General features: G+C 39.5%; 2 protein-coding genes across 4 annotated transcripts in view; both read left to right on the forward strand.

Moving 5' to 3' along the window:
• Window positions 1–11379: 11379 nt before the first annotated feature.
• PARD6G (par-6 family cell polarity regulator gamma) lies at window positions 11380–96616 on the forward strand. Its single transcript, XM_026699500.2, has 3 exons — window positions 11380–11858; window positions 39718–39940; window positions 94076–96616. Exons 1-3 carry the CDS (start codon window positions 11787–11789, stop codon window positions 94933–94935), a joined length of 1155 nt encoding a protein of 384 aa, XP_026555285.1. The 5' UTR covers window positions 11380–11786; the 3' UTR covers window positions 94936–96616.
• Window positions 96617–101996: 5380 nt separating this feature from the next.
• Window positions 101997–106684, forward strand: part of BLOC1S4 (biogenesis of lysosomal organelles complex 1 subunit 4) — a 6346-nt gene continuing 1658 nt past the window's right edge. For 2 of the 3 annotated variants that reach the window (XM_087930974.1, XM_026699499.2), the window contains exons 1-4: window positions 101997–102374; window positions 102961–103032; window positions 103866–103967; window positions 105245–105379. In XM_087930974.1, the coding sequence (XP_087787100.1) occupies window positions 102120–102374; window positions 102961–103032; window positions 103866–103967; window positions 105245–105379 (564 nt within the window). In that variant the 5' untranslated portion in view covers window positions 101997–102119. Of the gene's footprint in view, window positions 102632–102960; window positions 103033–103865; window positions 103968–105244; window positions 105380–106684 lie in introns of all 3 variants that reach the window. The other variant, XR_015743141.1, reaches the window with a different exon arrangement.

A 106684-nucleotide genomic window follows, 5' to 3' on the forward strand; every position in this document is an offset into this window, starting at 1 on the left:
GTTAGTCTGAAAAGATGTTAACAAACACCTCCTCGTTTTTTTACTATCTTGGAAATAAATTCTGAATTTCTATTGATCTAGGACAGTTTGTCTGGCAGTGCAAGAGGCTGCCTGGTGTATCAGAAGAATGAGAAAGCCAATGTTCCCCAGAGAACTCACCCAAAAGTAAATCCAGACAACTGCCATCCCTACAATATCACAAAATGCAAACCCCATATTTTAATTGTGTTTTCATTATTGTAATATTGTTCTCAATCTTTTCTGTATTTCCTTATCATGTGCTCTCTAACTGCTTCTCCAAAGCATAAGAAAAGCATCTCCAAGGTGTCTACCCATTTTCCCATCCTTGCCTGAAATTGATATTTCAGATGGAAGAGACTCATTGACTGGAAGAGACCTAGGTAGGAGAGAAAATGGGAAAACAATTACATTTTGAAAAAAATGTGTCAGGTTCTATCACATCTTCTTAAATGAGCATTAACCCAACACTGAATCTCAGTATTGGGCCAACAATGAACCCCAATAACAACAATAGAACAATACTGAGATAACAATAGGAAGTGGAAGAGGGACTAGAAAAAGGGACAAAGAATACTAAAAATATATGGAATACATTTAATGTGTCAAGTCAACTTGTGTCAACAAATCCACAGGATTTAGACCACAGGAAATAATGAAAACAATTCATTGGTTTACCAAATAATTTATAAGGGTTGGATACATTAAATGGAAAACATTAAGGAATGATCTCACAACTCTAAATGTATACTGCAATCCTTCTGTTGAATTTACTGAGGCTGGCAAAGACTTAATTGTAACAAATGCATCCAGGAATTCTGTTGTCAATGCACTAAAATTAAAACACTTTTCCATTTTTACTGCTCATCAATTTTATGAACCATAAAAGCTCAGGAGAGTTCATAAGAAGAAAGAAACAAAAATGTTCCAATTATAAGTGTTACTTGCTATGATTGTTTACTGGCTATAAAAGAAGGTGCCCCCACAGAGAGATGTCTATATGTTGTTGGGAAAAAAATATTTTTTAATTATAAAGCCTGAAGTAATGAGTAGCATCTCTCAATGTACAGCCTAATCTAAAGTCAATTTGCTTTATGGATTTGTTTGAAGAAAATGCTCTTGAAGAATAAAGTCTATTTCAATGTGAGCTTGACTACTGACGATTTAATGGAATCATCCATGTAGTTTTCTTGTCCAGAATGTGGACATGGTTTGCTATTGCCTTCTTCCAAGATGTTAAAAAAATATTCCAGTCAATTCTGTAGAATATTTTGTGGTGATCTCCTCTAATCCAAGTACTTAACTACATTAATTTTGCTGGTTAAAGACCATAATAAAATGATAGTGATGACAGTGGTGATGATAATGGTGATGATAATGATAACGATGATGAAGATAAATAGGTATAGCTATTCAGCACAATATCGATCATCTTTCTTCCTTCTCAGAGCCTTCCAGGCGTACAAAGACAACCTAGACTAAAAGCCCTATTTGTTCAGTTTTCTAGGACAAAGGGAAATTTATTGTTCTATTTTTCTTTCCCTTTGCTTTCTCTTGCCACTCCTTTCTTCAGCACATATGTGAAAGCAGTCATAAAGGATAGGAGCAAAACAAAGGAAGTCTGGGAATCATTAAGCAACTTTGGCAGTGATTAGGGTTTTGGATTGGATCCCTGAGACCATGGAGCTCACAGAATGACTTTGGACTAGTCATTATCTCTCAGCCCAACCGATCTTTTGTCCTCAGGAACAAATGAGGGGAAGCTCCCACACACATTATCTTGAACCCCCAGAAGAAAAGCATGATATAAATATGACAAATGAGGACTTTTCAAATATACTTTCTATAGCATGCAAGCAGCACATAGATAAATGAATAGTGCTTGGCTCTTTGTAAGATAATTTCAGGTTGGACCTATACTAATAAACAAACCATCAGGGATGAGCAGCAGTGGTCTGCTATGGCCCGGGCTGCATATCCGCTCTTTCCCAATGAACAAATATTTGAACGTTCTGTACTGCTGGCAGAGGCAATGGTACTATCAGGTTCAGTATTGTGCCAGAAGGATGAAGACGCTGTGTTTCTGACTGCAGAAGTATACTCTGTACTTTGCCCCTTCATTCTTATTTTCCCTGTAGCTATTTAAATTTTAAGAAAATGTAATGTAAATGGCTGAGGTTTGGCATTAAAATTTAATATGAGCAATATGAGGCAAACACTCAAAATGGCAGCCACGATTACACGATCAAAATTTGCGGGCTTTGATCACACAGTGATAGCTGCTATCTTGAATTTTTTTTTTAAACACACACACGCACCACAGATATAACCAGGGGTGGGCTTCAAAAATTTTAGCAACGGGTTCTCTGGTAGGTTGTTGGGTGGGCGTGGCCTAATTGGCATTCTGCACCATGGCGGGAGGGGAGCATTTGCCCTTCCCTGGCTCTGGGCGCTTTCCTTGAGCCTCTGGGGGGGCAAAAACAGCCTCCCCAGGCTCCGGAGGCTCTCTGGAAGCCAGAACCAGCCCATTTCCTGCCTTCCTGAACTTCCAGGAGGCCCTTTTTTTGCTCTCCCTGAGCCTCCACATGCGCCCTGCATTTACCTACATCCAAAATGGGCTACGTGGGAACTCCTGGGGAGGATGGGTGGGTGGGGCGGGGCCAGCCAGGAGTGGGATTTGGGGTTTTTCCAAACTGCACAGAATCTTAGCTAGGGGCTCTCCCGAACCCCCTGCAAACCCCCAGCAGCCCAGCCCTGGATATAACTGCATGCAAGGATTCTTTGAGATAGCAGATTAAAAGGCAGGTGTCTGAAGTAAGAAGGTAGGCACAATGTCTTCTTTAGATGAACTCAGGAAATTACCTAATCTCTCACAATAAGAAGTTGATTCTTCCACTTTTCTACTCTAGACTTACTTAAGGAAGGACACGTTTCATGTTCAAATTGTAACAATTAAAACAAGGTCACAGTCCAAAAGCATGCTCACTTGAAAATTAACACAATGAGCATAACCGAATTCAGAGGGGAAGTGTGCTTAGAATTGGAGCTCTTTGTTAAGTATAATATATTGTGATTTCTCTTTCAGAAATCTAATATGGCTTCTCGATTTGCTTTTTTCTTTCTTTCTTTCTTTCTTTCTTTCTTTCTTTCTTTCTTTCTTTCTTTCTTTCTTTCTTTTTTTTTTCCAATAAGTTTTTTATTTTTTTCTACTTTTTTTACTGTCTGCTTCTTTCCAACAGATCTACTGACCACATGTTCAGATTTCCTTCTCTTTGTTCTCCTTCCCCTAAAACCAACAAGAGAAGTGTATGAAACTGCCTTAAAGATTTTAAGGGAATGTGAAATCCCTGTCTGCTAATCAAAAACATGAGAAATAAGTCGGAAACTGTTAAGAAAATAAAAGTAGCAGGGTTAAAGATACCATCGCAAAGAAATAAATGATGGAAGCAGAGAGCTGGAGATTGTTGTGCAACTGAGGTGTAAGATATGAGGCTACTGTTTGGTTTTGGGGAGTTCTTCTCCTTCCTAGCATATTCCTGTAGGTCCAGGGTCCGTTTTTCGGATCATTGAATACCACTTTGCACAGTCAGGCTGCATCTCTGGGGCGCAGGCCTGCAGCTTGCATATCTTTGTTGATGGTGTCTTGCCATCTTTGTTTTGGGCGCCTGCGAGGTTGCTGGCCATTAACTTCTAGTTGGTAGGCCATCTTGGCCACAGTGGAAGGTGCTGCTTTCTGGACATGTCCATACCAGCGGACCTGGCCTTCTCTCACCTTCTCTATATTTGATGCCACACCAAAATGTTGTCGAATGCTTTGTAATGTGGTCAGGATGGGAGATGCCCAATATCCAATGGAGACTTCCACATTTCCATGGCATGGAGATCGCTTTCGGTCCCTGTTGTTGCTGTTTGGTTTACGGGAGTTGAGGAGCGCTAAATGGTTCTAAGCAAGATGTTAACCTGTCCAGAGTGTAGGGGATTTTGCTTACACCTGTGTGGATTTTTAGCAAGATGAAGGGTAGGAGTAGGACCAGCATAAGACTACAGGTAGTCCTCTACTTATGACCATGATTGATCCCAACAATTATGTTGTTAAGTGAGACATTTTTTTGGTGAGTCTTACCCCATTCTACAACTTTTCTTGCCCCGGTTGTTAAGTGAATCAGTGCAGTGGTTAATTTAGTAACACGGTTGTTATGTGAATCTGATTTCCCCATTGACTTTGCTTGTCAGAAGGTTGCAGAAGGAGATCCCATGACCCCCAGGACGCTGCAACCATTATAAATATGAGTCAGTTTGTCAAATATCCAAATGTAAATTGTGTGACCACGGGGATGCTGCTATGGTCATAAGTGTGAAAAACGGTCATAAGTAACTGTTTTCCAGTGCCATTGTAACTTCGAACTGTCAGTAAGTGAACTGTTGTAAGTTGAGAACTGTAAGTTGAGAACTGTATATATTCTCATTTTCCTTTATAATAACTCTACATGCACCCCATGGCCCAAGATCACACTACCCACAAAAGTTCAGTTGGAAAATGATCTAATTTTAGCAGTGTAATTGTGTCTGGGGGAAGGAGGGGAAGTTTTTTGAGAGTGGAAATGGAAGTACAGGCGGCCCAGTGGTGGGATTCAAAATTTTTCACTACCGGTTTTGTGGGCGTGGTGTGGCTTGGTGGGCGTAGCAGGGGAAGAATACCGTAAAATCTCCATTCTCACTCCACTCCAGAAGAAAGATCAGTGGTGGGATTCAATTTTTTTTACTACTGGTTCTGTGGGTGTGGCTTGGTGGGCGTGGCAGGGGAAGGATACTGTAAAATCTCCAGTCAGAGGTGGTATTTGCCTGTTCTCCGAACTACTCAAAATTTCTGCTACTGGTTCTCCAGAACTGGTCAGAACCTGCTGAATACCACCTCTGAGGCAGCTGTCTACTTAGAACCATTTGTTTATTGACTGTTTGAAGATACAATGGCACTAGAAAAAAGTGACTTATCACCATTTTTTATACTTATGATCGTTGCATCATCCCTATGGTAATGTTATCAAAACTCAGATGCTTGGCAACTGACTCTTAATTATGACGGTTGCAGTGTCTCGGGCTCATGTTATTTTTCTGACAAGCCAAGTCAATGGGGAAACCAGATTCATTTAACAACCGTGTTACTAACTTAACAACTGCACTGATTCACTTAACAACTATGCCAAGAAAGATCCTAAAATGGGACAAAGCTTTGTTAAAACTGTCGCACTTAGCGACATAAATTTTGGGCTCAGTTGGGGTTGTAAGTTGAGGATTACCTGCAGTTTGTGTTTCAAAGGCTTTTATCTCTTTATCTGAAGACAGCTAGAATAACTTTACTGTCACTTTAAAATGAAATTTTGTTGCATACAGCTCTCAAAGGGCCTCCACTGGGGATCCCAAACTTCAATTCCAGAGACTTTCTGGATCTTCATTGCCTAGTACTGCCTCCTGCTTTGAAGTATTGGTTTGTTAACTTCTTTTTTATATATATATAAATTTTTATTGGTTTTTAAAACAAACATAAACAAACAAAACATAAAAACATAAAATCATCTTCCATATATGTACATACAGTGTGCTGGTTGGTTTACAAATTGTTTTGTGCTTCCATTTCATAGTCTTCAATTATAATTACATTGTATATAATCTCGTATTTTCAATCAATATATTAAATACATTAATATCATTATTAATCAATCATTTGACTATACTTTTATTCATTCATGTTTTCCAAAACAATCATATTTTACTTAATTTGTTTTATGACAATTCAGATTATCATCCCAGATCTATCCTAGAATCATTTTGTAGATATAATAAGAAAAGAATACATCTTTATATATTTATTATTTTCTAAAAGTCTATATATTTCATTACTATATTTTATTGTCTAACTATTGATAGAATAGATCCCAAATTTTATAAAATTGTTTATCAGCTTGTTCTCTAATTTCAAATGTCAATCTACTGATTTCAGCACATTCCAATATTTTCTTAATGATTTCCTCCTGTGACGGTATTTTCTCATTTTTCCAATTTTTAGCAAATACAATCCTAGCTGCTGTTAATACATTTACAATCAGGTATTTCAAGTCTTTACTATATATTTCAGGTAAAATTCCCAATAAAAATATTTCTGATTTCAAATCTATATGCTTTTTTGTCATTTTTTCCAACCACGTGTGGATTTTAGTCCAGTATTTTTTAGCATCTGCACAAGTCCACCACAAATGGTAATATGAGCCAGGTATCTGATGACATTTCCAACATTTTTCGGATTTATTCTTGAACATTCTTGCTATTCTTGTCGGGGGAAAGTGCCACCTGTAAAACATCTTATACAAATTTTCTTTATATGCTGTTGACATTGTCGTTTTATAATTTTGAGACCACAATTTTTGCCATTTCTCTAGATCAATCCCATATCCAAAATTCTTCCCCCAAGCAATCATAGTTTCTTTAATTTGTTCTTCTTCTAGTTTAATTTCTAATAAATATCCATACAATTTTTTAATCACCTTTTCGTCAGCACCTGTCAAAATCTTATCTAAGTCAGTCAATTTATCATAGAAACCTTCTGTTTTAGAATCTTTATCATACCTTGAATGTATTTGCGCATATGACAACCAATTCATCTTTTTACCTTGTTCCTCTAGTTTTTGTATAGATTTAAGTTCACCCTTTTCATTCAATATTTCACCATATCTAACTGTTTGTTCCTTTTTGTATATTATAGGATAAGAAAATGCTTAATAGTCGATAGCCAGACTGGAATTTTCAAATAACATTATCTTTTAATCTTCTCCCAATGTAACCACAGAGACTCCCGTATATAATGCCTTCTAAAGTACCCCTGTGTTTTAGTTCCTTTATACCATAAAAAAGCATGCCACCCCAACAACAGGTCATGTCCTTCTAATGTCAACAATCTAGTATTTCTTAGTGTTATCCATTCCTTAACCCACATCAAATTTGTAGCTTGGTAGTACAACTCCCAATTAGGCAAACCAAATCCTCCTCTTATTCTAGCATCTTGCAAAAGTTTTAACTATATTCTCGCTTTCTTACCTTGCCATATATATTTCAATACAATTTTATTTAAATCTTCAAAGTAGTTTTTTCCAAGCCTAATTGGAATTGTTTGAAACAAATATAAAATTCTGGGTAATATATTCATCTTGATTGTTGATATTCTCCCTATTAATGACAGTTGTAAATTTTCCCATTTTGCCAAATTTGGCACTATCTGCTGTTTAAGTTTGATATAATTATTCTCTTTTAGTGTACTGCATCTTGCTGTCAAGTATATCCCCAAGTACTTGATCTTATTCTTGACCTGAATTTTCAGTAGGTCTGTCAATTCTTCCTTTTGTCTTGATAGCATATTCTTTGTCAATATCTTAGTCTTATCTTTATTTATTTTCAAACCAGCCACCTTTCCATATGTCACTATCTTTTCTATCAATTTTGATGCTGTTTCTAGTGGGTCTTCTAAGATAAAAACCAGATCATCTGCAAATGCTTGCAACTTAAATTCTTCCTTTTTAATTTTCATCCCTTTTATATTCTTTTCATCTCTAATATTTCTGTTTAGCACTTTCAAAGTTAACACAAACAAGAAAGGTGATAGTGGGCACCCTTGTCTTGTTCCTTTTCTTATATCGATAGATTCTGTCAGTTCTCCCTCTATCATTACCTTTGCCGTCTGCTTATGATATATAGCTTCTATTGCTTGAATAAATTTTCTAGCAAAGCCCATCTGTTCCAGCAGTAATAACATGAATCGCCAATTCACATTATCAAATGCCTTCTGTGCAGCTAGAAATATCAAAGCCATTTGTTTTTCAGGATATGCCTCGAAGTATTCCAAAGTGTCCAAGATTACTCTCCTACTATCTTTGATTTGTCTCTTTGGCAGAAATCCATTTTGGTCAGGATGGATAAAATTATTTAAATATTTTGTAAGTCTTTTTGCCAATATTGAAGAAAAGATTTTATAATCTGCATTATGTAATTCATATTTAAGGCTCTCAGGGCAATATACGTAGCCACGCTCCATGATTGTTACCATCATCATCACCTCATTTTTGTAACCAGAGGGCAAATCGAAGTGCCAAAAGTAAGAATGCAAGGTTCTTAATGTAAAAATAAGAATGCAGTAAGCACGGGGTAAGCCAGATACCTAAGATGGCAGCTAAAGTGTTATGATTCTTGACTCCTAACAAATGTATCTTTTCTTTTATGTATACACCAAGTATTTACACCAAGACAATTTCCTTGTGTGTCCAATCACACTTCTGTTCTGTTCTGTTCTATTCTATTCTATTCTATTCTATTCTATTCTATTCTATTCTATTCTATTCTATTCTATTCTATTCCATTCTATTCTATTCTCCCCACTTTTGATTTCAATCTGTTGCATGAATGAATCTATCAAGAGTCAGATTGTCACATTGTATGTTCTTTCTTCCCATTGAAAATTTATATTCCAAACTCTTTTGTCAGCCATATACAGTATATATGTTTGCGTGTCTGTTTATACTGTGATCTGTCTAACACAGAAAAAAAATCTCAGGATGACTTGACTGTATGTGAACTTGGAAGACGATTAAGACATTTGACGATTCAAAATTGGCAGCAGCCTCGTCTGTCATAATCCTGGGAACCCAGATGTGGAAAGACCAAGGTCACCCCAAGATCAAGGGCACTATTGCATTCAAGTATAAATGTAGGTGAAAAACAGTGTTGTAACTTTTCACGACATCCTCTGCCAGAAGAACAACAACATTGCAAAATCTGACAGTGTCAATTATGCTGAACAGGGAAAAAGCTTTCTCCCAAATCTTTTCTTGTCCTCTTCTTGCCCCAGTGCAGTGTCAGAATAACAGTTGACTCTCTGAGACAGTTACGTCTACAGTATCTTCATTTAAAGGAAAAATCCCCACCGGCACCAGACTTTCTTGGAAAGGTCACTGCAATTTTGGAGGCATATTTGTACCGTTAGCGTGTTCAAACGGTGGCAGAAAAAAGAAAAATCAAATGCTTCTTCCCCTGATCTCACTTAACAAATGTCTCACTTAGCAAGTGAAGTTAGAATAGAATAGAATTCTTTTATTGGTCAAGTGTGATTGGACACACAAGGAATTTGTCTTGGTGCAAATGCTCTCAGTGTACATAAAAGATACATTCTTCAAGAGTCAAGAATCATAAGATCCAACACTTAATAATAGTCATAGGGTGACAGTGCTGGTATTCTACTGGTTCGGCCTGGTTCTACCGAGCTGATAGCGCTGATGAGCAGCAGACTCCAAACCGGTTCTCTCTGCCGCTGTGCTGTTGGGCCCACCCTCCTGCCTGGGTTCCCATGCTAACTTTTATGTCCTGCTTTGAAGCGCATCTGCTTCAAAAGATTGCTGCGCACCAGCTGCTGAAGCGACAGGGAGAGCGCAGGATTGCAGGAGGTGAGTCAAAATGCCTCTGCACCTACTCAAAGTGTGCATTTGGCATGCATGCGCGTGCAGTGTGCTTGTGCACAAAGTACGCCCACCAAGCCACGCCCGTCGAACCGGTGGTAAAAATTTTCGAAACGCACTACTGTAGAGTACAGTAAACAATCAAATCATACTCGGAAACAGTCAATGAAAATTGTTAGGATACAAGCAACAAGGTTACAGTCATACAGTCATAGTTGGGAGGAGATAGGTGAAAGGAAGAATGGGAGGATTAATAGTAATAGTAGTGCAGACTTTGTAATAGTTGGACAGTGTTGAGGGAATTATTTGTTTAGCAGAGAGGTGGCTTTCGGGAAAAAACTGTTCTTGTGTCTAGTTGTTCTGGTATACAGTGTTCTATAGCGTCGTTTTGAGGATAGGAGTTGAAACAGTTTATGTCCGGAATATAAATACTTTCATAGCCCTCTTTTTGACTCATTTTGGGCTCAATTGTGGTCACAAGTCAAGGACTAGCTATATAACAAGAAGAATTTGAATTTCATGAATGCAATGAATCCACACACATCTGTCCCTCAGAGTAATATTAGAATCAAGCATGTGTTAATTTGAAAATAGGAAGGAAGGATACTTTGCAATGTGTGACTTACTCCTTGATGTGTATCATCTGGAGCTATTTTCCCTCATGGATGTAAATATATGTGCATTGTATTGTAAACTTTGCTTCAGCCTTTGATGACTGAATTTGCCATCCACACTTTTAAATAAATAATGCTATAAATAGCATGTAATATTATGCTTCATCCGCATATAATGATCTAAGAATCCATATGGAAATTCTCCCCCTCTCACCCATCGCAGTTTTGTTTTGTTCCTTTAAGGTTTGTGGTAAAATGGAGAAAATCAGACAGCTAGGAGCTAGAAAATCAGATTTCTCTAGGAAAATACACACACTCTCAAGGTTTGGAATCAAAGTTGCAATATATGGTTACTTTTCAGAGTCTTAACACAAACAAAACCCTAGCCAAACAAAAACAGATCGTGGAGATGCTTTCAAACAGAGGGTTTTTTTTTTTTTGTAAATTTGGCAACTTTTAAGACTGGTGGACTTCAACTCCCAGAATTCCCCAGCCAGCCTGTGCTGGGCTGAGCAATTCTGGGAATTAAACTCCACCAATCCTACAAGAAGTTACCAAGTTTGGCGATCCTTGATTTTAAAACAGAGGTCTCCAAACTTGGCAACTTTAAGACTTGTGGACTTCAACTCCCAGAATTCCCCAGCCAGCCTGTGCTGGGCTGAGCAATTCTGGGAATTAAACTCCACCAATCCTACAAGAAGTTACCAAGTTTGGCGATCCTTGGTTTTAAAACAGAGGTCTCCAAACTTGGCAACTTTAAGACTTGTGGACTTCAACTCCCAGAATTCCCCAGCCAGCTGGGAGTTGAATTCTGGGAGTTGAAGTCCACAAGTCTGGGAGTTGAAGTCCGCTATGCTGGCTGGGGAATTCTGGGAGTTGAAGTCCACAAGTCTTAAAGTTGCCAAGTTCGAGGACCCCTGCATTAAAAAGTCTCTTCCCAGCAACTGATATACCCCGCTCTTTTTCAAAGCCCTCTCTCTTTACGATGCAAGCCCCATTATAACCCGCTAAGCAACCCAATTCGGTCGTTAGCTGACCAATTATGTCATTTAACCGCAAAGCGAGGCAACGCCCCGCCCCCTCCCTCCCTCCCGCCCCCCCCCCCCTCCCGGTGGCCGGGAGCGGGACTCGCTCTCGCATTTGGAAACGGGCGAAAGCTGGAAAAGGGGGAGGCGGGTTGGCGGTGGTGGTGGTGGTGGTGGGTGAGAAGGGGTGGGGGGTGGGGTGAGGGGCGGGAGGTCGGAGGCGGGGCTCTCTACGTGCTGCGGGCCCGCCTTCCTATTGAGTCAGAGGCGCGTTTGCGGAGCTGCCTAAGAAAGCGATTGTAACAACCAGAAGCCCGGAGAAGCGGAGCGAGGCTTTCAAAGGCGGGCGTTGAGATTGCAACGCGCCCGGGAGAGAAAGTAAAAGAATCTTGGGAGGCTGAACGTTCCAAAGAAGTTACATTCCAGGGCGGGAGGCAGGCAAGGCGAGCCCTTTGATATACAAACGGCTGGCCGAGAGAAGCTCGCCTTTTCTCACGGAGGCGGTGGTGGATCTTTGCCGCCCTTCTTGGAGGGGTGGGGGTGGGGGGGCGGCCGAAGAAGAAGAGGAGAAAGTCCGGGGGGGGGGGTTTCTTTTCTTTTTCTTTCTTTTTTTTTTTAAAGCGGGGGCAAAGAAAATGAATCGGAGTTTTAATAAATCGCAGAGTCTGCGGTATTTCGGTTACGGCGCGGTGGAAGTTAAAAGCAAGGTAAGAGGACGGCACACTTGCTTCTCGCCTGAATCAGCTCTCCTGCTTCTCCGGTACCTTTCCTCCCTCCCCCCAACTCCCTCAACACGCCCCCCCTCCTTTTATTATTTATGATGATGATGATGATGATGATGATGATTAATGAATGAAGAGTCTCCTCCTGCCTTCTCTTGTTTCGACCTCCTCCCCCTCCTCTGAACTCTCCGCCCGAAAGAAGAAAAACTTATTCGGGCAGCAGCTCTCTCTCTCTTTTTTTTTAAATTAAAAAAAAAAGTCGCTTGCTTTCGATTTAAGAAAGGAATATCAAATTTCGCCCCTTCTATCGCCCCCGCCTACTTAAGGATGGATAGGGCTTTCTCCCTTTCCATCCGTAAGGATTCTTAAATTTAAAGAAGAAAAAACAAAAACAAAAAACCGCCTCTGGACAAACTTCTTCCGTGATCTGCGGGGCAACCTTGGTCGGGTATTTCTCCTCCACCCCTTTCGCCCCCCCTCCCCCGTTTGGTATATTGACTGTCTCGAATCTGGAGGCCGGTGTCTATTAGCCGGTAGCTGCTGGCTTGGAGGTTGCCTGGTTTGAGCCGAGCCCGGCGATGACCGTGGCACGTTTCTTCTGGCTGTTCCTAACAAAAGGCAGCGCGAGGGCTTGGATTCCGAGGGAAGAAGGCGAGGCGATCGGCCGAGGCACGTTAGTTAGGCTCGCTCGCTCGCTCGTTTTTTTGGGGGGTGGGGGGTGGGGGGGAATTACTGAACTACTGAACCCGAAAGGGCCCGTCAGAAGGCTGGACTAGACGGGATGCTGAAGAGCCTCCCCCTCCTCAAAAACCATCCCTTGCGTAGAAGGGAGCGAAATGTTGCTCCTTTTGCTCACCCCCTCGCATTGTTCCTCCTAACTTCCCCCCAAAAAGTGCTTTGTCTTTGAGACAGTGTCTATAGACGCAGGAAGGATGGCTGGAAGAGCGAAAGGCAAAAAAGAGTAGAGCCCTTGCTTCGGGTCCCACTCCTGTCCCGACCGCCTCCTTTCTCCCCCTTCTTAACATCATCTTTTCGCCAGCGGCGGCGGTTCCAGTCGCTGCTTTTTGACCGACTCCAGTCAGCCTGGGATTAAATCCCATTTGGGGGCCGCCCCAATGCTTCAAGGAAACCTTCGCCTGCCTGCCGTTTTCGACTGTCGCCTTGCCTTGTTTTTCAGCGCCGCGGACTCGCTCACCCATCGTGTTTAAACTTGTTTGGGAAAGTTGCATCCTCGTCTTTGTTGCACCTTTGGCTTTCTCTCCCCCCCCCGCTCCACTCCCCGGAGCTGCCTGGATTATCTTTATAAACTTTCTCCCTTCCCTTTTATTGGAAAGGACGGCGGGAAGATTGGGGGGGCGGGGGCGGGGGACCACAGAGAGAAGGGATTCGTTTCTCCAAAGTTGCGATGGTCTGGAAAGATGGAGAGGAGGCTGGCTTAGACCTCATCCCGCATCTTTTTACAGTGGTGCGTCTGTGTGTTTTGTAGGTCTCTCTGCACTTTCCCCAAATAACTCTACAACTCGAGCACTTTAGGGGAATACTGCATTGAAGCCCATCCTGCTTTCGCTGCCTCTTGATCCAGGCCTGCTCAAGGGCAGTGGGGTGTATAAACCAACCATCTGAAACATAGGTTTGGTGGAAGGCAGGTCTTCTTTCTTTGGAGCTAATGGTTTTTTTTCTCCCCAGAGCAAAAAGGAGGTCCATATGCCAACAGCTGCGTTTCAAAGTTTAATTTAGTTTGGTGGGGGGGGGGGGCAGACACCCCCATCCCAACATAAACATGTTCTTGATCCTGGCAGGATTGGAAGCGCACCACCCTTGGGGTCTGTCCATATTTGGGAACAATGCAATTCTCAAGTCCTATCAGGCTACTGTGTCTCTGTTGATGCGATGATCCCCAAATCCTGTGTTACCTATGTAGTGTAAAAGACTGTATCCTGTTGGCTTCTCTGAAGGGGCTTGCCGAATAATATTCCATGCCATTATTTCCATAAAGAGGGAACATTGGTTCTGTATCTTTCTCATTTACTCCTCGACGTACCCCTACAATCGAACCCAAAACTTCTGTTGCCCAGCAAGAAGACGCTTATTAAGAGAGGTTTGCCCCATTTTACAACCAGTTGTTAAGTGAATCATTGCAGTTGTTAAGTTAATAACCTGGCATCTGGCTTCCCCGTTGGTTTTGCTTGACAGAAGTTCCCAGAAGGGAATCAAAAGTGATCCCAGGGACACTGCAGCTGGTTGCCAAGCATTCTGAATTTTGATCATGGGGATGCTACAACGCTGAAGTGTGAAAAATGGCCCTAAGTCACTTTTTTCCAACAATGTTGTAACTTGGAAGGGTCACTTAATGAAGGGTTGTAAGTCGGGAACTACCATGTATCTATTACAAGTGTCTTTTTTTGTCTCCTCTGGCCGTTCCGCATTTTCCTAGGTGAAACACATGCTTAACTTGGAAAGTATTCCGTTCCTGGGAAGAACTTCCAATCCCTTTATGTTTTTTTTTTCCAAGCTGTGTGCCTTCTTAGATGTAGAAACCTAAACTCTCCCTATATCCGGGCAAACTGGTTTGAAATTATGGGTGTTGAAGAGAGAGGGAGGGCAGGACTTGAAGAAGAAGGTGCCTTTAATCTAGGACTGTTTAAAGAGATGGAAACCCTTTTCTGTCAACCTGGTAAGAGTTTTGACTTGACAACTAGGGAGAACTTGAAGGACACACTCATTGCCAAGGCACTACCCATTACCAGAGCATGAGGAGACCTGCTTGGGGCTCTGCTGTTGCCACGGTGAGAATGTCTTCCCTTGTGTCACACCAAATCACTTGCCTCCAAAGCCTGTGTATGATCTAAGCAAGTTTGTACTCATAGCATTAGGGCCTTGGGAGGAGTCTGTTCAGGCTGAGGAAGCTAATTCCCTTGTTCCTTGCAGGACTCTAAATCACGGGTCTCTGACCGTGGCAACTTTAAGCCTGAAGGACTTCAACTTCCCGAATTCTGGGAGTTGAAGTCCTGCAGGCTTAAAGTTGCCAAGGTCGGAGGCCCCTGGTCTAGACAACATCTTAGATAGCCAATTCTACCCATTTAAAATTCCACTACTGAATGCTCTTGTTGATATACTTTAAGTGTTACACAACATTTAAGCTTTGCATGGTATAATAATGTTGCCCTTAATAAGCATATTTTCCCAAGATAGGCCTATCCATTCATTCCAATCACCAAATTATCCGATTATAGACTAGAGAAGACATAGCTGTCAATCACTCATGTACACTTACTGTTTGACTTACTCCTTCTGTATTGCGACTATATATTTTGGGAGATCTGACTGATTACAAATTCATTTACTGCTGGACATTAGGCACAAGTAGAAATATCTTCACATATCAATGACTCAAACCTTTCAAATTGTGCGAGTTGAAGTCCTCCAGCCTTAAACTTGCCAAGGGGCATGGTATAAGCGCACCAACGTGCCTACTGTCCCTGTCCTATTGTTTCTTTTATTTTTTATTTTTCTTATATGTATCCATTTCATGTATTCATAACTATGTTTATACTTATACCCATTATCTTATAATCGCTTGACAAAATAAAATAAAATAAATAAGATAAAGGGTGGAGATCCCTGCTCTAAACCGAACACGATTATTAAAAGAGAGCATACCAGTTCTTTGGGCAACTGGTTCTACTGCCAAACTTTTCTTAATACAGGTGATAAACCCCAATGGGGCCCAAAGTTTTTCTGTGGTTAAGTGAGATTGTTCTTAAGTGAGCTTTGCTCCGTGTTACCTCTTTTAAGTTGCGTTGCAGTCGATATGATTGTTGATCGATGGGCTTCCCCATTGACTTGGCTTGCCAGAAGGTTGCAGAAGGTGACGCCGCAACCGCCATAAATACACGCCAATTGCCAAGCATCCAAATTTTGATCACGTGACCCTGGGGAATGCTGCAATGGTTGTAAATACAAAAAACATTCATCTGTCATTCCCCCCTCCCCCCCCCAGTGCTTTTGTAATTTCGAACAGTCGTTAAAAGGTATGGATATAAGTTGAAGACTATCTGTAATAGGAAGTTTCCTTTCCTCCACTGCCCACATTTGGTCAGGCTATGTCTTCTTGTAACTTAAACATATTCCAGGCAGTCCTTGACTTACAATGGCTCATTTAGTGACCATTCAAAGTTACGACAGCACTGGAAAAAAAGTGACTCATGACCGTTTTGCACATTTACAATGGTTCAAGCATCCCCCGTGGTCACATGACCCAAACTCAGATGTTTGGCAACCGACTCATATTTATAACAGTTTCAGTGTCCCTGTCATGCCCCTGTTGAAGACTGACTCCGAGGGAGAGGAGGAACAGCTGACAGGGAGTGGAAGTGTGGCTCCGGAGGTGGTGGAGGAGGCTGGGGAAGGGCAGAGGCCGCTGGTCAGTCAGAGGAAGACCCAGGCCCATCCCCTCTCCATCCTAGGGCATGCAGGGAGGAGAGGATAAGGAAGAGATATGAATGGCGTGGTATATGGGGGATCCTCTACATGGGCTGCAGCTGTGAGAACTGGTTAAAAGGACGGACATGCGTATGGGCCAGTGCTGGAAACAAAGCATGGAAATATATCTAGTCTGTTGTTTTTCTCTGACTTTGGCGTCCTTCCCAGTGTGTGTTCCGATATCTGTGGATGTCTTCAAGCCCTTATCTTGCCTGGTTCCCTTGATTGCTTCAGCGTGGTTTGTGTTGTTTTTACTCTTTATAATTTATAGGCATTTTTAGTTTAAAATGGCATTTCCTCCTTTTTGTAACTGCTTGTGGGGGAGGGTTTTTTTGTCTGCAGTCAAGGATATTTGGAGCTTTGAAGCAAAGTGAAGGAATAAAAGAGGATTCACCTGTTTTCGTGACTGTGTTTATTTTGTATCCCACCCTGGGTCATCACAGTCCCAGAGTCCTGTGATGCCCATTTAGTGACTTTTGGACAGGCGCAACCAAAGGGAAAGCCAGATTCGCTGAACAGCCAGGTTAGTAACTTAAGAGCTGTGGTGACTTAACTACTGCGGCAAGGCAGGTCGTAAAATGGAGCAAAACTCACCTAGCAAATGTCTTACTTAGCAACATAAATTTTGGGCTCGACCGTGGTCGTAAGTCGAGGACCACCTGTATTCTAGATATTGCATTCTGTAATGAGAGGGAACAGGCCTGTGTGACACCCCCTCAGCTGGGGTGGTGGGCTTCAAAAACTTTAGCAAGGGGTTCTGTGCTCGGTTTCTGGGTGGGCGTGGCCAGGATGGGCATGGCCTAGTCGGCCTCCAGTATCCCCAGTGGGGAGTGTTTGCCTTCCCTGGGCTCCGGAGGCTCTCTGAAAGTTGGAAACAGACCCATTTCTGGCCTTCCTGAACTTCCAGGAGGCCTGTTTTTTGCCCTCCCCGAGCCGCGCCCTGCACTTAGCTCCATCCAAAACGGGCCACATGGGGACTCCGGGGAGGGGAGGGGTGGAGTGGGCTAGGTGGGGCCAGCCAGGAGTGGGATTTGGAGGTTCTCCAAACTGCACAGAATCTTAGCTAGGGGCTTCCCGAACCCCTGCGAACCCCCAGCGGCCCACCCCCTGCCCCTCAGGGACTTAAAAGAGTGTTATCATACCTTCTCAAGGTTAAACACAGCTGCTTACTTTAATTTCTCTTGATTGGGCTTATTTTGTAGTCCCCTGGCCTTCCTCCGTGCCCTTCTCTGATTCTGATCCAGTTTCTCTTGAGTCCTGAAGGCAGACGTCTCCAAATGTGGCAACTTTAAGACTTGTGGACTTCAACTCCCAGAATTCCCCAGTCAGCCATGCAAATGGATGCACTCGCCATTTCTGACCTCTTGCCAGCTTTCCCATTAGCTTTCATGGCCAGAAGCAGGCGGTGTCGATGGTAAATGGCAGTCACATGACTGTGGGGTGCTGCGGCCATTATAATTGCAAGCTGGTTGCCAAGCGCCCAAATTGCAATTGGATGGAAGTTGCGATGGCCCCAACTTTGAGATCCCCTTGTAAGCTTCCTTGTTCAGTGCTGTCAGAACTTCAAACGGTTGCTTAACGAAGGGCCATTACCAAGGGCTACGGGTGGTCCTCGACTTACGACCACCGTTAAGCTCAAAATGTCCAGCTGCTAAGCGCAGGCTTGCCCCGTTTTGCGACCATTCTCACCACAGTTGTTAAGTGAATCTGGCTTCCCCCATTGACTTGGCTTGTCGGAAGGTCGCAAAAGGGGAATCCCAGGACCCTGGGACACTGCAACCCGTCATAAATATGAATCATTGGCCAAGCATCTGAATGTTGACCATGGGGATGCTGCAACAACCTCATGAAAAATGGTTGTATGGCACAGTGCTGTTGTAACTCCAAATGGTCACTAAATGGGCTGAAAAACAGCTTCTATCCCAGGGCAATAGCTCTTTTGAATTCCGTTGTATAGTGCAGTGTTGGTGCGGTTTCTGGGGGTTTCCGGTTCAATGTGTGAAGGATGTGTGTTTGTGTTTATTTTCATGGTCATGGTCACAATGTGCACTGAAGATGGTGTTTGATTGCATTGTACGAGGTGCAATGCCAATAAAGTAAACTAAACTAAACTAAACTAAATGAATGGTTGTTAAGTCGAGGACTTACCTGGTACTTGTATACCAAACTGACTCTCTACATTTAATTTTACGTGGACGGTTAGATGGACACTTTCCCCTAATATTCCTGATTTCCACAACGTTGTATTTCCTGTCCATTAAGATCAGGCAAAAGATAGGTCCATGATGGGGAACCTATGGCATGCATGCTGGCAGTGGCACGAAAAGCCACCTGTCCAGGCACACCAGCCATCTCCCAATTGCTCTTCCGGTTTCCGATGCATGTATGTGCACCAGTCAGCTGGTCTTCGTGAGTGCATGCGCACCAGAAACTGGAAGCTCAGCTTCCTAGTGCACACATATGTGCCAGGGAGCTGCTCTTCCGGTTTCTGGAGCTCCCCTGTGCACATGTGAGTGCTACCATTTCAGTACTCAATTCCGAAAAGGTTTGCCAATGCTGGTATAGGTGATGCTGTTAATGGCTTTGTCTGCCCTCTAAAACAGGGGTCTCCAAGCAGCAAAGCTAGCTGAGGAACTCTGGGAGTTGAAGTCCACAAGTTGCCACAGTTGAAGACCCCTGCTCTAAAAGATACCATTGTCAACAAGAACATCAAGGAAGGTCATTTCAATTTGTCTTCCAAACTCTGGGAGATGTTATCACTCTCAGGTGTTTTGGTCATTCTTAATTCTGTAGGCCTTGGCCTGTCTGCCTTCCCTTGACTGACTTATGTTCTACTTACTCTCTGCAGCCATCTGATCATCCCTGTTTTCTTTTCAACTTTTCTTGTCCTTGTAAAGGTCCCGCATCAAGTCCTTGGATTACACCACCTTTGCGTTCTGGACAGCAGAATTTAGTAGGTTGGGATTAAAATTCTCCTTCAGGCGAGATAAATGGAGATTGCAAAGTTCTGGATTTTAGTATTTGTTTTGCTATTAACAGAGCAAAGTCTTGCATTTCCCCCACACCTTCCAAGTTTGTGGATTAGAATAAATAAATATACATAGGCCGTTAATATACTAGCCTGTGATACTCTATAGTGCAACCTCCATTATCCCTGACTATATTGACAGTACTGATCGGGGGGGATGAAAGAAGTTATAATGCAAAATGTTTTGAAAGAATCTTATTGAGAAGACCATAGATCCCTGAATATATATATATATATCATATTCTGTACTAAATCATTGTTCCGTGGTTAAAAATCCTTTGTTATGTTAAAAAGGTGGGACTGCTAGCTGACTTTTCCTTCTCCCTGGAAAACAAAACTCCCTATTGATGGATAATAAATATTCTTTGACATCTGTTCTCAGTTGGGACTGGAATTTTGATTGCCAAGGGATGCAGTTGGTAAACAAGTCGCCACATGACTGGACCCAATTTGACAACTGTTTTTAACCATAGTCATTTCAGTGAATCACTGCAGTCCTTAAGTGAACCATGTGGCTATTCAGCAAACCTGAGTTCCCCAAATTGACTTGTCTTGTCAGAAAGCTGCTGGGGAGGTTGCAAACCGCAATCATGTGATTGCAAGATGCTGCAAAGATCGTAAAAGTGAGCTGGTTGCCACCTGCCCAGATTACAACCTTTTGACTGGATGGTGTGACACTCACAGCTTTAAGGATGGGGTCATAAGTCACATTTTCCAAGGCTGTGTGTTTCTTTTGTTGTTAAACAGTCCCCAAGTTAAAAACCATCTGCAGGAGCCAATCTGAGTTGGTCCCCGGGACCAGATGTTTAGTCTTCCAAACTTTCAGACTTGTGCTGGAGCCCATCCTCAGGAAACTTCTCTCTAGCAGTGTGTGTGCTTTGAGCTACTCTGTATGTGGTATTTATATGGTGCCTGTTGTGTGATTGGGGTGTTGATGGTGGGCTATTAAGTTGTAGGCTGTTGCTTCTTGGGCTGCCTAGCCCACGCTTTCTAAGTACTTGGTAAACTGTCAGCACTCCTGTTGACTGAGAAGGGAGCCGTTTCTCAGTCTTCAATCACTTCCCTGGCTGTTTTTGTGCCTGCTCGTCCAACAATCTTAGTAGCCGCAAAATTGAATGTATGTCCTTGTTCATTGCAGTGTGAAGCTACAAATGAGTTTGGATCTCCTCGTCCGACTGCTGTCTTGTGTTCTTGCCGTCTGGTAGTTAGCTTTTTCCCCATGTGTCCTACATAGGGGCAACCCATGCAGGGGATCCAGTAGATTACATTGGGAGTATCTCCCACCTCTAAGCGATCTTTACAATGCATAATTTGTCCTCGTGTGGTAGCCCCTGGGCGGTGTGCAATGCCCACTTGCAGATTTTGAAAGCTACCGTTACAATATTTTAATTCCATAATCTTTTGGAATGCAGATCGGTTGCTTTTCAAAATGGTCCATGAGCTCAAAAATGTGTGCCGTGCATGATATCATTTGAATAAATGAGTTCTTCAGGAAAATACTGGATGTTTTTAAATGCTAATGCTGAATGTATCCTTCATACTGGTTGCTTTAATTAAAATATCTTTATTAAAAAAAAACCTCTTTTTTGCTTGCTTGTGGCAAACTTTCTTTGAAGTACAAGTTAAGCTGTATTAACCTGGGCTTACTTCTTTTTACTCTTCCTGATGAATTAAATTACACAGAACTGACATTAGCTGATGGCGTGCTTTTAGATAGTTTGCTACTATAATATGAGAAGTACAGCTAGTCCTTCAACCATTTGTTTACTGACTGGTTGAGAGGTTACAGCGGCACTGAAAAAAAGTGACTTATGACTGTTTTTCACAGTTACGAATGCTACTTCCCCATGGTCACGTGATCAGAATTTGGACACTTGGCAACTGGAAAGGATTATGATGGTTGAAGGGTCATATGATCACCTTTTGTGACCTTCTGACAACCAAAGTCAATGGGAAACCAGATTTACTTAACAAGCGTGTTATTAACTTTAAGTGAGCAGTGATTCACTTAACATCTGTGGCAAGAAAGGTCACAAAGTGGGGCAAAACTCACTTAACAACCATTTCACTTAGCAACAGAAATGTTGGGTACAACTGTGGCCATAAATCAAGGACTACCCGTATCTAGCTATTACCAGGTAGCAAGAGAAAAAGCAAGTACTCTATTTCTGCCAAAATTCTTATCAGGCAAAGTGACAAATGTTTTCTAAGGATTGTCTGTGGCTGTTTGAGGGAACACAAAAGGAATATAACAGAGGCGGTACTTTATTAACTTGTGGGTTTTGATGGAATCTTCAATTTCTTATTAAAAAATGACCACAAAAATGAATGGAGGAAAAAAGTGCTTTGAAAATGAATCTGTAGTGTGAGATTGTGATACTAGGCTTGGTTTGACTTGCCTAGAAGCCAGGACAGACATTGTTTAGAAAGGTAAAGAAAATATTGTTTTGACCAAAAGCTAACATAGTTCTGTCTGATTAAGTTCACTCAACTACATTCCTAGTAAACCAGTTCTGATGATAGAGATTAGCTTGTCCTGTTTTTAGCCTTCTCTCCAGGCAGGGAAGGTATTTCTTGATGTTGTTTTGAAGGGAAAAAAAAGAACATTCAGAGGCTTGCCAATGAGAAAACATATGTATGAGAATGGATTTTTATCTCTGTTTTAATTGGCAAATCTGCTTCTTAAGCCATTTATTGTCATCCTTCTGGAAAGGCCTATCCTTTACTCTCAGTGAGCATTCTGTCAATTTCTGTTAATAGTTCAAGTATATTATTTGACTTCCTTTGAATTAAATCTCTTCAGGTTAAAAAGAAATGTAGCTACATCAGGTCTTGTGTAGAGAAAAAGTAGTTTCTTCCTTTCTTGGTGCTATAATCTGAGGAAATTTGCTGATGCCCTTCAGTCCTGCGGTGAGAGATCCGTGAGAGAAAATTTACACAAAGCAGGCTTAAGTTTGGAAATCACCTCCACAAGATCATAACTAGTCCAGTTTTAAACGGTGATCAAATAAATATGTGGATTTTAAGCCGCCGGTGACTTCTGGTCATGACTGCTGTATAGTATCTTCAGAATTAGAATCAGTAAGCTTATTGTTGGAGTAACATACGTAGGAAGATGTGATAGCCTTCCTGTTCTGCTTATCGGGCATCTGATTAGCCATTGGTAGAACAACATAGCGTTGGGTCAGGTAACCTTAATCTTATCCTGCCAGGCTTCTTTTATTTTTGTGGAGCATCAACATTGTTTTAAGTAGCACAGACTTGTATAAATCTGGATAGTTTGAGCATATCTGAGCCTGCTTATCCTAACGGGTAATAATGCTTCCCCCTTCATAATGTTCCTCTGGTTCAACTGTCATGTTTCAGTTGACCTACAGCAGTGTTGTTGGTGAACCTTTTCGGCACAGAGTAACAAAATGGGAGTGCGCACATGCACATGGGGGAGTGCCGGAAACCGGTACGCCCAAGCTCGCACGCGTAGGCGCGCCGGAAACTGGAAGAGCAGCTCCCCGGTGCATCCATTCACGCCAGCCATCTGGTCTTCCAGTTTCTGGTGTGCCTGCGTGCGTGAAGACCAGCTGGCCAGTGCACATGCGCGCCGGGGAGCTACTCTTCCAGTTTCCAGCACTCCCATGCATGCGAAGACCAGCTGGCCAGTGCACATGTGCATGCTGGAACCCAAAAGAACAATGGCTGACAGCTGGCTCTGTGTGCCACTTCCGGAGAGATGGCTCTGTGTGCCACTTCTGGAGAGATGGCTCTGTGTGACACTTCCGGCACGAGTGCTATAGGTTTGCCATCATGGACCTACGGAATATGAATCTTTCAGAAAGGTTTGAGTCATTGATATGTGAAGATATTTTTATTTGTGCCTAATGCCCAGCAATAAATGAATTTGTAATCAATCAGGTCTCCTAAAATGTATAGCCAAAATACAGAAGTAGTAAATGTACATGAGTGATTGACACCTGTGTCTTGTCTAGTCTATAACCGGAAGATTTGGTGATTGGAATTAATGAATAGGCCTGTCTTGGGAAAATATGCTTATTAAGGGCAACATTATTATAACATGCAAAGCTTAAACGTTGTGTAACACTTAAAGTATATCAACATGAGCATTCAGCAGTGATCCATCTGGAGTTTGAAATTGGTAGAATTGGCTATCTAAGATGTTGTCTAGACCAGGGGCCTCCAACCCTGGCAACTTTAAGCCTGCAGGCCTTCAACTCCCAGAATTCCCCTACTGGGGAATTCTGGGAGTTGAAGTCCTCCAGGCTTAAATTTGCCAAGGTTGGAGGCCCCTGGTCTAGACAGTGAATGAAACACACATATACCAGTAACCATCTGAAACAGCATTAGCAGGAGCAATGCAAAGGATGTGAAAGCATTAAAAACCTCAAAATGGTATCATTGGCGAGACTAGAGATAGGTCAAAATGCCACCTAGCATGTGATTCTTCTTCCTGGCAGATGTTCATGATGTCACTCTTTAAAAATTAAATGGAGGTTAGATCAACTCTAAATTGTAAGCACTAAAGCTTGTTAAAACCTGTCCTGGAAACTAGAAAGTTCAGAATGAGAGCTCACCCTTTCTTCCTTGCCCTCTAATGCTTTAGATTTTTTTTTTTTTTAAAGGTGTAAGTGGGTGCATTTTACAGCTTTCTTGGGCTTTCCCGTGTAATAGGAATACGAATCCTTGCCTTCCTCTTATGATTGAAAAACAAAAGAATTACAAACCTAAGTCAGTTCAATAATATACACTGTAACTGAAACTGGACCTTTCTGTAAGGAACTGGAAAAAAAAATACTCTCTTTGTATTCTCAAAATACAAAGTAGCTTTAGTGAAATAGTGAGAGAACAAATATCCCATGAGTGCAAGAGCGGTCGCAGAAATCTGATAACCGAATTAAGGCATTGAAAGAGCTATATTTTTCTTTTAGATGACGCGGAATATCTGCATTTTGTCCTGTCTGCTTCTGGGACTGAATTCATATTGGGAACTAAATTTTCTATGCCACCAGATGGCTAGGCTTCAAATTAGAAATGTGTCTAGATTGTAGAACTGAAGCTAACACTTTTCTTGATTATCTTGGTGGATTGGGGTGAGGTGGGCAAAGAGGATGGAGTGCCACATTGAAATTACTTTGATCACCCTAAGAACCATATCCTAGCAGTTAATTGTGGGACAATGTAGATCTGTTGTCTTATAGACAGAAATATTAATATGCAGGTGATGGTTGATAAGCTTGGTTCACATGGCACTAACAGTACAGATGGTCCTCGACGTAAGGCCTCAACCGAAATCAAAATTTGTATTTCTAAGTGAATCATTTGTAAAGTGAGTGTTGCCCCATTTGGCAACCTGCCTTGCCAGTTATTAAGTGAATCACTGCAGCTGGGAAGTTAGTAACAGGGTTGTTAAGGGAACCTGGCTTCCCCATTGACTTTGCTTGTCAGAAAGTCACAAAATCACATGTCCCCAGAACATCACAACCATCATAAATTGCCAAGATTTTGATCCCATTGCCATGGGGATGTTGCAGTGGTTGTAAATGTGAAAAACGGTCATCAGTCACTTTTTTTTAGTGCTGTTGTAACTTTCAATGGCACTAAATGACCTCACGCATTCTTAAGGGGCCCTTAAAGGGGACGTGCATAAGTGCACCAGCATACCTACCGTCCCTGTCATACTGTCCCCATTTATCAGTATTTACTTCCTTTGCTCCTGTATATAAGTTCATACTTATACTTGTTATCTTGTATATGTTTGACAAACAAATAAACAAGCAGACAAATAAATGAATCATTGTAACTCGAGGATTACCTATATTGATTTCACTGTGGCTTTGTTATATGAAGGAGCTGTTGTGTTTCACAAAGTCGGATTATGGTTTAGCAGGTATGTGAACCTGAGTATAGTGGTGAAAATGTTGGACTAGAACTGGAGCAAGCTTGGACTAAGTCCATCTCAGTCATGGTAGCACTCAGTCACTTTTGACTAGTCACTTAGCCCAGCCTAGTGTAGCTCACAGTGCTATGTTGTGATAAATTACCCTACCTCCTGGAAGAAAGTTGGGTTATGCATGTAATAAATCAGCCAGTGTTGTTTTATTCCACAAATTGTGGAATGCAAAATATTTTATCTTTTTTAAGGAGTTGATGCTTGGTATCTTTGAGATATCAAGAAAATGAAAAAAGAAAGATAGAATGGCTGTTGGGGGCATCACTTGACCGCCAGGTGAATGGGCATCTGTGGCACATTAAAAAGTTGGGCATGGAAACAGTCTAAAAAACCTGTTTGTTAGTTTTTGATATAAATATAAATCTTATAAGGCATATCTTCAGTATGAGGAGTAATCCTGAGATGGGATCAGAACAAATGCAATTATATTGTAACTGATTACTGTAGTCCTACTGTTTTCAATGAAAAATGATATTCCATTTCAAAAATGCAATAATACTTTGGAAGACACCCTTCCCCATATGAGACCTGGAATCTACATATCCTAATTGCTTTTTCCTCCCTTTAATGTCCACAATTTTAGAATAGAATAGATTAGAATTATTTTATTGGCCAAGTGTGATTGGACACACAAGGAATTTGTCTTGGTGCAAATGCTCTCAGTATACATAAAAGAAAACATACATTTGTCAAGAGTCAAGAATCATAAGGTACAAGACTTAATGATAGTCATAGGGTACATTAAGTCATAAGAATAATTTCCCACAAAATGTGAATTTGAATCCTTTAATTTGTTGAGACACTGGCTTTCCTAATAAGAAAACCGAGAAATTTGCAAGGTTGAACAATGTTTGTAGGCCTCTCTTCTGCAATTTTGGAAAGATCTTAAAAAGAGACAAAACCACCAGCTGTTATTAAAAAAAAAAACCACATGTGACTGCGCCTTTAATTGCAACTTATCTTTCAACTTTAACCATCTTTAGGTGTAGCCGTTTATTGACACATCCTTGCATGTTTTGCTATTGATGTTTGAACAAATATTTGCAACAAAATATTTGAAGCTGAACCTGTATTAAATATGACCATATTTTAATTATTGGGGTTGTTATTAATTTTTTAAAAACTGTCTTGAATTGGTGTCATTTTTTATGCATCCACTCAAAAGCCCATTTCATCCAATGAGCAGATTGACATTTGAAATTAGAGAACATGCTGATAAACAATTTTATAAAGTTTGGGATCTATTCTATCAATGGTTAGACAATAAAATATAGTAACGAAATATGTAGACTTTTAGAAAATATTAAATATATAAAGATGTATTCTTTCCTTATTATATCTACAAAATGATTTTAGGATAGATTTGGGATGATAATATGAATTGTCACAAAACAAATTAAGTAAAATATGATTATTTCTTAAAGCATGAATGAATAAAAGTATAGTCAAATGATTGATTAATAATGATACTAATGTATTTAATATTGGATTGAAAATACGGGATCGTATACAATGTAATTGTAATTGAAGACTACGAAATGGAAGCACAGAACAATTTGTCAACCAACCGGCACACTGTATGTACATATATGGAAGATGGCCTGATGTTTTTATGTTTTGTTTGTTTATGTTTGTTTTAAAAACAAATACAATTTTTTTAAAAAAATCCCATTTCATCCTACATTCATTTAAAAGAAAAGGATTAAGCTAATGAATTTAATTAAGTTATATTTAGGAGGATTTTTTTCGAGCTGAGAGCTGTGCTAGACCATCAAGATACTACATGATTTAGAGATAGTAAATCAACTGTTCTCTGCATAATTTGTGTGGGAAAGGTACCAGAATTTCAAAATATCAATTTTTTCAAGCCTCCTTAATTGTTTGTTCCTGGATGATGATGATGATGATGATGATTGTATATCCTAAGAGTTGGAATGCCAGAGTTGTAAAGGTGACCTGTAAGGATTCTTGTCGGTGTGATCAAAAGATGTCCATTTTCGTGATGTTTACATTGCTTTGGATTAAGTGAAATGTTGCTGCTTCTCTCTTTGTGTTTTTGATGCATTCAGGAATCATCTAGTTGACTGGCAACCCTTCCCTAACAAGATAGAGCAGCATCAAAGCCATGTCTGGTTTGCCTTGCTTGATAACACATTTTTTTTCTAAAGCCACTAATACAGTCTGCTAACTTAAGCTTTAATTCTGCTCCATGTAACCATGTCACGTCTGTCCTAATTTTTTTAAGTACATGGTTTCTTGAACCATATAAATTGTTAGAAAGTTTTGGCTGGGTTTTAAATAAAATAAAGAACATTTTTAACCATTACAGTACCAATCTAACAAGTCTTTGATCCGTGCTCAGAAATCAAGAACATAACTATTTTGTTGGGCATCCACTTTATTAAGAATATACCATGTTAAAAACATTCTATTTAAAAATTGAGAGACTTCTCTTGTTCTTCTGAATACTCAATAATATATGATGTTATGTAGTGTCTGAAATATGAAACCTCTGGCTTTTAGTACAAGTTAAAACATAACTGTCATACCGAAGAATTCTTTTAGATCAGGAGTGTCAAACTGGATTTCTTTGAGGGCTGGATCAGCATTGTAGTTCTCCTCTGCGGGCTGCTTGGTGGGAGGGGGGAGAGAAGGGATGGACACCCCTTGCAGCACCCTGCCAGCCAAAACAGGGCATGGCAGGCATGCATGGTCTCCATGCCCCATTTTCCGCCTGGACGGCCTTCTGCAGCACCTTGTCACCCAAAACATATCCCCCCCACCCCATTTTGGCTGGCAAAGGGATGCAGGAGGCCGTCCAGGCTAAAAATGGCGCATGGAGGCCTCACACACCTGCCATGCCTCGTTTTCACTAGCAGAGGCACCATGGACCAGTCCATTGCTATTTCCAGTTTGACACCCCTGTTCTAGATCAAGATAACTATGATTTAGAGAATTGGTGAAAATTCTAGAGTAGAAGACAAAATTTTCCTTGAGCCTGTTGCCCTCTGGATGCGATTGGTTACAGCTCTCATCTGTTCCGGTGGATCTGCTGGAATGGGGTTGGTTGGAAGGCACAGGGTTGCAGGAAAATCATTTAACCCTTTAAGAACTATCTGTTGAACAGTCACCTTTAAAATACAAATTATGGTGTTTAGGTTAAAAGAGCAACCAAGTTACCTTATGTAAGGTTGACTTATGAGTTACAACTGGTCATTTAAAAATGTTCAAAGTCGGAATGCCTACTTATGATTTAGATTCAAAACTCCGATGGCCTCCCCCCAACCCTGAAGTCACATGACTGCATTTTGAGTGCTTGGCAATAAACCAGCATTTACAGCCATTTGCAGCATCCCATGGTCATGTGATTGCAGTTTATAAGGGTGGTTTTTTTACCAAAACCAGTATTTTCTTCTAGTTTCCAGTAATAAACACCCCACAGCGAATAATAGCTTCACTTAATAACCATGGCGTTCATTCACTGCTTCAAAAAAGTCGTAAAATCAAGCACAGTCACAGGGTGACTTGCTTAACGACTAACCATAACTTACAACCGGAATCGCAGGTTCAATTACCCTTGTAAGTCAAGGATTACCTGTATATTACCTGCCTTCCATCAAGGACCTGTATACTGCACAAGCCAGAAAGAGGGCTGGGAAAATATCTACAGGTCCCTTGTATCCTGGACATAAACTGTTTCAACTTCTACCCTCAAAATGACCCTATAGGGCACTGCATGTCAAACAATTGGACACAAGGGCAGTTTTCCCCCCATGCCAGAGGTCTCCAAACTTGGCAATTATAAGACTTGTGGACTTCAATTTCTAGAAATTCTGGGTGTTGAAGTCCACAAGTCTTAAAGTTGCCAAGTTTGGGGATCCCTGCCCCATGCCATCACTCTGCTAAACAACTAATTCCCACAACCTTGTCAAACTATCCAGAAAGGCAGTATTAGCTTAATTATTCTCATCTTCCCTATTACCTATCTCTTTATCTTATTAAGACTATAACTTTGTTGCTTGTATCTTACTATTTATATTTTTTACTTACCATAGTATCCTAGTATGATTTATGTTGATTGCCTATTTATATCCCTTGACTATCACTAAGTGTTGTATCTAATGTTTTAGGATGAATGTATTTTTTACAATGACAATGATTATGATCTATCACTATTGTTGTATGTACGCTGAGAGCCGATGCACCTGAGACAAATTCCTTGTGTGTCTAATCACGCTTGGCCAATAAAGAATTCTAATTCTAATATTGCTGTTGCTCTTAAATAAAAGCAAGGTAGCAATTCTTAGTTCCTTATTTCAGATCTGGGATTGGTGTGCTTGGATTGCTGCAGGATTGTTTCATCAACAGCCAGGCCAGCAACAATTAATCTGAAACTTCTACTTTTAAATAAGTTTCCTTTTTGTACTGAATAGTTAGGACAAACCAAGACATGCATTCTGCCATTACAGTTTGTACTGATTCAAACAAATAGATGCTTTTTTTTTCCTGTCCTGGCTGCTTTGTTTACTGAAGTTGAAGTTAGTCCTTGATGTCGCTTTAAGGGTATTCTACAGTTGCCGGTACAGATTCTATAACAAAAGGTTACCTGATGCTATGATACTTCTGAAGAGTTATGGTCACTACAAGCAGTCCTCGACTTACAGCAGTTCATTTAGTGACTGTTCAAGTTTCAATGGCACTGAAAAAAGTGACCCCATTGTCATGTGCTCAAAATTCAGGTGCTTGGCAACTGACTCATATTTATGACAGTTGCAGGCAGGGCAAAACTCACTTAACAAGTATCTCACTTAGCAACAGAGATTTTGGGCTCAGTTGTGGTCGTAAGATGAGGATTACCTGTATACAACATCCACTCTGGCTGAATGTTGATAAATATAATTTAATCAAATCTAATAGATTCCCCCTCTTACCCAATGGGTCTATAATATAAATAGTTGTAAATTTTCCCTTCTCTATTACTAAATCACTATTTTAAAATCACAATCTCTTTAACAAAATACCCCAAATATAAAATTCTATTGTCTATCAATCAAATTGACCCATTGCAAAAAAAAAAAAACCCTATTAATTTGTAATACAAAAAGTTACACTCATCTTCAAAACCCTCTGTTAACAAGTCCATTGATGTATGGTATTTTCACATGCAGAAATTCCACAAATGGCTTCCAATCTCTTATACAAACTTGTCAAATTTATGTTCCCTCTGTCGATTAAAGCGTTTGGCCTGAACCACAGAAACAAGTTCCCTAGGTGTAAAATTGACTGCATCCTCCATTAATTGGTCTCATTGTCCGGTATTCTGTAATCTGTTCTTTTACTACATGAAAATGATTGAGTGTGAATCTGTTGGAACACACCAGGGTGCTTCTGTCTTCTTCAATACCTCTCTAAAGTGGAATAAAAGAAAGTTGCATGTTGATGCCTGTCCCTTTTTTAGTTCCATATGAATTTCTGGTTGCGTACTCTGTCAAAATCTGATTTTCACCCCGTTCCTATGCTGCCCAATAGATCTGTCTCATTCTATTGTATGTGGATAATGCAGCTATCCTCTTTAAGCCCAAGTGGGCTTTACTATGAAGAGTAAAGTCTAGTCATCAATCACAACAGAACAATAGCTGTATTTTTTTTTTTTAAAAAAAAAGACCTGCTGGTCGCATGGAGCTTGGCAAATTCAGCCCCAGGCATTAAAATATCTGAATGTCTCTTTTCAAACCTCAGCTACATGGAACAAACAATTAAGGGCTGCTTCCATATGGGCCCATTAGTCTCAGGAGTGCCATTCTGTGCCATCAAACTGTATAACACAGCTGGGATAAAGACCTATACAGCCCAGATAATGAATTATTTGGCTTATGGTATTCGGATCTGTAATTAGAACTTGGGACTTTTCAAAGCTGTTTAGTCTAAATGAATACAATAGAATAGAATAACAGAGTTGGAAGGGACCTTGGAGGTCTTCTAGTCCAACCCCCTGCCTAGGCAGGAAACCCTACAACACTTTAGACAAATGGTTACCCAACATTTTAAAAAACTTCCAGTGTTGGAGCATTCACAACTTCTGGAGGCAAGTTGTTCCACTGATTAATTGTTCTAACTGTCAGGAAATTTCTCCTTAGTTCTAAGTTTCTTCTCTTCTTGATTCGTTTCCATGCTTCTTGTCCTGCCCTCAGGTGCTTTGGAGAATAGCTTGACTCCCTCTTCTTTGTGGCATCCCCTGAGATATTGGAATGCTGCTATCATGTCTCCCCTAGTCCTTCTTTTCATCAAACTAGACATACCCAGTTGCTATAACCGTTCTTTGTATGTTTTAGCCTCTAGTCCCCTAATCATCTTTGTTGCTCTTCTCTGCACTCTTTCTGGAGTCTCAATATCTTTTTTACATCATGGCAACCAAAACTGAATGCAGTATTCCAAGTGCGACCTAACCAAGGCATAATAAAGTGGTCTTGATTCTATCCCTCTGTTTATGCAGCCTGTGTGTTGTTGTTTTTGGCAGCTGCTGGCTCATATTTAAAGGTTGTCCACTAGGACTCCAAGATCCCTCTCACAGTTTAAGTTAAATGTTTAAGAGCTTTGTTACAAGTTTCCTGCTGCATTTGCAAGTCTTTGTTGAGGCTGGAACCTAGCTTAATTTCTCTAGAGGCTCACATGTAGCTTTGTTGCTTGAGATCTTGTCTTAATCTTCTTTGAAAGTTCCCTGTCCCTCCGATCACCCTGACTTTCAAGACAACTTGTCATGGCCCTGTTAGAATCTGACTCAGAGGGAGAGGAGGAACAGCCGACAGGGAGTGAGAGTGTGGCTCCGAAGGTTGTGGAGGAAACTGGGGAAGGGCACATGCCGGCTGGGCATTCAGAGGAAGATCCAGGCCCACCCCTCTTCATCCTAGAGCACGCAGGGAGGAGCGGATAAGGGAGAAACGTGAATGGCGTGGTCTACAGGGGAGGAAAGGGCCTTGATCCTCTTCATTGGCTGCAGCTGTGAGGACTGTTTAAAAGGACAAACTGCGTATGGGCCAGTGCTGGAAGCAAAGCATGAAAATATTTATAGTCTGTCAGTTCTTATCTGAATTCTAGCATCCTTCCCACTGTGTGTATTTCAATATCTGTGGATGTCTTCAAGTCTTTATCCTGCCTTATCTCATTAACTCTTCAGTGTGGTTTGTGTTGTTGTTTTTTCTATCTATAATTTATATGTATTTTGAGTTTGAATAGAAGTTCTTCCTTTTCGCAACTCTTTGTGGGGGAGATTTTTCTCCAGTCAATGATAATTGGACCTTTAAAGCCAAGTTGAAAGAATTAAAGGGTCTTCACCTGTTCTTGTGACTTTGTTGCTTTTGTATCCCACCCTGGGTCATCACACAACTTCTTGTGATTATGAATATCCGGATACATTTGGATCTAGAATTTTGTAGCCTATCTGGCCAATGCTTAGCTTCAGCTGACTTTTTCAAGAACCTTGACAAGACATGAAATAAGAAGGTTGACCACATTCTGCAGAAAGATGTTCGTTGTGTTTAGATCAGGCTTGTTTGGAATATTTTGTTTCTAAACGCAAATTATTTTGCCAATACTTTATGGGCAAAATCATAGGAGAGCCTTTATTCTTGCAAGATCTGATGTGCTATTATGATTTCCAGAAAGGAGATTCAACAGTACAATAGTGCAAGAATACATTTGCCTCTTGACAAGGAGAAAGTTGATCAGTCTCTTGTGTGTTGTTTCACTGTTCTTCCTATGTAATTTGTCAAGAAAGTTTAAGAAGCTAAAGAAGAGAAACTACTCCTTTTTTTTTTTCCTTAATGGGTAGGCCACTTCCAGAACAATTACAAAATCTGGCTCAATTTCTATAGCTGCAGGTATATTTTATATTGCTTAGTGTACCTTGTGTGCAGAAGCTGTGTTGAGGACTGTATCGTGGTCATTATCAGTAAGTAATGATAATAAAATAAATAGTATTTATTACTTCACTTTATCTTTATGTTGATCAGGGAGTCTGGAATAACTGTGTAACTGGATTATGCAGTTTGGATTAACTTGATTAAAATGTCCATTTCCCCCTCACTTGTGCTTTTTCAAGAGACAACTTGAGGACCTTTTGCTTCTCATCCAAGAAGTTTCTTCAGCTCTGAGCTGAAGAAGCTTCTTGGACGAGAAGTGAAACATCTTCAAAGAAAATCCAGAAAGTCCAGTTGCCTCTTGAAAAAATCATCTTTGGGACAGCCATGACCTGGATGACTGAGAATCTCCATAGACATTTCCGCTCACTTATTAAATATTCAAATATGGATGAAACATGGAAGGTTATTGAGAAGGTGGTTGGGCTGTAGTTGCAAAGAACTTGAAAGAAGTGGATTCTCGAGACCTGTTTCAGTCAGGTTTTCAGTATAAAGACAACCTTGATTATTTTTGTTGTGATCTTTGGCAATTGCAGATGGAGGTGATGCATCCATCCTTGTACTCCTTGATGGCTTAACAGCTTTAGATACTACTGACTCCATTATCCTTTTGGACCAGTGCCACGGATCATGAATGCGGGGGGGGGGGGCACAGTTTTATGGTAGTCCTCTTCTTTTCTTTACAGCCAGTTCTAGGGGGCTTTGGTGAGGGAAAGTGGTCTTTCCCCTCTTGTTCAAAAGGTACTAAGATCATCTGCCAGTTGGAGATCTGGTATCATCAGTAGAGGAGGAGGCATACATTTAGGAGGTAGTTTTCAGAAAGAAGAACATAGGAGAAGATTGAAATCTCTCCTCTCCATGCATGCTGGTTAGCACTTCCACATACTTGCTTGGGATATGGCTTCTTATAACAGAGCCAGAGTATTCTAGAGTGAGTTTCCAACCCACTAGGGAAAGGGCTGGAAAAAGATGCCATGTTCCTTCACTTGAGAGAGGAGAGTTTCTTTTCCAGTACTGGCTCTGCTTTGTTCTGAAGAACACACATGTCCACTGGCTTTTCCAGATAGTCATGCAACCAAACTTATCTTCTGATGGGAAGATGTTGCAAATAAGAAGTTCCTAGCAAGAAATACGGACCTTCCAACTGTAAGATCTTATTTGGGGATACAGCTCTGGTATATCTAAAACGCTGTAGGACTTACTGTCCACATTCAACAGGAGAGATATCTATGTCTAGCTTTCTCAAATGTTTCTTCATGAAACTATCTTTTTGCTCAGATCTTAAAATCCTGCTTGGATTTTGCCAGGAAGAATTTTCCGCTCCTGAGGGGAGAGGCAATTCAGTAAGGAATGGAACATGGGGTGCCTTTGCGGATTGGGTGAGGCCTTGGGAGGCCCACTGCAGGTTGCAAGCGAGTGTCTGGCAGCTCAGGGGCTGAAAGTCCTGCTTGGGTTTTGGCAGGGAGGATTTTCAGCTCCTGAGTGAAGCCGCCCAGGGTCCCCCTCCCTCCAAGGCACCCAATGCTCCTTACCTGGGACTCCAACTACTTAATCACACACAAAATCGTTTAATGACTAAAACTGGGAGAGGTTGGATTGTAGTCGTAGCAGTCACATGGGCGTCTTCCTTAACAGCTTTGCCCTGGTTCCAATTGAGTTGAGGACTACCTGCATTTGATTATAAAACCAGTCTTGATTCCATTAATGTTTGTGTATTGCATTAACTTTTGCAGTGAATTTATTTTTGTATAAGCTGCTTGACTCTCTTTATTATTGCTGGCACTCAGGTAGTATGAAAATAGACAAGGATTTCTTTTGTGCTAGGAAGGGTTGGTTATTTCTTTTTGCTTCTAACTGCAAATCAACCAGACAGTGACAAATACTTAGGAGATTCCTGCAATCACAACCAATTTTGGGAAGTAAGCATATATAAATCTACTTTCTTAGTCACTATTAGTAGCACTGTTAACCTAAATTGCTTTCATCTTACTTTTGCCTTTTCTCCTCTTTCTCTCTTTAGCTTTGTAGTTGTACTTGAATGTTTGCACTAGGTAAGCAGGTCAAAGTAGTTTACTGTATTTCATTGTTTAAAAATTGCACTAATAAGTAGATTAAGTCCCTGTAATGAAGGATTGTCCTGGCTGGTGTCTTAGTGTTGTCTGTGTGATAGGCAAACATTAGAACCTTCTAAATCTACTTAGCATTTGAGTGATAGGAAAGTTCAAAGCAACAGAGAATATAGTTCAGAAAGTCGAGACAAACACCAGCTATGAGATATTCTGCTTGGCACTATACTGAGTAGGGGTGTATCATTGCTGCTCACTAGCCTTTAATTATGGAGAAAAGGATGGAAATAACTTTTTTCATAAAATAAACAGTTGGGAGCAGTTAAATCAAAAGTATTTGGCCTAAGTCTAAGAATGGTTAACTTATAATTCACAAAGTATTTTGGCACGTAGGACCTGTGGATATGTTTCAAGTTGATATATGCTTTCTACAAAGTCTCTTTATTTATAGATGCTTAAGAGTTGTTTTTCTACCATATATTTGAGACTTGTGTTATCTTTTAATTGTTACACTCACTGATCATTACATGTCTTAGCTTTTACAAGCTTTGGACTTCACAGAATCTTTTTTTATTGCTTTCCGGTCTGGGAAATACTGAAATGAAAGCTTACAAACAATTAAACTTCCATGTTTTGTATGCTTGGAGTTTAAAGTATGTAATAAGAGTTATTTTCACTCTGTGATTTTTGAAGGCACTTGGGTATACTTAATCTCTTATTGCAAATAGGCCTGTTCTGTTTCTGTTGTTTTGATGTTATGTTTTGGTTTATAAAGATCATTCCTCTGTTAATATAGAGACTATGGCTCATATACGAATACAGTGTATCAGTTACTTTTTCAATAGTAAATCTGTTTGAATTTTAAGTATTTTTCTCTTTATTTAAGAAATAGCATATCCCCAAAGTGTAAGATTGCAATATGCACACCACATTCCTGTTTTTGCTATTATATCAGTCTGTGTATATATATATATGTGTGTGAAAAAATGTGTGTGTGTGAGTGTGTGAGTGAGAGGGGGAGGGGAGAGAGTTTATCTCTCTGTATGGATGATTTTATAGGACAGAACATACTTCTTTAGTAGTGTTGGAAGTTAAAATCCACCCCTCTCCTAGAGTAGTGAGATATTTTGGGATACACTAAAAATGCAGAATATTTCCCCTAAAAGAGAAGTAGAAACTCAGAGAGACAGAAACTCAGCCCTCCCACCTTTGTCAATGGACCATTTAAGGCCTGGACTAGTCTATTCTACATAACAAAGATCTACCTCCTTCAGGCAGAACCATTCAATTGCCCTTCGTTGCACTACCCACCAAGTTTCAACCAAACTTAGCACACAGACAACCTACAAAGGTACCTTTGACTTCTGACAGAAACTAAATCAGGATATTCTCCCTGTGTCCCAGGAAGTTGAAAGCCCAGAGAGGCATAAAACCCAGGGACTCTCAGCATCTCTTCCCTTTTCTCCCAGGATCTTCAAGCCATGTGGTCCTGTTCATCAATAAACCTTCTTTCCAAGCCACTTCCATGAATCCAGTGTCTTTTTCCCCACTTGGAACTGAACCCAGAAGGATATTTCTTCCAACAATTGTAACTGCTTTATTATTGTCTTATCTCTATGGTTTGGTTTATCCTATATTCTTTAAAAGCATTCAGTATGTTTTATGCAACTATTTCCTTCAGTTAACAGATAACAGATAATCAGAGATGGAAGGGACCTTGTAGGTCATCTAGTCCAACTCCCTGCTCAATCAGGAGACCCTACACCATTTCTGACAGATGGGAGTCCAATCTCTTCTTGAAAGTCTCAAGTGATGGTGTTCCCACAACTTCTGAAGGCAACTGCAGTTCCATTGGTTGATTGTTCTCACTGTCAGAAAGTTTCTCCTTAGTTCTAGGTTAAATCTCTCCTTGTTCAGTTTCCATCCATTATTCCTTGTCTGGTCTTTGGGTGCTTTAGAAAATAGCTTGACCACTTCCTCTCTGTGGCAGCCCCTCAAATATTGGAAGACTGCTTTTATGTCTCCCCTGGTTGTTGCTGAGTACCCTTAAACTACCACTTAACAAGGGAAGTCTCTTGTGTACATCTTCAGTTTTGCCTCAAAGCTTATATAGTAACTTGCTTCCTCATGCTTGATAACTTTTAACATCCCTGAACAAACTCGGAGTAAGTTGAGGATCCTTATTAGCTTCTATTAACACTTTCAAGTTTTGTGGTCAAAGCAAAGACTATACAGTACTACTAACTTTCTCATCGAGGTTCTTCTTGGTTGTCCTTAAGTTACTCTGATGATTAAAGCTAGAACGAGCTTTTTCTTAACCATACAGCCTTTCTTTCTCATTTTTTTTCTTCATTGATTTGCCTTAATGTCTCCATTAAGAGTCTGTAGCTCTAGCTGAGGGAAACTGTATTCTGTGGGAATGTTATAAATGTTGCCCATGGATTGTAGTACAAAAGCAGTGCGTTCTTTGTTATTAGACTGATTCTCTTTAAGGCAATCTAAGGAATAGCCTCATCTTTGGGCAGAAGCATCTGGGGATAATAAAAGGTGATTAATGTTACTGGCATTTATCGCATAGGACTGTGCATGCTTTGAAATGATATGGAACAAAAGCTTTGAATTTGAGTAAATACAGCATTTCTCTGCCTACTCATGAAAGAACCGGGGTGGGTTTTTTTGCACATTTCTGTGTGAACATGAAAAAAGGATGTGATTGCTTTAGTCAGATGAGTCACTAAAGTTGAGCTTTTTACAGTTTGGGGAAAGACAGCAATGAAATAGAATTTATAAAATCAAATCAGGTAGCATCCCAAGAAAAGATTGTTGATATAGGAAGCAGAATATCTAGGGGCGTGATGGTGAACCTATGGGACGCGTGCCACAGGTGGCATGCAGAGCCATTTGTGCGGGCATGCGAGCCCCAGCCAAACTTACCTGCACTGCTCATGTGTGCGCCTCCCAGTTTATTTTTGGCCCGTTTGAGGCAGTTTCCACACACACCCCGAGTCTCGAGGGAAGCCTCTGCAGCCTTGGGAGGCCGAAAAAACAGGCCTTCTGGAAATACCGGAAGTGCCCATTTTCAGCTTACAGAGGACTTCTGGAGCCTGAGGGAGGCTGTTTTTGCCCTCCCGGGGGCTTGAGGGAAGCCTTTGGAGCCTCGGGAGGCTGAAAAAACAGGCCTTCTGGAAATACTGGAAGTGCTGAAATGGGCCCGTTTTCAGCCTTCCAGGGCTGCAGAAGCTTCCCCGGGAGGGTTGAAAATGGCCTCCCAGGGCTCCAGAAGCCCTCCATAGGCTGAAAACGGGCACTTATGGTATTTCTGGAATGCCTGTTTTTCGGCCTCCCGTGGCTGCAGAGGCTTCCTTCAAGCCTTGGGGAGGGCCCAAAAATGGCCTCAAATGGGCTAAAAACCAGCTGGGAGGCACGCGCATGTGCAGTGCAGGTAAGGGGGGTATTGTGCATGGATGCGCGGGGGGGCGCATTGCATTGTAGGTGCCAGTGCATGCGCGCTTTCGGCACACCACAACAAAAAGGTTCGCCATCACTGATCTAAGGGAAAGTAGAAGTATTGCAATAGAAGGAAGAAAATGTGTTGGATATGTTCAGTTGCTTTACTTAAAAATAATAATAAAGACGGCATGCAAATAATTTTATCAAAGGCATGAAATCATTCTAACAACATTGATCCTGCTTTTGGGGTCAGAGGAGTAAACTCAGAAAATTAAGGCAGGAAAAATTAAGAGAAACTTCTACATTATAGATCCTTGGTTGGAACTTTGAGGATTACATTATTGTGCAAATCAGTTTAACCCTGGATTAATTTTCACATTTTTAGCTGTCCTTTTAAAATCATAAGTGTTAATACAGGTAGTCCTCAATGAACAACTGTCTTGTTTAGGAACCATTCAAATTACGATGGTGCTGAAAAAAATAACTTTATGACAACTCCTCAAGCTTACGACCATCGCAGTGGCCCTGCAGTCATACGGTCACTATTTGAACACAGTTGAGTCACATTTACAAACAGATTCCCACTGTCACGTGATTGCTAATTGTGAGCTTTACAGCTGACTTCCAATAATCAAAGTCAATACAAAAGCTGGCAGTAAAATCAGGTTACGATCACAGGAGGTCTCACTTAATGACCATGGGCACCAGTTGCTTAACAGCCACAGCAGAACTGACATTATAAGTCTGGCAAGGTCATGTTTTATTTAACAACCGCATCACTTAACAACTTCCATTGTGGTCATTGAGGACTACTTCTAGTACAAAACTCTGCAAAAATGTATATGTTGCTTAAGGTTAAAAAGGCTAAACCGAGAGCTACATTTGCAGTCATACAATCCTGACATGTGGTCATTTCTCCTTTTTTCCCCCTTGATCCTAGTTTGGAGCAGAATTTCGAAGATTTTCCCTGGATCGTTTCAAGCCAGGAAAATTCGAAGATTTCTACAAACTTCTCCTTCACATCCACCATATTTCTAATATGGCGGTAATGGTAGGCTATGCTGACATCCATGGGGATCTTCTTCCCATTAATAATGATGACAACTTCTACAAGGCTGTTTCAAGTGCAAACCCATTGCTCAGGATTTTTATACAGAAACAAGGTGAGTTAAAATGTTGACAACTTAGTTGACTTGATTTTTTCCCCCTTCAGTTGAAAATAGAATCAGAGGCAGCTGCTGAGGTGGATGGGTGGGAAGATTTCAAGATGGGAGCTGTAACCATGGTCATCATCTATACATTTTTACCTTCTCTGTCGCCCCCAATGTGGTACCCCTGAATGGAATGCTATGCTTGATGACTTTCCAAGAAGCTTTAAGAAGAAGCTTTAAATGAGGCAAATAAATTGTAGTTAGGCAAGTGACAAAAATACCTCAGACAAAAGACAGTAGCACATTAACATTTCTTTATAGCATGCCCTCAGAATAATTAGCATATTTTCCTCATTAATATGGCAAGTGCCATCCTTTTGCTGGTAACTGGCAAGAACTGAATATCCTTCCGAAATTGTTCCTTTGTATTTTTAGAAAGGTGCTTAAAACTGAAACAACCACTAAAGTTTACAGAATGCTGCTTGCTAAATAACATTGGAAATTACCATGCTTCACATCTTATGAAAAACAAGGATAGATTTTGCTGGATTATGATGCCAGAAAAATTATCTAGGTTGTGTAAAAATATACTTCAAGTTAATGTTGGAAATTGGAGGGGTAATTTTTATTGTGTATGGTGGAAAAAGCTAAAAAAAAATTGTTGGTCTCAAATGTGATTCAAATAATTTAAAAGATTGGCATTCAGATGAAACCAGAACCTGGGATGGAGCCACGAGTCACTGTTTTTATGTATAAAAACTACAGTGAGATTACTGTACGCAGAAAGATAGAAAGTTTTGGCAATCACACAATGGAAGAATGTTGGGTAAAGATGACAGAACTTGCCAAAATTGCTAAATTGACTTGTTTGATTAGAGAAAAGACAAATTTCCATATTTATGGATGACTGGAAACCCCTTACATTTTGCATTAAAAAATGAACTTATGATTTATGGTTTTGATTATTAAACAGGCTAGATTATAGAAAGGAGAGAGTCATTAGTCATTTTAGAGAGTGGTTAAATTATAATTGTAATTATAACAGCTGTGAAGAAAATCAGAAGCTTCTTTATATCTTTTGGGTTTTTTTTTTGCATTTTTAGCTTTTTCTTTTCTCACTTTCTTTTTCTTTTTTCTTCTGTTTTAGCTTGTAATAATTCTTATTATTGTTAAATTTTTCAGTAACCATTTCACATATAAAAAAAGAAATAGGGATAGAATTCTGTCTTCTGAGATTGCTTTGTCTTTCCATAGTAATAAAATAGAGGTTTCATTTATTTGTTTTGTTTTATAATACATGCTACAATTCTGAGAACTTTTGTTCACATACTTGTTACATTAGGGATCCATGGTGTTCCTGATTTGCTTGTCTGATAGATTTGTTTTTATATTCCTGGGTGAAACATCTCAATTACACAAAACTGAATCACAAACCCCTTCTCAAACTGCCATATTCCACAGACATTTATCGAACACTAATTTTCTTCCCCTTTTTCTTCTGGTTGGTTTCACCCTCAAGGTCACAAATTTACATGAAACAAAGCAGGTATTGATGGAGGGAGGAGAAGGCTTTAAAAAGGGGGGTGGGGATTAAATAAGAACACCAAGTATTGTGGTGATGCTACTGGAATGAGACAGGCAAATTTTTGAGATGAGACAGGCAAATTTTTGAGATATGTTGCATTGTTGGGAACCAATCAGTGGAGTATAAAGTTTAATGTGCTGGACTAGAACAGGATTCTCTAAGCCTGGCAACTTTAAGACTTGTGTAATTCCCGGAATTCCCCAGCCACCCATGGCTGCCTGAGGAATTCTAGGAGTTGAAGTCACCAAGTTTTAAAGTTGCCAAGTTTGAAGATTTCTAGACTGGGAGATCCAGGTTCTAATCCCTCCATTGAAAAAGAAGCTGGCTGGGTGACTCAAGGTTGGTTACTCTTAGCTCCAAAAGATCAAACCCTGCAACAAGCCTGAAGAAGTGCAAGTCCTCCGTGGCATCATGCACCGATCAATGGTTTTGCCATGTGTCCTAGGTGAACATAGTGCTGACAATCACACTCTGCAACCGAATGGCATAAAACCTACAGTTAGAAATAAGCTGTACCCTCCCCAATTAATCTAAAAATGTATTTACTAGAGGTCCACTTTAGGGCTTCCCCCCCAGAATTAATTTATTTGCTTCATAGAGATAAAATTTTAATTAATTTATTTTTGCTAAACCACTACATTGTTTATTTCAGCTTGTCTATGATGCTGGAAACTGTGGGTCCTAATGGTTTGGCATGATGTTGTTAAAATATTTTTTTTTAAATGTGACAAGAGTAAGAAGGCTTGGGTAGGTGATAGGTTGACTAGCACAATGTGAGCACCCTTACCTTTGATCATCATAGTTTGAAGGAAGTAGAACATATACAGGTAGTCATTAACTTTTAACAGTTCATTTAATGACCATTCAAAGTTACAATGGCACTGAAAAATGTGACTGACGACCATTTTTCACCCTTATGAACAGCAGTGCGGATTCAACCAGTGTAACAACAGGTTTGGTGAACGTGCCAAATGCTTACTTCGTGTGCACGCAGAGCATTTGCTACTGACCTTCTCCAGCAATCTCTGTGCGTTAAACAGCTGATGCGTGGCAATCTGCTATGCCGTGCGAATCAGCTGAGCTTGAAAACCAGGATATAAAGCACAGACTAGAGTCGGGGCAGGCAGGTGGGCCCAACAGCTGATTGTCGGAGAGAACTGATTTGCTCACAGCTGATCCTCGGAGCTACCAGTTCGTGTGAACCGGGCTGAACCAGTAGAATCCCACCCCTGCATTATGACCATGGTAGCATGGTCATGTGATTGACATTCGGATGCTTGATAACTGGTTCATATTTACGACAGTTGCAGTGTCTTGGAGGTCACGTGATCATCTTTGGTAACATTCTGACCAGCAAAGTCAATGGGGAAGCCAGAATTGCATAACAACCGGGTTACTAATTTAACAACCGCAATGATTCACTTAACAAATATGGCAAGGACGGTTGTAAAACGGAGCAAAGCTTATTGAACAAATGTCTCACTTAGCAGCATAAATTCTGGACTCAATTGTGGTCATAAGTCGAGGACTACCTATATAAAGCTATAAGCCTAAAATGTGAAGATCTGGAAAATACAACTGTATTTCTCTTTCATATTGCCTTACCAGCCATTCTAACAGTACAGCTGTCACATTCAGCTTTACTTACTTCCAGCGTAAAACCCGTGTAGTTATTTGCAAAGACTTCCCAAGGCTTAACTTTGGACTAAAATGTGTTCCCAAGAAAATAAAAAGGCTTTGCTTTCCTCTTGATACCAAATCAAAAACATCCCTTTTTTCTCCAAGAATCCGAACATTTATTTTTCTTTTAAGTGATTTGTTGGCTCGAATGTTTTTTTTTTATCTTGGAAATGTACTATAAGATAAATAACACAAGAAGCCGTTGCCCTATCCTGCCGATCTTTGGTGGAAAAATAGTTGTTACTATACTTAAAGCTGGCTGCACTTAAATGATTAGTTACTTTTTTGTGAATTGTAAGATCAAAGGCTTTAAAGACCTCCAAAGCTCTCAATGGGTGTTTCTCTGCCAATGCACTTTGCCTTACTCTGTCTGTTGTTGCTTGATACACCAGCAAAGCAGATTGTAGCCGGATTACTATATTGGACCAATATTCTTCTCTTATTTCAGAGTCAAGGGAATTCACAGATGTCCTGCTTTAGGGCCTCTCTTTCCTTCCCTCCCACCCCACCTGCTGTGCAAGATGAGGCCATCGGTGCTCTTAATTGCAATTGAAATGGATACCTTTCTGCAGGTGGTGAAGGTGATAGAGGCAACACGCAACACCAGTTTAGATCCTGGCTGAGTTTCATTGGACAACATCGGGGCCCATTCTTTACATTTAGCATTTATCCTCTGTCTTCATAAAAGGGGCAATGTCTTGTCTCCTTATGATGATAAGGAAGGAAATGCTATCTTGCATGAGCCTTGGGGTTTGGAGGAGGAGGAGGAGGAGGAGGATCAGGATCTAAATACAACAGGACATATAATAAGTGAAGTAGCACTGGCTGGATCTCTAAAGAAAGGATCCGGTGTCTTTCACACACCTTTTTTTCCCCCAGGAACAATTCAGCAGACTGGAACGCTAAGTCTTCTTCTCTACTTAAATGAGTAGGCAGATTTTTCTTCTTATTGTCCAGAGTGGAAAAGATCCAGATAGCCTAAATTCTGACATAGATGCTCATTCCACTGATTTTTTTTTTAAAGTCATGTGCTTTGCAGATTGAGGAAATGATTATGTATCATAAGAAGCAGGTTACTTAAAACACTCAGAGCAGTTCTTCATGTTAATTGTTTGAAGCATTTTGCTGATATCTGTCACTTAGGAATACAAGTTGTACTTAGTGACATTTCAGTGACATCTGGCACATCACTTGAGGCATTGAGTTTAGAGTATCTATTAAATCCTTCAATTGCCTCCTTGCTTCAATGTGCCAGTGCTATGAAATGTAGGCTATTTGGCAGACTTTTGATAAGCTATGTGAAATGAGGCATCAAGATCCTGTTTTAGGATGCATGAGCTGATAGGAAATTGGCACATGCAGTGAAATTCTTTGCACTTTTTAAATATGGTATCCCCCACATGGACTGGTTATTAGCCCCCATGAACGCAAGTCAACTACAGTATTAAACAAGGATATATATATATTTTGCTTGCTTGCTTTTGGGGGGGATGCTTTAGTCCTGCATGACATGCAGCTGTTAGACGTATAAGAAGGAGCAAGAGGGCTGGCCTTCCAAGAGATAATTACCAACCTTGGACCTTTCCATCCATCTGAAACTAACCTAACTTCTCTTTGTTCTCCAAGGTGGCAGGCCTGATGGTCAGCAAGATTATTTTCCATCACAAAATGAGATTTGCCAGAACTCCTCTGGCAGCTTTAGGACAGGCTCCCCACTTGCTTTTGGGCAACTGACTGAAGATAGATAGCAATTAAGACCCTGGAGATAGTTTAATGGACTACCTCTTAAGGCCTGGTTGATTTATTGGCAAGAAGAAAAAGCTTTCTTTCCTCGGCTTAAGGGAGTATGGTATATTTCTGATTAAAAAGTAGTTTATCCCGTGCCTGTTAAAAAAGACCCACAGCTTACATTTATTTGAATGTGGCTTGCCTCTGTGTGTAAATTAGAAAAAGAAGTAATTTACTGGCAGCCAATCATCATAATTATAAAGAGGAAAGTTTTCATTATTGCACTTTAAATTACACAACTTCTCTCCAATTAGAGGCGAGGAGCTATTGGCCCTCTGCTCCACTTTAACTCCCAGCTTCTCCAGCCAGGATGGCCAACGATGATTATTTAGATTCTAATTCCCTGGTATCTGCTGAACCACCATCCATGCTCAGAACTTCTAGACCAGTGATGGTGAACCTTTTCTGCACCAAATCCCCAAACTGGAATGTGCACGCACCTGCGCGTATGTGCATGCACGCAAGCTGGAAACCAAAGACCAGCTGGCCGGTGCACATCCACGCACCAGCCACCTGGTCTTCTTGCAAGCTGGAGTGCCAGAAACCAAAGACCAGCTGGCCGGTGTGCATGCACGCACCGAACACCAGAAGAGCAGCTGGCGATGGCACATGTGCTCACAGAGAGCGCTCTGGCACATGTGCCGTAGGTTCGCCATCACAGTTCTAGATAATGTAGGAATCTGCTTAATATTTCAGCAGACAACTTGTTTAGCAGATCTAAAAAAACACGAACAATCTGCCTGGCATGACTGCAGAGGCTAAGACATTAAGCAGAAGACCAATGAAAAGGCATGTAGGAGCCTTGATGGAAAGTCATGGAAAAGATAACAAATGGGGCAAAAAGTACAATATGGTTGGATTTCTGACTACAGGATGATTCTGTAATTTTTCATTCAGGACAAAAATCAAAGATGAAAGTGCTTAATGCTCCTCATGTAGGTACCAAATAGTTTTGGAGAAACCTAAATAAATTATTTTCGACCCCTTTGGGGATGGCTGGTAGTTGTTGAATTTGTGGAACTGTATTTTGGAAAAATGTCTATGGAGATTCTCAAGATATTGAGAATTTTGGAAAGGCTGGTTCAATAAAGTACGGAAAAGAAGTTGACTATTCAATTATCCAGAATTTTTAGTACCAATACAGGAGATTTTTAGGATCTAGGATAGGATACGGCAGGTTGCTCTAAATTCTGAAAAGTTGGGAAGCAGCTACATCTGTTGCTTGATTAAGTAGCTTTGGACTTTTAGTTTTATTTTTCTTGGTAGATTTGAATCATCAGAAGCTGTGGTCAACTTGAAGACAACTTTATTTTGCTTGATAAAAGCTATTCCAAGTATACCAGGCCCAGCTGAATAAAGCTGCTCAAAAGAGGGAGACATTAGTTGGTTCATCAATTTATTTCTACTTAAACTAATGTCCACATTTTAAATAAGAGGAGACCTATCCCAAATATGCAACAGGTACAATTCAAGTATTTTACTTTAGGCTGGTCATCAAAGTACTGAAGGGAGAGAAGTCTTCCTTAACCTGTCTGAGAACTCTGCTATAAAAGAGGGTTTTATCTTAGGGAATTTTAAAGTAAGCCTTTATCTTGATTATTTAAATAATGCGACTCTTCTACATTGCCAGCAGTTGGAGCCTCTCTGCTTTGGAGTTCATTTAATTGGGTTTCCATTCTTTTACAGCTAAAACTGTAGGAGTCCCTTAATTGTTCTAATAAAGGCATGAATAGGCCTGTTAAAATGTTCTTCTTTCCACAGCCCCTGTCAAAGCCGATTGAAAAGTATAAACAGTGGTGGAATGCAGGAGATCTTTTGAGTTTCGACTGCACAAATTCTAGACCATCAATTCTTTTTCTGCCTGGTGAATAGCTAAGATGATTATTCAGGAATTCTGTTTTTGCCATGCTTCAGAAACACAGCCCACTCCTTCACTGAGAATCAAACAAAAAGTATTTACTTGGGGATTTCTGTGTGCCTCCATTTTATTTTTGGTTTCCTTTTAGAAAGTTAAATTAGAAAAATGCATTTGCCACTCAATCCCATAACAGTTTTTTTGTTTGTGGGGGGCGAAGGGAGGGGTTCCCTTTGTATCAGCCTACAAAACTGTCTTTGAGAATCAAGACATTTCTCTCCAGTAACAAAAACAATTTAGCAACACTAAAGGTATGTGTAGAGAAGGGGGAAGAAGAAATGATTGCAGGCATTGGGACATAAAGATATGAATGGTCACAGAATTGGTATGCGGTGGGAAAATTGAAGGTTATCCAGATTCTTCCCCAAATTGCATTTTCTTCTAACCCCCATCCTCACCCCGCCTCCCAATTGTTTTTTTTGGTCTCCAAACTCATTATACTAGAGGTAACTTCTGCTGAGAAAAGTAACCAGAGAGGTGAGTAGAGAGAAAGGGCTCTTGTATTTGAAATCAACCTCGTAAGGACTTGGCCACATTCTGTTTTCATCATTGGCTCTGCCTGAGATTTAATTAGCCTGTAGGGTTGTTTTCCCAACTTGGATGAGGTTGGCAACAAAAGTGACAGTTGGGCGGTAGTGTAATTGTAGGCTAGAAGAGTGGGAGGTGATCTGTTTTTCTCAATTGTGCTTGAACTTAATGGGATATTAGGAGATTGATCAGAAACGTCTTTGTTTTACTTGCAGATGTATTGATTAAGCCAAGAACATCTTTTTTTAAAAAAATAATTCTGACTGATGGTTCCTAAATATAGACAATAAGCACATCTTGATCAGACATTTAGACAAGTCTTGAAAAGGGAGCTTTCAGTAATTGCCTAAATAAAAGATAACTTTGCCTTTTTTAGAATGGTGGATAAAATAGTCCAAGATTATGATCGCTACTGATTCATGAAAGTGTTGTAAAGTGGTTCCTATAGCCTTTAATAAGAGAACCTTCTTAAAAAATGAGGGATACTAAGTTCAACAAATGAACATTGGAAAATAATCATAGCTTGTGGGCTGATAACCTTGATTGACAAGTTTATTTATACAGCACAGAATACTCACCAGAAGCTTTTATGGTGGTAGCAGTTTTTTGACCATTGTCAGGGGGAATGTTGTGTGGAGCTCACTCCTTTTTGGGTGGGGGGAGGATTAACAATTCCTGTGGGACCTATCTTTCACATGATAAGAAATGAGTCACTGAATAGATAAAATGTTTTATCATTTATTATTTAGAATGGTTGATACAAGTTCAGCTCTACTTTTAATAGTCAATCTAAGCAGCTAGATTCTTATCTATAGACTGTTGCCAAACACAGCCAGAGTCTGTGGGATCCTGGCATTGAAGAAATGGTTTTTCCTGATTCTGCTGTTTGCCTATCTCAAGATTGCAAGCAGATAAAACTTCATAGCCATACCTCCATTCTCAGGCTTTGATCCCTCTTTATCTCTCTCTCTCTTTCTCTCTCTCTCTCTCTCTTTCTCTGTGTGTACACATGTGCTATTCATCTTGACATGTGAGGATACACAAAAGTGGCAGACAATTTTCTCTCTAATTTACTTTATGAAAATCTTTTAGCTGGAGCCTCCTGTGTTTGCAGCCTTCTGCGTCTCCCAGAGAAGAACAATTACTGCCTGGTTTAAGCCAGCATTTCATAACTGGGCAGGCTGTTATTCCTGTCAGGCTGCTGAGTCAGGCTCACTGAATTATTTATTTATTTTTGTTTTGGGGGGGGGGGGAGAAGAGGGAGTGGTGTTTGTAAAGGGCCTGAGAAAGACATTCTGTTACCTGCTGGGATAGGTTGAATCGGCTGTTATAACCCCTTTGCTGCAAATCTTATAATCTGCATTTCTGGGGTGTCTGGCCTCTTTTGTGATAGAGAAAAAGAAAGAAAGAAAAGAAAAGCAACCATTTCTTTGGCGGGTTGGCAAAAACATCTCTGGAATTATAGCCATGAGAACTGCTGAAAGAAGCCTAAGTTGAATAACTAGTGTCATTTTGCCAATGGGTTATTTTTGGTGGCTTCAATTACATTCTTACTTCTCCCTCCCCTTCAACCGCACGGGTGCCGCGTAAATGTAAGCTGCGTTGGAGTTGCAAAGCCACTAAATGAATAAACTCTCTTTGGAGAGAAAGAACACATCCTCCTCCCCTCTCCTCCTTTCTCCCCCTCCCCCCCATTTTTTTTTTTTTAAAAATCCTGCTTGCTTTCCTCATAATATAAATATCCCTGGTCTGGGATATTTTGCCTTGAGAGTAGCCACAGGAAGTTTCCCTTGGAAGAGGAGTTGGGAGAGAGGCTGGCTTTTGCAGTGTGGCAATTTATACTGGAAAACTATCACTTTGTTTAACGCTGGATTTGCATTGTACTTTTCAGAGGAATCTTCTCTAGCAGCATCTAGCTTTTGCAGCATTTACCTGCACCAGGGAAGTGGGAAGGAAGAAAGATGTGGCAACCTTAAAATAGTTCACAATTAAAGAAAAAAAAACCATCGAACAAATTTAAACTTTTTTTAAAAAAACCCCATCAAACAAGCCTCTGTTCCCCTCCTCTTCTGAACCAGACATCTTTTGAACCCGTCAGACTAAAGGTTTATGTATACATTTTTTTGTGAATGGCAAAGATTTTCAATGTCTGACTTCTGTTTGAGAAGTAGCCAGCAGTGACTAACATCCCTTAATCCAATTTATAAAGGATTTCCTCTCTTAAAAAAGCAACACATTGTTTCTGTGTTTATCTCTTCTCAGCAAATAGAGAAGGGGCGAGAGCTATGAAAACAAATAATTCCTTCCATCTTTCCATCCCTCTATCTATCCATCCATTCTTGCTGTACAAGTACTGGGTTTCTTTTCTGCCACCATCACTATCCTTTTGTAAACGAGATATAGCCCATATAGGAAATTTCAGCAGGTTCTCTACTCTTTCCACCTTTTTCTTTCAACTACTTTCCAAAATGATCTCTGTAGGATCAGGTATAGACACAAAAGCATGTAATTTTCCTTTCCCTTATTAGGTTTCTGCAGTCCGATTTTTTAAAATAAAATTGCTATCTATATAAATCAGGGGTCCCCAAACTTGGCAACTTTAAGACTTGTGGACTTCAACTCCCAGAATTCCTCAGCCAGCATAGCTATGCTGGCCAAGTTTGGAGACTTCTGAAATAAATAAAAACATCTTTATAGCAGACACTCAAAACAAAAGTTCCTCATCAACTAGAATGATACTTCCCACTTCTGGACACCCAAAGACCTCCCATATCTAGGGGAAAGTGACCCAGCTCCCCAGTAATGGTGGGCTAATTGAGTCATTTGTCCATTCATGGCTGGGTGCTTATGCAGTTCTCCCCAACCATTTCTGTGCAGCTAGCATGCAATCTGATGGCAAACCCGTGGTTTCTTTTTAAAGGTAATTCCCACATCATCCCAAGACTTTACCAGAGAAGAAGACAGACAGACAGACACATAGATCATGTCAGAAGCTGATCTCTGTTTCTCATAAACATACCCATTGCCTGAGAATCATGGGGTTTGCAGTTTGACACCCATGGAGGGCACCAAGTTGAAGAAACTGGAGTAAGTAATCTGCCTAGATCAGTGTTTGTCAACCTTAAGAATTTTAAGGTGGTTCATAATTCAATTCCCAGAATTCCCTAGTCCAAACAACTTAAAGTTCACTAGGTTGGGAAACACAGTCTAGAACTGGGGTCTCCAACCTTGGTGACGTGAAGCCTGGAGGACTTCAATTCCCAGAATTCCCCTTCCGGCTGGGGAATTCTGGGAGTTGAAGTCCTCCAGGCTTCACGTCACCAAGGTTGGAGACCCCAGGTCTAGTAAGACAGGTTGAGATGGGACTTTCACAGAGCAGTTCCACTTGCACCTTAGTGGATAATTGCGGAAGGTAGTTCTGATAGACAACTGTTTATTGCCTTAACATTTATATATATTTTCTTCCCCCAACCCCAATTACTATGAACCTACTAGAGTCACTGAGATATTTAGATGAAGTGTGAAAGTGATCGTGCCCAGTTAGGTAATATTTTGGATGTGGGTCAATATCATTTTTGACAGGAAGTCAGTATTGTGGGTCTATGATGGTTCGATTATAGATCAGAATATGTTTTCTCTAAAAGAACCAACATTGAAATATTCCTTAATTTGTGATTCTGGAAGAATACATGACTTTTGGGGAATAATCTGAGCGAGCTAGAGTTAATCTGCCTTTTGTTGATCTCTCCATATTGACTCGTGCCAAATGCAAGGGTCCCTTTGAAAAAATGGGTGGGAAATCAATTTTATTTAAAACAAATTACTCAGGCTGTTTTTTTTAATATTAAATCTCAGGATGATTCACAACAAACCTCCAACATAGATGAATAACAAATAATGAAACAAATAAAACCTATACAATAATTTACAGCAGTTTACCAGATTTGCATAATTATTTTATTATCAGATCTTTGCATATAGATGATGAAAATAGTTTCACCAGAAGTTTTTCTCATTAGCTGTTAAGTTGTCCCAAGAAGCTTTCTAAGTAGCATACTGTGCCTAATTTCATTTATTTGTATAAAAGGCTTAAAACTGTATATCTGCCCATCTTATGTACCATAAGTCTGGGTGGCTCACAAAACAACAACAAACACATACAAACTATAAAAAAATATAACAAAACCTTCTGGCACTCCAGAGGAAACAGACAGCCACACCCTCCACATCCACATTCAACTGTACTGACCTCTATCCTCACTCTACCCCAAAGCTTCTGGGAATAATGTATATATTAATACATTATTTGGACATACACAAAGGATTTGACCAAGTCTCTTAGCAGGGGCTTCTTAGTAAAGACAATAAAATTCTGCTGGATTTAAAATTGGAAGCAATGATAGAATAGTTAGACAGTTGTTACAGTAAAGGAATACAGACCATTCCTCTCCTTCTTTCCTTTCCCCTACCAACTCTTAGTTGCAGAATAAATTACTTTCCATGGATTGGAATATACCCATCTCACTCATAGGCATATATTAGAAGTATAGTTAATCCAGTTTTACCAGTATGAAGGCATCATGCCACCAGTATGCCTACTTTCCTAGTTATCTCACCCATATAAGAGCAAATCTATATGGTTTGGAAAACTCTTGAGGTGCAAAGCTCCACCAAGCTAATTCATTAGTTGTGTATGATGAAACAGCTTCCTATGTATGCATAGATCTTTTGTAAAGCTATTATTGGTTCTAAGGCCATTGCCAATATTCAGAAATTGAATTGCCTCAATAGTATTGCATTTGCTTGTAAACAGGATTTATCACATACTTTTTGTGTTTGTCTATGACTTGACAATTATAGTCCAGCAATTAATTATGAATTCTATTATGCTCAGCCTACATGTTACAAACATTGGCTTATAGTCTTGATGGGATTGTCATGGCTATGAATGACTATGAAGGTTATTAGAGGTAGACTGCAGTCAATAATCAGAAGGGGCTTACATTCGCTTGTAGCTTTTTCAAGCAGCAACAGATAGTGAATCAGCAACTAAATAGTTCTCACTTTGCTTGCAGGAGAGGGTATACCCATATTCTCTGTCAAAATGATCTTATATCCTGCTTTGTGCTTCTTGTTCTCCTTTCTAGCAACTTAATTCCTGCATGTTGATATTCTCTATTAGAGCATCTGCTCCCATGATTTGGTATAGATCGAATCTGCTGCTTTTTCTTCAGCCTTAGTCAAAACCAATGCTCTTAAACCCAGTTCTCATTTGGGGGGTTTTGTAATAGGAAAAGTTGTGATAGGAAAGTTGAATTTTAGAAATGTGCTGTTCATTGTTCCGGGAAGCTACACAAAGGTTTGCATCGCTCCCCAGCAAAAAGAGAAATGCAGTCAATATCATCCAGGTGTTGATTTGAATGTGGAAGCAACGTTCCAGTTTTGATCTGGCAACGGTGTCTTAAATCACTGCACTACCTTCCATCTTGTATGATGCTTATAGAGATAAAGAGAGTAAAGCTGCCTGAATTCTAATTTGTCCCAGCAAATGGCAGCCCTGGTCTCATCAACTCTTACCTCCAAATAAAATGTGGCAGTTGCTAATCCCAGCCCACCCCCATCACAAAGGGAGTTCAACAAGACTGTATCCTGAATTCTATCTACCCCACTGCTGTTTTAACTGCATTGCTCAGACTGTAAAATACCGCAATCCATTTCACACACATATACAGAGAGCAACTGTTCATATACAACTGTTACATATACATATACAACTGTTCGTGTAGTGACCATTCAAAGTTACAACAGCACTGAAAAATATGGCTTGTGCCCATTTTTTCACACTTACGGCCTTTGCAGCATCCTCATGATGATGTCATCAAAATTCAGATGCTTTGCCACTGATTCATATTTATGACCTTTGCAGTGTCCCAAGGTCATGCGATCACCTTCTCCGACCTTCCGGCAAGCAAAGTCAATGGGGAATCCAGCTTCACTTAACAACCACATTACTAACTTATCAACTTGAATGTTTCACTTAACAACTGTGGCAAGAAAGGTCATAAAATGGGGTAAAATTTGCTTAACAAATGTCTCATTTGACGACAGAAATTTTGGGCTCAGTTATGTTTGTAAATCAAGGACTACCTGCACACACACACACACACACACACCGCCAAACCTATGCAAGTATTATTCTGCTGCTGCCTGCCTTCCTGTCTGCGCCAGATAGGCTTTGGAGGAGCCTGCAAGCATTGGTTTTGTTCTGTAGAGGACATTCTAGATGCGAACAGAACTTAATTGCCTACAAATAAAAATGAAACGGAGTACTTAAGTATCACCTTCCATTTGTCTTCCACGTGTAACCAACAAATTGGTGGATTTTCAACTTCCGCACAGTGGGCCTCAAATGTGATAATTAGAATCTGAGTCATAAATGCAACAAGTCTGTCTCTGTGGCAGCAAAGCTAAGATGATCTCACTTTTACTACTCCGTGGTGCACAAATCTGCCCTTCATAAAGATCTAACATCACTGAAAGCAGTTTAGTTTGCAGATAGTGCTGACTTAACGACCACTCATTCAGCCACCATTTGAAGTGACGATGGCACTGAATGAGGAGAAGGTACCACTGGTGGCCCCGGGGTCCCCCTCCCGAGCTCTATTTAGCTGGCAGAGGCACCGTGGGCTGGTCCTTTGCTGTTTCCAGGGTGGGCCCACGGACCAGTTCTAAGCACCCCACAGGCCAGATCCAGCCCGTGGAAGTTTGACACCGGCATCCTCACAATCAGCATCCTCACAATCACATGACTATGATTTGGACCCTTGGCAACCTGACTGCAATCATGTTAGTTTTTGCATCACACAGCTGCACGATCATCATTTGCAACATTTCCTGCCAGCTGTTCAGAAGCAAAGTCAAAGAGGAACCAGGCGGGAGGTAGCAAGTCACCCCTGGAGGTTGCTCCTGCTCCTGTTGCTTTTCTCCTGAGGAGCCCCTAGGTGGCAGAGGGATGGCGTATGTACTCTGTAGTACCTGCCCATTGTACGTAGGGTCTATCCACAGCACCTTTTCATAGTTCTCAGACTGCTTGCCTGGCACACGGTTTCCGTGGCATAAGCAATGCAAACAGGTCTTCTGGATTCCTGTCTCTTCTCATGTGGCTTCATATGGAGTCCTTGGTTAACAACTCCCTCAGTCCTTTCTTAATTACAGCAACTGGGTCCGCTGTAATTGCCATCGCTAAGCAGTGCAGTCACTAAGCAAAGCGCTGCAGTCACTAAGCAAAGTCACTAAGCAAATGTGTCACTTTATGATTGATACATTGCTTAACGATGGAAATGCCACTTCCAATTGTTGTCATAACTTGAGGACTACCTACAGTTTACGATAACAATTCTTTATCTGGTCACCTACATTATCCCCAGTGGTTTGTTGAGATTTAAGTAAGGATCTCCTTCAGTGTGACTCACATGCAAATTTTCTATCTGAGATAGTGGTTGGAATTAAACTTTGGAACCAAGTGTTTATTCCAATTTGTCAACAAATCTTAACTCTTCCGGGGAGAACACTACAGTTTACTGATGTCTCCCGTTGTGTCCCCTCAGTCCAAGTGTTACAATAGAAGTGGATCCTGGAGTAAAAATATTTTGGAGGGAGGGCAACATGTTTTGAATCTTGGTTTACATGTTTCCAGATCTAAAATCCCAAATCATATTTTATCTTAACCCCATTGCGACCCCTTAAAGCTTTCCCGCTTTTACTGAGAAGCAAAGTTTAGTGCTTGCTACCATACTATCATAGATATTCCATAGATATTCTTAAGATTTTTCTAGCACTTCCCATTTGATCACATTTGTAATCTGCATTGATATATTCTAACCTTGCTGAGCATATGGCCTGGGTTGGGCTCAGAATTATATATTTCTTTGCAGATGCTTCCACTGAAATTTCTAAGGTAGTTGCTAAATTTTGCTGTGGTGCAATTGCCGTCAGAATCCACTGCTTTGAAGCTTGTTAAGGCTTGAATTGCCTCCTTGTTTTGAGGATTATAAAGGTAGCTGTCTTATATCTATTTGCTTCTCAAAGCTCTTCTGCTAATACACAGATCAGTTTCTCCTGTCCTAGATCTTAGTCGTTACTGTATGTATCTTATAATAGCCAAGAGGCCCCAGGAATGTATAGATTATCCATTAAATAGCTTAAGCTATAGGCTGTTTAGAATAAGTTTAGGAGCAAAGTTTTGGGTCTCTTGGGTCCAGTCAAATTTTGTGTTGGAGTTGAATTCTTTCAGGTCTCTACCCTCATTCTCTTTTATTTGCTTTTGTCTCTTCTCAAAGAAATCCATTGTAGTTGTGATACACTTGTAGCTTCTTTTCAAGTGCAGCATGGTCTGTAAAACTCAAGCCTCCCAATTTGAAACAAACAGTTCAATTGATAAGCCACCTGCTCCACTAATTTTAAAGCAGATAAATGTTTTGGCCAGCTACATGTAAAAGAGAGTTAGTAAGGCTGGCTGCTAGCCACGGGCTCTCCCACTGTTTTAATCATCTCAGGACTATGATATAAAAGGGAGAGTGTTTATTGGAAAACAGTGCACTTTTCAACCCAGTCACAAGGGTAAGACTGCATTTCGTGTTCAAAAATTATAATGTGTGATAAGAATCCTGATCTTTTGGCGCTGAGATGAACAAATGGAAATACGTAGAAAATGGATCAACACAGTTATAATCAAAGTTAATCCAAAAAGTATTTTTTTTATTAAAACCAGTTGAACACTTGTATATCACAACCAGCCATTTGGTTAGTCTTGAGACAGGCATTCTCCAACTATTTTCTATTGAAATAGAAGCAGGTGTGCATTTTATAATTTGGAGATCCATAATGCATTCTCAAATACATATACTCAATAACACTTAGGACTCATCTCGAATGTTTTTACCTAGAATGTTGCAAGTTTCCATAAGAATGCAGAGTTGTGAGTCTGGCAAACTTGTGAGATTTAAGCCATGTTTAATCTTTTACAATAATTTGTTGCAATACAAGGGAATATATATAGCTCACAGTTCAACTGTGAAGCACTTGGTGGTCTTTGAGCTGGGTTGTTTGCTTTAAGACATACTTCCTCTTTGCTCCTTGCTCTAGCAGCCAAAATCCAGATAAGCAGGCATTTAACACTAGACAAACGAGCAAGAAGAAAACAATATCTGAAATAAGGAACTACCAAAGAGAAAATCATACCTTCACCAATATTGGCAAGGCAAGTTACTGTATATAAACAGGAAGCAAACCCTACACTCACTGGTCCTGATGATATTTCCTAGTTGAGTAATGAAATGTCTGCAAGCAAACAATCAAGCTCAGATACCACTAAGAGATTTGTTAGACTTAATAGGGATCACTTAGAGCAGTCCTATCAAACTCATGGCCTGTGGGCCGGATGTGTCACACGCTGGCCACACCCACAGCCAGTTTAGCGAAGGGGAAAAAAGTAACGATATGTCAGTTGACGCCACCATGACACTGTGAGTTTGACACCCCTGACCTAGAGGCACTGTGTTAAAGGCCATTCTTTATATGTATTAATATTTATGGTGCCTGTTTCTTCTAAATTATTTCCATTGTTTCGGTGTACCAAAATGCATAATCGAACCAGGCACCCTTTGGAAAATTTATTTATTTATTTATTTTTACAAGAGTTCAGTAAAAAATTTGAATACAAATGTAGAACTCTATTAACTTTCAACCTGCTCAGTTTTGAACTTAGTTTTGAATTTGGCTGGGGAAACAGATCATAGTGAAAGCATACGTTTCATGTGTGTTTTTATGCAGCATTTTATATAGATGTTACATCTTGTTATAAGAAGGGCTAAATTTAGATTTGGGAAGCAGAAAGAATGTGTGTGGTTATTTCCATACAGCTCTTTAAGATGATACAAGCAAAATGAAAGCAATAGGTGTGGCTTAGCTCTGACCCCTGTAATTATGAACATCATTAAGTACAGTTCAGACTTCATGAATCTTTAATTGTGACCAAATCTCGCCAAATATGCTTTATTTTCTATCGTGGGGCAGAAAGCATTGCCAAAATTTTGAACTGGAATGGGAGATATCTATTTCAACTTAATTTGAAGTCATTCATAGTACATATGTTTCAGTATAATATAAGCAGTAAAAACCAGGAGTGTTAATTTTGCCCTGATCACTGTCATTTGGGATAAAGGAGGAAAGAGTATTTTTAAAAGTAGATGCTGGCTATTTTTCAGCATATCAATAGCAATGCCTTTTCCCTTCCAGCTCTGTAAAAAGTAGAACCAAAATCACATTCCATTTCTAACAATGTTAACTCCTCACCCTAGATTTGAGTGAAAAAAAAAAGTTATTACCTTTGCAGGAACTGATTGTGGAGCTAATTAGACACTTACAAGTCACATATGGAGCACCATCTTTTGGGACTATTTTGTTGAATTAAGCCTGTGCAACATAAGGCAGTTTTCTGTCAGTAATTGACTCCAAAGCAAAACTATGGTTGAAAAACTCCTCATATTATAGCACGCTTAGCTTAAATCTTTTGGGAGGATGCCCTGATGAAGTTTATAAGAGGCCCCTGTAAATTAATGAAAATGTTTGCTGAAACCTCCCTGTATAGGGCTGTAATTTAAAAACGGAATATTTAAATTCCAGCAAGCAGGGGAGGAACATGTGGCAAACTTTATTAAACCAAACTAAATTGTTCTTCACCTAAATGATGAAGATGTGCTCTAACTTTGCCTCCTCCAGTTCATGGGATTACAGTTTCCAATCCACAAGGCCAAAGGCTTTCTAGCTTAATGGGAATCAACAGTGAGAGAATCCTACTTTTAATTTGAAAGGATAGCTTGGTCCGCAAAAGTATTCTCACTCCCTCAGTTTCTTCCCAATGTTTTAAGAAGTATTTATCTGTAGATGGGTTCATTCCTGTCTGATTTACTCTGCCTTTCAGTGACTGGGTCTAGTTGGCCAGAACCATCTATAGCAAAGGTCTCCAACCTTGGTAATTTTAAGACTTGCGGACTTCAACTCCCAGCAAAGCTGGCTGAGGAACTCTGGGAGTTGAAATCCACAAGTCTTAAAGTTAACAAGGTTGGAGACCCTTGATCTATAGCAAGATATGCTATGAACCTTCATCTCCTGGTATTAGTTTATCTCACTGTTTACCAGGACTTGCTCTTTGGGAATGGTGCTAAAATTTCCTTTCCAAGTTTGTCATCAAGCCATGTGGGGAAATAGATTTTCTGGAGCTGGATGTAGCATCAAACAGGTGAAACAGATGAAAGTTCAGAGAGATACCCATAGTGGTTTCCCATGGTGTCCCAGATATTACACTGGTCTGGGTAATTTGTAGAAATAAGCAGTCTGGCAATTTTTAATTTCAGGAGATGATCTAGGCAGCCCGGGATTTCCAGACATCATCATTTGGGATCTTGGAGGGCTGTTTTTCTTATCTTCTCATTTCTGGAACTCTGAGAGACAAAGGATCCCATTCTCTGATGACACCCACTTGTGAAAATCTTTATATGTTTGCCTAATGCCTTTTCTGTACTGTACTGTTTTAAGAACTAGGTTAAAGCCATTTTATTTGTGTACTTGCTTCTAACATACAGCGTGATCAGCCACATAGTCCTTTTGCTGATTATGCTAGGAATTTATTTTGCTTATTTAAAAAAAATATTTCTGGTCTTTCATATGTTTTTAAACCAGGATAAATGTTACAAATAAAAGAGGCCTTACAGAGGAATACCTAGTATCTCCAGAGAAATCTTAAGTACCTCCTTTATGTTCCACTGAAACAGAAGCCTGATTCAGGATTAAGAAAATCTGCCTGTGTGGACACAACTTTTTTTAATGTATGCTTTGCTCCAGAAGGACCATTGGTCTGTTTCCTGATCCATCCTTCTCTGAAGGATTGTATTGACCTACACCTGGTACTGATGTGTAATAAGTGGATCTGTCAACTGGTGTGAATAGTGTTAATATGTTCGGTTCGGAATAATAGACTTCATATTTCACCAGGATAGACTTGGCTCATAAATCTGCCCTCTGTAACAAAGATCTGACAGTTCTGGTTGCTCTTGATCTATGTTTTGATTCTCATTGACATGGTGGGACCTTAGTTGAGGAAGGCCGCATAGGTAGAAATGTCACTGAGGAACATGAGGACTTCTTTCTGCATTGTTTATCTTTCTGTATAGTCCTTACATTTTCTACAATGAAGGATCCACATCTGGGTGTTGCATTGGCTGTGGCATTTCTCCATTTGTACATTGCCTGAACAACTATGAAGGCCAAAGTCTTTGTTGGTGGTTTTGAAGCCTTTTCCAGCTTTATGACCATTGACAACTCTTTGTTTTGAGGTCCACAGAGGTCTCTGTTGATAGGGGCATGATTTATTTTGATAAATCTCTATCCATGAAGAGATGGCAATCTAACAAAGGCAGGGAATGTTGTCTCAATGTGTTCAATAAAGATATTACACAGCATAGTATCTTGGGTGTTGGGGTACCAGAATGTATTCAACTATGGTATTTAATAGGATCATTTTATTTGCCTACAGTCTTTATGAGCAATTAATCAATTTGTTTTGCTTTTGTCTCTCTGCTGGGTATTGTGCTAGCAATTTTATTTTGTCTAATATACATACACGATCATCTACAGTGGTGAAAAACAAGGTTTGTAAATCCTTTGATCTGTATCTGTAGTCCTGTAGTACTGTGAATTACTATGCTCTTTAGCAGGTTGTTGTGAAATATACATGTGTGTGATAAAAGAAATGTATATCTGTTTATTTAGAGCAAACGTAAGTGAATACGCTTGAATTATGGATTATTTTGCAGTATGGAATTTACAATCAAGGATTGGAGAAAAGTATGTTTGATAGTGAATAGAATACCTACTCAATGGTTCAGCATTGAGCAGGGAGGAAGACAGGGATGTGTGTAGTGTCTTTTACATACACAAAATATATAAAGAGTTCTTAAGGAGATACTTGAAGCTTGTTGGTTGAAGATGTGAACTTACATGCATATTTCTATGCAAATGGTGTCTATTTATTAACTGAGAACTTGAATGCTTTGCAGTTATTGCATGAGATAATGAGTAAGGATCTGAAAAGTAATACAATGAAGACAGAGTAGTTGGATTGACAGTGGAAATGGATGATGAAGCAAAACTAGAGAGAGAAGATGAATGTATATAATTTGGGAAAATGTTTACAAAAGTTGGGGAAAAGAATGGAGGAATTGTAACAGGTTCAAATGTTGGTCAAAGGATAGTCACTAGTATGTGATTGGTTAAGAGAAATGAAACCTTTTTTGCTTCCTTTTCTACCACTTTGGGTGTCAAGGAATGAAGTAAACGAAGCAAAATGGCCCTGAATAAAAATATACTTCTGCCCAATTTGTTATATAACAAATTTGTAGCCAGGAGAAATATAAAGGTAAATTGAATTCACTGGGAGTGGAATGCTTAAGAAGCATGTGGTAAACAAGAAGAAACAGTCATGAAGGAGTGATTGCTGAATGAACATGGATTGAATACATTAATGCGCAACAAGTCTTAAAGAGATGGCTGGTCCTGTAGAGACAATGAATGAAGACTGAATCACAAAACAAATATATTTAGGAGGAGGAATGACTGGGCTATGACAAATGTAAAGACCGAGAAAGTCATGGTTAAATGAAGCTGATGAAATCCTCCAGAAGAAAGATGTAAGAAGCTTGGAGACAAAAGGCAATGTATGAATGAATCAATCAGTCAGCCAATCAGTCAATCAGAAATAAGGATAGTTTGTATTTGCAAGAATAGAAACCTATGGGAAGCTAGAGTGAGTAGCATTGGTATGGACTAGATTTACCTCTCTCTGTTTTCTTATCCTGCTCCTTTAATTGGAGGAGTGGGGTTGTTACTATACCTCACTCTATTTCTGTTTGCTGCAAATGTTGCTTACCCTGAACAGGGAGAGTGAATTGGCTATGTATATCTTTAGCAACCATGTGATAATGTAGATTATTTGGTAGAACTAAGACCGGTTGAGAACTGGGATTAAGGGAGATAATTTTTTTTAAATGAACAGCTAACTTGGAATCAAAGAGATTATGGAACTATACAGCTATAAGATATATAGTTTTTACAGTATTAGCTGTTTGTTGATATTAGTTGATATGTTTAGATTTTGCAGTTCCCATGTTTCAGAGAATTCTAGATGCAGGCTTAATGTACAGTATTGGCTTAATATTAAAAAAAAGTGGGGGGAGGACAATTTCCAGTTAGTAGAATACACATTTTCAATACAGTCTTTGATATGCCATTCATTAGAGTATGTATATATTGGGGGTATTTGCAATTATAAATATAAATATTCTTTCTATAATCTGCATGTCTTCTGGTGGAAGAGAAGAATGCTAAATAGCTTGCTCCAGAACATTCAGAATAGCCTAATGAATACAGCTTTCAGTGGTGGGAGATGAATGTTATCTCATAATAAAGCAGACACAGGCAAGCTTTTTGTAGCTGGACCTGCCTTTGTTCTGTTTTTTTAAATACTATATTCTTGGCATTGGAGTACCGTGGCCAGCTTGACACTGATGTGACAGGGGTACCAGAAAGTTTGAGAAAGAAGAATTCCAATGTGAAATCTTTTTCTTTTTGCATTAGAGGTTTGTGGGTTTTAAATAATATCAATATATGAAATCTTTCGAGGGACTTATTTCACTCTTTGCATTGATTTTTTTTTAAACAGCAATTTTATTAAAGATTTTAACTACAATAGCAAACCCAATACAAAATAGAACAAAAAGAGTAAAATGTGCAGAAGAGAAGGAAAAAGGACAAACTAGAAATAGAAAAGGAAGAAAAGAGAGTAAAGAAGAAAAGAAATATATAAAAAAATGACTTCCGATCTTCATCACAAGTATAAACAATTTAAGTAACTTATCACTTTATCTTAAAATACAACAAATTATCTCTTCTTCCCATATCCCATTTCTTAACTATAAACAAGTCCTTAAAGCTTTGTCATTTCAGTCCTGATCTCATCCTAAGTCCATTGGGTGTTACCAGAAATAACAACATACTTTAATTAAATAAACCAATTAATATTCCTTCCTTTTATTTCTTTCTTTTTTTTTTAGTTCTTTCCTTGATTCCTTTTCACTTTTTAAAAATCCTTTGTCACAAAATTCTTCAAAACTTTAACAAACCTGTTTTACATACTGGGGTGCAATGTCTCAGCACTTAAAGACTGACAGCCCAGGTGCCAGACCTGAGTGCCGTGCAATGGGATAAGCTCTTGTTATTTGCCCCAGCTCTTGTAAATCTAGTCATTTGAAAGCATGGAAATGCCAGTAGAAAAATAGGTACCACTTCAGTGGGAAAGTAACAGTGTTCCATGACCCTTGGCATTTAATCATGCTGGCCATATGACCATAAAAATCTCTTTGGATAATACTGGCTCGCTTGGCTAAAAAAATGAAGATGAACACCTCCCCCTAGAGTTAGACATGACTGGACAAAGGAAACCTTCATCTTTATCTTTCTCACAAAATTCTTCAAAACTTTAACAAACCTGTTTTATAAATCGAATATATAAAAATTATCTATGTTACTGTCAATTTATTTTGTATGTCCATGTCATTCTTTTAAATCCATTTTCAACTGAGGCTCAGTTTTGTCATGTAGAATTTGTTTCTCTTCCATAACATCTTTTAGACATAATTTACCTGTAGAGGCAGACACTATTAAAATTAGCTTCAGGGTCCCTTGTTCAAAAAGATACTTCAGTGTGTCCAATGTTAAAATATTTTGCTTTGCTCTATATTTGTAAAGCTATATAGAGTATTCTTCTTTAACTGTAATTTTTAGTTCCCTCTAGCACTCAATTTTTATTATTTTATTTAGCATCCATATCTTATTATGCTTGTAACTCAAAACAAAAGAATTTTCCCACAGAAAGCATTAATTTTATAAAGTTCTTAAGCTTGTAGTTTAAACTTCTTTTTGCTAAGGATTGATGGAAATTCACCATGTGCTGTAAAGCATATCAATTCAAAAGTTCCTAATAGCTGAAAATCACTTAACAAGCAATTTCTACAAGTGATTAGAAAGGGAAGTATACAAACTTAGTGTCTTTTCAAATGTGTCAACTTGTTTTGAGAAAGACGATTATTTCCTCATCTCCCAGACTTCTAAACACACTAGAATCTGATACTTGTGATCTCCTTGCAAGGAGCAGCTGCCTGGAGCACTTGTGAGTGATCTCAAGTCCTTTCCTTATCCAGAGGGAAATTATCAAATAGTCTGTCTACTCATCCGTTCTTCATTCCTTTGTCCTCAACGTGGCTTTTTGTGGAGCCATCTTTAGTTTATCTTTTGTTCCACAGAAGTGATTCCTCTGTTTTAAAACGTTATTTTAAAATGGAAGAATGTGCCCCTTAATTTAACTTTAGAGTCTACCGAAGCTGGATGAGTGATCATAGAAGACCCACTATTGTATTAAAGTATGTATGCATTTTTTTAGATACATTCCATCCCCACTCAGCTTATCACTCAGCTTATGTCATCACAAAATCATGCCATCAAATGGTCCACTCCTTCACTGATGGGACTCAATGGGTTTAGCAAATGATGGCCACAGATGTTCAAACTGGCATATCTGCCACTTTTAAGCTCCCACGGTGAACAGGATCCGAAGAAGAAGGAGGAGGAGGAGGAGGAGGAGGAGGAGGAGGAGGAGGAGGAGGAGGAGGAGGAGGAAAATTGATTGATTGGTCTCAACTGCTTAACGTCTTAGACTGGGAAGAGGATGAAAAGAGCCAAAGATGATGATGTGCTGCCTGAATCTTACAGAAAATATCTGTTTAATTCCTTATCTGTATTCTTGCGTTCAAAGCAAAATAATAGCGACAAGGTCAGTATTCTCTGCTCACTATTTTCTTAGATTATATCCATTCTTTGAAAGATGTGGATATAGATCCCACTAGTTTTGAGGGGTCTTTCACTGCATAGTGAAGTTGGGTCTGCTAGTTTGAAAGATATTGAACTAATTTGCATGAAAAAAGAAAATTCAGTTGATTCATCACCCATATATTTTTTTGGTCTCTCTGAGACAAAATGGCACAATCTGCCATTTCAGGATTGGTCAGTTGACAAATGACCAATGACCTTTCAGTCTGAAGAGTCTTGTGCATATTAGCTTGAGATAACATTGCCTTGTGTGGTTTCCATTTAATTAAAGGCAAAACCTTTTTCATTTCCATTAATCTTATCCTCCAAATGGCAGATTTCTTTATGATAATATATAATTTAATAATAGGATCATAGCACTTTGACTTATATACCACTTCACAGTGCTTTACAGCCCTCTATAAGCAGTTTACAGAGTCAGCATATTGCCCCCATCAATCTTGGTCCTCATTTTACCAACCTCAAAAGGATGGAAGGCTGGGTCAATCTTGAGCCAATCAGCATTGAACTCCTAGCAGTGAGCAGTACATTAGACTGCCACACTGCATTCTAACCACTGCACCACAAAAAGCCTTATATTTTAATAAGCAACAGAAGATATATTTTCTGATAGGTTCTTCCCCATGGTTGCTAGAACCAGTTGGTAGAAAGAATGGTCCAGTTTCAACCAATGTGTCATCAGGCAACAAGATAGGGACTTGGTTTTAGGCTACTGTGGCTCAACACTGACTACCCATTCAGTGACTGTTGAAACTTGGAGTGGTGATGAACAAGTTTTTATGACTGATCTTCAAAGTTCCAGTCGCCACAGAGTCCCTGCATGTGAACGCCATTTGCCACATTCTTTGCCAGTTTCCTACATACAAAGTCAGCGGGGAAGACAAGAGGTAGGTAGGTTGCAAATGGCAATTATATGAGGTCCTTGCTTGATGATCTTTGATGATTCACTTAACACTGTCTATCAGAAGTGCTGAAATTTCCATTGCTAAGTGGTGGGGTTAGATGACATCATGCTTTACAATCACAATGGAAATTCCAGTTGCAATTGCTTTCATTAACCAAGTTCTATCTGCAGTGGAGTGCTACTTTCCAACAACTTATTTCAACTTCAGTGTCTGGGGGAGCAAGAGGGAAATGGATTATTTGTTATGTGTAAATCTATTCATAATGACTCTTTCCATTCTTAAGACATGGATTTTTTTTATTGTTGTAAAGAATAACTGTGAGATTCTCTAATATGAAATTTTGCCATTCCAATTTCTATAAAGATCAGCTACTCTACAATTTCCACTTAGTTAACAATCAGCAGTTGAATACTTGGACTTTGATGAACTCTCCTGGTCCTTGTCCAAAATTATTTTCCTTCTACCTGGCCTTTTTCACAGGGAGCTTGCAATTAAAAACTGAAAAAGGGACATTCTTTTTAGTTTCTTAAAAGAGCTCAGAGGCAAAGAGAAAATTTATTCAGATTTTACTTGTCTTGCGGTAGAGAGAGAGGGCATTTTTTGTCAGAAAATGAGATTTTTATGTATGTGCTTTGAATCCTGCTTTGAATGTCAAGAATAAATGCAAATACACAGGCTATGAACCAATTATTTCCTTTCATTTTCCTTCAGAATGAAAGGCATTGTGTTGCTTTACGTGTGCCTTGATAACACTAGCATCTTTGAAGTAGCCTTGATACACCTATGCAAACACCTGTCAACGATACTGGATGACCAATAAAGCCAAATTAAGATATTTAGAACTGATCTAGATCAAGCAGACATCTCCCATCCACCCCAAAAGCTTGGATAAAGAATAGGAATGCTAGAAATTGTAAATGCAAATAGCTGGAGGACAACGGTATTGCTATATACGATATGTAGTTACAGAATCAGAGGGAATACAGAGGCACATATGATACAGTAACCCTACACAATCCTTCAGTTGGTCTACGTTAACTTTGGGGAAAGATATACTGGCATAAGCCGTAATGGTAGCAGAGATGGGCTGCAGCTGGTTTGCAAACTGGTAGTTAAGATTAGGCACAGTTTAGCGAACTGGTAAATCCCACCACTGGCTGGCCCCGCCCCCGCCTGTTTTGGGGGCTGTTTTCAGGCTGTTTTTTGCATTATTTTCCGGCCCAAAAATGGCCTGAAAACGCCTCCCCCAAATGGCCTGAAAAGGGGCCCAAAACAGGCCGAAAATGGGTGGGGCCAGTAGTGGGATTAGCCCCAACCAGCTGAATCCTACCTCTTCCTTTGAGGCAAGTGGCTGGGAGGCGGGGCTAGGCATGATGAGTGACATCACCAACCCAGTCACATGACCAACTGCCCATGCCTACCCAGCCAGAGAACCGGTTGTTAAAAAATTTGCAGGCCACCACTGAATGGTAGGATAATAAAATAAATTTGGTATAGTGTTTTTTTTTATGAATGAGTGGAGTAAAGATTTTTATCCTTCAGTTGCAAAGAGGTTAGAGTTTTTTAAAAAGTAGATAAACCGATTTGGGCTTGGATTGTAATTTTAATATATTTTCCCATTTCAGAAGTGTAAGAAATCATGGTGCAGGGAGGCAGTTTTGATTGGAAAAGGATTGAAGACTCCCCCCCCATACAAATTAAGACTCAGAGGCCTCAGATTGCTATAGGATAGCTTGACAGAGGCTGTTGGGTTGTGGTTTAGCTGCTATACATAGTCATGCTTACTTTTTCTTGAGTAATCATTAACCTTTTGTAACTAAACATGAAGTCTTTAATCATTTGCACAGAATAATGACTCTTCAGCCTCTGGCTGCAAGACTGGTGGATTGGGATAAATCAGCCAGCTGGCACCCATCTGTCTATTAATGAAATAAACTCAAGGTTTTAAAAGTAGGCTATGTCTAAGTGCCTTGACTTGAAGAGACATGTTTTTATTGAGGGAGTGTAGAGAGATTTTTGCTGTTCTAAACTGTGCCGTAAGAGTTCTGTTGCTTTAGCTATCTTTTAAACAGGTTGGAAGATGTTTAAAGCGGCAGCCCAGTCTGAAAATGAAATTGTTATGCTGTCAATACCTGGCAAGTGATATAATTTATAGGGCGAGGGCATTGTTGCCGATTGCAGCTCTGGTCTTAATGTGCAGAATAAATTTGTCTTCTAGCCCTTGGCAGATGTTTCTTGGTCTCAGAAAAATTATTTTTTCAGCTCCCTAAAAGCTATATGGCTTTAGTACAGAAAGGGCATTGAAGGACTGAAATGAAAAAGAGGACAAGTTGTTGGAGTCTCTTGGGTGTGGCTTCCAATCATTGTTTTTATTCCTCCAATTCTAGAAAATCTCTATTTTTCAGTAGGTACTTCCATGTGCTTTTACTTATACAATACATGGAACAGCCAGGTTAATAGATCAAAGATAAATATTTTGCAATGCAGACAATTATGGAAGAATTGAGAATACTGAGCCTGGAAAAATAGGCTTTTAGCATTCTAAAATATAACATCAGGAATTAGTGTTGGCTGGAACAGGTGAAATACTAAGGATATCCGAGAGAATTATGTTATAGTAGTATGTTGTGATCACCAAGAACTACATCAGACATTAAAGGTAAAGGTTTCCTTTGCCCAGTCATGTCCAACTCGATGGGTGGTGCTCATCTCCATTTCTTAGCTAAAGGGGTCAGTGTTCTCCAAAGATAATTGACTATATGCTGAAGTGCACAGAACACACTTACTTTCCCACCAAAGTGGTACCTATTTATCTACTTGCATTTGCATGCTTTCAAAATGCTAGGTGGGCAGGAGAGGAGGGGGAAAGGGAGCTCACAGTATCACACAGTGTTTGAGTCGCAAAACTGGGCTGTCAGCTTTCCGTCATTACATCATATCATATCATATCACATTAATTAATCACATCAGACATTAGGAAGGTGCATTTCCACATGTGCCAATAATGCCTCTATTTGGTTTCTCTTGTCCCATTCCATCCTAGAATTCCTTTGGTACAGTATTCAAGAGACCCATAGGGGTTGTGATTACACCTTCCTGCCAAAATAGTGATGTGATGAGATATAATCCCCAATAGAGAAATAGTGTGCTCCTTTCTTACTTGATAGAATTGTCCTAATCTAAAAGAACAATAGAAAAATAAGAACAGTACTAGCAGAAAAATCTACAGACTGCTGATTCCCATCAGACTATTTTTTTGGCATTCCTGCTTGTTAATCTGAATGTGATTCTGTGTTTTTTTTCTGAACTGAAATCAATGGTAAACACAATCTGTGCTGTCAGCAGCAACATTTAAAAATAAAATGCAGTCTTCAGGGGTAATTTTCTAAATTACTTCAGTAAATTTGAGCATGTCTATGCTTAGCAACAATTGTGTTGTAAACAAACAAACTAGGAATAAATATTTAAACTGAGACAGTGCCTTTTACATTGATGAAAATAAATGATGGCAGCCATACAGCTACCCATCTAGGCCTAGGGATCTGGGAAAGATTTGAAAGCCTTTTTTTTCCTGGCTGTTCCTTCCACCTGCCTCTACAAGGAAGTAGAAGGTTAGTGGACTAGTGCAGGAGTCTCCAAATGTGGCAACTTTAAGACTTGTAGTTTGGTAATTCTGGGAGTTGAAGTCCACAAGTCTTAAAGTTGCCACATTTGGAGAGCCTCCTAGGCTAGTAGAAGTCCCGAGTATTTTAAGTGTTTGGGGACTTCTGCAGGTTGCTAATCCCTTGTCAGAAGCCATTCTGAGTGGGAAGTCTCTTGTTGTCTTGTGAGGCCTGGGGAAGGAAAAATTGTTGAGGAATGTTCACTGCAGTGGTGGGATTCAAATTTTTTTACTACTGGTTCTGTGGGCGTAGCTTGGTGGGCGTGACAGGGGGAGGATACTGTAAAATCTCCAGTCAGAAGCAGTATTTGCTGGTTCTCTGAACTACTAAAACTTTCCACTACTGGTTCTCCAGAACTGATAGAACCTGCTGAATAGCACCTCTGGTCCACTGGCATTTATATGCCTATTACCGCTTTGCTTATTAACTCAACTTACCCTTTACCCTTGTCAAGGACTGAACCGACTTCTTTAATTAATGCATGTATTTCATATGTTTTTTGAAAGGTCCATTCTGTGACCTTAAGATTCTTCCATTTTAATTCTTCTCTATCTACGGAAGAGATCTAAACCAAGTATTATGAAGATTAGTAAAAGCAAACATGTGGGCAACAGTGAGCAGCGTACCTGTCATCTTGGATGTCAGTGAAAAACCGGTTGTAACATGGATGTCTTCACTTTGGCAGTTTTCATATGCACGGTGTTGACTTTTACACAGTCCCATATTCTGTGTTATCAGTATGCTCATCCTGAAACCGATTTAAATGCAGTACAGTATGACTGATGGTTTCCATAGTCCAGACATATGTGATCCCTATGTGAACCTCTGCCCTCAGCTATGTCAGATGTATGATCTGTAAGAAGATAGAACTGCTCTCCACTGTAGTATTTTCACTAGTTTTTAATTTACATCTGAATAAGAATCTAGTCTTCTTGATAATTATATCTAAAGAAATCGGATTTTGGCCAAATTACAGCATGTACAGCAACTTTTTTCTAAAGTCTTATTTTAACTTATTTTAACAAAGATGAATACAGCACTATTGACTTGATTTCCAAAACAAGATATGGAGCTGAATTCTTTGGCATTTACTTTCAGGGTCTTCACTGAGTTTTCAAGGACTGTTAATGCAAGGGAAGTTCTTACAATTAATTCCTTTATTTGTCATTTTAATTAATGTTTCAGTTCTGGAAGCTAAATTTTAAAAATTGGACCTATCATTTAATAGGAAGTTGGAAAACAACCACTTTTTCTTACTTCTACTTAGGATTGTTTGGGACATTCTCCTAGTGTCTATGATGCCTTTTGAAGTGAGAAGAAGCCATAATTTTATTACTGAAATTTATATTACAGCTGGAACTGAATGGCAGTTCCGGGAGATTTTGGGACTGGGAAAGATGAAATTGCTGAAGTTGTCAGTCAGCAATTCCTGTGTGTTTGGTAAAGATGTGGCACTGAGGATTATCCTTAGCTGGACTCGCTGGAACTAGAAAATCCCTGGACCTTTGCAACTTGAGTTTCTTACCAAAATACCAAGACTGCCTTTCCACCCCAGCTTTTGGCACCGAAAAGTTCAATTTCCTTAACTTGAACCTTTCATCTTTCCTAAGCCTGTAACTTTAGCTTGCAAACCACAATGACAGTCTTGCATGCTTTGGTATTCATTTTACATAAGGTTGAAGAGCTGAAAACTGATCCACCAGAGAGGCGAATGGAGTTTAATTGTACTAACATATGTTGCTATTTTTCTCTTCTCTGGTTTATGTGGCCTAGCAGGATGCAGCTTCATTCAGTGATTGAATCTGGGCCTTGCCTGCAGCTGTTTGGGGGGCCCTGCAGAATGAGTTTGCTCCAGTGAGATGCAATGGCTACGGTACTCGTGTAATGCTGAATTCAGCTGAAAAAGAGATGAAAATAAGACACCTGCAACTCTATCCTCATAAAACCTGAGAGAGGCATTAAAATTAATTACAGAAACTTTCATTTCATTTAGATGTAGGTAGTCTGCAACTTACAACCAACAGTTGAGTCCAAAAATCTGTTGCTAAGCAAGAACATTTGTTAAGCTAGTTTTGTCCCATTTTAAGACCTTGTTGATACAGTTGTTAAGTGAATCACTGTATTGTGGTTGTTAGTAACATGGTTGTTAAGTGAATCTGGGTTCCCCATTGATTTGCTTGTCAGAAGGACAGAAAAGGGAACAGGCAACCTTAGGGCACTGCAACCATCATAAATATGAGGCAGTAGCCAAGTGGCTGAATTTTGATCACATGACTGTGGGGATGCTTGTTGTGGTTAGCTGGCAACAGGTGCGGATAGCTGAGGAGAGTGAGGACTCAGATGAGGGGCCAGGACCATTAGGGAGTGAACTGCTGCCTTCAGAGACTGTGGGGCTTAGCAGCAGCGATGAGGAGGTTCCCGAGGAGCCTGTGCCAAGTGCACATGCGCAGGGTTGCTCGCAGAAAAGGGCAGCTGCAGTAGCATGGGCGACTCGGGAGTAAAGCTGCAAGGTAATGGCCTCTCCTTCAGGAAGATAAAAGCCAGCTGTGAAGTGAATGTTCTTTGCAGGAAGCAAAGACATTTTGAAACTCAGCCTCGTGAACATTACAGTATCTTAAGTTGGTATTTGAAGACTCTTGTGTTGTGAAATATTTCTTCTCTGTTATTCTGGGCAGACTAGCACAGTTTTGGCGAAGCTTGTGCTTATCAAAGTTAATTAGTTTGCAGCAGCCTTTTAACTGGGGATTCGTAAGAATCATTAAAAGGTTTCTGTTCCCTTTGGTTCGTGTTTGTTTTATTGGAAAAGGGTTTGGGTCAGAACAATGCTGCAGTTGTCATAAGCGTGAAAAACAGTCATAAGTTCCTTTTTTCAGGGCTGTTGTAACTTTGAACAGTCCCTAAATAAACGGTTGTAAGACAAGGACTACCTGTAGAGTAAGGCACTCAAAGTCCCATATTTGGGGAACTTTCTTTCCTTTTGTGTGTTTTGTATCTTTCCTTTGGGGGATGGGGGAAGTAATTTCTAGATAGGTTTTCCATCAAAAACAAGCTATTGAATTGGAGAAGGTAGATGGGGTTTTAAACTTGAGTGGTTTTCAAACCAGCAGTCTTAACAAATTTGAAGTATTTCCTATGCTGCTCTTTTGGCAGTCATAATTCTCCATGCTGATGCAGTATGACTGTGTTATTATAGCAACTATACATTGTCTTGGAGAAGCTTTTGTTTTGAAAGGCAGCATTGAATTCTTGAAATTAATTAATAATGATTGGAGAGGGAACAGCCACCCAGGGCAGAATGCAGCTTTTGTACTTGCTCTATTGTTCCGCTTTTTTCCCCAGAGAAAGAACGGTTGCATGGGAATTTCGGCTTAGGAAGAGATACTTCAAATTTCTTCTTTTTAACCTCCAGTTTTGAGGTGCACTTTCATGCTGTTGTTGCATTCTGGGCAGTGATCTTGTTCCAGAGTAGCAGGGTCTGCTTTGGGGAACCTAGCAGTTGAGGCCAAAATTTCTGTTGTTTAAGAAAGGCAGTTGTTAACTGGATTTCGACCCATTTTGCGACCTTTTCCCCCTGCAGTTGTTAAGCGAATTGCTTTGTTGTTAATTGAAGCAGGCAGTCATTAAGGAAATCTGGTTTCCCCCATTGACTTTGCTTATTGGAAGCCAGAGGGAAAGGTTATAAATGGTGATCCCTGTGATGAACCGGAGTGTAACACAAACGTAACAAAATCCAACACATAAATAAATGTCTTTGCCTCCAACTTGGCCCCACTGTTCACTAATTCTCAGTTGGAGATAAAACTTATTCAAAAATAGTCTTCAAAAGAAAACAATACAGTCCGAACTTAATGAGCAGATAGAGGTGAAATAAAAAACCAAACAAACTACAATGAAGAAACTTCCACAACGGACCAGGATAAGTAATTACCAAATTCAAGGAGATAACAAGGCACTGTCTGTTGGAAGGATGCCAACCAAGATAACTTCAGCCCAAAATAAAACATGCTTTGCTTCTGGCAATGCTGTGTTGCAACCTTCTTATATACTATTCTCCCCAGCTGCAACTAATGAGGGGGATCGTGGCTGTTTCCTCTCTTGTAAGCCAAGTTGTTTCCTTCTCCGTTCCTCCTTGCGTGTCATAGGATGAAGAGGGAATGGGCCTGGTTCTTCCTCTGACTGCCCAGCCGGTCTCTGCCCTTCCCCAGCCTCCTCCACAACCTCCGGAGCCACACCTCCACTCCCTGTTGGCTGTTCCTCCTCTCCCTCAGAGTCCGACTCTACCAAGGGCATGACAATCCCATTTCCCTGGGGACAGTGCAACTATCATAAATACATGCCAGTTGCCAAGTACCCGAATTTTGATCATATGACCATTATTATTTAGCAGATGATGAGAAGAGAGAAGTAATCATATACACACAATCCACATAATTATATACAAAATGTCTATGTCGATATGGCTGTGGTCCCATAACTGTAACCATGATGATGCAGTGGTTGTCTTAAGTGTGAAAAACAGTTATAAGTTACTTTTTATAGTGGTGTTCTAACTTTGAACAGTCACTGAACAAAGGTTGTAAGTTGAAGACTACCTGTAATCAAAAGTCTTGGTGCTGGAACCATCCTTCACACCAGAGCCGGAGTTTAGTTCTTTTGAGAAGACCAGAAATGTTGGTTGTTGTAGTCCCAATATCTCTGGAAGACATCAGGTAGAGAGAAATACTTTGATATTCCACGAATTATATGTTTATGTTGCTAGTGGGCTTTGCTAAGTTAATTTTGCTGCATGTTCTCCTAGACAACTACTAATTCTTTCTTTTTCTTTAATAAAATAGGCCTTGTTAAAACTATTTTATGAAGTTACCTTTTGAACCTCAACAACTCACCTGAGATTATGAAACTTCCTACAACCTCTTCCTGTGTATGTACTTTCTAGTCAGGGAAGCCTCCCAAGACTATGAAATACTCCCCAAGGAAGCATTTGCCTCTCATAGCAGCTAGTTGTTGATTCTAACCGTTCTTCTACCCACCAAAGAAAGCATGTGGGGTTTGCTTCTCCTGAAGATCCACTTGGGTTGGCCATTAAGTCAAATGCAGAACATTCCTGCATGGGACAAAATTGGCCCATGGCGCCTCATAGCATTATGTACTTGTCTGTAGTATCTTGGGTGCTACAAGAATTAGTGATATCTTGGTTTAACCCTAGTTTGATTTATTCAGATGATCCCACTGGAAAAAAATCATTATGGGTGGGTGCATAGCTGCTTTCCTTCAGAAGGTTGCTTGCTTGTAAACAAAAACGATAGCTATTTTGGTGTCTTTACACCTGGTAAATAAATAACCAATGTTTTTTGTGCTCCACTGGAGTTTTTTCCCCCATTTGCAGCAACAATGACCTTTTCTTCATTCCACATGCCATCTTTTCTCTGAGATCCACTGCCATAGGCAGGATTGTTAGTGGGAAACATTTAAAAAAAATGTTTTTGGCACAATGTGATGATTACCAAAAAAAAGTTTAAAACAAAAGGCCCATTTGTGAATTAGGAGTTTTTCCTCATAGAAGGAAGCAAAAAAAAAAAAATCCCTGCATTAGGCAAATGAAAACAAATCACACTCAAGTGGGGATCATTGTTTCCAAAGCTTTTCTGGAAACTAGAAAAGCATTTTTAAAATGTAGTATGTGAAAAAGGCATAAATTATTTAAAAGCTGTTTTTAGGCAAATAGTTTTATTGAATAGTTCTGTTTACCCATGAGCCATGTAAGGCTCCAGTATCTCCTTTGAAACTACTGTGCCAATCTTCCTTCTACCTTTTCAGAACAAAACTTCTTAAATGTTGCAGCTGCAAAACAGCTTATTCTTAAGCTGAAATTTGTGTACATGCAAATACTTTGACCCAATTTTGGTTGAAGATTGATTGTAATGGTATGGAGAACTTCGAAAGTTTTACTTTACTCTAGTTTGAAGAAGAATGTGGGGCGTAGATTGGAGAACTTTTAAAATATTAAAGATCTATGCAGCTCTCAATCATCACATATGTTATTTGTTTTAAGCCATATTTTTGTTTGCTGCAAAGTTTTTTAAAATGCCTTTTTTAATATAAAGCCAATAAATTATCTCAGTCATTATTATTTAAAACACTGGTTCTTCAAACATGGCAACTTTATGATGTGTGGATTCCCAGAATTCCCCAATCTGTTGCTCCTATTTTAAAGTTGCCAAGTTTGAAAAACTGTGATTTAAAGTAAGGTTACAGGTAATGTTGGTGCCACTTTTTTCAACAGACCTTGCTATTTTTTTTTAAATTAATTCAGCATGCTTAATATTCTCAGCTTTCACTCAGAGGCTCGTTTTGTATTGATTTTTCGGCTTGCATTTAGCCTCTCCAACAACTTTGTTCAGACAAACCTTTTAGGTCTTCTGGGTCCCGAAGCCTGCCCAGGCATTCAGATGGCATCTTTGGCAGAAAGTCCTATTCTTGTGCTCACCTGGAGGGCAAATGTATGGGCATGCTTAGTGCTCAGTATTTCAATTGCCAGTGGCAATTGAACACGCCATACATTTTTTTCTCTCCAGGGAAAATCTTCTACTTGCTTGATGAAGAGGGAAAAATAGAGCGCTCTCTCTCTCTCCCCCTCCCCCTCCTCCCTCTGTATGTATAGCACGCGATTTTCCTCCACTCTTTGAATAGTCAAGAGAGTGTAGTAGATGATTAAATGGTTGTAAAAGTACTATCATCTTGAAAACTAGAAGCCGGAATAATCTTTATGTACTGCCTTACTTAGCCTACCGGGCTTGGCTAAAACAAGGGTGGCCAGGACATGCTAAGGCATGGCTGACAACAATGTCTCCGCTTTGAGTGGCTGTTGCTCACATAAAGAGCTAGATGAAAAATTCAACGTTAGCAAAATGAGCTATAGATTTGCTTACATCCTCCGTTTCTGCCATGGAGCAATAGTGCCTCCCAAAGTATGTAACGAAGATGTTTTATGGGCATTTTCTTTCATTTGTAGACCCTCTTTTGAGGGAGGAAGGGAAGGTAGCCCAGGCATCATCGCAACAATCAAAGATGGGGAATTCATTCTAATTTCTTCTTCTTTTTTGAAGAAGAAATAGCTTGATTCTTTTGTTGTTGTTCTTTGACGGTTTGTCTTCATTTCCTATGTTTCCTACTGCAACTGGCAACCTTTCTCCCTGTTACTTGACCAAGCTGGGACTGTTGTTTATTTCATATTTTTCTCCCATCTATTCATCTAGAGAATCAGCCAAACATTCAGGTGAAAAGATAGGGATTCAAATTTCTATTTGGCTATGAAATTCACTTGAATGTTTTGAGCTTGGTCATAATTTTTCCCATGTAATCAACTTCTCAGGATTGTTGGGAGAGAGTCATGTCAGAAGTATATATATGCTTCCGTGAATTATTTTAAAGAAGGATAAGGCATTCAGCTCGAGAAATCATTTTTCAGGCTAATATCTTGTTATGCTAAATGGTTACCAAACAGGATTTAGGCAAAATATTAACAGCCTTGTGAAATACAGGTTCAAGGAGACATGTACAAAGTCAGTACAACATATATCATTTGTTTGGAAGTTTTGAAAACCATTTACAGATGTTCTTTGTAAGACTTTTTGCTTGGATGGAATCTGATAATGTCTTTCTGTTCATAGAAAGCACTTTATCTAGCAGCTTTTCATGGATGGAAGGGGGCCTTCCAGCAAATAGACTTTCTCTTAAGCAATCAACCATTCTACCGCATGCTTTGGAGGCTTTTTTATTTTTTTTTAAGACAAAGAGGTTTTCAAAAGAAAGGCAGATTTGAAGACTATTGCTTCCTTCCTCAGACTTTTCATGATTGGAAAACTTTAAAAATAACCTTCAGTAAATACTATAGAACAGTGGTGTTGAACTCAATTTCATTGAGGGCCACATTAAGGTTGTGCTTGACCTCGTGTGTGTGTGTGTGTGTGTGTGTGTGAGGCGTGGCCAGCTCAATGTCACTCCTATCAGGGGCACCTGTTTTCTGCCAGTGAAAACAGAGCTCCATTTTTATTGGCAGAGGGTTGCAGGTGGCCGTGGCAGCTGAAAACGGAGCTCCGGGGCCCGTTTTTTTCTGGCAGAAGCACCGCTGGCTGGTCCTCCACTGTTTCCAGGGCGGTCCCACGGACCAGATCTAAGTACCCCATGGACCGGATTCGGCTCCCAGACCTTCCACTTGACACTCCTGCTGTAGAAGGTCAATTCTCCTTTGTGAAAAGCTTGAGTGCTACATAGACAAATCCATATGGTTTTGTTGGCAACAAAAAGAAAATTGCTTGCCGTTGCATTCTTTCAAGGTCCAACCCTATTTATATCAGTACAAAAATATGAAGGAATATACAGGTAGTCTTCCACTTACAACCATTTGTGTACTGACCATTCAAAGGGCCCTGTAAAAAAAAAATGGCTTAAAACTTTTTCACAATTGCAGCATCCCCATGGTTACGTGATTGAAATTCAGATTCTTGATGGTTGGTTCATATTTATGACAGTTGCGGTGTCCCAGGGTCATGTGATCACATTTTGCAACCTTCTGACAGGAAAAATCAATGGGCAAGCCAGGTTCACTTCACAACTACATTACTAACTTAACAGCAGTGATTAATTTAACTAGGGTGAGCATAAAATGGGGACAGGACTCACTTAACCACTGTCTCGCTTGGCAACAGAAATTTAGGGCTCAATTATAGTCATACATCAAGTGGTAGGCATTGCAACCAGTTATCCAGGATGAAACTTGAGCTATGCTGTTCCTCACTGGACTTTTTCAACTTTTCTGTGCTTTCATGGATATTCTTGGCATCGTTGGCCAAGGGAGTCTTGAGTTGTTTCCATGGATATTCTCTTCTCCATTTCTTCTCATTGGAATGACTTGGATAAATACACTACTGCCCAAGCAATCTGATTTAGCCTGAATTGAGCTCCCTCCACAGTACATTTTGCCCTCATTTAACCTGGTTGAGTATTTCCTGCATGGAAAGACTCTCAGTTTTGAAAAGCATTTAAAACTTATGATTTTCCAGGTATGGAATGCCATCATTTGCGAGAGCAGAAAGGCAGTTTCCACTGTAAAAATTCCTACTGACAAAATCACATTCCTGTTCTAAAACCAGTTCCAGCTGACTCATATTTCCTCCTGTGCTAAATGTCTGTCTACCTTGGGTAATAATCTCTAATAGTTGGCCATTGCATTTTCATTAGTTGTTAGCAGCATTCCATAATTACGCTTAATGTTATCTTCCATGTTGTTTATCCAGTTATTTAACTTGTTCAGTTCTCTGATGACCTGCTAGTTCTATTAGGAAATCTCTAACCAGGTGCATTGTTAACAGTAATAACAAACAGAAATGTTTTCTTTTTCTTCATTATCAGCACAATAATTTAATCAGGGAGTTTCTCCAATGAGGCTATGACTAGACCAGATGTGACTATGTAATAAGACTGCAGCATTTCAGATTTGATATCTCTAAAGTGCTTCAGAACACCCAGAAAAGTGAAGATAATTTCTTAGCAGTCCTGTCATACACTGACACTTTTTCTGGGATCTGAGAAGTAAAAAAACCCAGTTGCTTTCAGATGTTGCAAACAGATGCCAGCTCCCTGCTCCAAAGAACCTCTGGGAGATTCAACCTGAAGCTTTGCTCAGCCATGCTTTTTTGATTTTATCATTTCTAGCCACATTATTATTCAACGCTTTAATTTCTTTGTCTAAGAAGGTGGTAAAGTAGGTGTTGGCAGTCATGAAAATCAGTAGGACACCTGGTGTATATAGGAGGTGTGAAAAGGAGATAAATATCTTACAGATGCCCCTTTCTACTCATTTAATAATAGACAACACAACCAAATCCTATAATCATACGGCTATGTTTATTTTTGTCTCATAGTTGTCCAATGTTGTTATTGCTAGTAGTGTGTCAGTGCAGCTTCCTGTTTAGAAATAGAATATATTCTTCTCCTCCATACAGCATGCTAAAAAGTAATCTGACTTTCCAGAGATTGACCCAGGAAATAGTACTGTTGGTTCTTGGGTCTCATTCACATTTTCATTACATGGGGGGAAGTCTTGATCTGTATTGCAAGGGACCCCCATAAATGAAGCTACCATGAAGCTACCACTTGATATGAACTTCGGTGCAACTTCTTGTAAGTACCAGGATGGATTGTGTGTAATTGTGCCTGATCAACCTAACCACAGTCCCTGAAACTGGGGATCAGAACGAAAAGGCTGTCCCACCTGATCCGCTTCAATGGGGATGGGCCCACGCCACACACTTAACCAGTGAAGCTAGAACTAGCAGATCACTGGGAAACAATTTGATTTGTAGTGGCCCCCCAAATGATAGATGCAGTCATACTGGGACTCCCCTGGCTAGACAAGTGGGGCCGACCATCTGGGACTTTGTTTTAGTCCACAGGTCTCCAAACTTGGCAACTTTAAGACTTGTGGACTTCAACTCCCAGAATTCCTCAGTTGGCTGAGAAATTCTGGTAATTGAAGTCCACAAGTCTTACAGTTGCCAAGTTTGGGGACTCCTGTTTTAGTCCTTGGATCTCTGGGTTTTTAATCTTATTCAGACAACGTACACATGGGCATGCACACACCCCAACTTATGACCACAATAGAGCCCAAGATTTCTGTTGCTAAGCGAGACACTTAAGTAAGTTTGGCCCCACTTTATGACCTTTCTTGCCACAGTTAAATGAATGCCCGCAGTTGCTTAAGTTTAGCAACACGGTTGTTAGGTGAACCTGGCTTCCCCATTGACTTTGCTTGTCAACAGGTCACAACCTTGCAACCGTAATAATTTTGAGGCAGTTGCCAAGCATCCAAATGTTGATCAGGTAACCATGGAGATGCTGCAAAGGTTGTAAGTTTTGAAAAAAGGGTCCTCCATCACTTTGTTCAGTGCTGTTGTAACTTCGGTCACTAAAGGAGCTGTTGTAAGTCGAGGGCTATCTGTACTGCAGCAACAGGAGTGTGGGATACTCCGATACCACAAGTAAAGGAAGTAGAGAATCAGTCTGAACTATAACATGAGCAGGTTGTGTTGTGTTTAGTTAGGCTCCAAAAGAATTTGCCAGCCTTGCCTTCAGCTGATCTGCTATGTTTTGCCTTTTCCCACTCTCTTCATTTTCCTCAGACCTATGGGACCTCTTTGGGATCTAGGTGTGTATCTTATGCCCCAAGACCACTATTGGAGCCTGCTAATATTGAGTGATGGCATGAAACTCATCCAAAGTTGTCACTTCCATATCATTTTATATGTATCAGAAGGGGCAATCACATTCATTACAGATTTACCTTTGATTATCGGAAAACTAATTGCAAATTAATTACTATGAAGGCCCTGACACACAATTTGGGGAATGCAGTCTCCCCACCTACATTTAGGTCTGACGTAACCTTTACCCACTCTCCCCCCTACAAAATAGTTGCCCATGGTTTTGTCATGAAAATTAAGAGCTTTACTTGACCCAGGGTTGCAGAAAAGCCTGCAGCATCTTCTGTGCTTAAGGACCATCGCTTCTGGAGAAGTAATGGCTGCCTGTGCACAAATGCAATGGATCTGCACTCTTTCTTGTTTTCTTGGTTTGAAAATATGGTGGTTTTTTTTTTTTTTGTTATTTGGACAGCACTGAATAAAATGTTAGAACCTACTGATTAAAAGAGTCATCAAGGGGTCTCCCTAACCTCCCCCTTAGCATGTTTTTACAGTAATAGCATAATCAGAGGAACAATGCTTAGTAGAAATAGTTGTATGCCATCATTTGAGGAAGATAGTAAATAGGAAATCTGGCACATTTGTACTTCATTGGCCATTTGACTGTAGAAGCATAAAAGTAAACAAGATTTATGCATTCCTTTACACCCACTATTCCTTTGGAGAAATAAATTTCTGGATCCTTGCAACAACAACAAAATACTGCACTGATATGTGTCAGTTTTTCAGGTTAGTGTTTTGCATTATACCCAAGCAATTATGTTATTGTTAAGTTTATCTCAAGTAACTTATATCCATAGAGAAAAGGGAGAAGTTAACTAAAGAGTTATAAATGCTATTTTCCCTGAATTCATTTAGATGTTATGTCATGTAGATCAAGTTTATGTTGTGAAGAAATAATTACAAGCTTTGAAAACTAAACATTTCTCTACAGTTATATTCCACTTAGGAATAGTCATATAATGTAATGACAGTTTTAATTATTTTTCCTATTAAACTTCAGGATCAGAGCTGTGCAGGAAACAAGTTATGCATAGTTATTGTTTTTTGATTCACTCTTGAGAGTCCAAAAAGTCTTTTTGGAAAAGCTATACATGTTGTTACTTTATATGTATCCTCCTGCAGCAGAACTGTAGTCTTTTTGGGCTTTTAATCGATGGTTATAGCAACTAACTGGCCCCATGGTAAATGGATGATTGAAGAACAGAAGCAAATAACATGAATGCTAGTTTTTTGGAGATGTTTATCAACATTTAGAAAGCCCTTGGTCTGCAGGAAAAGATGGAGCATTTTCTCTTTCTTTCTAAATAGTCCTCTTAAAATACGTTTTTTTCCCTTTCTTGTCATATTTCCCAAAGAAAATAGTCTTATAGTGTTCAGTTCAATCTTTTTCTGATACCAAAACTTTTATTCAGGAGCAAGTTGAGGATCAGTATTAACAATAACTTGGTCCAAAGCTGTGGAATGTAGAAGAATAAATGTTGGGTGTTCAGTTCATCTTGAATGATAAGCTATGATGTTATTGAGGATTTTTTGGGGTAATATTTGTGTTACTATTATGAAGAACCAGCGGAGTCTGTAATCATCTCCCCTGATAGCCACCAGGCTTACTATTTCATCAAGATTTAAAAGATACCAGTGGTATCTTGGTACTCAACTGCTTTGAAACTCATCAAATTTGGTACTCAATGCATTGTGGCATGAAAGTTTTCTCCCGGTACTCGTTGTTTGTTTGATATTTGAACTTGCTGATGTTGGCTGCCTTGTGATTCAGTACATTATTCCCAATACGAAAAATTTGTTCAGTATTCCTCATATTTGGTATTATTACACCTCCTGGAACCAGTTAATGATGAGTACCGAGATACCACTGCATGTTTTATAGTGGTTTTACACCTGAAAATGGAATGGAAATTTTGAGACAAATAAATACTTATTTCAAATTGGGAAGTTGGCAGGTTATAAAAAAAAAAACACCTTCAGGATTGTATTTACAGTATTTTCAAAAATTCCTTGGAGCCCCATGGGATTTCTTAAAAAATGAAAATGTAGGCCTGTAGCCAACGCTTTGCTTGGAAGTGTACTTTTTGCTTTTTCAAAAAAGGCCAAAGGTAAACAGCAATTGCAAGAGGGTGGCTTAAAAGGCTAACAGGTAGAATTTCAATCATTTATGAATGAAGAAATCCAAGCAACAGCCAACACATTCTCAAAATTCTCAGTGTACCTCCAGAAACATTCTCCAACTCAACTATTATGGCTTAGCATTATGTAGATATCAGGCCAGTGATGCTGGTACAGCCAAGCTGATGCTTAGCTTGCTAAGACTGAAAGGGTACTTCTGTTAGATATGAATAAATGCATATATATGCATTTAAAAAAAAAAAAATCCCAAAAAGACTGCTATAAACCTAAGCAGTCAAGCTACCTTCTCTCAGGAGAAGGTGCCACGGGAATCAACGGGTGCCCCAAAAGATCTGGAATACATTATTTGGCAGGTGTGACACTTCATAACTTTCTCTTTCTTTCATTCCACTGCCAATCCCTCCTTCTCTTTGGATTCTCAAGGGGCTCACCCAGGGCACCCGCCACCCTTCATTCCCCACTCCACACCTTTTCCTTGTTCTCGGTTTCTAGTATTCTCAGTTTCTTGGTTTCTTGCATTCTTGGTTTCTTGCATTTCTTGGCCTGCCTGAAAAGTGCTCAAGGGTACCCATTTTTATCCTCACATGGAATGATGAACTGCCTGCCTCCAAGTGAAGCTCCTTGTTGCCATCTTTGGAGTCTGGCTTCAGGACTGCCCTGGAGTCATCCCCTGTCATATGCTTTCTCCGAAGCAGCTCTTCTTTTGGGGCGGAGCCCCTGGGAACTGAGTCAGATGCTGCAGTGATGCCGGTGGACTGAATGCCTGGTTCCATCAGGACGCAGCTGATAAACAAGGGACCCAGCCCACTTGGGAGCGAAGGGACTGTTTTTCCTCCCAACATACAGGTGGATGCAGTGGCTTGCCAGTCCGGGAAAAAAAAGCTTGGCATCCTGGAGAGCAACTGTGTAAAACTGATTAAAACGAAGGCGCAGCTGCGTCCTGATGCATTTGATCTCCTGACTTGCTAAATTTGATGCTGAGCATTGCTCAGGCACCTCCCTAAACTCATAAAAATGCTAGACTTTTTAGGCTGGTGTTTTTTTTTTTTTTTTACAGTACTGTATTCTTTCATTGGATAAAACAATAGTTTCCCCAGCAAGCCACGATTTTGCTGGCTACGTTCCCAATGGTTCCTGTACAACTCTCTGAAGCAAGTCCATAATTCCATAACAGCTGAACTCCATGATATTATTGCTACCTGTGATATCATCTCCATCTGTTACAACAATAACCACCTTCCACAGCCAGCATGCACGGTGGCTTCTTGGATGTCTGATATGGAAATGGGATCCACACACTCAGAGGATATTAGCTAGAAGAAGGCTGGCTAGATATAACAGCATACTTTCTGAAGGATAACACTAGATCATTTTTTCCCCACACACATTTCAGTCCAAGGTCAAGCAGAGAAGTTTGAAAAGCCACATGTTACTTGTGTGAATGACTGCTTCCACACAACCAGTTGTAGGTAACTGCTTGTATCAAGGCGACAGAGATTTTATTATTATTTATTTAGGCTAGGTAAAATGTAACTTTTGCACAATAAAATAAAAATACTTTGAGAATAAAGTTGTAGTATTTTATATCCTGCTTTTTCTTCAGAAGCTAAAATCCGTTTGTACAATGAATTCTTTTTTATTTTATTGCTACAACTATCCTGTGAGATAGATTGGATTGAGTATAATTGGTTCAGAATACCCAGTGAGTTTCACTGAACCCAGGGTATGGGTTGATTTGATTTTTATTATTATTTTTCTAAATAACTCAAGGTGGCCAACATACATAATACTCCTTCCATTTCATGTTTTTCTCACAACAGTAGCCCTGTGAGGTAGGTTGTGTTCAGAGAGTGACTGACCTAAGGTCATCCAGCTGATGTTCATATCTAGGGCAGGATTAGAACTCGCAGTCTCCTGATCAAACTTCTTACCTGCTATACCCACAGGATGTGCTGTATTCTTTAGGTCGGAGATGATAGTATTAATTTTCAAATTTTTACTACAGTGCAAACATACATTCAGAAAGCCCCCAATATATGAATTTTAGCTTCATTTAAGAAGCAATGAGTAGGATTGTTTTGTTCCTTAGTTAATTCAGTTCGTTTTCAGAAACATTTGCTATCATCCCCATAACAGAGGTTAACAGAATAGAGAAGAGTAGAGTAGAGTAGAGTAGAGTAGAGTAGAGTAGAGTAGAGTAGAGTAGAGTAGAGTAGAGAATAGAATAGAATAGAATAGAATACTTTATTGGCCAGGTATGATTGGACACGCAAGGAATTTGTCTTGGTGTAAATACTCTCAGTATACATAAAGAAAAGGTACATTCGTCAAGAGTCAAGAATCATAAGATACAACACTTAATGATAGTTATAGGGTACAATCAACAATCAAATACTAGGAAACAGTCAATATAAATCGTAAGGATACAAGTGACAAAGTTACAGTCATACAGTCACAAGTGGGAGGGGATGGGTAATAAGGAGTGATGAGAAGATTAACAGTAATAGTAGTGTACCCTTTTTAAATAGTTGAACAGTGTTGAGGGAATTATTTGTTTAGCAGAGTGATGGCTTTCAGGAAAAAACTGTTCTTGTGTCTAGTTGTTCTGGTGTGCAGTGCTCTATAGCGTCGTTTTGAGGGAAGGAGTTGAAACAGTTTATATCTGGGATATGAGGGGTTTGTAAATATTTTCACAGCCCTCTTTTTGACTCGTGCAGTATACAGGTCCTCAATTGAAGGCAGGTGGGTATTAATTGTTTTTTCTGCAGTCCTAATTATCCTCTGAAATCTGTGTCTGTCCTGTTGGGTTGCAGAACCAAACCAGACAGTTATAGAGATGCAGATGATAGACTCAATAATTCCTCTGTAGAACTGTATTAGCAGCTCCTTGGGCAGTTTGAGCTTTCTGAGTTGGTGCCGAAAGAATGTTCTTTGTTGTGCTTTTTTGATGATGTTTTTGATGTTAGGTGTCCATTTTAGGTCATGTGATATAGTAGAATCTAGAAATTTGAAGGTCTCTACTGTTGATACTGTGTTGTCTAGTATTGTAAGAGGTGGTAGAATGGGGGGGTTTCTTCTAAAGTCTTACCACCATTTCTACGGTTTTGAGTGTGTTCAGTCCCAGATTGTTCTGGTTGCACCATGAGGCAAGTTGTATAACCTCCTGTCTGTATGCGGATTCGTCATTGTTTCAAATGAGACCAATCACTGTTGTGTCATCAGCAAACTTCAGTATTTTAACAGATGGATCGTTTGAGATGCAGTCATTGGTATATAGGGAGAAGAGAAGTGGAGAAAGCACACAGCCTTGGGGAGGGGGAGGCTGTGCTAATTGTACAGGTATCAGATGTGATTCTGCCTAGCTTCACCTGCTGCTTCCTGTCTGTTAGGAAGCTTAGGATCCACTTACAAGTATGTTCAGGTACCACTAGTTGGTTTAATTTACTTAGAAGAGTGTCTGGAATGATGGTGTTGAATGCTGAACTGAAGTCTACAAAAAGGACCCTTGCGTAGATATTTGGAGATTCAAGGTATTGTAGGATGTAATGCAGAGCCATGTTAACCGCATGATCTGTCGATCTATTTGCTTGGTATGCAAACTGCATGGGATCTAACAGTGGATCCGTGATGGTTTTCAGGTGGGACAGCACAAGCCTTTCAAAGATTTTCATAACTACAGATGTTAGAGCAACTGGTCTGTAGTCATTCAGTTCCTTGATGGAGGGTTTCTTTGGCACATCCGACCAAGTCTTCACTGATTTAATTGTTGGTTTAATGGTTTTAAGTCTTTGTCTGTAGGGAGGTACAAGGTAAATCATGCAGTGGTCAGAGTGTCCCACAGCTGCTCGTGGTAAAGACCTATAAGCATCTTTTACTGTTGTGTAGCAGTGGTCTAAAGTATTTTTGCCTCTGGTGGGACAATTTACATGCTGGAAATATTTTGGGAGCTCTTTCCTTAAATTTGCTTGATTGAAATCTCCTAAAATGATGGGAAGGGAACCTGGGTGTTTGGCTTCAGCCTCCATAATTTGATCAGAAAGAGTTCGTAATGCTTTGTTTACACAGGCTTGTGGAGGAACATACACAGCTATTAGCAGAAATGAGGAGAACTCACACGGAGAGTAAAATGGCTTGCAGTTGATGTGTAAAGACTCTAAATTTTCATCAGAAAACTTCTATATTATAGTTATATCCTGAGACCAGCTGTTGTTGATATATACACATAATCCTCCACCCTTTGTTTTACCTGATGTCTCTTCAATTCTGTCTGATCTAAATGTCCGAAATCCTGGGATATATATGGTGTTGTCCCCATGAATTTGTGGATTAAGCCAGGTTTCAGTAAAACAAAGAACAGCTGAATTATGAAAATCAGAATTTCATCTATTTAAGAGATGAATTTCATCCATCTTGTTAGCCAGTGAGCGTAAATTAGTCAGAAAGATTGAAGGGAGATGAGGTTTTTTCCCCCTATTTCTTAGTCTGTTTAAAATTCCCACTCGTTTACCTCGTCTTCTCTTCCGGCGTGGTCGCTTCTTTTCTTTGTTGTAATCCATAGCACCGGGGAATTGGTTAGAATCTCCTCCGCGTTTGCAAAGACAGGTGGGGGTGGGGAATCAGAAAGCTGCTCCTTAAGGAAACACTGCCTAATTCTTAGCAGATGGTCTCGTGAGTATGAAATCTGTAGTGAATTGCAGATAATAATAAGGAATAAAGAAACCATTAGAGAGCATTTCAGTGAGGCAGCTGTCATCGGCGCCATCTTGGAGTACAAGGATGGATTGGGAAAGATTTCAAACATCTTTAGATAACAAGATGAAGTGGATATTTGGAAGTCTTCCGATGTCAGTTCAGTTCCATAAACGTTAGTTTTGCTTTCCTCGCCCTTTGGACAGAGCTGTGGATTTCCCTTGCTTTATCATGCTTATTTTGGCTCTACTTCCACTATAAAGATAACGAGAATTCTGTCAGAAAAGGAAATAGGATGGTTACTTTCAAACGTTATGTTCAGCTGATAGGAAAAGGAAATAGTCATGGATGCAATTTTTCTCTGAAAGACTCACTGGTTTTGCCATTGGCTGACCTGATTAATAATGACTGTAGCTGTTTTGTAATGGTCAAGATAATGAAAAGTGATGTTGAGCACCTTCCCTTGAACAAAGGAAAGACAACCTACCTTGAATATTACCTTTGTAGCATTTTATCTCTTTTTCTTTTGTCAGAATGTGGAAGCAGGAAATATCAAAGTAGAGGCAGGACTATGGGACACACAGTAATAAATATACACAGCTTGTACAAGTACAGATAGTCCTCAACTTACAGCAATACACTTAGTGAGCATTCAAAGTTATAACAGCACTAAAAAAGGTGACTTATGACCATTTTTTGCATTTACAATCTTGTTCAGGTTTGTGCTGATTTAGTAATATAATAATTCTGCATTTATATGAGTTATAAAAAGCAGATGTTGCCTTGAAAGGTAGACTCACCAGTTAAAACCATTGCTCCTTGGGACAGAAATTCACATATTAATTCTTTTGGAAAATCTTTTTGACGGATGAATCTTTGCCATTTCAGCTTCAAAACATTCTCCTTGACAAATTACCTTTAAGTAATCCTTTAAGAGGCAGCAAGTGATGAGCAAAGGTTAAAGTACAGGAAGTCTTGGCGTCAGTAAGAGTAGATTCAAGGGTAGGGATAAAATAAAATACAGAGAAGGCCAAGGAAGGGCAAATTTGAACTAGTGCAAGGAGTAACCCCAAAGTCAACATAAAGTCTTAATCATTATTCCAAGGTGAACGACCTGAGATTCTTGAGCCATGTTTGCTCCCAAAATCTTAATTGCCACCCACAAAGCCCCTTGATAATTAGCTAATAATATAGTAAAATGCTTAATGCAGGAGTTGGAGAAAATTAAAAACATGGGGAATAATCATCTTAACATTTTTTAATTTAGTTTTAAATATAATTAAAATAAACTAAAATACAGGTTTTGCCCTGTCTTTGGGGGAAAACAGTTAATGGCATTGCACTCAAAGGACTAATCTTAGGGATTTCAGCCCCAAATAATGAGATGTTACTGATCGACATTAGTATTGTAATAGCCAAGTATGGAATGATAATTGCCAGAATCCCATAGTCATCGTGGACAATAAACTTGAGCATACATTAATGATTTGAGAGCGACATGCTAGGAAATAGTGAGGGGGCAGAGAAACAATAAGAGAACAAAAGAGAGACAGGGGTTGCCAACCTTTTGGACCTCAGGGACCGCCAAACTCATAATTTTAAATCCTGCCAACCAGAGACCCTGGGAAAATCCCCCAAAAAGTCTGCAGGAAAATTCCCCATCCTGTTTTCCTACCGATCGATCATTCTTTATTTGGGATCTCAGGATACCGTCTCCAACTTCGTTCTCATGGGGTGGGAGGGAGAGAGAGACTTTTGGCTTCATGCAAGGAAAGCAGCAGAAGCAGCAGAAGTCTTTCTTTCTCTCCCCCAAACTCTGCCAGAAATGAGTCTTTGTCGGCACAGCCTCTTGGAGCAGGATGCCTTGCAGGGTCCAAAAGACTCATTTCTGGCAGAGTTTGGGGGAGAGAAAGAAAGACTTTTATTGCTTTCCTTGCATGCAGCCAAAAGCAGAAGAAAGAAGCGGAAAGAAGCAGTCTGGTGGCCAGGCGAGGCGCGTGGGGCAAGTTCCTTCCCTCTGCCCTTTACCCCCTCCCCTCACTACCTCATGTTGTTCGCAATGCAAGTGATGCAAGCCTTGTGTTTCCGCAGGCCATGTGGGCGGTGCAGCCTTATGTTCCCACGCAGCCTGGATTAATTGCTTTGGGAGGTGCTTTGGGGGTGACGTTTCTCTGCAGACCACCAACACTTTCTCATGGATCACCAGTGGTCCCTGGCCCACTGGTTGGTGACCACTGGTCTTGGAATTTGGTTCAGAAGGGAGTTGTGATTGGCCAACATGGTGAAGCAGAAGGAGTTTATGTCTATAATATTGTTATAGAAGAGGTAATAGAACTTGCGAGTAGGTTGGCTATTGAAGATCCAGAGTTATATGAGAATGGGGGATCTAGGAAGAAAAGTTGGATGTTACCTGTATATACAGTACATCACTCAACATTTAATATGTGGGAAGGAAGGAAGGGCCCACGAACAGATCCCAAGGAGACTCCAAGAACAAGTCGTGAGGAGTGGAGGAAGCTTCCTCCTGTGGAAAGTATCAGAATTGATCACAAAAATCAAAGATCCAAGGCAGAGATCAAAGGCAGCAGACAGTCAAGGAAACTGAACTCACAGCTGGAGCCTTTGGACTTTAGCAGAGAAAGATTTCCAATGAGATTTAAGCGAAGGTGATTTCAGTGAGACACTAAGGAGAAGAAAAATCAAGACTGTACAAAAAGGGAGGAAGCACTCTAGGAACTTGGGGGTGGGGGGTGCGGGGTGAAGATAAATGGGAAACCATAAAAAATGAAGATGTGCCCAGAGAAGAAAACGCTTATGATTAATAGTGAGTGAACCAGCAATTGTAAATTTGGGTGTTTGTACTGCTGATTGCAAAGTCAGTTTATTCATTTGTTTAGGATTTGTTGATGATTTCAGTGGAACTTAGCTATGAGACTGATCTGTGAGAGAGTTGACCGTGTGTTCTCTCCCCTTTCCCCCTCTCCCCCAACTTTTTCTGTCATTTGTCTTTTTGGGGGGGAATTTCTCAAGAATCCAAAGGCTTCTACGTTTGTTTGTTTGTTTTGTTTTGTTTCCAGTATGGGTCAAGTTTTCGTAAAACTGTTTCTTTTAGAGCTTCTTGGTAAACTTGGTCAGCATATATTGGCTTGGATAGATGCTACTTTGTGTTCTTTTCTTGCTTACATCTCTGCTGGCCAAAGGAAGCAGCCTAAGTCAAAGTTCACTATATATCTGTTTCCTTTAAACATTTGTTGTATCTCTGACTTTCCCATCATGTTATGAGAAATGATGGAACAGCTCCCCAGCCAAATGTTATCCTTGTATAAAAACATTGTGCTGATCTCTATGGAACCATGATCAGAATAAGAGGTATTGTTATTTATTTTGATTGTTGCATTCAAGAAATGACAATATGGCGTGGAGGGCATCCCATAGTCCTTAAAGACTTGTTTCATTTTTAAAGCTGTATGAAATAAAAGTTAGTCTCCTTGTGGAAGTACTTCTGTTTCTGATATAGTTTCCAATCTATCAATTGATAACACTGCAACGTTATCAGAGGAAATAATCTACCAGGAACGTGCGTGGACTGAAAACTCCAGGTCCAAAACAAATTCTTCCTATATGAGCCTAGCAGTCTGATTTCTCTATGGAATCTCGCTTGTTTACCTATTCTTATCTGGCCAAGCTTTGGTATTTTGTCTGCCAGGCAATTCCTGTGAAAAGCAGCTGTCCAAGCAAGAGCAGCGCTTCTGGTATTAAAAATCTGTCTGTCTCTGTGTGGGTGCGCATGGATGTCATGTTTTTAAAAAGTCAGCTCTTCTGGAAAAAATTTTTTTCCATTTTTCTCCTCCCCTTCTCTTTCAGACTGTAAAAGTTTACATTCGTGTCACAGATTTTGGCATTTACATGTAGTAGGCCATACGTAAAATGAAAATGGTGCTTAAAGCCCCTTTTCTTGGATTGGGTTGGAGACATGGTAGATCAGTAGATCTCAACAGCGTCAGGCTGCGAAAAGTGAAATAAATTAAGAACATTCAGGAACTACAACAAACTTTTACGTTTTTAAAGATATACCTGCACAACTATTTTCCAGACCTTATTGGAGTGAAGAAGAAAAACAATTTGGTGGGATAATCAGAATATAGAATCCAAAATGGGAATAAAAAGAAATCCTCAGGGTGAAAAGGTTCTGTATTACTTTTATTTATTACTCATAATTTCTGGGGGCATAGATCCAGAAACATACAGTAAATCCCCAGCTCATGCTGTCTCTGATCAGCAGTAAACCCCTCTGGTCCCTGAATGAGCTTAGAAACCCTGTTCAGCGAAAAAAGTTCCAGGGAAACAAAGGTGGCATTTATGTTACACCTATCCCTCCACCTTTGACAAATCTTGAGATGTAAACAGTCTATATCACCTCGTCTATATCTTTAACTTACACAAATACTTTCAGATTGTTTTAATTTGACCGTTTTTTTGTCCTCTTCATGTTTAAAAGAATATCTCAGATATCATTAAAATCTAATTCAGGCGGCTCAGATGATAAGTAGTGTTTCTGTTCCAAAAAGAGAAGCATCCTTCACTGGACATTATCAGCAATGCTGGAGACAAATGGATGTGTCCTAACCTCACAGTTGCTTAACTGGATCTCGAACTCTCAGCAGTTTAGCAAGTAGCAATTCATCAGCCCCACCTTCAGAGCAAGTTGCTTTAACTTGTTCTGGTATTCACCTTGGCTTTGGCCTCAAGGAAGCAAAGGTGCAGCAACAGGAAACCTCTGCCATACTTGCCAGGGATCTGCACACATTTCTGATGTCAGATTCCTGGGAGGCTGGGAGGGGACCATCTTTCTCAGCTTTGTTCTCGTCAGGAGAGAAGGTTGTGTTGGGCTATTTTCTGCATTCAGCCTCTTGCACTTTACAATTGAATATGCCGGTTGCTGCCTCATAGTCTAGGCCAGAAAACCAGAATGGCTGGCTGAGGAATTCTGGGAATTGAAGTCCAGTGTGTTTAAAAGAGACAGTTTGTAACTGATGATGAGCAGCTCTTTCCTTATTTAAGGTGCAAAAGATGAACTTGAGAGTCAAATTTAACCTTTGAGTGAAATATTTAGGGCTGCATTAAAAAAATGTTGACCACCCAAATTTTAATTAAAACATTGTTAAATATTACATACTGCACATTTAATATGATCATACATCATGCATTTAATACATTTTCCCAGCCTGTCATGCTAAAAAAATTACAACTGTATAGGACTTTTTGGACATGCTGAGGAAAACATCCTCAGGAATAGGATGTCTGCCTATAACATCCTTATAGGGTTGCCTATAAGTTTTGCACCTTTAGTTTGGTTAAAGATAGCTTACCTGACATTTCATTTGCACAAATGCTTTCTGTCTCTTGTTGGTTTTTTTAAACAATTTATGTAAAGCTGCATTAACTGTAGTTAGTGTTTCTGGCCCTGACAGCTTGCTTGTGGTGTGCTAGATCATGAGTTATATGTTTAGGTCTTTAAAGTAATCGTGCATATTGATTTTCTGCCTGGTGTTTATAAAGTGCCTACAAAAATAACCCACCTGTGTCTCCTGACACTGGTTCTTTGTTCTATAGTCTCCAATAGTCTTGCTTCTAAACATGAGGAAATTGAAATATTTTCTTCCAGGTGGCCTAAATTGTCTCTGGTTATCTTCCGAGAAAATGTTGGCAAAAGGAAGCCTCCCCCCCCCCAACCCCCATTTGAGGTTCAGTTTTGCATCATGGAGTTTGTGGGGGATGGAATGAACATTGTTTTGTTGAGATTGTGGTATTATTAAATTGAAATGTCAGGCCCGACCATTGCTTTATTCATCTTCAGTTTGGAGTGTTGATCTGTTTGAGGCCTTTTTTGAAAGTTCTTGGTGACTTACTCATCTGCAACTGCAGGATGATCTGGTATGGAAAATAAATGGGTTATTTTTGTCTTGAATGAAGGTTTACTTAAAGACAATAGAATAAGAGATGCTTCCTATATTTGACAGGAGCAGTTACACATCTTTCCTATATTTACAAACATAGGGACTCTTTTAAAATATGCATTTGTCTGCCTACAATGCATAGGCCCTTACAAAATGCTTACAAAAATGCTTATGTATTTTAACTTACACAGTGTTTATTGGAATAATCTATAACTAACAAAGCCATTGGGGATTTCATATGGGTTTGAAATACGGTTTTGTACTCTTCGAGATGAAATACTAATACCTTAAAAGCAATAGTGCTGTGGTGCAATTTGCAAATTCATATATTATTGATTAATCAATGATGACTGGCAGGCAATCAGTCTAGTCCTGCTAATCGGTTACTTGCCTACAGTGTTTTAAAAGATAATCTTGTTGTCTTAGCCAGTTGCTTCATATATGACTTTGAAGGAGTGGTAAACTGCCAGACATACATGTGTTGGTGTTCTTTCTAACTTTCTCTTCATAGTGGCCACAAATTACATTTCATTTGGGGGGTTTCTTCTAGCAAGTGAACATTATGTTTGTTATCAAACTAATTGTTTTGGTCTCTTGCTTCATGTTCATCCTAACACCAGCCGGCAGCTTTTTTCTTTGTTCAGTCTAGAGTCTAGACATTTCTTCCAATATTTCAAAATATATGTTTATTAGTAACACTGTCTTTAATTGACAGTCTCTCTCACAGCAATGTTTCAACCATATTTAAATGTTGGCATATTATGAAAGCTAGAGATAAGGCTCTTTTTCTTGCAGAAGATGGCCTACAGAGGATTGATTCTGAAGTGTTAATTTTTCTCTCTTGGTACAATGAGAATATATCTACTGAACAAAACTCTGCATTGGTGACAGGAAGGGCATCCGGCCATTAAACACTCTGCTAACTCCATTCAGTTATCCAGACTCCACCCCAAGAGGGATTATGGGGGTCATTCAAACATGATGATGATGATGATGATGATGATGATGATGATTCATTTCTCTCTCTCACTTTGCAGATGAAGCGGATTATGGAAATTTTGGTTCAAACACCTTAACAAGGAAAAAGAAGGTTCTGGTGACCCTCCGGAATGACAACCTTCGCCGGCGTCCTCATGTTAATATCAGCATGCCTCAGGACTTCAGACCAGTGTCTTCCATCATTGATGTGGATATCCTGCCTGAAACTCATAGAAGAGTACGACTGTATCGCCACGGGTGTGAGAAACCACTTGGATTTTATATTCGCGATGGCACCAGTGTAAGAGTGACTCCCCACGGGTTGGAAAAAGTTCCTGGCATTTTCATCTCACGGATGGTTCCTGGGGGGTTAGCCGAAAGTACAGGCTTGCTTGCTGTCAATGATGAAGTCTTGGAAGTAAATGGGATAGAAGTGGCAGGAAAAACCCTTGATCAGGTGACAGATATGATGATTGCCAATAGCCATAATCTTATCATCACAGTCAAGCCAGCAAACCAAAGGAACAATATTATCAGAAGCAGTCGGATGTCTGGGAGCTCTGGTCAGTCTACAGATAGCACTGCCAGCCATCACAGTTTGCCTTCTTCTCATGTCCTGCAGAACTTCCACCCCGATGAAATGGAGAGTGACGAAGATGCTGACATCGTAATTGAAGGCTGCCTGGAACCACAGCCCATTCCAAAATCTCACAGTCTTCCTTCCAGTAGCCTTTCCCGAATCAATGGCAACAGTCTTAGCCACAGACTACAGAGAGACCTAGTATTCAACAACAGCTTTGGACGAGAAAGCAATGGCAATATTCACAAAATTCTTAGTTCCTTAAAAACTGATCCTCGTCATAGTTTAGTTATTCCCAAAGGAGGCATTGAAGAGGATGGAACTGTGATAACACTTTAATGGATGCTTTGAGTTTTCTTTCTTGCTGGAAGTGCCTACTGGAACAATTCAATCTACATGCAGAAGAGCGAGAACCATCACTCTCATAAATGTTCTGATGTGCGAGATATGTTACTTTCCAGGAAGGACAATTTTTGTGATTAGACATAAAAATATTGTCTTGTTTAACCCATGAAAATTGTAAATATGATTTCTGCTTCATCAATTAATCTCAGAGGATAACAGTTAGGTTATCTTCCAAAAACTTATTTTCTGTCACTAGGTAATTGTTTCCTAGCTTTTTTTACACAAAAAATTGACTATTGCACCTAAATCTGGAAAAGCTGCCTTTAAAGAATGGCTTTCTATCTTGACCATAGTTGAGGGCATGCTGCATTTATTCCTTCCCTCCCTCTCCTTTGGGAATGAAATGTTGACCAAATGACTTTGTGTTTGTATAGGTCTGTACTGTATGTATAAAATCTTACATGGGTGAGGAATTGCTGGAATAATTTTTAAATCATCACCCCCTGCTGGTCATTGATAAACTGCATAAACTTGAGTTTTCTGTTTATTTGAAAAAGTTGCAGCATGAATGCTAGTTTATTAATGCGCCACAATAATATGGGATGTGCATTATATTTTTATTATTAAAATATTTATTAGACAAATACTCCCATTTTTGTGACCATTGATTTCACCTTCTGATTTGCTAACAGTACTGAATAACTAGAACTTAGAATCATATTACATCTACGTTCTAAGGTAACATAAACAATTCCACTAAATTTCTCTAATGATTTAGAATTAAAATGAATTCACTGAGTCTTTATTAATAGAAATATTATTTTGGGGGAAAACCTATATTATTTGTTTTCTAAACCTTGTTGAGCTACCTATCATCAGAAACCTAAAATACCAGCAGCATTGTAAGACATAACAGACAAGCCCAAAAGAGTTTTGCTCTCAGCTCTGCTTTTCTATTCTGAAATGCCACAAATTGTTCAAATGGTTTATAGAGAAAATATGAATATATTCCTGAGATGCCTAGAAACAAAATATAATTGTTTTACAGTGTATTTTTCTACTTTTAGCTGTTTTTGTTATTTACTGTATATGATTGTGTATTAAAGTGTTTCCAAAGGAATGGGCTTGGTTTATTTAATTTAGAGTCTAGCTTTTGTTTACCTTACAGGTAACGTTCAGACCTGAAGTTTTAATATAATTTATTATCATACTTGGAATAAAATTCACTAGTTCTCATTGCTGAGCTGAATACAATTACCATCTGTTGCATTTCAGAATTCCAATTTCATAACTGCAGTTAAGAAATCCCAGAAATGGGGAGCTAAATTTTGAAATTCTTAATGACTCACCTGAACTGGACTGGAGGCTTCAGTGATATAAGTTCTAGCAGCAATGCCTGACCAGTTGTTCAACTAAAATTACTCACTATAAATTATTATGTTGATATCCATGGAACATTCCTGGTCGTTTGAGATAAAAGGCTATATTGTTTTGACACATAGTTGTCAGGAATTAAATATAACTTGAGTATTTATTTGTTGTGGGCAATCTTCACTTTTTAAAACTGTTATTTGGGGGCTTACAATATAGGTGGGTTGTTGTTTTTTGCAAACAAGATTTCAATATATATTATTAAACAAAAGAAAAATAAAAAAAAATATTCCTTTGTATCCAATAGCCACTATGTATCCTTTCTTTTTTTCCTTGATCCTCATGCACACTGTAAATCTGTTAAGAAGTTGACAACCTGCGAAAATCAGGGCATTCACAGAGGAACAGGAAAATGAATAGGGAATTCATCTCCTGTGTCATATACCCTGTTAATTCAAACCAGATGGGCTGGTCTATAAGAGAGGAATAGAACGGTCAGATTTTGAAAATCCCATCAGTGAGATTGTTTTAAGTCTGATGATGCTCTCCAATTGTGACCAATTTTGAGTGATACTATGGGTCAGCTCTGATCTTGTTATTATTCAAATTATTATTAATTTTTGCTGCTTTTAGAATGACAAAAGGGAACAAAACATTATCAAAAATACATAACAAGTGCTTAAAAATAAATGAAACAAAATACAACTGAAAAAAAGAAAGAAAATAATGTCATTACAACAGTAACCAGTTATATTTCTCATGTCTCAGAAGCTGAAAATGCTTCTGGTCCAAACAATTAACAGAGGTTGTAGCTGAAAATATTGCAGTTATGTGCAATAATCAAACATGCTACAAATACTGTACATATTCCAAAATTGTCCAGATTGGAAAATTAATACCAATTGTTGGCTTCCAGTATCTAATATTTGACGGTAGGTAAGCTTGATACAGCTCCAGATCTAGATAATCAAATCCTCCCACCTTAATTGGAAATTGCATTTGTAATATACTCTGAATCGAAGAACCCTCTAAAATTTTCTAAGCAAAAAGTTTATTTTCTGAATATTTTTTCCATATATTTAAGGAGGAATTCCCCACACAATATAAATCAATCTGGGAATAATGTTTGAGAGCATTCACCTTTCCCCAAAGGGCAAGGTTTAACAACTTCTACCTATCTATATCTGAAGACACCTCTTTATAAATACATGCCTAAATATTTAAAGGGTTTGATGCAAATACAGACTTGAGATTCTTTAAATGAATGGGTAAACAAATTTTTGCCTGGAAGCATCAATTCCTATTTGGACCACTTGGAATTTCATGCTGTTTTACTAAAGGAACCTTTCATTTGCATCAGCTCTGGAATAAAGTGTAAGGATTCGGAATAAAAATGTCATCTGGAAATGAAACCAATTTAAATTTGACTTAATTACTCACTACTACATAAATCTGCCTATGTTGTCTAATATTATACACCAAATCAAGTGCTCCATATAAATATCAAAAAGCAAAGATGAAAATGGACATTCTAGTCTAGTTCCTCTAAACAATGGGAAAGAAACAGAAAACATACATTAGCCCTTACATACATTATATTTGGGTACCTCATATAATATCTTGATCTATTTTATGAAATTTAAAATCCAATCCTTTTTAATACAGCACTGTGTATATATTCTGTCAAAAGCTTTTTAGATTTTAATGAGATTGCAAACTTGTCTTGATTTTTATTTAAATCTATTATATCTACAGCTAGCTTAATATTTCTGTTTGCCTAGTTTTTATAAACCCTACTTGATCATTCTAAATAATGGTATCAATTGCTATAATGTATTTGCTAACAATACTGTTAAAATATTTGTATCAACAATCAATGAGATTGAGTGGTAATCAGCATACTGAGTATGAGCTTTTATTGATTTTGGTAACTGCAATATAAACTTAATTAAATGCCACTGATATGTTCTCTTATCAGCTATCTCATCATACAATTGACAAAAGTTTTGACACCAAAAGATCTATACATGTTTTATACCACCCCAATTCCTCCTGGTGTTTTACCATCTGCCATTTTTAAAATTCTTTGTTTAAATCTTAGATAGTGGAACAAAGTTGTTTTTGTGTATCATCTAAGTGTGATAGATTTATATTATTTAGAAAAGCCTCTATATTCTCAACCAATATATTACCTGGTTTGCAATACTGTACACCCTGAATAGAATTTTAAAAATTGACAATGTATATCCTTTGAAGTTTTACATATTTAATCTTTCATCTCTAATAATTGGAATCATTGCCCTATCTTTTGCTTTAAAAGATTAAACAAACTCTTACGTCTTTCACTATTTTCCCAATATTTCTGTCAATCATGTTAACATAACTCTTGTCTTCTGTGATATTGTAGAGTTCCTATTTCTTTTGTACCTTGGCAACTTTAAGACTTGTGGACTTCAACTCCCAGAATTCCTCAGCCAGCAAAGCTGAAGTTGAAGTCCACAAGTCTTAAAGTTGCCAAGGTTGGACACCCCTAATATACAGCAATAAAAATAACACTTATATAGCCCTCTCTAAGCGGTTTACAGAGTCAGCATATTGCTCCCAACAATTTGGGTATTCATTTTACCGACCTTAGAAGGATGGAAGGCTGATTCAACCTTGAGCCTGGTGAGATTTGAACTGCCGTAGCCTGCAGTATTGCATTCTAACCATTGCACCACCGTGGCTCCTATTTTATCTTTCATTTTCCCTTTTATTTTTAATCTTATTTTTGAATGATATATGATGTATAAGCAGTTATCCAACCACAAATGCAAGATTTATATGCTTCCTACCCATTCAAAAATTTGGGTACTTGATATTTCTGAATACAAATGAAGGTTTTACAAAGTCTCTATTTACATTTGTTTTTATTTAAATTGTAAACACCATGAACTGTTAACAGAGCATCCAAGAATATTTTCACAGCTACTGTAGATGTTTATCAATGTGCTACAAAATGACAGAAATATACTTCATTACATTTTCACCCAGAGGGATTAAAGAAGCTGCACTTCTTCCAAGCTCACATGGCTGCTTTGGAATTTGCTGCCAATTATTTTCACATCAATCAGTGCATGCACAGTCGTTTTACTAGCAAAAGTAAAGCAGTCATGCATGCCTGGGAAAAACAGCTCCTTAAATGATTGAAAACAGATGCTTCATAGCATTCTTGTGCATGTCAAGACACCACTTTCAAAGGATTTTCAGTCTGATGAGCCATTTATACATGCACAAACAACATTACTTTGAAAGCAACCTTTTGTAGTCACGTCTTCAAAATTCCAGAGAATTCAAAGCAATAAATTTATTAGACAATGAAGTTTAAATCACATTTTAAAAGTCAAAGGATTAATACAGAACTTTCAACCGTTTTATAACAGACCATTTGTTTATTTTGCTTATCAAATTGGTGTCAAGTCTTAGTAACTATATAGATTTTCTTCACGACAATATGTCCCCTACCTGGCCTTTCAGGTCTTCCATTGGTAGATTTATTGCCGCTGTTCCTGAATCCATCTCTTCTGTTGGTCATTCTTTTTCTTCTATCTTTCCCAGCATTAGAGCCTTTGTCTCTCTCTGTGTGTGTGTGTTTTCACAAAGACAATGTCCTTGTGTTTCTCATGAAATCAGTATCCTTCTAGAATTGTATTTTTTTTCACATTCTACAATTGACATGATCAACATAAATAAAAGCCTTTCTATAATTAATGGAACACATATCAACTTATTTTTGGTATTCTTTAGCTTTCTCAATTATCCAACAATAATGTATCTTGTTCCTCAGCATTTTCTAAAGCCAGCTTGAACATCTGGCAAATCTTTTTCCATATAGGACTCTATGTTGGATGATCCTAAGCCTTTTTTTTTTTTTTGCTAGCATATGAAATTAAGGATATTGTATGATAATTTACACACTCTATTAACTCTCTTTTTTGGTAGAGGAACATAGATTGACTTCTTCCAATCAGTTGGCCACTATCCTTGCTTGCATATGTTACTTAGAACCATCACTGATTCTTATTCTGTTGTTTTGCCATATTTCAGTGAATCTTCCCTCATTTCTTTAGCCTTCTGACTTGGTAATGACCAGAGTATTGATCTAACTCCATATTTTAATAGTAGAGGTTTTGGTCAACTAGGGAATATTTTCTAAAGCATTTTGCATATTGGCATCTCTATGGTACAGCATTTCAGTATACTATATTTGAACAATTCATTTTAGTGCTTTAAATTCATCAATTTTCCGTAAGTTTTGATTGATTTCATTGTACTATCAAGCCATTTCTGATAATTACTGGTAGTTCCGATTTTGCTGAAAGTGTTTGTTTGAAGTTAAAACCCACTCATCTCCTAGAAAAATGAAATATTTTAGGATATACTAAAAAAGGCTGAATATTTCCCCTAAAAAGAGTAGAAACTCAGAAGCAGAAGCTCACCTCAGAAGCAGAAACTCAATCCCCCCCACCTTTGCTAATGGGCCATTACTCTGGCCTAGGCCAGCCAATTTTACATAACAAAGATCTCCAGGTAGAGCTATAGGAATTGCCCAAAGCCCTTTCATTACATCATCATCCAGCAAGTCTCAACCAAGCCTGGGACTCGACAGCCTACAGAGTAGCCCCTGCATCAAATCCCAACAGAGGGTATAAAACCCAGGCACTTTCAGCATCTCGGCCCTTCCTTCTTTCTTCACCCAAGGCATGTGATCCCATTAAACCATCTTTCCAAGCAGTCACCATCTTTCCAGTGTCTTTCTTCCCCACTTGGAACTGAACCCAGAAGGATAATTCTTCCAACATGTTGGCTATCCCACCTAGTTTTGTACCTAACCAGCACCCCATCATCTCAAGTAATTAATGAAAAATGAGAGGTTTTAAAAACTAGTAATTGCAAAGTCTACTGACTTCTCCAGAGACTTTTAAAAATTCCCCCACATGGGCAATTTTACCCCACATGGTTTGGGGGTCCAAATTCTGAGCAAGCCATCTCAACATCAGCCTAGTCCTGCTGTCTTTCGCAGAAACAAAACAACAGGCTATAAAACACTGGGGTAAATCAAGTTTAAATAACCGTTGTCATCTCTCAACAGATTCGTACACGTACAACACTTCTGAGAAGTCAAGACAGGAAGGAAAGATAGAAAAACCTCCTTCATTTCCCTCTACCAACAGTGTTTGCTCAGATGGCAACTGTTACCGTTGCAGCCAGCAGAGAATTCTGGGAGTTGAAGTCCACCACATATGTTCAAGTCGCTGAGATTGCAAAAAACAGCCCTATAGTATAAACCAAGGGTCTCCAACCTTGTCCATTTGAAGACTTGTGGACTTCAACTCCCACAATTTCTTTGGCTGAGGAATTGTGGGAGTTGAAGTCCACAAGTCTTCAAGTTGCCAAGATTGGAGAACTCTGGTATAAACTGAATTGGGGGGGAGGGCGGAAACATGGGCATGCAAAAACAAAAAAACACCACCACTCCCAGGAGCGAAGCCTTGAGGCGGGATCTCTCCCACGTGACCTAAGCACGTGCTTCACCTCAAAACACTCGCTTTGGCTCCACCCTTTGAAGTGGAACGTGAATGAAAAACGCGAGCGAGCAGCCCCAGTCGCTCACATTGTCCTCGCTGAGCTTCCGTAGGGGAGGGGAGGGGAGGGGAGGGGCAACAATTAAACTGTCATTTCGAAAAGCCTCCGATTTAAACCGCCCTGAATCAGGTGATAGACGGCCGATTCCGGGCTGGGCGAGGGGCCCGGAAAACGGGCGGGAGATGGCGGAGGCGGCCGGAGCACCTTGTGCCACCGTCCCTGAGGAGCTACCGCCGCTCCCTCACTCCACCTCGACTTCCTCGAGCGGTGACAGCGGCCACGTCTCGCAGAGTCACAGCAGCGCCTCCGGCATCGGCGACGAGCAGGCGGCGCCGGGCGATGCCTCGCGCGGAGAGTTTCTGCTGGCCGCGGCGGCGGCTGACTACGCCTCTTACCTGCTCCCTTCGCCGCTCGAGAACGTCGCCTCAGCCGGGCAGGCGAGTGAACGGACGGGAGGCGCCCCGCGCCTTTTTCGTCCCTCTCCCCCGCCTAGCCTCGTCCTTCAGACGGCGGTCGTGAGGAAACTCCCCCCCCACAAGCCCCGGTCATTCTCGGAGGCATTCCGGTACTGCGGTCTTGTAGCCCGCAGTAACGGTTTTCACCAACCGTGGATCAGCTTCGTAGCCAATTGCTTTGAATCCCAGGCGAGCCAAAGCAGAGGCCGGCGGGAAGTGGCTTCAGGTGGCCTTCGAAGGTTGCTGCTGCCTTTTTCCTCTCTCTCTCTCTCTCTTTCTCTCTCTCTCTCACACACACACACATTTCCCCGGTTGATTGACTGCAATCAATATCAGGTTTTCAGTGCAATTGTATAGAATGTGAAGGGCGTGTGTTTGTTTTATTTTTATAGTTATAATGTACACTGAAGATGGCATTTAATTTCGTTGTAAGAGGCACAATGATAATAAAGCTTAAACTAAATTAAACTGAGTTTATTCGGAGGTCTGGGGTTCCCCCCCCCCCCAGTTTTGCTTCGATTTCGAATGCTTTATTATTTTGCGTTACTTTTTTTTTTTTTTTTTGCAGATCGGGACTTTGGACAAAAGCCTTGAAGATTTATTGATCAGGGTAGATGAGTTTGTGGGAATGCTGGACATGGTAGGTATGCTACCTAAAAAAATGTGTGAGTTGTGTTTAAAAAGTCTGTGTGAAGTAGGCTGTCCCATGCTGTTGGTGTTTGAAAGCGACCTGTGGTTGAAATGAAAGGACTGCAGAAATGCTTTTGCACAGATAATTTTAAACATCCTGATTGACACTAAAGAGAGGATAGCTATACCGCTGAGACTTGTATGCTGCTTTATAGTTCTTTATAACTCTCACTAAGTGGTTTACAGAATCAGCATATTGCCCCCAACAATCTGGGTCCTCATTTTACTAGCCTCCAAGGATGGAAGGCCGAGTCAACCTTGAGCCTGGTGAGAATCGAACTCCTGGCAGTGAGCAGTAACTTAGCCCTGCTGTACTGCCTTCTAACCACTGCACCACCATTAAACATTTGTCATAAGAATAAAAAATAGTGGGGTTCAATTCTGATTTGTATGCAGTTTTGTAACCCGTTTTTCATATCTGCAGCATATAGTAAGCTGTTAAAATCTACATTTAGCAAATCTAGAAGCATTTACAGATCAGAGTTAAGCCTGATGTTTAATAACAATAACAGAGTCGGAAAGGAACTTGGAAGTTGTTCTCTAGCCCAACCTCCTCCTCAAGCAGGAGACCCTATACCATTTTAGACAAATGGCTGTCCAATCTCTTATTAAGAACCAACAGTGATGGAGCACCAACAGCTGTTAAATCAACTTGTATGGGTTGTATACATTCATTTGGAAGATAACTCAGTTTGTGTACCATTTTAAATGCATTGGTCAGATTTTGTCAAAGCTTATTCTCCCAAGCTGGTTAACAGTAAAGTATGTATTTTTTTTTCTTAGATTAGAAATGATTCTTCTCAAGTAATTAATGAAAGTGTGCCACATATTCATGCAAAGGCAATGGAAATGAAGAAACTCTATAGAAAGATTGACAAACTAGAGGTATTTCAAATGTCACTATTTTAGTTCTCTTTACAAGGCTAATAGAAATTACTTTCATTTTTCTTTTGGAGGTTAGGTCTTATAATGTTAGCGTAGCAAGAGATAATTCAATGTATTGATTCTTTGCAGACCCTTAATCATAATCTACCGTATATAAAAAAAACTTATTGCAAAAAAAATTTGTGAATGTTTCTATTCACACTGGTTTCCCAATGTTTTAAGGAACACATGTATCTTTGATAAATGTTAAAGATAAGCAGAAATTTATTTTAAAGATGATGTTTCACTTAGTCATTGAGACTCAGGTCACATATAAGTCTAATATTATTATTGCACAGTAATGTGTAAGTTCCTCTCCTAGAAATAGATTTTTGTATTTCAAATCTAGTGAATCTCTACATGTAGTCCTTGACTTACAACCACAGTTAAGTCCAAAATTTCTGTTACTAATTGAGACATTTTTAATTGAATTTTGTCCTATTTTATGACCTTTCTTGCCACAGTTGTTAAGGAAATCACTACAGTTGTTAACTTAATATGGTTAAGTAAATCTGGCTTCCCCATTGACTTTGCTTGTGAAAAGGTCACGAAAGGGGCTCACATGACCCCAGGACACTGCAACCATCATAAATATGAGTCAGTTGTCAAGCATCTGAATTTTGATCATGTGACCATAAAGATGCTGTAACAGTTGTGTGAAAAAACGTAAGTTTCTTTTCAATGCCATTGTAACTTTAAACAGTCATTAAATGAAGTGTTGTATGTTGAGGACTACCTGTACTTGATTCTGAAGAACTTGTCATATATACATGTCTCCACCCTTTATTAAATCATCTGATTCTATATTAGAAATTCAAAATACAATGAATCTTGTGGTTCTCGGGTTCCCTTTTGTTTTAATCAGACATTACGTTGCATCATGTTTTCATGTTTCTAAACTAAATTGAACTTCCCAAGATCCAGTTCTTGACTAAACTATGCTTGCTGCTGTCTCATCCAATTACTTACAACCCATTTAATTTAGTAAAGCAAATTGTAGGTTTTGAAATTTATTACCCAAGATTATCTGTTTTTCCCTTCCTTTTCTCTTACAATTCTGTGAAATAGACTAGGATGAGAAAAGTTGACCTATTCAATTGGTGATTTTTTTTGCTAAGAAAGTGTGATTCTTTCCAGTATTTTAGTCCAGTATTCTAATTCAAAACTAGGAAATTGAACCACTCTGTTATGTTCTGTTGCTACTATTGCTATTTTTTTCTCCTTTTCTTTTAAACCAGGCTTTTGTAAAAATGATTGGTAATAATGTGGCTGGAATGGAGGAACAGATCATAAAGGCAGAATCAGACCTTGGAAATTTTCCAAATACATTAAAAAAATTGTTGTACACAATCAACGTGCCATCTTTTTTAAATGTAAGTGTTCTTTATTAAGGTTGAAAAGATACGAGATACAAATTGAAATTAGTTTATGAAGTAGATTATAGAAGCCTTAGATTTCTTGAATCTCTATTGCAGGAACAAATCTGATCCAAATATAGATGTGTAACTTCCCTAAGCTGAAGGTGGATGATCAATTATTAGAAATTCATAAATTTATGATACATTTACCCCAAATAATTTCCAAAATAACTTTCAGTAAGATAGTTATTTTAGATTTTCAAAGAATGTAAGATAATGATTATTTTAATATTTATTTAAAGGAAATTTTTTCAGGGTCTTCCTTTAGATAAATACAAAGGAATTCAGAGGACAACAGATCACCTGCTTCTGTGGTCCTTTAGAGGAGGGGCTTGGATGAGCCTGCTTGTTTCATCCACCATGCTCCTTATTCTGTATATAGGGTGATTCAGATAGTCCCCAACTTAGAATATTCCTTCAGTGACTGTTCTAAATTACTATGGCACTGAACAAAGGGACTAACAACCTTTACTCAAAGTTACAGCTGCTTCAGTGCCTCTGTGGTCAGATGAGCAAAATTTGGGACTTGGCAAATTGCTCACCCTTACAATTGGTTGCAAGGATGCTGCAGCCCGCAGCTGCTTTTCTTCCTTTCCATCTCACCCAAGTGAGTCCTTTGGACCTACCTCCTTCCTGGCTGAGTTCCCATAGGGCTTGGGCCTGCTTTCTGCCCCACGGGTCCCACATCCTGGAGCCTCCCCCCACCTCACACCTCACATGACTTACCTTTTCTGAAGATCATCTTTGTGAAGGAGAAGTGGCCAGTCTACCATACGGCTTTCCTAGTTATATAAAACTATGTGCTACTGCCCTCAGCAGCCACAATTATAACAGATAGTTCTGTTGATAGGCTGCCTTTGTCTACATGGTCTACCTTTCTATAAGTTAGACCTCAAACATCAAAAATTATACATCTCAAGTCCTCTATAAAGAGAGATCTTTGGTTTAGTCAGTAACCTCACCATGTGGAAGAAGATGCAATTAGATGAGCTATCTTGCTCAACTGCTGTTTCCTTTCTGCAGCTTATATGTGTTTAGAAAAGCTGTGTAAAGATACTTGCCTGAAATAAATACTTTGGAGGACAAAAATCAATTCAGTGATTTGGGAGTAAATCAAATAAAGGGAATAAACATAGAGAGGTTCCCCATCCTGAAGTATTAGAACCTCTTGTAGCTAGTGGCTTACCTATGCCCGTTTGTTCAGTATGTTTACCTTTGCACTTAAAATATTTTTATTGGACAACTGCAGCATTGAAATCA

The sequence above is a fragment of the Pseudonaja textilis genome, chromosome 3 (genome assembly GCF_049901715.1).
Source record: "Pseudonaja textilis isolate UNSWEBS1 chromosome 3, rPseTex1.2, whole genome shotgun sequence".
NCBI classification, from domain to species: Eukaryota; Metazoa; Chordata; class Lepidosauria; order Squamata; family Elapidae; genus Pseudonaja; species Pseudonaja textilis.

Coding starts and splice junctions, on each gene's coding strand:
- PARD6G (XM_026699500.2), top strand. CDS start 11,787: ATGAATCGGAGTTTTAATAAATCGCAGAGTCTGCGGTATTTCGGTTAC. Junction 11,859..39,717: donor CGGTGGAAGTTAAAAGCAAG/GTAAGAGGACGG, acceptor CCTTGATCCTAG/TTTGGAGCAGAATTTCGAAG. Junction 39,941..94,075: donor GATTTTTATACAGAAACAAG/GTGAGTTAAAAT, acceptor CTCACTTTGCAG/ATGAAGCGGATTATGGAAAT.